The sequence below is a fragment of the Neovison vison genome, chromosome 13 (assembly GCF_020171115.1).
Source record: "Neovison vison isolate M4711 chromosome 13, ASM_NN_V1, whole genome shotgun sequence".
In the NCBI taxonomy this organism is placed as follows: Eukaryota; Metazoa; Chordata; class Mammalia; order Carnivora; family Mustelidae; genus Neogale; species Neogale vison.
Genome location: NC_058103.1, coordinates 107403190 through 107547368, shown reverse-complemented (window position 1 = coordinate 107547368; position 144179 = coordinate 107403190). Strand labels below are relative to the sequence as shown.

The window sequence follows — 144179 nt, the reverse complement described above, 5'->3', positions numbered from 1 at the left end:
AGACACAGCAATAAATTTACTCACCTTCCATGGGCATGGAAATTTAGACGTAAAAACTGGTCCTCATGTGAAACTGCTCTTTTGGCACGCTGGTGTTTTTGGTGTAGTGAATCCACATCATATGATAATCCTTCATAATGTCTAATGTATTTATTTAAAGGATTTCCATACTGACCTATAAAAAATAAACAGTTCAAATTAGTATCATTCTGATGATCCATTCTAGTTCTAATATGATTCCACGATTATTCAAATATCTACTAATACGTATGAAACACAGTCTCACTAATGTTAGTAGTTTCACATACATTTTTTTAAAAAACTTATTGGCGCCTGGGTGGCTCAGTGGGTTAAGCCGCTGCCTTTGGCTCAGGTCATGATCCCAGGGTCCTGGGATCAAGCTACCCCATCAGGCTTTCTGCTCAGCAGGGAGCCTGCTTCCCTTCCTCTCTCTGCCTGCCTCTCTGCCTACTTGTGATTTCTGTCAAATAAATAAATAAGATGTTTAAAAAAAAAAAAAACTTATTGTAATAGGAATTTCAACCACACACAAAAGTGTGAATATTAGCCATAGGTTTGTCTTTGATGTCTTTTTTCAGGTTACGTTTTCTATTAATACTTCGTTGATAAAAACTATCAGGAACAGATACTGACTTGTGTCACCTGGTTTTTCTGCACCTAGTAAGTTGATTATATGGATTTTTTTCTTTTTAGTTTATTAATTATAATGAATTAAATTGACAGATTTTCTAATATTAAACCAACTCCACATTACTGAAATAAACCCTATTTGGTCATGGTGTATTATCTTTTACAGTCACGAGACACACTGGTCTATAGCGTTCTTTTTCTGTACTATCTTTGCCAAGGTTTGATATTACAGTAAAAGAGGAGTTGGAAAAGTATACCTCTTTTTCAATTTTCTGTACACTTTTATATAGAATTGGTATTAGTTCCTCCTTAAATGTTTCATAGAGTTCACCAGCAAAGCTATCTTGCCCTAAAGTTCTCTTTGTGAAAAGTTAATTAACTACAATTTCAATTTCATATATAGATAAAGAGCTATTCAGGTTATCTACTACCTTTTTTTTTTAAGATTTATTTATTTATTTGACAGACAGAGATCACAAGTAGGCTGAGAGGCAGGCAGAGAGAGGGGGGAAGGAGGCTACCTGCTGAGCAAAGAGCCTGATGCGGGGCTTGATCCCAGGACCCTGGGATCATGACCTGAGCCAAAGGCAGAGGCTTAACCCACTGAGCCACCCAGGCACCCCTAGGTTATCTAAAGTGAGCAGTAAGAAGTTGTCCATTTTGCCTAGATTGTTAAAAGTTACAGAAATAAATCTGTTCATAATATGCCCTTATTATGCTTTTCATATCTTTTGAATCTGGGGTGATGTTACCTCTCTCATTCCTGATACTGGTAATCTATATCTTGTCCTTTTCGTTCCTGATCAGGATGGCTAGAGATTGATTTTTACTGATCTTCTTAAAAAAAAAACAAAACAAAAAAAACTTGTCCTTTGATTTTCCCTCATTATTTTTGCTATCTATGTGTTGGTTTTCACTTTGTTCTTCATTTTTTTCTGCTTACTCTGAGTCTACCTGCTCTTTCTTGTTTGTTTCCAAAGGTAATATCACTGATTTAAGACTTAGCTTCTCAAAACAAAAAAAAAAACTTAGCTTCTTCTCTAATTCAGATGTTTACTGCTATAAATGTCCCCATTATACAGCACTAGCAGCAACCCCCAGATTTTGTTGTTACCACTTTCATTCCATTCAACATACTCTTGAATTTCCTTTTTGACCCTTGCATGTCCTTTTAGAAGTCTGTTGTTTACTTTCCAAATATTGAAGATTTTTCAAATACTTTTCTGTTACTGACTTCTAATTTAATCCCACAACAGCCAGAAAACTTGCTTTGTGGTATATATCAATCCTTTTAAAATCAGACACTTATTTTATAATCGAGAATATGATCTATCTTTGCAAATATTTCATGGGCACTTGAAAATAATGTGTATTCTGCTGTTAACAGTAGTGCTCCAAAAATGTCAATCTCTGTTCTTATTGAGTCAGAGTATTCTATAAATGTCAACCAGGTCAAGTTGGTTGCTGAGGTTGTTCAAGTCTTCTATATCCTTAATGATTTCGATCTACCTCTTCTATTATCAAGAAAGGGGTATTGAAATTTGTCTATGACTGATTTTTTTTCTATTTCTCCTTGTAGTTCTTTGCTTCATTGATGTTTGAAGCTGTTATTATTATATGCATAGATGTTAATGATTATCATGCCTTTTGGATTAATTCATCCTTTATCATTATCAGATGATCTTTATTCTTTTAATATTCTATGTCCTAAAATCTACTTTGATATTAATATGGCCATTACCCTCTTCTCTGGGGACTAGCATAGTGTATCTTTTCCCATCCTTTTACTTTTAACCCATTTGTTTTGGGTTTTTGTTTTGTTTTGTTTTGTTTTAGATTTTTATTTTATTATTTATTTGAGAGAGAAAGAGAGCATGAGCATGAGGGGAGAGGCAGAGGAAGAAGCAGACTCCTCACTGAGTGGAGAGCCCAACGCTAAGTGGGGAGTCCAGCATGGAGCAGGGAACCTGATATGGGACTCGATTCCAGGAACCTAGGATCAGGACCTAAGCCAAAGGCAGCTGCTTTACCAACTGAGCCACCCAGGCACCCCTGGACTAATTATTTTTATGATTCCATTACTATCTCTTCATTGGATTATCAGCAAAATCCTGTGTGGTTATTTCAGTAGTTGCTTTAAGGCTTTTGGTATATATCATTAACTTATCCCAGTCTACCATTAACAGTTCAGGTACAAGAACCTGACATTACTATACTTCCATTAACAGTTCAGGTAGAAGAACCTGACATTACTATACTTCCACTTTCCTCCTGCTGGCCTTTAGAAGTTATTGCCATTGAATATTTTACTTTTTATAAATCTCACAATATACTGTTATTGTTTTGGTTGAAACAGACAATTATCTTTTAACTAGGCTTAAACAACAAAGAAAAATTCTCTAACATTTCCAGGGTTCTTTATTTCTTTATGTGAATCCATATTTCCATCTGGTATCATTTTCCTTCTGATTTCCTCTAACACTTCTTCTGCTGGTAAAAAAAAAAAAAAACTCTTCCAGCTTTTATATGTCTGAAAGTCTTTATTTTGTCTTCATTTTTGAAAGATATTTTCACTGGGCACTCCAGGCTGTCAGGTTTGTATTTTTTCTTTAAATACTTTAAAAATGCTGCTCTACCATCTTTTCACTTGTATTCCTTCTGAGAAGAAATCTGTCATCCTTATCTTTCCTCCTCTGAATATAATGTATCTTTTCCTCCCTAGTTTGCTTTTAAGATTTTCTTCCTTATCACTGGCTCTGAGCAATTTGATTATGTGTTTCTTCATATTTCTTGAGCTTTATTTCAGTGAAATTCTTGGATCTATGGGTAGACAGTTTTTCAAACTTATTTCTTCAATTTTTTTTTTTTTAAACTCTTTCCACCCTTCCCCAGAAGGACTCGAATTACAAGTATATCAGGTCACTTAAACTTTTCCCACAGTCAACTGGTGGCTTTCCTCATTCATTAAAAATTCTTCCTTCTCTTCATTTTGAATTGTTTCTACCGCTATATCTTCTAGTTCACTAATAATCTGCAATATCTAATCTGTTGTTAATGCCATCCACTGCATTTTCCACTGAAAACAGTATAATTTTCATCTCTAGAAGTTAAAATTTGTGTTTTATATTTTCTATGTCTATACTTAATTTTTTAAATACATGAAATAAAGCTATAATACTCTTCTAATGTTCTTGTCTGTTAATTCTAATACCTGTGTCACTTCCAGGTTGACTCCAATTAATTGTTTATTCCTCTCATTAGAGACTGCTGTTCTCCTGCTTCATTGCATGCCTTATCATCTTTCATCAAATGGATGTCAGACATTGCAAATTTCACTGTTCTAAGCTTTTTGTGTTTTCATAAACATTCTCAGGTTTTGTTACAAGAGAAAGTATAGTTACATGAAAATAGTTCAAGCCTTTTGGGTCTTGCATTTTATGATTTGTTAGGGGGGTCAGGAACAGTGTTCAGTGTAGGATTAATTATTCCCCACTATTTTTTTTTAAGATTTCATTTATTTATTTGACAGAGAGAGACTGGGAGAGAGGGAATACAAGGAGGGGGAGTGGGAGAGGGAGAAGCAGGCTTCCCACGGAGTAGAGAGCCTGATGCAGGGCTTGATCCCAGAACACCGGGACCAAGACCTGAGCTGAAGGCAGATGCTTAATGACTGAGTCCCCAGGCGCCCCATTCCCCACTACTGAAGCAAGACCTATTTGAGTGGTCTACCCCATTGCTCCACAAATTCTGAGTTTTTTTCAGTCTAGCCAGTGAGAAGAGGCACATTTCCTGCTCTATGTGAACACAGGGCACTCCTTCTTTCCCTGGCCTCAGCTAGTTTCTTTACATGTATGCATTATTGATCAATACTCTGCCAAACACTAGGGAAACCCTTTGCAGATCTCAGGAATTCTCTCTCTATGCAGTGCTTTTCACTCTGATGTTCAGTGAACTCTAGTTGCTCTGGTCACACCCTCCCCCCAACCCTCAGTTTCATCTTCTTAACTCAGAATTAATTGGCCTCCATCTAGGTTCCCTCCCATATCACTGCAGATGGAAATTTTCTGAAGATAGAAAGCTGAAGCAATCATAGGTCTTGGCTCATTCGTTTCCCGTCTCTCAGGGATGATCGTCCTTTACCATCTGGTGACTAGTGTCTTTCAAAGCTATGGTTTCTCTGGTTTTTGTTTGTTTTTTCCCTGAGTTTCCTTAGTTTGTTTCAGGCAGAGGGATAAATCTGTTCCTGATTTCTCCATCTTCACCATGAGCAGAAGTCAAAAGGAGTGATTCCTTAAGGTATCAGAATTTCTTCCCAAAGAAAACTGCCTTCTTTTATAAAACAGAACACCAAAATTAAAAAAAAAAAAAAACTATAATGGTTTATCTAATGTATTCCATAAAGCCTAAGTGTACATCGCCAAATTTTCTATACATATGCAAGTCAGTGGGTAGTCATTATACAGCTAAGGACACAAACTCTTACGTCAAATCATCTGGGTTTAAGTTCTGAAGACTGTGCACAAGGTAAATATATGTAACACTACTGAGCTGTACACTCAGAAATGGTTAAGGTAAAAAATGTTATGGTAAGCATTTTTTTTTACTAGAATAAAAAAATTATCTGATTTAAATACCATTACCTTCATTTATTAGCTTGTTGCCCTCATCAAATGGAACACTCACCTTCGGTGCCCCATCCTTAAAATTGGAGAGAAGCAGAATACCTCTCTCTTAAGGCTATTTGGATTATGATTTAAGCCATGTGTGGCAATTAGCAAAGTGCCTACAATACCATATAGTGTCAGTAAATTATTCATCATCATCATCTCCTCCATCTCTTCCTCTACTTCTTCTTCCCACACTTGCCTTTGAGACCTACATACACAAACTGAGGCCATAAATTGAGGAATAAACACAGAACTGGGTTTCATTCTGATACTTCCTACCTATGACTAGATGAGATGGGTAAATATTTAACTTTTTTAAAATCTCAGGGTTCCTATCTGTAAAACAGAGACAACGACTACCTTAAATGCATGTAACCTGCTTAGCACAAAGGCTAGCATTAAAAGGTCATTTAACGTAAACTATTATTGAGTCACTTCACTGTCCTCTTAAATGCACTGCTCTCAAGAGAGATGACAAGAATGGAGTCCTAAACTAGAATCCAAAAATATCTTTGCAACTAACAAAGAAAATACAGTGAACCCAGGATATAAGAGATGACAAAGCCTGCTAGTATGAAACTTTTAAAAATCAAGACTAAATAATGGAATCAGATATTATGCATTTTCCATATTCTTTAGAAATATTTTTAACTCTATACTTGGGTTTTAAAAAACACCCCGCACAAGAGAAAATATCAAGAATGAGGAAGTGGTAGTATGAGAGCTTCTGGGTAGTTTCTTTCATTTTGAAAATCAATGTGGGATTTCCATTATTAGATAACTGAGTTGTATTAAGTGGACTGAGTAGCCACAGCACACACTTGGCTTTGCAAAGTTACTGCTTCCTCTCCTTTTTCAACACCAAAAAAGTCAACTTTTTAAGTCACAGTTCAGATAAAGTGTTCTGCCACTTTTAATAACTTAAAACAATTAACTACTGGTGTTCTGGTGGCATGTGATAAAAGCTCAATTATTTGCATGGATGGAACACTACTGGGAGAGTTATCAGTCATCTTTTCTCTGTCCCATACATATAGGAATTTTCTAAGGGAAGATAATGTTTACTTTCACTGATAAAGGATCTGAGTAATGATTTTCTGAATCTTTAAAATTGAGATAAAACATGATTCACAGATTTTAACTGGTAAAGTTAAAAATGCTACCCAGGAACATAACAGTTTTCAAGTCCATGTCATTACCCTCTTGTCCATAAAACCTATGTTTCTATGTTAACTATACCTATATATCAGTATTTATGAGAAGATCTCAGTAATTTATAAAAAAAAACAATCACTGAAGTTAAGATAATGTATTGAAACTATTTTTAATTTATATACCCCAATACTTAAAAGACATAGGGGGATCCATGGCAAAAAGAAATCAAGAAGGAAACAAAAAATATTTAGAGAGAATCCTGGACAAAGTAGAATCAATCTTAGATAATATTAAGGAAATTTTGTTAATATTCTTTAGGACAGGGGCACCTGGGTGGCTCAGTTGGTTAGGCAACTGCCTGCAGCTCAGGTCATGATCCTGGAGTCTCAGGATACAGTCCAGCACTGGGCTCCCTGTTTGGTGGGGAGTCTAATTCTCTCCCTTTGGCCCTCCCCCTCTCATGCTCTTTCTGTCTCCTTTCTCTCAAATAAAATCTTTAAAAACATATATATATTCTTCAGTTCATGAGCACTGTAGGTATATGTAAGAATACTCTGAATTTTTGAAGATACACTTTAATGAATATAGAGGTAAATGCATAATTTTCATTGAAGTAATTCCAAGTAGGAGAAAAATAGAAAGGACGCAAAATGTTAAATAAGTTTCCACTTCTGGCTTTAATGGAGAAAAGGAACTGAATTTAACCTACCACCACGATAAACAATTAGAAAATTGAACATAAGAAGAAAAGCAAATGAGGTGAGATTTACAACTGGCTCAACTCACTAACTACAAGCTGTTTCCAGGCCAATGTGCAGGGTGGAAGAACCCAAGCAGTCTGAGGGTCTCAATGAATGGAGGAGCCAGATACCTGCATTCATAGAGATCAGGCATTCAGAACTTGTGGGTCGAGTGCCAGGAAAAGCTACACAGAGAGGAGCTATAAGACCTAAAAAGGAGTCCCCTTAAATGTTTGGCTGAGTACTAATATGAACATGTGAGAGAATAAACTATCACAGGCCAGAAAAATTAACCAAACACCAAAAAAGTCAACAGAACAATCTTCAAAAGCCAATAAAGGTGATCACCAGAACAGCCCTACAAGAAATACTGAAAGGGTCCTCTAAGCAAACAGAGAGCCCAAAACTAACACAAGAGTCAATATACAGTAACAGTCACCTTTTAGACAATACAATGGCACTAAATTCCTATCTTTCAACAGTTACCCTGAATGTAAATGGGCTAAATGTCCCAATCAAAAGTCACAGGATATCAGACTGGATAAAAAAGTAAGACCCATGAATATGTTGTCTGCAAGAGACTCATTTTAGACCCAAAAAAACCCCTCCAGATTGAAAATGGGAGGTGGAAAACCATTTATCATGCTAATGGACATCAAAAGAAAGATGGGGTGGCAATCCTTATATCAGACAAATTAGATTTTATTTTATTTTTTTAAAGATTTTATTTATTTATTTGACAGAGAGAAATCATAAGTAGATGGAGAGGCAGGCAGAGAGAGAGAGGGAAGCAGGCTCCCTGCCGAGCAGAGAGCCCGATGCGGGACTCGATCCCAGGACCCTGAGATCATGACCTGAGCCAAAGGCAGCGGCTTAACCCACTGAGCCACCCAGGCACCCCTCAGACAAATTAGATTTTAAACTAAAGACTATAATAAGCGATGAGGAAAGACACTATAATTAAAAGCAATATCCAAAATAAGATAATAATTGTAAATATTTATGCCCCTAACATGGGAGCAGCCAATTATAGAAGCCAATTATTAACAAAATTAAAGAAACACATCAACAATAATACAATAGGGGATGGGTGAGCCTGGTGGTGGGAATTAAGGAGAGCGCATACTGCATGGAGCACTGGGTGTGGTACATAATCAATGAATCTTGGAACACTGAAAATATAAAATTAAATTAACAATAATACAACAGAAGGGGACTCTAACACCCCCCTCTGGGCAATGGACAGATCATCCAAGCAAAAGATCAACAAGGAAATAAGGGCTTTGAATGACACAGTGGACCAGATGGACTTCACAGATATATTCAGAACATTCCATCCTAAAGCAAAAGAATACACATTCTTCTCTAGTGCACATGGAACCTTCTCCAGAAAGCATCACATGCTTCATCACAAATCAAGTCTCAACTTGATTTAAAATTCATGGAAACAAACAAAAATGAACACACAATTTTTCAAATTCTGTGGGATACAGCACAGGCAGCTCTAACAAGACGTTGATGAGGATGAGGAGAACAGGGAACCTTCCTACATTGTTGGTGTGGATGCAAGTTGGTGCAACCACTCTAGAAAACACTATGGAGGTTCCTCAAAAAGTTGAAAAGAGAACTATCCTATGACCCAGCAATTGCACTACTAGGTATTATCCCAAAGATACAAATGCAGTGATCCAAAGGGGCACCTGCACCCCAATGTTTATAGCAGCAATGTCCACAATAGCCAAACTATGGAAAGAGTCCAGATGTCCAATGAGAGAAGAATGGATAAAGAAGATGTGGTATATATACATACATACATACATACAGTGGAATATTATGCAGCCATCAAAAATGAGATCTTGCCATTTGCAATGACATGGATGGAACTACAGGGTTTATGCTACGCAAAATAAGTCAATCAGAGAAAACAATTATCACATGATCTCACTGATACATGGAATTTAAGAAACAAGAGAGAAGATTATAGGGGAAGAAAGGAAAAAAAGAAGACAAACCAGGGAGGAAGACAAATCATAAATCTCTTCATCTCAGGAAACAAACTGAGGGCTGCTGGAGGGGAGAGGGTTGGGGAACTGGGATGGCTAGGTGATGGATACTGGGGATGGTATATGTTGTGATGAGCACTGTGTGTGGTGTTAGACTTACGAATCACACACCTACACCCCTGAAATAATACATTATATGTTAATTTAAAAAATCAATAAATAAATGCCAATAAAGGACTGAGAAGTGTTCATATTCCCACCAACCAGGGAAGAAAGACCTGTAAAATATGGAGCACTGAGTACAGAACTCAGAAAAATAATACCTTATTCATGGGGTAAAATTTGCCTAACACTAAAGCTGTTGAGGACCTTATGCTACCAAAGATAAGGGCAATATTCCAAAGGGTTAACGTGGTTCCAAGTAGTTTAACTATAGGAAGTTTTAACTATAGTTTAACTATAGTAGTTAACTATAGGTCATTATCTCAGGGTCCTGGGATCAAGCCCCACTTCAGGCTCTCTGCTCAGCGGAGAGCCTGCTTCCTGCTCTGTCTCTCTCTGCCTGCCTCTCCGCCTACTTTGTGATCTCTGTCAAATAAATAAAATCTTTAAAAAAATCAAACATGCAAAAAATAATAATCGAATGACCTACATCCTATCAAAAATTACCACGCATGTAAAAAAGAAAATCAGAAAATGTAAATTTATTTTTCTGCATGATGGGGGAAAAAAATCATACATTAGAAAGAGAAATTGCAGAGATGATGGAATTAGCATACAAAGAGGTTAAAACGGCTATTGTCAATACATTCCATATGTTAAGGAGCATACAAAACAAACATGAGGAGGGGGGAAGTAAAAGATTTAACTACAAATCTACAGAATCAAGAAACTCAACAAATCTTAAATCAGAATTAAATATAGGTGTGCCTGGGTGGCTCAGTGGGTTAAGCCTCTGCCTTCAGCTCAGGTCGTGATCTCAGGGTCCTGGGATTGAGCCCCACATCTGGGCTCTCCGCTCAGGCAGAAGCCTGCCTCCCCCTCTTACTCTGCCTGCCTCTCTGCCTACCTGCAATCTCTCTCTCTGTCAGATAAATAAATAAAAATATTTTTTAAAAAAGAATTAAATATAAAAGAAAACCACTCAGAGGCAAATCATAGGCTAATGGCTGAAAACCAGGGGCAAAGAAAAAAACCCAAAGAGCTAGAGAAAAAGACACATTACATACATGTGAACAAAGTTATAAATGACAGCATAATTGTACATAAGTCAGAAGATAATGCAGCAACATGTTTAAAGTACTTTAAGAAATAAAAGTTCAGGGTGCCTGGGTGGCTCAGTGGGTTAAAGCCTCTGCCTTCGGCTCAGGTCATGATCTCAGGGTCCTGGGATCGAGTCCCGCATCGGGCTCTCTGCTCAGCAGGGAGCCTGCTTCCTCCTCTCTCTGCCTGCCTCTTTTGCCTACTTGTGATCTCTGTCAAAGAAATAAATAAAATTTAAAAAAAAAAAAAAAAGAAAGAAAAAAAAGTTCAACCTAAGATTCTATACCCAGTGAAAGTATCTTTCACAATTTAAGGTGAGTGGGGAAAAAGGTGAAATGATCCCTTTTTCAGACTTCAAAACCCACAGTCATCACTAGTAGACCTGCATTACAAGAAATGTTAAAGGAAGCTTTTCAGGCAGAAGGAATGCTACCAGATGGAAATCTGTATTGACACAAAGAATAGTGCCAGAAATAATGAATATATGAGAAAAAAGAACTTTTTTTAATCCTTCCAAAAGTTAAGTGACTGTTTTAAAAAACACAACGTACTGTCACATTTATGACACATACAAAATTAAAATATACGACAATAGCACTGTGGAGAACAGAAATGGAATTTTGTATTATTTGAAGGTACACAATAAGTTATTGATATATATATTATATACCCTAGGAACACCTCTAAAAAATATAGTAAATATAACACATAAGCTATTGAGCAGAGATAAACAGAATCTTTTTAAAATAAATTAATCCCAAAGAATGCAGGAAAAGGGGGAAAAGGGAATAAAAGAAAACAAATAGTATGATGGTTGTTTTAAGCTCAATAAATATATTTAAAGTAAATGACCTAGGGTCCCTGGATGGCTCAGTCAATTAAGCATCTGCCTTTGGCTCAGGTCATGATCCTACAGCCCTGGGACAGAGGCCCACAGCAGGCTCCCTGCTGAGCAGACAGCAGGCTTCTCCCTATTCCTCTGCTCCTCCCCGAGCTCATGTTCTCTCTCTCACTCCCTCTCTCTCAAATAAATAAAATATTTTAAAAAAGTAAATGATCTAAACATAAACAAACGGGAGACAGTCATTTTTTCATTTTTTAAGAAAAGGAGCAGGTAAATACAGACCATACAAAAGATGTTTAAAACACAAAAATAAAGATGAGTTAAAGTAAAAAGGATGGGAAAAGTTATTCCATACCAACAATCCAAAGAAAGCTGGAGTAGCTAAGGTATTATCAAAGTAAACTTCAAAACAAAAAAATTATGGGTAAAGAAGGACATTTCCCAATTTATCAAAAGGACATAAATGTGTATCACATACCAGAGCTTCAAAGCACATGAAGAAAAAGTTGACAGAACTAAAGAAGTTATAATTATAGTTGGAAATCGTAACAGTCCTCATTGAACAAGGAGACAAAAAATAAAAATACAGAAAATTTGAACACTATCAAACCACTTGATCCAATTAACATTCACAAAACATTCCACCCAACAACAGAATATTCTTTTCAAGGACATATGGAATATTCACCAAGATAGAACTTATTTCTAGGCCATAAAGCATGTGTCTATAAATTTAAAAAGGCTGAAATTATATAGTATGTTTTCAGACCATAGCGCAATTAAATCAGTAACAGGTATGTGGTAAAATCCCCAAATATCAGGAACTTAACACACTTCTATTCAGCCCACAGGTCAAAGTAGAAATCAAAAGGGATATCACAAAGTATTTTCAACTGACAGCAAAGAGCAGATGAGAACTTTATAGATTGATGTAAATGTTCTATGTTGTGATAGTAGTTATATGGCTATATATATTTCTCAAAATTAATTGTTGAAGTTTACTGTATAGAAATTATACCTCAATAAAGCCAATCAAAATTTTAAAAAACGCTGAATCAAACTGGTAGGTATATGGCTATCTGGCCTTTCTTTTACCTTTCCCTAAGTTATAAAATTTTCAAAAACAAAAGTCCAGAATCTAAAACAAAGATAACTCAAATATTACAATTTACCCTCTTTAAGGAAAATTAATGAAATCAACATTCTACTCAATTCCAAGAAACTACTAAGCAACCTATAATGACTCATTATTCAAAAATAACTACATTTTGGTTAATAAGACAGAAGTAGTAAGAAATGGAAGAAATAAAAAAGATTAAGTGACAACTAGTGATCACAGATACCAAAAGAACATCGGAGGAAAACAAACATCAAGGGAAAATATCAGTGAGAAAGTAGAAACTACACCATCTTCAAGAACTTTTTAGCAGTTGAAGTTCCAACTCAAAATTTAAGCTAAAAAGCTAAAAGAAAATCTGGGAGCCTACTACTCACCACATGTTCAAATAATGAGTTCATTCATTAACTATTAACACAGATACCGGAAATCTGTGCTTGTGGATGTTTCAGTCTTAACACACAGAACCATACTATTCAAATTGTGTTTTGGGAACTGGCTGCATGGGTAGCTTCTGGAGAACTGTTAGCAATGAAAAATCTTGTGCTCCCCTTCGGAATCCCCCAAGCAACTCAGGCTCTATCGAGACCATGATTCCCAGTGATCTATAATATACATCCAACTTTCAGAAGCTCTGCAACTTTTCTGTATACAGAAATTCCCTGACTTCTACTAGCAGCTATATCTTTTTTTCCAAAATCTGGCTTCAATCTACACATTAATAGTATATTAACAGTTACCACAGGTGCTACCACTTAAGCAAGAAACGCCTTACCTGTTACCACAGGTAAAAAGTTTCCAAAAGTTCCCACCTGTTACACAGAAAAAGTTCCCAAATAATATAAAACAGAGGAAGCAAATCACCCAAAAGTCAAATGCAGCAGGCCACCTGTTTTCGCAACACAATTACATGTTTGTTCATTTATGTATTTTCTGTCACTGCTTTCATACTACAACAGCACAGCTGAACAGGCAGAACATTACAAAACAGGCATCAAATCCGTAGGAAGTCACTTTAGCACTTACTGACTAGTTACAAACCATCTTTTTTTCCTCTACAACACGGGTTCTAACTTGAGATCCATGTGCTTCTGCAGGAGATTTTTGAGCTCCTTGATTTTGCATGCAAAATTCTAAGAATATTATTTTCTCTCTTTTTAGCTGGTACTTTATTGATTCTGCTTCTCTTACTTAAATCTTTTATTCATCTATTTGTAATTTATTCATCTATTTGTAATTCTATCTTTTTTTAAAACTTACTACACTAACCAGGACTAACAAACCATGCTGAATAACAGTAGAGGGCATTTTTACTCTGCTGATTTTTACAAGCATATCTTTAGTTTTTATCATACAATATATTCATAATATAATGCTAAGGTTATTTTTTTCCATTCCTATTTTAGAAATATAGTATTTTAAAATTTCCTATAAATTTCCTATTCCCTGGGGATAAAAATACATTATATGTTTATAAAAATTAAAAATTAAAAAATAAAATAAAATTCACATGAAAATCTGGCTAAAAGACATTTAAAAGAAAACTTCACATGTCACATCTTCAAATTGAAGTTAAAAATCCAAAACTACGTAAATCTATTTTATTTTTAAAATGTATTCTAGGGTGCCTGGGTGGCTCAGTGGGCTAAGCCGCTGCCTTCGGCTCAGGTCGTGATCTCAGGGTTCTGGGATCGAGTCCCGCGACGGGCTCCATGCTCAGCGGGGAGCCTGCTTCCCTCTCTCTGCCTGCCTCTCTGCCTACTTGTGATCTCTCTCTGCCAAATAAATAAATAAAATCTTTTTTAAAAATAAATAAATAAAATAAAATGTATTCTAATTATTTTAAGTGTATACTGATAGCTCATTATGTACAAAAAATCTTGATTAGATAATTTTTAAGTATTTAAATAATGTTTAAAATTGGATCTAATAAATGAAATTCATTGAGCACCTGCAATCTGCCAGGCTCTCTAGTATTCTACATTTTTTTTTTCATTTAACCCACCCGAAAGACAAAGTTAAGAACTATTAGCCCATTTTTAACAAAAATTGAGGTTTGAGAAATACGTAACAAGCCCAGAGGTGTTTCTGGGCTATTTGCTATTGGCTAGCAAATAGGAGGCAGTGCCAAGAAGATAACTCTGGTATCAGTTACTTCATGATTTTCTGCAATAATTCTATTACCCCCATCATAAACAAGAAAAGCCATCATTCACATTCACATTTCTGATGTAATTATAAAAAACTAAAGAGAGGTGCACCTGGCTGGCTCAGTTGTAGAGTATGTAACTCTTGCTTGTTCTCAGAGTTGTGGTTCGAGCCCCATCTGGGTGCACAGATTACCTAGAAGTAAAATGGTCTACAAAAAAACAAAAACAAAAAAAAACCTGAAGAGAAAAAAAATATATCAAAATACAGCACATGGCAGGGACCTTTCAAAACCTAAACTGACATGTACCTCTAAGATGCAGAAAATCGTATAATAAAATACCAAATAAGAACATACCTTTTAAAGACCCAGAAAATATATATGTATACCCTTGATTTCCACAGCTTGTGAATGAAATTGGCACAGTTTACTCCACAGGAGCCCATGCCAATCTCCAACCCTCTGCACTACTTAGCTCAGTCAGATATCACAAAATTGCCTGTTTCCACATACAGAGTCTGGACCTACTCAACTGAGATTTGTTCCTATACTTTAACATCTAATCAAAAGCTCAAAAAGCAGGGGCAGAACGCAGTTCTATCACCAAATCTCACTGATGCAATTAAATATTCACCCATCTCCTCAACTCTATCTGAACAGAGCTTGGCCTCTGATCTACTCACTTTTGTATCTGATCTCCCCTTGTTGCAGATCTTCCTGATTCCCTTCTAAGCTGCCTTGAACAATGTGGGAATTAGGGGCACCAACAGATACACACACCCCTGCACGTAAATGTTGAAAATACACATAAAACTTTGGAATCCCCAAAAACTTAACTACTAATAATGGCCTGTTGATAGGAAGCTTTACCAATAACATAGTCGATTAACATGTATTTTGTATATTTGTATAACATGTATATTGTATATACAGTATATTTCATATACTGTATTCTTACAATAAAGTAAACTAGAGAAAAGAAAATGTTACTAAGAAAATCATAAGGAAGAGGAGCACCTGGATGGCTCAGGCGTTAAGCATCTGTCTTCAGCTCAGGCCATGATCCCAGAGTTCTGGATGGACACCTGCATCAGCCTCCCTGCTGGGTGGAAAGCCTGCTCCTCCCTCTCCTACTCTCCCTGCTGTGTTCCCCCTCTCGCTGTGTCTCTCTCCGTTAAATAAATTATTAAATATTTTTTAAAAATCATAAGGAAGAAGAACTACATCTACAGTACTGTACTGTATTTATCAAATAAAATCTGCATAGAAGTAAACCTGTGCCATTCTAACTCAGGCTGTTAAGAGTCATCTATACTCTACTCCTGATCATTGTTATTTGCTAGACTCTCCCAGGTTACATCAGTACATAAATATATATGCCCTAGTACTAACAGTATCACTGCTTTTGTAATACCAAGCTTGAACTAAGAGAAATCACGAATAGCACCAGACATAAACAGGAACCCAAGATTTTGTGTTTTTCTCAAATCAACATGTAAAACCTACATGAGAAACTTGACCTAAAACCTCGGAATTTTTCCATAAACACTAGATCATTCTCCATTATCATCTTAATCAATTCCCATACTTCCCATACAATATCCTCTTACTTGAAGTAATATTCTATCACTTGAAAATAATGTGGGAATCCTCCCCACTTTTATCTTCTTCAAGACTATCCGGGTATCCCTAGAAGCCAGCAATATGACCCAAAATATCACCTGAAAAATAGTTAACCCAAAATAGTTAATAATAACTAATAACTAAAAAATAGTTAACCCAAAAATATCACCTGAAGAACACCAACACTGCCCTGCCTGCCTCTCCAATGCCCACTTTTCTACCAGAGACACAACCATAAAGTGAAAATCTGGTAAAACTGTCAGGGAATCTGGCTGGCTCAGTCGGTATAGCATGTAACTCCTAATCCCGGGCTTTGAAGTTTAAGTTCCACAATGGGTGTTGAAATTACTTTAAAAAATAAAATTAAAAAAAAAAAACTGTCTGAATAATGCATACTATCAGCAAAACTTCAGCAAGCAAACATATCTGCTCAGTTCAGTATCCAGGTCTCCAGTGAGGGATCTGATCAGAGCAGCCTAGTTCAGAAAACCAGTTTACATGCCTGTGTCCTGTCTGCAGATGAAAAAGGGTGGGAATCTGAATTAGGGAGATGGAATTCATAAGACTAAAAATTTGTGCCAAACACAGCAAGGTTCAAAAGGTTCTAGACAATCAGAAACCATGACAAATAACTGGCTTCCTTGCTTCCACACTTGCCCCCACTGTACACTCTATTTTCCACAAAGCAAGAGTGATGCAGTTCAAGTCATGTCATGTCTGTCCTCTGCTCAAAAATGTCAAAATGTTTCCCAACTGTTCTGAGTCCTAACCATGATTTACAGGGCTGAACATGAACTTATAAAGGGCTGCATTCCCCTACTCTACTCCCATAACTGTCTCACCACTCTCCCCTCACTCTATGGGCGATATTAGTCTCATTGTCCCTCTGCCTAGAATATCTTCTCCCAAGCTTCTCCCAAGCAGGAAGAAGCAGGGCTGGACACCACACTTCACTCAGGTATCTACTCAATTTCTTCAGAAGCTGTCTATGGTCACCCTATCTAAAAGCATAGCTCCTGGAACGCCTTGGTGGTTCAGCTGGTTTGGGGTCAGGTCATGATCTCATGGGTCATGGGATCAGGCCCCTGTGTGGGACTCCACACTCAGCAGGGAGCATGCTTGAAGATTTTCTTCCTCTGCCCCTTCACCTACATGTGTGCATATGCTCGCTCTCTCTCTCTCTCTCAAATAAAACAGATAAATATTTTTTGAAAAGTTTCATCTTAACATAAAGTTAACAAGCTGACAATAAAGTTTGTAAGTTTTAATGAGTATAATCAGATAAGTATAAAGACACTCTACATTTCCCCTTGGAGCCTAACTTCACAATGAATGAAAGCTGTTCCATGCTTTAAAAATAACATTTTTTTAGGGGGTCCTAGCTGGCTCGGTTGAAAGAGCTTGCAACTCTTGATCTTGGGCTCATGAGTCCAAGTCCCCCACTGGGTGTAGAGATTAATACTTAAATAAGTAAATTTTCAAAAAATAACATTTTGGAGGGGGCCCTGACTGCTTCAGTCAGTGGAACATGTGGCTCTTGATCTCAGAGTTGTGGGTCTGAGTCCCACACTGGATGTAGTGATTACTTTAAGTAATAAAAAACAAGTAATAATTAAAAAAAACTTTTACAAAATAACATTTTTAAAAATAGGAACACATACTAGTTGAGAAAAAGCAACTTGGTTTTTACAGAGAAAAGTCTAACTCATTCAACCTACCTAATTATATTAGGTATAATTATATGTTAATTAACAGAACATATAAAAATACTCAATGAGCAAAACTAATACACTAATACATAACAAAAATGATAGTTCCATTCCACTTTAAAGGCAATTTAAGGGGCGCGTAGGTGGCACCGTCATTAAGCCTCTGCCTTTGGTTCAGGTCATAATTCCAGGGTCCTGGGATAGAGCCCCACACTGGCTTCCCTACTCAGTGGGAAGCCTGCTTCTCCCTTTCCCACTTCCACTGCTTGTGTTCCCTCTCTTGTTGTCTCCCTGTCAAATAAATAAAATCTTAAAAAAAAGAAAAGTCAATTTAAGTAAAAAGGCTAATTAGAAGCTTTCAAGGCTTTTTTCCAGACATACTGAGAAACTTAGGATTCCCACATAATACACAAAAAATAAAATTTTTTCAATATTCATTAATCTGTTCACTTAACACATAATATAATCGGCACTTAGTAATATCCTAGCCATTGTTTCGGGTGCTGGGAATACAGCAATGGACAAAACAGTTACTGACCTCATGAAGTTTTATTCTCGAGAAGGAAGATTGACAATAAAATAAGTAAATAACTTTAGACGGCTATATAAGTGTATTCTCCGGGTAAGCAAACAAAATGCCAAGGAAAGGGTTGGTCTTCTTATGCGAAGTAATCGTAATGGGAGACCTCACTCACATCTAAGCAAAGACTTAAAAGAGAGCCAAATGCAACAAAGTCTTTCCCTTCTATCTGCAAGGGATACATTCTAAGACCACCAGCAAATGACTGAAACAACAACAGCATCAATCCTAGACATACGGTCTTTCCTATATATACACACCTGTGATAAAGTTCAACTGATAAATTAGGCACCATGAGAGATTAACAACAATAACTAATAGTAAAACAGAACAATTAGAACACTGTAATTAAAGTTATGTGAATGCGGTCTCTATCTCAAAATATCTTACTGTGTGGTAATCACACTTCCTTCTTGTGATGTTAAGAAAGGGTAAAATGCCTAAGTGATGAGATAAAGTGAGGTGAATGACACAGGCATTGTGACACAGAGTTAGGCTAATACTGACCTTCTGACACTAAGTCAGGAGGATCATCTACTTCTAAACTGGGGCTATCTTAGGTAACTGAAACTATGGAAAGTGAAACCATGGTTAAGGCTGGACTACTATACTTACCACTACTGAACTGCATAAAATGGTTATGATGGTAAATTTTGTTATGTGTATTGCACCACTATTTTTTAAAAGTTTTAATTTAAAAGTGAAAAACTAAGAGGACAGATAATACAGGAATCTAGAAGGGAAGTGTTGCATGTAAAAGGACCAGCAAGGACAAAGTCCCTGAGACAGGAACAAGCTTGGCATTTTTTACAGAGCTCTGTGTAGCTGGAGCAGAAACAAACAAGGGGGAGAACTGCAGAGGTACCGTAGGGGACAGAAGCATACAATGAACATCACGTAGGGCCTCACAAGCCACTTAGGACTCTGGCTTTTACATAGAATAGTAAGCCACTGAATGGGTTTTTTTAAATTTATTTATTTTCCTATTGCTTTTTTTGAGGTGCAATTCACGTAACATAAAACTCACTATTTGAAACATTTTCAAGTATACAATTTGCCAGTGGATGGTTTTGACAAAAGGAGTACTTTTGAATAGGATCACATTAACTGCTATGTTGAAAAAGGACTGGGAGAACAAGAGAACAGTTAGCAGGGTTTACAGTAATTAAAGTGAGACGGATGTTGGCTTATGTCAATCAGGGCAGTGGAGGTGGAACTAGTTGACAAGTATTCAAAGTCTACACATACTTTGCAGAAGGAGCTGAAAGGATTTGCTGATGGACTGTATGCAGAGGGTAAGAGAAAGAAGAATAAAAGATAACTCCAAGTTTTTGGCCTGAGCAACTGAAGAACAGAGCTCCCATTCTTGAGATGGGAAAAGACTACAAAAGGCAGGGGGTGAGAAGAATCAGAGGTTTGTTTTTGGACATGTTAAGTTTGAGATGCCCACTAAACATTAACCAAATATATAGCTGGGATACAAGAGGCTGGAAATCAAGGGAGAGGTCTGGTCCAGAGATACAAATAAATGTGGGGGATCATAACTATATTAAGGGTTGTTTAAAGCAACTAATAAGTAAATCCAGGAACAGAAACTACTTCTTCCAAAGGTCTGTTGCAATTTAAATTTACATGTGATTTGTGGCCCATAATACACTTTTTTCTTCCTCTAACTTAAATATTCTATTTACAGGAAATAGATTTGTACAAAAGGAGACACAGCCAACAAATCTGTGAGTAAAAAACAAAACAGTAGGGCGCCTGGGTGGCTCAGTGGGTTAAGCTGCTGCCTTTGGCTCAGGTCATGATCTCAGGGTCCTGGAATCGAGTCCCGCATCGGGCTCTCTGCTCAACAGGGAGCCTGCTTCCCTCTCTCTCTCTGCCTGCCTCTCCATCTACTTGTGATTTCTCTCTGTCAAATAAATAAATAAAATCTTTTAAAAAAAAAAAAAACAGTAATGAAAAAGAACTAATATTCTGTTGTTGCCTCTGAATACAGACCTGGAGTTTGTTGTTGTTGTTGTTTTTTATCACTGATATAATACCCATGAGGGACAAAATGAAAGACAGGAAGGTTAACAAGAAGGACTCAAAGAACAGCAATCTGTTATACCTTTTTATTCCTTCTAATAAGAATAGAATATTAATTTCTCATGTGAAGTCCTTAGCAATGGAGAGACAGATCTGTTATCTCACAATGATGAAAATAAAATACATTTAACCTAAAGTACAAGAAAGATGTTAGTAATCTCACATCAGTGGAAAATGACAGTTTCCACTGAGGAAAATTTCTAGAGAACTGTAGTTTACCTATCTCCAAATAGCTTTTCATTTGAACAATTATTAATTTTTTCCTCTACTTTAATATCTTCTTGAGCCAGGCTCATCATCATTAATATCTTTATCCTAAGACGTCCTCATAACAATGGGATAACCTATAGGTTATTATGTTATTGTGCCATTGTTTCTACATAAAATATTTCCATCCTGCAATATTCTGTCAATGTCTCCTCCTTTCTCTACTATTACTTTATTTTACCCATACATAAAAGCATCCCAACAACATTTTATTTTCTGGTCCTTAGTTGTAGTTGACAGAAATCTAGCCCTCAGGTAGCATGTAATAAATTCACATGGTGCCTAGTACTTAGAAGCTTCATGGGAAATTTGAACATCCCACACTTAAAAAGAGAAGTTATCTTATTAGCTGTGTAAGACAATGTCATTAATCTCATGAGATGCATAATGAAGTCTTTAGTGGTACAACTTACTTTCAACTGGTTCAGAGGAAAAGATACATATAAATAAATACATATTTTTTCACATATTTTTTAAATGAGCAATAAAGCAATCATGGCAATAGATAACCATTAATAGATTTAGATCAAAGGTATACAAATGTTAATTGGACTATATATGCTTCCAACCTCTCAGAAAGAATAGAAGCTTTTAAGATACGAAGTTAGGAAAAAATATATATTGAGTAAATGTCTATGTATACAGTTGGTAAAGGATAACTGGATTGGATCTATTAAATGGAAAAAACACAACTAATTTCAAAACTTATTTAAAAAAAAAGCTGGAGAAGTAAAGGAATACCATAAAATTACCTACTTGCAAGAGTAGTAGAAAAATGACCAGCAAGTTCTAAAAAGCAGAAAAAAACATAAATTGGTCTCCTTGCCACTGGAGAACTCAGAAAGTATCTCCCTTTTTACAGTTTGAGAATAGTATTTTTATTTCCTGTAAGTTTTTTCAAAGTCTGGTGACTTTGGACACTGGTTTTTACTATAGATAATCTACTTTAAAAAAATACTTGGTTCCTCAGGGCACCTGGGTGGCTCAGTGGGTTAAATCCTCTGCCTTTGGCTCAGGTCATGATCACAGGGTCCTGGGATCAAGCCCCACATCGAGCTCTCTGCTCGGCAGGGAGCCTGCTTCCCTTCCTCTCTCTCTGCCTGCTTGTGATCTCTCTCTATCAAATAAAATAAAATATTTAAAAATAAAAACTTAAAAATACTTGCTTCCTGATTACTGCATAAACACATAACTTATATCTCACCATCCAGAGATTTATTGTGTATCCTCAAGCTTTTAAAAAATGAACATACACAAATTTATGACAAAATTGATATAGTATTATGAATAAAATGTCGTATCAGGTTATTTCCTCTCTTTAATTGTAAACATCTTCTAATGTAAAGGAAAAAAAAAAACACTTGATGGACCAAAAGCCAAATGGCTCAAATATTATAAGTATAAAGAGTCTAAACTGATGGCAAAATAATTCAATCTTTGTACAAAGGCAGAATCTAACAATCTCACTATACAATGCCTTTCAAAGCATGAAGTATGTTTCTCAGAGGCACTATGGTGTTTAAGAGCATGAATTCTGGGGCACCTGGGTGGCTCAGTGGGTTAAGCCGCTGCCTTCGGCTCAGGTCATGATCTCGGGGTCCCGGGATCGAGTCCCACATCAGGCTCTCTGCTCATCAGGGAGCCTGCTTCCTCCTCTCTCTCTCTCTGCCTGCCTCTCTGCCTACTTGTGATCTCTGTCTGTCAAATAAATAAATAAAAATCTTTAAAAAAAAAAAAAAAAAAAGAGCATGAATTCTGCAGCCAGACTGATGAGATTAAATCCTGGTTTTCTCAAATAGCTATATGACTTCTCTGACACTGAAGAAGTTATTCTCTCTGATCCTGCTCCCACATTTGTGAAATGAAAATAACAGAACCTATCGTACAGAGATGTTGTAAAGATTGGGATAATACACAAAATGCCCAAAAAACAGTGCCTGGCATATAATAAAAATTCCATGAATGCTAGACATTATGAATATTTTCCATTTTTCATGGGTAGGTAGCATCTTACTTTCTATGGATTCTGCAAACAAAAGCTTCCTTCCCAGCTTCTGAATCCAAAGCCTACAAGCTTCTGTTCCAATCTAAATTAAATATAAGATTAGGACAAAAACAAAGAATAAAAATTTCATTAATAACAAGATGAAAAAATAATCAGAATATACCTTGCTAATGGTAGGTCAATATCATCATCTTTGTGTGGAATAGCAAAAGTACATAACACACTTTCTTTTCCATATCAAAGAAACTTTATTCTACAATTTTAAAAATGGGGCAGAAAAATCAGCAAACATGTTTTGACATTACAGATCTTCCTATTTACAGAAAAACTCAATTACAATAAATGAGAGGATGTGTAAGAAGCTAAGGCTGGCACATTTCCATTCCTCAGAAAAATTACTTGTAATCAAGTTGTTTTCAACAGACTTTTCACTTGTATAATTCTAAAATTAAGTACCAAGAGCATTTTTCCCCAACATAAAAGTGTATTTCCTTCCTGAGAAACTTGAGTCATCAACTTTATCTTAGACATCACACTGTGTTGACCAATGCTTCTTATATTTGATATATACTCACTCTGATCTTGAAGCAGTAAATACCACTAACAAAACTGTTCTCTTGTATGACAAAGGCAGACTTCTAGGAACTATCATGTCCTATATTTCAGCAATATATGTAAGTACCTTTACTGTATTCTTAGAAAAGTTACTTCTGGGGGGCCTAGTTGGCTCATTCAGTTAAGCGTCTACCTTTGGCTCAGGTCATGATCCCAGGGTCCTTGGATCCAGCCTTGCACTGGGCTCCCTGCTCATCCCCCTCCCTCTACCTGCAGCTCTCCCTGCTTGTGCTCTCTGTCAAGTAAATAAATAAAATCTTAAAAAGAAAAGGAAAAGTTACTTCTACAATGTGACTTCAAACTTAAGACACAGTATCAACTTCTTCACTAGAAATGAGTCAGATAATGTTCTACAAGCAAATACCTACACCCAGCAGTTTCAATGGCAGTTCAAGACAATAGGGTATGTCCTACAATTAAAAGCATATTTCAAAACACCCACTTTTTGAGATGAGCTGGTTTCTAAAAATGAGGCTAGCTGGCTCAGAAGTTAAAATAACAGTTAAAATAATTTAAAAATCAGCTCTTTTTTAAATTAGTTAATACTGAATGTATTAAATCTCTAACACTAATGTATGAACTACAACTTAACAAATTCAAAAATGAAACATGTACATATTTAGATTTCTAGGCTCATCTGAAATGCCTTTATACCATTTCAAAAAGTGCAGCCACACGTATAGACAGTAACCCATGTAAGGGACAGCGACTTTCAACCTACCTAAATAAAATACGCGGGCGCGCACACACACACACACAATGGGTTCAGCCACAACTCCCCTGCTGGTGTATGTCTACCACACACCCACATTTCATCCTAAACCCATTCTCATTACTTCACCCTTCTCCCTTATGAAGCCCCAAAGCATCTACCTCTACCTCCTTCCAGGAAATTTAGATGTGCAAATAAAACAATTCTGCCAAAGGTGTTAATGATGATAATAAGAGGAAGGGAGAATAGAGTTATAAAAAAGATATGAAAGCCTTTGAGAACTTATGCATTAATATTTTGAAGAAAATATTTTGTGAAAAGTTGAAACTGAGTAGAACTAATTCTGAAGATAGAATTATAAAGCTGCTGGCTGAGTCTCTCAAAACTACCCCACAGAAACTAAAATCCTACCAATCTATGGCTCTTCTAACGAATAATTGGTTTGTTCTGGTTTTGAAATAATCCTCACTGAGTTCTCAGTCATTCAATTACTATTATAAAATAATTAACAGAATCAGATTTACTTCCCAGCCACAAACTAGAAGATGAAGAATGGGAACTGCTAGAAGGTAAAGGATAGAGCAAATTTTTCAGAGCTGCAGCACAAAGAACACTAGGAGAAAAAGGTTTCAACAGGATAGAAATATGGAAGCTTATGAAACTTGAGTAATCAGTTAAGACAGAAGCTATCAGAAATTTTAAAAAATAAAGAAAGAATGGTAAAAAAGACTCAAATTTCCTCTGGAGCAGGGTTTCTCACTCTCAGCACTACTAACATTTTGGCCAGACAAATCTTTGCTGTGAGGGGCTGTCCTGTGCATTTTAAGATGTTTAGCAGTATCTTCGGCCTCTACCCACTAGACACCAGGAGCATCTCTCCAGGTATGACAACCAAAACTGTCTCTAGACTCTAAATATTTCAGTGTCTGCTCTGCATATACACTTTAACTACACATTAATTTTTTGAAGGATTAAAAAACTGCATAAATACTACCAGGCAATTTGTTATTAATAAGTATTTTTAAAATAATATATTAATATTAATAGTGATTAATTTTAATTAATTATTAATACTAAAATGACAAAATTGTGGAAAGGAATTATGGATTTTCTTAAGCTCTATTTTCTAATGCTTGGTATCAACTTTCTAGCATTTCAATTTCTAGAAATACATTTTATCCATCTATATTTTGAAACTAATAGATTCCAAATGAAAGTAGGCCTGGAAACAACATAATCTTTATAATATCTGTATAACATTTTACAGCCTCCAGCATTTTTACAAACTTATCCCAATTAACTCCTAGAAAAAGAGGTAGCAAAGTAATATCCCATTCAATTCATAAGTATAGGACTCCATCTATATTCTTAAGAAAACTAAATACAAAGTTCAAATATGTGTATTGTATCCCTTACCATCATCCATGCAAGCAAAGATGGATAGAAAATTCTGCCCTGGGGGTGCCTGGGTGGCTCAGTGGGTTAAGACTCTGCCTTCAGCTCAGGTCATAATCTTGGGGTCCTGGGATCGAGCCCCACATCGGGCTCTCTGCTTGGCAGGGAGCCAGCTTCCCCTCTCTCTCTGCCTACTTCTGCCTACTCATGATTTCTCTGTCAAATAAATAAAAATTAAAAAAAAAAAAAAGAAAATTCTGCTCTGAAAATCATATATGTGCATTTGCCAAAGAGCCTAATTCCAACTTAATAACAAATACACACCTGCAAAAATATACTTGTTAACACATCTTTAATTCTAACCTCTCCCAGGCGCCTGGGTGGCTCAGTCACTTAAGCATCTGACTCTTGATCTCAGCTCATGTATTGATCTCCGGGTCATGAGTTTAAGCCCCGCGCGCAGGGCTCCACACTGGATGTGGAACCTACTTTAACCAAAAATAAACAAAACAAAACCCAAAACACTAACCTCTCCCCTCCACTCCAAATTCACCAAACTTCTGCCTCACAACTCTAGAGCAGTTCTTCCCAAATGTGGAGCCACATATTTCTGAAAGACTATGCAAAGTTTTAACTAATCCCTAACAAAAATATTAGATTGCAAGTCGGATAAAATCCCTGACTATGACACACATCCCTAACTAGAACCTACATAGATTCAAAACTTTAAGATGCCTTATTTTCAACTTCAAAGACTTAAGTCCTCTAAGTTTGATGAAAACACATTCTCTCCAATGCAACAAACTCTGAAATCTAAATTCCACACAGTGAGCCTTCAGTAAATTTTATTAGCTTCATGTTAAACTTCTGCCAAGTTTTATCAATTTTTCTTCCATGAGATTTCTTTTCTATCCTTATTTACTTCTATAATTGCTATTCTAATACAGAACTCAAACACACAATTCATCAAGGAACTAATTTATTCCTTACTTGTATCATATTCCAACTCCTCTACATGGACTCCAACCAACATTCCGTAACACTCTACCTTGCAGTTATAATGGTCTAGAATATGAATATTTGGAGTCCTGGCTATCATGGCCATGGAGACTCCATTCCAGGAAAGAAAACCTACAAGCACCTTACTAGACTATTATGCCATCCACTTTTCTCAAAAACCTTTCCCCAACTGGGGAAATAAATCCTCATTTCAACTGCAACTATAATACATAATTGGAACTGTATTTTTACATCTCGGCATTTCTGTCTATGCTGACAAACTCTGTTTTTTTACTTCTCACTCAAGACTATAGCTTCATGACTCCTACTAACCACAGACATACAATAAACCGGTGACTAAACAGCAACGTTCCCGCTGTACACATTCTCACACTGTTTACTTGGAATTATAATAGCTTTAGAATGAATTCACCCAGTATCCAAGGGAATCTACATTCTCTAAGAACAATTCTCAGTATTGCTGTTTCTTGCAACCTAGTTGGACAGGACTCTCTCCACAGTACCAAGGCAAAACCTTCACACTGCTGGATATCAGTATTACTGCCCTCATAGGAATTGAACTGGCAGGATTATTACAGTTTTCCCATTTATTCTTATTAGCACTTTTTTCCCCAGTATAAAGATTAACAGCTTTCTTTTCCCAGTATAAAGATTAACAGATAAACTAGTTAGAATTACCACTACTGAATTTTTATTCACAAAAGTAGGCATTTTAGAGTTGCTTGGAAGAATCACTAATAATCATTAAATAAATCAATTCCTCCAAAACAAAAAACAAAACAAACAATAACAAAAAAAAAAAATACACAAAACCTGAGGCTCCTTACCCAAGCATGTCACACAGAGTTGCCCACGTGCAAATAGACCAAATGCAAATCAATTCCTAGAATTTAGAGCATCTGCCCTATGACTTGGGGCTTAGATTTGAAACCACTGCATTCTTCCTTCCACGGCTTTGTGCATCTACAGTTTCTCTCCCCCAGTTAGTGACCACATAGTCCTCTCCTGGAAACTTGTGTTAGCAGCTATATCCAGTGACTACCTGCCCTGCCCAACAGCTTCTCCACACACACAAATTCCATTTTTGTTACTCCACGTATATATTTTAAATTAGGCCATCCCCAAAATACACCTCCAACTTTGGCAAAAGTTTTCTAACCATTAGAATGTGATACAATTCAAAGACAGACAATTTAACTTTATGCAATCACAAACTCAACCAAATCTGTAACACACAACAGTTACCTTACTACAAACTAACCATAAAACACGGTATCATAGTATCCGGAGCCTCTGTCATCTACCTCTTACCTAACTGCTCCTTTTAAATACTGAGAATATTTTTCATGACTTACAATTTGCATTCCTGCAGAGGATACTACAATTGCACATTTTCAGGTATATTTAATATCAATAATCTAGTATACTAGTTTGGAACCAAAGTACTCATGATTCAGATATAGAAAAGGATCTACCTACAACCAAATGAGTTTGTGTTTTATTTGGCTTGTCTTCCTGGTTATCTATCAGGTTTTTTCTCTCCATTCCACCCTGCCTCATTTTAACTACCAAAATACATTAGTACATTATCCTAAATGTTCAGAAAAGGGAACCTCAACACTAAACTACACAAGCCAAAACATACACATTAAAAATAAACTTTTAGGGGTCCCTGCGTGGCTCAGTCAGTTAAGCAATTGCCTTCAGCTCGGGTCATGATCTTGGGGTCCTGGGATCAATCCCCATTTCCAGCTCCCTGCTCAGCAGGTAGCCAGGTTTCCCTCTGCCCCTTCCACCCCAACCCCACCGCTCCCCTCCTGGCTTGTGCATGCTCGCTCTCAAATAAACAAATACAATTTTTTAAAAAGTGAACACCAACTAATTAGGAAGTGATATTCTCAAGGTTTGCAAGAAAGCCAGAAATTTTAACCAAAAAGCTGGAAATACTATTGAAACTAGATAGACTAAAAAGCACAATCACTAGAATAAATTTAGAATACTCATTTCAATTGTTTCAGGGCAGGGGGGAAAGCCAGAAACTACAAAAGAGGCCAGAACAATAATAGCTGTTCTTTACACTAAACTCCAATCATTTAAGAAAGATTGAAGTCGGGGCACCTGGGTGGCTCAGTGGGTTAAAGCCTCTGCCTTCGGCCAGGTCATGATCCCAGGGTCCTGGGATCGAGCCCCGCATCGGGCTCTCTGCTCAGTGGGCAGCCTGATTCCTCCTCTCTCTCTCTGCCTGCCTCTCTGCCTACTTGTGATCTGTCTGTCAAATAAATAAATAAAAATCTTAAAAAAAAAAAAAAAAGATTGAAGTCAGCCCATTTCAAGAACACAGTAAATGTGTAAGTATATCTTAGAAAAACTTCATCAAAAATTGCCAAAATTTTACAAGTCTGGTCCCAGAGACTTATCTGGGAATCTTCTCCGATCTGAACCTGTCATTCATTTCCCAACAATGTTGGAAAATGTAGCTTATTGTTGAATGCATTATTTCATTTCATTTTATGAATTTCAAAGGCAGGGTTTATGCTCATGACCTGATCTTAAAAGAAAAAGAGCCTAAGTTTTTACTTGCAAGACCCCCAACTGTTTTTTTTCTGTGAGTTTCATCCAAGTAGAAAAAGAAATGGCTTATTTGCTCATTGAGATAAAGTGATTTGGAAAAATGAGAACCATCATTCTTTAAGACCTTCAAATTGTTACTATGAAAAGAGGATTTTTAAAATATTTATTAATCTTATACTAAATAAAAAGAATAGAGTATGCCACAGCTTTTAACAAAGTTTTAAAACTACTGTATAAATAGGGACTCCTGCGGGGCTCAGTTGTTAAGCATCTGCCTTCTGCTCAAATCATGGTACCTGGAGTCCTTGGGATCGAGCCACACATCAGGTTTCCTGCTCAGCAGGAATTCCGCCTGCTTTTCCCTCTCCCATTCCCCATACTTATGTTCCCTCTCTCATTGTCTCTGTCAAATAAATGAATAAAATCTTTTTTAAAAACCACTTAAAAATAAAGAATTAAAAAACATATTAAAAGTTGGGTAAGAGGTCACAGACAAAAAAACATTTTTAAAAGAATCGATCCATCTATGCAGGATGAAGCTGAGGCAGAAACGCAAATAACATACAGGATCCACACAGGTGACAAAAATGAGTGAAGTAGGCCAAGTGTATTGCCAGTAGGAATAACAGTAACTGCACTGACTGGTAAGCACGTGCCCAGTCTAAAGAGGACAGCTATTGCTCTACCACTCTGCTATAGACAATGGGAATGCAGCCCAAGAACCTGGGTTTCCAATCCTTTCAAAAAAAAAAAAAAAGAAAGAAAGAAAGAAAAATCTAAAAGTCTATGAATTTCATTAGGAATTTCCCATTTTTTAGATCTTGTTAACTAGTTGAAACCTAAAGATGCTGTGAATCAAACAAAACACATCTCTAAGGTAGGTTCAGTCCAGAGGCCACCTTTAAGCTAATGTGTGAAAACCGCTTTCAAAAGGTTATGAGGGGGCAACGGGTAAAAAGTTCAGGCCTTGAGGTCAAGCTGGCCTGGGTTTGAATGTCTAATTCACCACTGAGCAGGTGGGCAATGCTAAAGAAATCATTTCTTTAAGCCTATTTCTTCAACTGTAAAATACCACCACTCTCTCAGAAATGCTGAAAAGTGAACTCCTAACAACAGTATCAGAAACAAAATAGACATCATAGAAATGTCCCTTACTCCCCCTCCTTAACCCTGCAAGTCCTTTGAAAAATTTAAGAAATCAGATAATTATTAAATAAACACCCTTGAAGATCATAAATAAGTTATTAAAAAAAAAAAACCATCAGAAAACAGAGGCGCCTTCTATGGCCGTTTCCCTCAACACCTGCTACTCAGAGAGGTTCTTTGTATACAGAAAAGATAGAGTTAACGTAGAGGATGCCTGAATGGGCCTTAAAATGATACAGCTGACTGGATTATCAATCTCCAACTAAAAAGATGAAGAGGCAGAACTCCTTAAAGACAGAGACAAATCTGTCTCATTAAATTCATAGACCCTTATTTGCTGGTAGAAGTGAGAGAAATCGTTTAACCTTAAGCTTTGATACTTTTAATACTTTTGGCCAAACTTCCAGAAAACTTATTTCTAAAGAATGCATGGTACAAAACAAAGGATTTATGCCAAATTTTTAAACATAAAAAACATGCCATACTCTAAACTTCATTTTATTTGTGATTTCATCAAACCAAAGTACTATTGTATTGAATTGACTACTAGAGCTAAAATATCGTTTGTCCTCTCAAGCATATCAATTAATTTTTAAAGAGAAAAGACAACTCTCTAAAATATTCAAAAACACAAATATTTTGAAATTTGAAACACAAATATTTAGAAATTCCAACCAATTTCTATGTATATGTTACAAATAGCTCAGATTCATATTTAAAAATAGTATATATTACAATAAAATTACAAATATCTCCATGTACCCAAAGGCTACAATCTTGATGCTAATTTTAAAATGAATGTTTTACTGTCTTTTTTTAAAAGTTCTGCTTAAATGTATAAGAACTAATGCTTTAATGTTTAATGCAAAATGATACTTTATAAATGACACCAGAGTTCTGAATTTAGATTTTTGTGTGCCAAGAATCTTAACCCAAAAAAGTTATGCTGTTAATTTACTTCTTCTTCAGCCATCAGGCTACACCAATTTATATTCTGATTGTTTCACACTTAAAAACAAAGGTCATTTTATATACTATCACTCCTCAGCAATTTACAGTACTTCATGTGTTTGTCTTACTTTGTACCACCTAACAGAAATCAAGAGTCTAACACCTGACTATAATCACAAATAGTGGTAACAGGCAGAAGTAATGATTTGCTGGAAGTCACATTCTGAACATAAATACAAATGTTATAAAAAGGCCCTTATAAAGGGTCTCGAGCACACAATACTCTTAAAACTAAACATCTTCTAGAAACTCTTAATCTAAAGCGTACATCTAGCAAATGAACACCACAAACTACAACAAAAGTGTACCTACAAAGCATCATTCTCAGACTAAGTAGAACTCAGGACAAAAACATGCTTGGCTCTGCAATCATAAGTTAAAGTGACAAAGAAGAACAGAAACAATACACTACCTAAAATATAAATTATCAAATTAGACTATACTCATCGGAAGCATTCCGGTAAATTTTTCAATTCAATTACCTTAAACATATTTGAGGTTTTTAAGTATACTTTGGGGCACGTAAAAAACTTTACCTGAAATAAAGCACTTGACACAACAACAAAATTATGCAGCTGTCTAGGATCAGAAAAATCGTCTTCAAAACCCGAGTTATCAAGTGATTATCTGCTTAAAGTAAATTTAACTCCAATTTGGGGGGTGGGGGGAGTTGCCACCGTCTGACACTCACTAACTACACTGTACGTCTACTCCACCTGAGAGCTTAGGAAAACTCAAGTTGGGTCACCCAGGGACTTGTCCCTCTAAGAGACCCAAACCAAACAGCGGGTCAAATAACATCCCGAAACGGCTTACCTCTTCCTCCCCACCAAACCCATTCCCCTGGGCAACAGAATGTTTTCACTGAACATAAACACACCCTCCTGAGAGCTCTCTCCATACACTCGGGCAGAGGCAGGGCTCTATAAAGAGCCGAAGCGACTCTTCTCAGAAAAGCAGAGGACCACGGTTACCCCTACACCGGCGACCCCTCTGCAGAACCGGGTCAGTCTGGATCGCCGCGCCCGGTAAAGAACAATACACCAGCCCCGCCGCACACATTGCAACTTCCCACGAGCCTGCGCGGCGCTTCCCCGCGGTGGAGCGGACTCCGGAATCCGCCACCCGGCAGAAGCTGGGGGCGGAAGGAGGGAGGTAAAGACCGCCAGCCCCACGGCGGCAGCCCGTCCGGCAGCCGGCGACAGGCTGGAGGGATGGAGCCACCGGCCTGGGCTCCACGGCTCACACCCGGCAACTCCGATCTCCAGACTGCTTCTCTGGGAAGCGACCCCCGCCTCCCCTGCCGCCGGGGCAGTGGGGGGCGGGGAAGGCCTCGGCGGAGGCTCGGAGCCTCCTTGGCCCGCCACGGAAGGGAACGCGGTCGGGGCGCGGGGGACAATAGGGAGCGGGGAGCGCTGCGCGCCGGAGTGGCGCCGCCGGCCGGCCGGGCTGACTGACGCGCCCGCCGCGCGGCGCGACTGGGCTCCGCTCGACCCGGCCGCCGCTGCCGCTGCGCGGTCCGCCGTGGTCAAGGCGTCCCCGGCGCTCGGGGTCGTGCCTCACCTCCCAGCCCCGCCGCCCAGGAGAGGAGCAGAATTAACACTCTCAGCAACACCATCTTCCGCGGCCGCCGCCTCCTCACGGGTTAACAGCAGCACATCGATCCGGAGGGAGAAGCTGAAGGGGCTTGGTCCGGAGTCTCCACGGGAAGCCGGGACCTCCCCCGGCAGGAGAAACGGCGAAGCACCTCCCTCTCGCTCCACTTCAGGGGCCGGCAAAGCTCCCAGCGCCTCCAAAACAGGGACCTCCCTCCCCCTCGTTCTCTTCCTTCCTCCCTTCCCCGCGTTCCTTCCCTCGCTCCTTCCCTCTTCTCTACCTCCCTCCCCCGAACCCCGGACCTCCGCCTCCTTCCTCACCACGTGATTCGCGGCGCCCAACCGGCAGGCCCAGCCGCACCCCTTCCTCCCGCCCCTCCCCCTCCCCCAGGCGCCCCAGGGGCGCGCGCATGCGCGCGAGGGCCGGTTCCCGGGCTGCTAGACCCGCCGCGGCTTCCTGTCCGCCGGCGGAGAGCTGGGATTGGGTTTAGGAGGCGGGGTTTCTCCGGGTCCCGCCCCAAGACGGGAGCGCATCTCCGCAGAGCCTCCCGGGCTCGCTAGTTCTTGGACTGTTAAGGACCGTCCCTAAGGCGAAAATGAAGAGTGAAAGATGTTAAGAGGCCGCTTTCTTCTTCTTAACTTCGCAAGGAAGAAAGGTTTTTTATTTCTTCCTTTTCTGCCTCTTGTGGTCCAAGACAGCGAAAGTAAAGTCCCAACAAGCGACAGCCACCAGTGATCAAAACAGATGAAAAGCCTTCAATTCCAGAAAGGAAAGACAGAGCCTGTGGCAGTTTTTTTTCTGAATTCTTTACAAATTTGTCGCAGATCACGCTTTGGCCGTTCTAAATGCCCGCAGTTTAAACCATACGGTCCTAAATCTGCCCAAAATACGTCTTCTTTACCACTCTCCTTTTCCCAGCTCTCAAGAGAACTCTATGATCTTCACCCCAACTTCTTTGAAGCTCGTGTTTGGTTTATGTTTGGTTTCTCAGTAACTCACTTTAGTTCTTTAAAATCATATTCCTGGATTAAAGACTTAAACAAAGGACCTGAAATTGTAACACTTCAAGAAGAAAACTGGGAAGAGGCTCCTTGACATTGGTCTTGCCAGTGATTTTTTTTTTATTATGACACCAAAAGCACAAGCAACAAGAGCCAAATAAGTGGGACTACATCAAACTGAAAGCTTCTGCACGAAGAAACAATAAGCAGAATGAAAACGCACCCTATGGCTCAGTGGGTTAAAGCCTCTGCCTTTGGCTCGGGTCATGATCCCAGGGTCCTGGAATCAAGCCCCACGTCAGGCTCTCTGCTCAGCAGGGAGCCTGCTTCCTCCTCTCTCTCTGCTTGCCTCTCTGCCTACTTGTGATTTCTGTCTGTCAAATAAATAAATAAAATCTTAAAGAAAACGCACCCTACACAAGGAGAGGATATTTGTAAATCATATATATGATAAGAAGTTAGTATCTAAAATAAATAGAGAGCTCATACAACTCAACAGCAAAGAAACAAACTATCCAATTTAAAAATAGACAGAGGGGAGGGTCTGGGTGGCTCAGTTCTTAAGCATCTGCCTTCCACTCAGGTCGTGATCCCAGAGTCCTGGGGTGGAGCCCTGGGCTCCCTGCTCAGGGAGAAACCTCCTTCTCCCTCCCACTCCCCCTGTTTATGTTCCCTCTCTTGCTCTCTCTGTCAAATAAATAAATAAATTTTTAAAAAAATAAAAATAAAAATAGGCAGAGGACATGAATAGACATTTTTCCAAAGAAGACATACAGATGGCCAACAAACACATGAAAAGTTGCTCATCATCACTAATCATCAGGAAAATGCAAATAAAAACCACCATGAAAAATCACTTTATATCAGAATGATACAAGTAGAAAACTGAAGAAATAACAAGTGTTGGTAAGGATGTGGAGAAAAAGAAGCCCTTTTGCATTGTTGGTAGGAATGCAAATTGGAGCAGCCATTATGGAAAACAGTATGGAGTTTCCTCAAAAGGTTAAAAGTCAAGGTGCCTGGCTAGTTCAGTCAGTAGAGCATGCAGCTTTTGATCTTAGGGGTTGTAAGTTCAAGCCCCGTGGTGGCTGTAGAGATTACTTAAAAATTTTTTAAATCTTTTTTTAAAAGTTAAAAATAGAATTACCATATGACCCACTAATTGCACTAGAAATGTATAGAATTATTGAATCATTATATTGTATACCTGAAACCAATATAACACTGTATGTTAATTATACTTGAATAAAAAATAAATTTTAAGAATGTTTTTGAAATAGGCAGAGGAGCTAAATAGACAATTTTCCAAAGAAGATACCCAAATGTTCAATAGTAAAACACTATCCATCAAGAAAATGCAAATCCGGGGCACCTGGGTGGCTCAGTGGGTTAAAGTCTCTGCCTTTGGTTCAGGTCATGATCTCAGGGTCCTGGGATCAAGCCCCTCATCGGACTCTCTGCTCAGCCAGGGAGGCTGCTTCCTCCTCTCTCCTCTCTCTCTGCCTGCCTCTCTGCCTACTGGTGATCTCTCTGTCAAATAAATAAATAAAAATCTTAAAAAAAAAAAAAAGAAAGAAAGAAAAGAAAAGAAAATGCAAATCCAAGCCACAATCTTCAGTATTAGAATGGTTATCTTCAAAAAGACAGTAGATATAAGTGCTGTCAAAGATGTGAAGAAAAGGGATCCCATATGCACTGTTGGTAGGAAGGTAAATTAGTGCAGCCACTGTGGAAAATAATTTGGAAGTTCCTCAAAAAATTAAAAATAGGGGCGCCTGGGTGGCTCAGTGGGTTAAGCCGCTGCCTTCGGCTCAGGTCATGATCTCAGAGTCCTGGAATGGAGACCCGCATCGGGCTCTCTGCTCAGCAGGGAGCCTGCTTCCTCCTCTCTCTCTGCCTGCCTCTGCCTGCTTGTAATCTCCATCTGTCAAATAAATAAATAAAATCTTTTAAAAAAAATTAAAAATAGAACTACCATGTGTTCCAGCAACCTCACTTCCAGGTATACATCCAAAGGAAATAAAATCAGGATCTTGAAGAGATATCTTCACTCCCATGTTCACTGCAGCTTTATTGGCAAAAGCCACAACATGGAAACAAGGTAAGGGTATCTGCATGGATAAATGGATAAGAAAATATGGGGCGCCTGGGTGGCTCAGTGGGTTAATCCTCTGCCTTTGGCTCAGGTCATGATCTCAGGGTCCTAGGATCGAACCCCACATCGGGCTCTCTGCTGAGTGGGGAGCCTGCTTCCCCCTCTCTCTCTGCCTGCCTTCTGCCTACTTTGATCTCTCTCTGTCAAATAAATAAATAAAATCTTAAAGAAAAATATATGCGTGTGTGTGTGCATATACATATACATATATATAACATAAAGATATATATAACATATAGTGCATATATATGTATATATAATACATATATATGACAGAATATTATTCAGCCATTACAAAGAAGGAAATCCTGCCATTTGCCACATCACGGGTGAACCCTGAGGGCATTATGCTAAATGAAATAAGTCAGACAGAGATCTGATACCATGTGATCTTCCTTATATATGGAATCTAAAAAAGCCAAACACTTAGAAACAAAGAATAAAATGATGGTTACCGGGGGCTGGAGTTTATGGGAGGGAAATATTGGTCAAAAGGTACAAACTTAGAGAGGCACCTGGGTGGCTCAGTAGGTTAAAGACTCTGCCATTGGCTTGGGTCGTGATCTCAGGGTCCTGGGATGGAGCACTGCATTGTGCTCTCTGCTCAGCAGGGAGCCTGCTTCCCCTCCTTATCTCTCTGCCTGCCTCTCTGCCTTCTTGTGATCTCTTGTGATCTATTTTATTTTAACAAATAAAATCTTAAAAAAGGAAAAAAAAGGTACAAACTTCCAATTATAAGATGAGTTAGTAATGAATCTTTAATAAGCAGCATGGTGACTTTAGTTAATAATACTATATTATTTACTTGAAAGTTGCTAAGAGAGTGTACTTTAAATGTTATCAACACAAAAAAGAAATGGTAATTATGTGAGGTGATGGAGGTGTTAACTAACCCCACTGTTAATCATTTTGCAGTATATGTGTATCAAATCAACACATTATGCACCTTAAACTTACACAGTGTTGTATGTTGCTTATTACTTGATAAAGCTGGGAAAAAAATGAAATTAAATAAATAAAAGTACACGAGTCAGTGGCATTTAGTAAATGCAGATTGCTGTATAACCATTACCACTATCTACTTCCAGAACATACTCATATGGCAAATAGGGAGGAAAAAACGTGTATTTCATTAACTAGAACTTTCTGGTGGGATATTTTTTCTTTTTTTTTTTAACATCTTAATTTAATTTTATTTTTTTCAGTGTTCCGAGATTCAATGTTTATGCACCACACTTCCTGGTGGTATTTAACTAGATAATGTTTATCTATTTGGCATCCTGTTTGAATAGGCTGAATTAGGGAATATGAGTATTAGTAGTATCATTACTACTAATAAATCGGCATACCTATACTTTTTATTCTTTATATTTTTTTAATTTTTACCCTTTACATACGTCAAAAGTATGCTTCTTTGTCAGTTTGACGAATGAATTACAGTTTTTCTCCAACATTAATAAGTTCAAAAATATAGTCAGTAGTTCCAAACCATCATTAAAAGCATCCATTTATAATGAGATGTATGGGATTATTAAAAGATGACAGATTCTCATGACTTTTTGTCCTTTCTTTTTTTTTTTTAAAGATTTTATTTATTTATTTGACAGAGAGACAGAGATCACAAGTACTCAGAGAGACAGGCAGAGGGAGAGGAAGGGAAGCAGGCTCCCTGCCAAACAGAGAGCCCGTTGTGGGGCTCAGTGTGGGGCTCAATGTGATGCTCAATGTGGGGCTCGATCCCAGGACCCTGAGAGCATGACCTGAGCTGCAGGCAGAGACTTTAACCCATTGAGCCACCCAGGCGCCCTTTTTTTTCCCTTTCTTAAAAGAAAGTTTTATGCCAACGTTACATTGCCTCTCACCTGTGCTTGTTACTACTCTCTTTTGGCAGTGTTGTCAACAAATTATATTTTTATTTCTTTTTTTTTTTTTTCCAATTTATTTATTTTCAGAAAAACAGTATTCAACAAATTATATTTTTATTTCTACCTATTAGACTATCTCGTGGCATGTTTTGTATAGCACAGTAATTTTATATAATTAATTAATTTTTTTTTTAAAAAGTGGGGGTCACCTGGGTGGCTCAGTGGGTTAAAGCCTCTGCCTTCGGCTCAGGGCATGATCTCAGGGTCCTGGGATCAAGCCCCACATCAGACTCTCTGCTCAGCGGAGAGCCTGCTTCCCCCTCTCTCTCTGCCTGCTTCTCTGCCTACCTGTGATCTCTGTCTCTCTGTCAAATAAATAAATAAAATCTTTTTAAAAAAATTTTTAATTTTTATAATTATATTTTAAATTTATTATTTGTAATGGTTAGAGGCAAGTGACACATTCTCTTTAAATTCAACTGAAAGACCCCCCTAGCAGCTCAGTCAATTAAGCACCTACCTTTGGCTCAGGTAGAGTCCTGCATCAGACTCCCTGCTCAGTGGGGACTCTGCTTCTCCCTCTACTCTTCTGCCCTGCATGTGATCTCTCTCTCTCTCTCAAATAAATAAAATCTTCTTAAAAATAAATAAATGAATAAAAATAAATGCAACTAGAAAAAAATCCAAAACCATCATTTGCATTACCAAGGTGATAACTGAAAATTACACTTAAGATTGTACTTTATATTTTATTTTACTTTTTAAAGATTTTTTGGAGTAATCTCAACAGCCAACCTGGGACTTGAACCCATAACCCTGAGATCAAGAGTGGCACACCCCACCAACTTGGTCAGCCAGGTACCCCACCTTTTTATTTGAAAACATAAATATATAACATACCAACCAGCTTCATAATGTATGGTATTAAAATGTCACAAGTTAGGACCACTATTTTGTTTGAAATTTTAACTTACCACATTTGGGGTATTTTTCAGATGTATTGGAAACTGATGATTTATACCATTATAGACTGCATGGGTTTGGCTCCCAGCTCTCCCGCGTATAAGCTGTGTAGCTTTGACCAAATTTTTTCTAACCAAATTTTCTAACCTCAATATTTCTTTATAAGATAAGAATGATAAAATATTTGCCTTATGGGATTGTTTTGATGATTAAATTAAATTAGTTAACATTGTAAAGTAGCAGGTAATAATTGCTATGTAAATTTTTGTTTGGTAAAAATATATAAATATCACCATGCTTTCATGAATACTCAGACATCCTTTCAAAAGCAGCAATTAATAGGATTATTTCCTTAGCAACAATACACAGCTTTGATACTACCAGTATGATGCAAGTTATCCTCATGCTGCAATAATGAGAAACTTGGTTAGTAAGAATATACTTGTATATAGAATATTACACAAGTAATCTACATGAAAATGCTTGTTGCACAACTTAATCCTGCTAAACGTTTCAACATTCATATTTTAAATTTCCAACTCCTAATAAATTGCCTTATGGATGTCTCTCTGTCATGCCAAATCCGTGTTAACTTCTTATCTCTAATAATGGCACCATCACTCTCCCAGTAACCTGACATGGAGAATGGACAGTAGACTCTTCTTCCCTCATCTGTTCATAACCAGTAACCATGTGTTAATTCTTCCCCTAAAAATGGTTCTTGTGCCTTTTGTCTTTACTTCCCCACTACTGCCACTCCAATTCACACAATTTCTCTTGCTCACACTGATGCAGGACTTCTAATCCATCTCAGTCCAGTCTCCTAGTGGAGAGCATTGCAGTACAATGGTCTCTCACCATTGGTCCTCACTCAAAGAGCTACAATTTGCTTCCACCCCTATCATTCTTAGGAAGCTTCTCTTGCCAGGGTCATCAAAGATCTGTTAGTTCTCAATGCCACTGTATACCCACAATCCTTATCTAACTTGACCTCCTCAAAATTCCCTCCTCCAGTTTTTCAAGACTGCTCATTTTCCTGATTTTCCTCCCTACTTTTAACTGTGCCTCCTTCTGTATCTCTTCCCTGGGGCTTTTTCTTTTCTTTATCCTCTAAATATTGGTGTTCCTTGGGGTTTTATCCTTGGCTCTCTTGTCTTATAATTCCTCACTTGCATTAGTTTTACTGCTCTCAAACATCTACAATGCACATCATTGTAAACTCCATTAAAACAAAGCCTAGATCTCTCTTGTTCTGAATTCTACCCCAGTGCCTGGACACAGTCAGCACTTTTCCTATACTTGTGTCCCAAGTCCCAGACCTATATCCTAGTTGCTCCATGTACCAGCTGTAACCTTTAATAAGGCACCTGTGCCACACTTTGGTAATTTTTACAATGAGAATAGTGAGACCTACCTCAGAGTGCTGCTGTGAGAGTTAAGTGCTTGTAAAGTACTCAGCATATTACATGGCACATGTAATTATAAAAGTTTAGGTGTGTTATTATTGTGTATCTAACGTTTGCTAACCAACTCCTCCCCGTACGCCAAATACAACGTGTCCCAAACCGAACAAACCCCTACATCAACCTACTCAGTCCATCTTGGTTAATGACAAACCCACGGAAGCAATTACCTAAGTCCTCTCCCATTCTAGTGAGTCTAGTCATCTTTAATCTCATCCTATGAACCACCCCCCCCATCTCTATGGCCAGAGCCCAAGTTCTGGCCTCTCTGTCTCACATTACCCACTCCTTGCCCTTTTGCCCCCACTGCTGCCAGAGTGATCCTTTTAAAATATATACATATCCTGGGGTGCCTGTGTGGCTCAGTGGGTTAAGCATCTGCATTCAGCTCAGGTCACAATCCCAGGGTCCACAGGGAGCCTGCTTCTCCCTCTCTTCTCCACTCATGTTCTCTCTCACTATCTGTTTCTCTCTCTCTCAAATAAATAAATAAATAAAATCATATATATATATATATAACATATATATGTGTATATAAATATAAAAATATATATTTATATATATCATTTTATTCTCAGGGTAAAACACACAGTCTTCATGAACTGGTTGTTGCCTTCCTTGCCAGATTTGTCTTTCATGGCTCTCTTACTTTATCTTCTAAAAGCATGAAGGACAAAAACCAGAGTAACAGTAACAGCTGGCAGTTAGTAAGGAAATGAAAGCTTAAAAAAACCTAAATAAGTTGCCATCTAGGGGAAAAAAAAAAAGTGGGACACCTGGCTGGCTCAGTTGGCAGAGCATGCAATTCTTGATCTTGGGGTTTAAGTTCAAGCCCCGTGTTCGGTGTAGAAATTATGTAAAAAAATAATAATAATAATAACGGGGCGCCTGGGTGGCTCAGTGGATTGAGCCGCTGCCTTCGGCTCAGGTCGTGATCTCGAGGTCCTGGGATCGAGTCCCACATCGGGCTCTCTGCTCAGCAGGGAGCCTGCTTCCTCCTCTCTCTCTGCCTGCCTCTCTGCCTACTTGTAATCTCTCTCTGTTGAATAAATAAATAAAATCTTTTAAAAAAAAAAATAATAAAATGTACGAAAAAGAAAAAAGTAATGGGTTGCCCATAGTCACAAAGCAGGTATGAGGCAGAGACAACCTCCAAAGTTAAATTTTTCTCCAAAGCATGTGTTTAATCACTACAGTATGCTGTGATTCAACTGCAGTTGTCTTCCCAAAGACACATATCATTTCCCTCTTTGACACCTTCACACATTTTATTCCCTCCATGAGGAATGCCTCTCCCATTTATTTTACATATTCTATAAAATTAGGCTCAAAAGATCCTTTCAATAATTAATTTTAAGATCACTTTTTGCTAGAATTTTGCTTTCTGAGTAAGGGATCAGAGAAGAAAAGGACTTAGAAAATTGACTTTTGGAAAAAGAGAACAGTGAAAAATGGTATTTAAAACTGGGCATTTAGATGGCATGTAACAAGTGTCAATTTCCTTTCAAATGTAAAGAAGTAGATATTATTAAAGATACAGCTCAGAATACTTTTCTGTAAAATCTCCACTAACTTCATCTCTGGACAAAACTTAATATTCATCATTTACATACTTCTAATGTAGCTTCAACTGTATTGTAGGAGCATCTGGGTGGCTCAGTCAGTTGAGCATTGGACTTGTGGTTTCAGCCTGGGTCATGATCTCAGAGTCCTGGGATGGAGTCCTGGTGGGGTTCCTTGCTCTGGGGGAGTCTGCTTCTGTCTCTTTCCCTCTCCCTCTACCCCTCCCCACCAAGCTCATGCTCTCTCTCTCTCTCAAAAATAACTAAAGCTGTATTAAACTGTATAAAACTGTATTGTATTTGTTTATTTAATATCTTCCCTAATTCTTTTTTAAAATTTTATTTATTTTTTAAAATATTTTATTTATTTTTATTTATTTGACAGACAGAGATCACAAGTAGGCAGAGAGGCAGGCAAGAGAGAGAGAAGAGGAAGCAGACACCCTGCCGAGCAAAGAGCCTGATGTGGGGCTCCATCCCAGGACCCAGAGATCATGACCTGAGCCAAAGGCAGAGGCTTAACCCATTGAGCCACCCAGGCTCCCCCATAATTCTTTTTTTTTTTTTTAAATTCATTTATTTATTTGAGAGAAAGAGAGTGCCCACATGCACTTTTATGAGCTGTGGGGAGCAGCAGAGGGAGAGGGACAAGCAGACTCCCTGCTGAGCAAGGAGCCTGATGCTAGGCTCCATCCCAGGATCTGGAGATCACAACCTGCTTAATTGACTGAGCCACCCAGACACCCCTAATGTCTTCCCTAATTCCTTTTTTTTTTAAAGATTTTATTTATTTATTTGACAGACAGAGATCACAAGTAGGCAGAGAGGCAGGCAGAGAGAGAGAGAGAGAGAGGAGGAAGCAGGCTCCCTGCCGAGCAGAGAACCCGATGCGGGACTCAATCCCAGGACTCTGAGATCATGACCTGAGCCGAAGGCAGAGGCTTAACCCACTGAACCACCCAGACGCCCTGTCTTCCCTAATTCTTGAAGATAGGAATGAATCACATATTATAGGGGTTTTAAACACAGGGCCACAGGGAGTTTAGCAAATATATATCCAACAAACGTTTATTGAATGTTAATGCTAGAATAAGATCCATTTCACAAATTTATTAAAAAAAAAAAAAAAAAAACTAGGAGTGGCATCTCACTGCCTAAAGCCCTGAGTCTAACATTCAAGGGGCTCCACAAAAACAAACTCACTTGTCCAAGCCTTTCTCTTGCCTTTGAAATGAACCTCCTACTCCATCCAGTCAGACTGGCCTATACTTCAGAACCCCAAAGCATCATAAACTTTCCCCCTTCTATGTTTTTTCTTCCCTTTATCTCTTTTCCTCTTATACAGTATGTTAAAAAACAAAACCAACAACAACAATAAAACCAAGACAACAGGGGCGCCTAGGTGGCTCAGTGGGTTAAGCAATCTGCCTGCAGCTCAAGTCATGATCCCAGGGTCCTGGATTTGAGTCCCACTTAAGACTCTCTGCTGAGCAAGGAGCCTGCTTCTCCTTCTCCCACTGCCTCTCCCTCTCCCCCTGCTCATTCTCTCTCTCTCAAACAAATAAATAAAATCTTTTTTTAAAGATTTATTTATTTATTTGATAGACAGAGATCACAAGTAGGCAGAGAGGTAGGCAGAGAGAGAGGAGGAAGAAGGCTCCCCGCTGAGCAGAGAGCCAGATGCGGGGCTTGATCCCAGGACCCCGGGATCATGACCTGAGCTGAAGGCAGAGGCTTTAACCCACTGAGCCACCCAGGCGCCCCAAAATCTTAAAAAGAAAAAGACAACAGGCCCAAATGGAGTGATTAGTGCTAAACCTCGCATCACCAAACTGAGACTCAATTACAGTTTCTACTCTCTCAGAAATGGAATCTTAAACCAGTCAGTCAATCAGGAAATGTTTGATTAGCCCTAGTTAGGTAATTTGCCAAACAGGCTCTTGCCTTCTCCTAAAGGAATTAACTTTGCAATAACTAACCCACTTTTTTGCCTGGTGTATCTTCCTTATTCCCACTCCCATTTGGCGCTTAAAGTCTTTCATTTTGTAGAGTTCTTCCAAGCTTTTCTATCTGCTAGATTATTGTTATCTGTTGCCTGATTTGAAGTGATTTTTGCTTAGAGCGCCTTTTACATTTTTTAAATATGCATCAGTTTATCTTTAAACAAGGATTATATAGCCTTTAAAGCTCTGGACACAATCTGGTAGTTCATAAACCAAATTAGACTCACAGACATGTTTGGCTTGACTTGTAGTTAAATTTTTTTCTGAACTAAATGTCAATATTCAACAATCAGGAGCTTTTGAATTAAAAACTAGATACCAGATTTTCTGTGAAAACTAAGAGGCTGGGGCGCCTGGGTGGCTCAGTGGGTTAAAGCCTCTGCCTTCAGCTCAGGTCATGATCACAGGGTCCTGAGATCGAGCCCCGCATCGGGCTCTCTGCTCAGCAGGGAGCCTGCTTCCTCCTCTCTCTCTCTCTGCCTGCTTCTCTGCCTACTTGTGATCTCTGTCAGATAAATAAATAAAATCTTTAAAACTGAGAGGTTAAGCAGACTTATACTCCTACAAAATCTCAATTGCCTGAAACTGAGTAGAGGCTGCCCTCCTTGGATGGGCTGGTCTAATGTCACCCCAGCTGGTGTTATTCCTGTCAGAATTTTAGCTTGTGACCTCTGTGTTGAGAACTAGACCAACTTCCAAAAGGTTCTAAAGTGTTTTTCTAGACCCCAGAGGCCCCACAAATCCCAATCACACTTCAGCACAAAATACCTATTATTTATATTACTCATCTGTAATTAATCCCGTATTACTTTATGGAAACTCTTTATGGAAACTCTCATATTATTACTGTATTACTTTATGGAAACTCTCATATTATTCTGATATTACAAAGGACAAAGAGAGAAAGGTTTTGAGCCAAAGCAGAGAGAACCCAAAAAAAAACCTTATGGGGTGGCAATGGTCATTATTGATCATCCATTCTACAGATATTTGTTCTGCTCCTAATCTAGGGATTTTCAGACTACTGAGACAATATTGCTGACATAGGACCAGGAACCATAATAAGCATTTGACATACATGATCCCATTAACGTTCACAACAATGCTATGAAGTAGACATACCCATTTTCCAAATGAGGAAACAGAGGAGGACCAGGCCTCTAACCTAAGTTTGTTTGACTCCAAATCTTACAGTCTGGTTTTTTAAATTACTGGGTGATTCCATTTGTGTTATCATTGCCATGGTCCAGAAACTACTATTTGTTTGGTTAAGCCCAGAAGCTTGATTTTTCACAGTGCAACCTGAGTTGATCAAGCCAACAAGGACTAAATTCATAGGAGCTAAACTCTCAAGGAACCTCTTGATCAAAACGTCACATTATTATTCTACCAGTTAGATTCATGTTAACAAGTCACTGCATTCTGTTTTATTTTTTTTTATATTTTATTTATTTATTTGACAGAGATCACAAGTAGGCAGAGAGGCAGGCACAGAGAGAGGTAGAAGCAGGCTCCCTGCTGAGCAGAGAGCCGGATGCCCGGCTTGATCCCAGGACCCTGAGATCATGACCTGAGCCAAAGGTAGAGGCTATAACCCACTGAGCCACCCAGGCGCCCCATCTGTTTTATCTTTTAACACGTGAGTAGCTAGTCATCATTGAAAGCAGTTTAATAAGCAAGGCATCACTGCAGAAGCAGTTAATTAAATGATTTTACTCACTAGTTTATCCAACTATTCAATTTACTATGCCACATTAGAAACTTTCAAGGGACCAGACAGGTATCAGGCCATCCAGCTGTTCAGCTGACTGCTACCCTAGATAGTGATTGAAGCACACGATGTCAAACCCTTATATTTTGGAATATTCTCTAAGACTCTGATCCATTTTATACTGGTTTGGTTATTTCATTCTCATCTTTCTGGGAAGCACTTCATAGTAGGCCTCCTATACTACTGTGTAGTCATATTTTTATTTCACTCATAGATGCTTATGTCTTGTCTTCCTAGCCAGATCATAACCAATTTGAGGGCAGTGATGATAATATATTTGAAGAGTTTTGCTCTATGTTCCCATTTTATTCACAAAGCCACATAGCAAAGTCATCCACATTAATATTTTTCCCTACCTTTTTTTCTTTTACAAAAGGTGAAATCTCATGTTAAGGTGAAATCTCATATTAAGAGAAGTAAATTGTTTACTCAAGCTTATAAAATTAGTCAGTGCAGGACCAGGTTTTGGTCCTGGGTCTTGTGGTCTCCATTCATCACAATTACTACTACACTAAGCTGCTTCTGCATGACCATGCTTAATATTCCCTTTTGTGCCCCAAAGCACCATGTTGTAGATAGTCAATAAATATTTACCAGAGGTTTATTATTGTAATTAGAAGCCAAATGAGTCATAATTCCTACTATATGCATATAAAAAATTACCAACTATACTTCTCAACAATGCAAGTGGTTATTATCTGATTATTACTCTAAATGAGTATTTCTCAATGTATGGCCTGGGGAATACCTGCATCAAAGTCACTTAGGATGCCTGTCAAAACTGCAGATTTCTGGGCACCTGGGTGGCTCAGTGGGCTAAGCCTCTGCCTTCCGATCATGGTTTTAGGGCCCTGGGATCGGCCTGCGACCCGCTCTCTGCTCAGCTGGGAGCCTGCTTCCCCCTCCCTCTCTGCCTGACTCTCTGCCTACTTGTGATCTCTCACTCTCTGTCAAATAAATAAATAAAATCTAAAAAAGCCACCACCAACAACAACAAAATTGCAGATTCCTGGGCTTTTCTCCAATTCTATTGAGTTGAATTCCTGGGCTTGGAGCCCAGAAACATGCATTTTTTAAAATTAATTTATTTATTTAAGGGGGTGGGCAGCAGTAGAGGGAGAGAGAGAATCCCAAGTGGATTCCCCAGTGAGGGCTGAGCCACCCTGTGAGGCTTGGTCTGACGACTGAGATCATGACCTGAGCCTAAATAAAGAGTCGGACACTTAACCAACTGAGACACCCAGGTGCCCCCCAGAAACATGCCTTTCTCTAAAAGAAAAAAAAGAAAAAAAAAGATTTTATTTTTTTATTTGACAGAGAGAGATCACAAGTAGGCAGAGAGGCAGGCAGAGAGAGAAGAGAAAGCAGGCTCCCTGCTGAACAGAGAGCCCGATGCGGGACTCGATCCCAGTACCCTGAGATCATGACCTAAGCTGAAGGCAGAGGCTTAACCCATTGAGCCACCTAGGCACCCCCAGAAACATACCTTTTAACAGTTTTCTCATGTGTTAATCACACTAAAGTTTGACAATCACTGATCTAAAAAAAAAACATGAGGGATAGAGTGAACATAAAAGACCAGGTTCTCTTGGGAAGTCAATGTCAACATATAAAAATAATAGGGCAGAGGATATATTTCCTTGATTCTCAGATACCCTCAATTGTAAAGTTTGCCATTGATTTAATAACAGCTTTTGAAGAGAAGAAGAGAAGAGCATTAAATGTTCACAAAATGTTTATACCTGGGTGTCTGGGTGGTTCACTCAGTTAAGTGTCTGACTTGAGCTCAGGTCATGATCTCAGGATCCTGGACCAAGCCCCATATTGGGCTCCATGCTTAGAGGGATCTCTACTTCTTCCTCTCCCTCTCGCTCTACCCCTCATCCCCACTTGTGCATTCGTTCTCTCTCAAATAAATAAAATCCCTTTTAAAATGCTTAATTCTGAATCTAGAAAATTTCAAATATTAAGATAGTGAAACTTAGACCTGAGGAAATGCAGTAATTGTATTTTTTAATAATTGTATTTTAAATGGTATAGTTAAAAGAGGGGATTTTAAAGTTGGAAGTTGGACATAATTTGAGTAGACTTTAAAAGCTAAACTGGATGGGCGCCTGGGTGGCTCAGTGGGTTAAGCCGCTGCCTTCGGCTCAGGTCATGATCTCAGGGTCCTGGGATCGAGTCCCGCATCGGGCTCTCTGCTCGGCAGGGAGCCTGCTTCCTCCTCTCTCTCTCTGCCTGCCTCTCTGCCTACTTGTGATCTCTCTCTGTCAAATAAATAAATAAAATCTTTAAAAAAAATAAAAAAAATAAAAGCTAAACTGGAGTTAAGAGAGAAAAGGAAAAGACATTTTGAATTAGGGAAACAAAATGAGCCAATAATTTGCATAGGTATAATGAGTTCAGTGAGTGAGCAAAACCAAATCTTCTAGAAAGAGGGTTACTATTACATTTTAGTAGTGGATAAGGCTGTTAGATAGAATAAGGATTAAGAAAAGCTTTGAGGGACGCCTGGGTGGCTCAGTTGGTTAAGCAGCTGCCTTCGGCTCAGGTCATGATCCCAGGGTCCTGGGATCGAGTCCCACATCGGGCTCCTTGCTCGGCAGGGAGCCTGCTTCTCCCTCTGTCTCTGCCTGCCTCTTTGTCTGCCTGTGCTCGCTCGCTTTCTCTCCCTCTGTCTCTGACAAATAAATAAATAAAATCTTTAAAAAAAAAAAGAAAAAGAAAAGCTTTGAATGCTAGACCAACTTGTGACATTTAGTGGTTAAAGAAGTGTTTTTAAGGGTTTTCAGTGATAAATGGAAATACTGAATGCATTGTTTAATCTGGCAATATACACAATGTACTCCAAAGAAAATAAACTATAGAGAAATCAGTTAGCAGGTTTACTCCAGCATACTCACTGAAATAGGACAGCACCAGAGAGAATGGAAGGCAAGCCTTAGGTAAGATATTGAAGAGTCAAATCCTGATCGGACATAAACATTTGGAAATCTATTAAAGGAACAGAGATTCAGTTACAAGGACATTGATTGTAGTGAAGCTCATAATAGTAAAACAATTGAAATGTCCAAGAAGCAGGGATTGATTCAGCCATACAATGGAATATTATTAATTCACTAGGAATGTTGTAGATGAATGTATATTAATGCATAGAGATGTCACTATATATGTATTTTTTTTAAGGTTTTATTTTTTTGTAAGTAAGCTCACACCCAACGTGGGACTTGAACTCTCAGCTCTGAGATCAAGAATTGCAGCTGTGCTGAGTCAGCTATACCCTAAGATGTTCATAATATATTGTAACTAAAAAAATGTGTTCGAAATGGTCCCATTTTCATTTACAAAAACATGTATGTGTTCAGATGCCTTGAAAATTTGAGAAGGACATACATACAGTGAAGTATCACTAGTATTATCTCTAATATTTCATTCCACATAGTATGATGAAGAGTAGTTTTTCCTTTCTTTTTTTGCTTATATGTGTTTGCTAATTTTTCTAAAATGAAAATCTTTTGTATTAAGAAAAAAAAAATAAAAAATAAAATAAAAACAGGACTTGTTGACCATGAGGAATCTAAACAAAAATACTTGAATGTTGTAAGCCTGGATGCCAGAGACTGATATTAAGGTAGAAAATGTGGGAAAGACAAGAGCAAAGAAGCATTTTGAGATCCGAATAGCAAAATATGGTTTTCAACATGATTTTGAAGTTATACACAAAACACACAAGTGCACATGCACGCACATATACCCACAAACATGTACACCCCCTGTCAAGGGAGAATATATGGAAAAAAATGGCCAAAAAACTATTTCAGATAGTTCTGGGTGTGTAATGAAAAACAAAATTGGCTATAGAAGGTGAATTTAGAAGCTTTCTGATCTTGCTAAGTTTATTTATTTGCCATTGGGGTGAGGAAGAGAGGCTTCCCCTAGTGCTAGAATAGTAATTCTCAAACTTTACTGTGAATCAGAAACACCTAAAGTTCTTGTCAAAGCAAAGGCCTCTGTATCACTGGGCTACACACAGAGTTCCTGCTTCTATAGATCTGGGGTGGGCTTAGAGAATTTTCATTTTTAGTAAGTTCCCAGGTGATGTTAATACTACTAATCCAAAAACCACACATCAAGCATAACTGTACTAAAATTGAGAGAAATCTAGCAAACTGGTAGGAGTGTTTTTGAGGAGATGTGTCCTAAGGCATGGTATATTTGACCCAAAAACAAAACCTTAACCACTGTCATAATACCAGCAGGATAGGGATTTTAAGATGAAGGTGATGGAATATAATCCTTGAATGCATTCTTGATCAGCCTATCTAGACCCAAATTTAGGTCCCACTCTTAAAAAGAACTACATAAGCAAAAAATTTTTTTTTTAAGAGTTTATTTATTTATTCGACAGAGAGAAATCACAAGTAGATGGAGAGGCAGGCAGAGAGAGAGAGGGAAGCAGGCTCCCCGCCGAGCAGAGAGCCCGACGCGGGACTCGATCCCAGGACCCCGAGACCACGACCCGAGCCGAAGGCAGCGGCCCAACCCACTGAGCCTCCTTAAAAAACTATTTCACCAATACTTAGCATAGTAGAGCTATAATGAAGGGAAAAGAAGGTCATTTTCTTCCATTCACCATCATGCATCTTTAATACCACCAGGACAGACTAGCATCTGGTGAAGCAGCATGGAGTAGAAGCAGCACCTGGCAGAATATCATAGGATTGGATTTGTTTCTGAACAGGTGTGGGACTCCTCATGGGGGCTCTCAGAAATAATTAAATAGGGGATGTACTTTGCAGGAGGCTGGAATTTCTGCATAAGCAGTTGGGGGCCACAGCCAGCACAATTTGAGTTACATGGAAACACTTGATTTTAACTCACAATTTTACCACCATATCTTGAGCAGGGAGCAAGAGAAAAGAAGAAAAGGCATATATGCCCCATACCTGTGTGATCTGCTCTGACCCAATTTTGGTTCAGCTAATAATAAAGAATCTTCAAATTATTTTTAGTAGAACCATAGAGTCAAATAGTTTATATAAAAACAAAGTAGTTCTCGGCCCTATCCCTTCACACTTCTGAGTGCTACTCTTTAGAACCAGTCCCATTCAACTCCTAGATATTCTTTAGTTCTTTACCTCCCATTTCTGAGTAACATGATAATACTCTGATTTCTTCATTTAAAAACTGTAGAAAAGTGTTTACTGATTTATTCCTACAGGAGATGAGGATTTAGGAAGAAAAAACATGGGCCAGGGAATAATTAGAATGCTGATACATACTAGTAGTAAGATGATAAAGACTCAGCAAGGTGGGGGAGGCTATAGGTGAATGAAATAGAAAAGGAGTGTATAATGTCAGTAAGACTTGATGGATGAGATAATAATCAGTAAATAAATTAGGGTAAAAGTCAAAGATAGTACCAACTTTTCTGTCATGGTAGCTAAAAAAGCCATGATCCAACTTAAAAAAACAGAGTACTTTAAAAGAATAATCATTTTGAGAGTTAGAGATTTTTCTTTCTTTCTTTCTTTCTTTTTTTTTTTTTTTTTTTGGTTTCTTAAGCCTGAGGTAACAATTGGCCTGTGATTTTAATTAGGGTAATGTAGCTTAATTCCTCAATTATCTAATACTGAAAGATTTTTCTCATCTGAATTTTTATGTTATTGCTTGTACCACTCAGTATTTTTTTTTTTTTAAGTAGGCTCCACACCCAGTTTGGAGCCCAACATGGGGATCGAACTCACAACTGTCAGATCAAGACCTGAGCTGAAGTTAGACACTTAACTGAGCCAGGCAGGTGTCCACCACTCACTTAGTATTAATTATTAACTGAAATATTCTCAACATTTCATGTGAATATATCTTGTTTCCCAAATCAGATTTGGCCCTTCCAAAAAGAAAAGTCGATGTTTTACACTTGTTTTCTCCCATATCTCACTCTCTGGCACTGTCAGTAACTCCATACTGAGGATACTTTTTTTTTATAGATTTTTTTTTTTTAAGATTTTATTTATTTATTTATTTGACAGAGAGAGATTACAAGTAGGCAGAGAGGCAGGCAGAGAGAGAAGGAGGAGGAAGCAGGCTTCCCGCTGAGCAGAGAGCCCGATGCGGGACTCGATCCCAGGACCCCGAGATCATGACCTGAGCCGAAGGCAGTGGCTTAACCCACTGAGCCACCCAGGCGCCCTGAGGATACTTTTTATAGCATATTGTTCAGACATCATTTGAAAAATGTAAAGGATACATTAAAATCTGTAATCAGTATTCTAAGAGATGAAAGGTCAGGTGCCTTTAAGCAAGAAAAAGGAACTAGAAAGAATTCTTGGAGATTAAATATACAATAGTACCGGTAAACAATGCATTAAAAAGAATTTAAAAAAAGATAAAGTTGAGAAAAATCTCTCAGAAAGTAAGACAAAAAGATAAAATAAAAGAATAAATAAGAATTACTAAAGAAATAAAAAAGAAGGGGCACCTGGGTGGCTCAGTGGGTTGAGCCGCTGCATTCGGCTCAGGTCATGATCTCAGGGTCCTGGGATCGAGTCCCGCATCGGGCTCTCTGCTCAGCAGGGAGCCTGCTTCCTCCTCTCTCTCTCTGCCTGCCTCTCTGCCTACTTGTGATCTCTCTCTGTCAAATAAATAAATAAAATCTTTAAAAAAAAAAAAAAAAGAAATAAAAAAGAAAATTTTCCAGAACTGAAGAACTTAGTTTCTACATTGAATGTGATCACCAAATAAATATGCATCCCCATGAATAAAGCAAAACCCACCCAAAAGTATATCAGATACTGAAATATCAGAAAACCCAGAAGAAAGAGACTATCGAATAAACTTCAGAGAGAAGACGTAAGTTATATACAAAAGTTCTGGAGTAATCAAACTATTATAATCATCTGGAAGCTAAGAGATGATGATTGATGACTTTAAAATGAAGGAAAACTATTTGCAACATCGAATTTTATATCTAGCCAAACTGTAAATATAAAGGTAAAATAGAGGTCTTTTTTCAGACACACAAAGTCTACAAAAATGTGTTTCCTATGCCTTCTTTCTCAGGAACCTAAATAAGAATATGTTCCAAAAAATCAAAGAAAGAAGAAGACAGGAAATCCAAGAAAGAAAGGAGTCAACATGGGAATGAGGAGGAAGGAACTCTAAGACAATAGTAAAGAGAAGTCCCAGGATGGGAGCTGTGCAGCAGCCCTGTGAAACAGTAAGTTTAGATCAGAGTAAGAGAAGTGTTTGAGGAGGGATGTACCCAAGATTAAAATGGATCTGAAAGGTAACCTCATAGGTTTGACTGGTAAGTCTTTGGCTGAGTTAGTGGTAGGTGAAGAGTTAAGCAAAAAAGGAAACAGTGATGTAATTGTTAATTCCAGGAAAAACAAAAACTTTAACAAAAAAATAAATGTAATCATAGTCATAGTGAAATACCCAACTTAAATGGTAAGTAATGTTCACATAACTTTTAAGCTGTGAGTACCTTATTTAATCAAAAATTTTTAAGTAATTGGGAGGTTGGAACAAGAGGAGGAAGGAAGGTATGAGAGAAAAGAATAAATCCTCATCTCCCATAAGAATAAATCAATAAACAAAATCTACAATTTTTAAATGAAGAAATCAGAGTATAATTATGTTACTCAAAAGTTCAGGTATAAGGAGCTAATGAATACCTAGGAGTTGAAAGGGACTGCTTTGAAAGAACTAAAAAATGTAGAGGAATGGAGCAGGGAACTGCTTTGTTCTTAAATAAACTATTTGACTGTAAGACTGTTATATCCATAACTTGGAGAATAATTTTAAAATCTTGGGTAGTAACTATTATATTTTAAAATGGTATATTTTGGGCGCCTGGGTGGCTCAGTGGGTTAAGCCGCTGCCTTCGGCTCAGGTCATGATCTCAGGGTCCTGGGATCGAGCCCCGCATCGGGCTCTCTGCTCAGCAGGGAGCCTGCTTCCTCCTCTCTCTCTCTGCCTGCCTCTCTGCCTACTTGTGATCTCTCTCTGTCAAATAAATAAATAAAATCTTAAAAAAATAAAATAAAATAAAATAAAATGGTATATTTTACCTTACATTTAAGTGAAGATATATACAAGCAGAAAAGAATGAGACATTTTCAGCATGTTGTCTTCTGGGATTTTTTTTTTTTTTTAAAGATTTTATTTATTTATCTGAGAGAGAGAAATCACAAGCAGATGGAGAGGCAGGTAGAGAGAGAGGGAAGCAGGCTCCCTGCTGAGCAGAGAGCCCGATGTGGGACTCGATCCCAGGACCCTGAGATCATGACCTGAGCCGAAGGCAGCGGCTTAACCCACTGAGCCACCCAGGCGCCCAGTCTTCTGGGATTTTTCCCTAGATGACACTCCCCACCTCCTTAGAAAAATAGCTATGCACATTTTTGCAAACTTAAACCACTTTTCACCACTGCTCATGTTGGCTTATGTAATTCCTGACAACATATAAAAAGAAAAATTGGTTCTGTTTCTTTCTATTAATAAAATTATTAAATTATGCATGTCAGCATTTGAAACATATGAAACATTTAAAACAGTGAAAACTACCAGAGCAAGTACAGGCTTGATAAGCAGGTTAAAAAAAAAAAAATAGTGAAAGGCTATTATTTGAGACATGTGTGCCATATTTTTTGGCTCTGTGGTTTCTGGCCTGTAAATGACCCCATCATTCAATTTATTCATATAATATATCTTCACTTATTTATTTATATTATTATTTTTTTAAGTAGGCTCAATGCCCAATGTGGGATTTGAATTTACCACCCTGAGACTGAGTTACATGCTCTGACTGAGCCAGCCAGGTACTCCTATAATATACCTTTCTATCTACTTACATTCTATCTACTTACATTCAAGGCATCATGCTAAATTCTGAATTAACTGAAATCTCTTAATATTCTCATTTGCACTTAATGGCCCTAAATACCATAAAACGCTTCATCCATCATCCAGCAGCGTATATCTTATAAACTCTACAGGCAAAGCAACCCTGGAACCCCAAGATCAAGAGCCACATGCTCTGTGGACTGAGCCAGTCAGGGGACCCCAGCGGCATGTATCTTAATCTGTTAACATTTGCAGCCTTTATTCAGGGCAAAATCCTGATTTGAACAATAGTATTTATTGCTTATAAATTGATATGGAGACCAAAAACACATAAAACTTCCAAATTCAACATTCTGAAGATGCTATTATCTTTTTAAATTTTCCTCTTTTCCAGGAGTTGGATAAGTACCACAATACTGTGTTAATGCAAAAAGGTGGAAGAAGCTCCATCTTCTGTATTTTCAGGAAACCATACTTCTCAAGCAAGTATTAAAAATAATGCAATAAGAAAAAAAATTACTAGACAGTAAACCCAACGAAGATATAAACCCTTTGTCTTAATCACCTTAGCATCCCCAGTGCCACAGTATCCAGCAATGTACTTGGTCCTGAAATGTGTTACGTGAGTGACTGAAACTAGTTTGTAATTTTGTCTACCTTCTCTAAAAGAAATAGATACCATTCCATTAGGTGTCAGGTAATAAGCCACTTGTCAACTGTTCTATCTCTTGAGCCTAAAAAATAATGATGAAAGACTAAAAAAAAACAGGCGGCGGGGTGGGGGTGGGGGCGGGCTCCTTGTCTAGAACAGGTCAGAATAGGATCCGAATCCCATTTTGTCACCAAAAAAACGTCAGGCTACTCCGTCGTCTCGGAAAATTGTGTGGCTTTAAGACGACTCAATTCTAATTAGAAAACTCTTTCGAGAACAGGCACTTCCCACTGTATCCAAAGTGAGGCCAAGTTAACAAAACCGCAAAGACTTGGCTAATTCAGGCACAAGCTAACTTATTATTACTGGCCCAAATCACCTCCTTTTTTTTTTTTTCCTTGCTGTGCAGGCCAATATCCACAACCGCACTGACGCCTCGAGTAGGGCGAACGGTTTCACCAGTAGCTGGTGGGGAGCCGAGTTTTTCTCAGCCAAAACCCTGGGAGACTGGGATTTATGCGGTGTAGTAATCCAAACACCTCGAGTAGACTCCAGCCTTTAAAAATCTGCATCTCGTAAAAACAATTCCTTCAATTTTCCCTATTACAAGCCGAGGAAACAAATCTCCTGAGCTCTTCGGGGACGAGCTCTTTTCCAAATAACACAGACATCGCCAACTCCCCACGCTTGAGCCCTAACTGGGCAACACACAACCCAGGTCTGAAGGGTCACAACAAACTGGACGCCGTCCGCCTCGCCTTTACAGAAGCCGCGCGCGGTCGCGGTGCCCCACAGTTCCACTTCCGGCCACAGAGTGAGAGGATGTTTTCCTTCTGGTCACGCCCTCCTAGCCACGCCCGCCACGCCCCCCGCCTTCCCAGCCCTAGCTCCCGCAGGCGGGCGCGCAGGAGGGGCGGAGCCCCGTGGGGGCCTCTGCGCCGTTCGGCTTCACCCGGCCGCGCGCAGGCCCGCCCCGAGCCAGTGGATTGTGCGGTGGCGCGCGCGCGCGCGCGGTGCCCTCCCCGTGACGTGCCTGGCCGAGGCCGCGCAAGGGCGCTGTTGCTGCCAGTGCCGCTGTCATGGCGTCCGAGGCGCTGGCTGAAGAGAACCCGCCGCGGTCTCCTTAGAGAAAGGGGCTGGCGGCTGGGTATGGAGAGCGGCCCCGGGAGCCTGCAGCCGCTAGAACACAGGGTGGCCGCCGAGCCAGCGCTAGGGACAGGTTCTCCGCAGGAAGGGCAACCGGAGACCAGGCTCGCCGCTGGGGATGGTCCTGGAGTATGGGCGACGGAGAACAGCGGCGGGAATGGGCAGGGGGCGGCGGCCGCCGGGAGGAGCCTTTTGGACTCGGTTTCTCCAGCCAGCTCTCCTCAGGTTCCCGGACCCTGCAGCTCTTGCCCGGGCTTGGACTTAAAGGAGAGTGATTTGGAGAATCCTGCTGCCCAGAAGACGCCTCCGAGAGGGCAGTACAAGGTGACCGCCTCCCCGGAGACAGCCGAGGCCGGAGCGGACCATGGATCGGGTCCGGCCGGAGACGCCGGCCCCCGCCCGGATCCCGCCGGCACCTGCGGGACAGAGTTGGCGGCCGCCGGGTCCGAGGAGCCCAGCAGCGCCGGCGGCCTCAGCAGCAGTTGCAGCGACCCGAGCCCTCCTGGGGAATCGCCGAGCCTGGACTCCCTGGAGTCGTTCTCTAACCTGCATTCTTTCCCCAGCAGCTCTGAGTTTAATAGTGAGGAGGGAGCTGAGAACAGGGTCCCCGGGGAGGAGGAGGAGGAGGAGGGCGCCGGCGCGGGCGCGGCGGTGTTGCCTGGGGCAGTGCCTCTGTGCCGCGAAGAGGAGGAGGAGGGGGAGGAAGCTCAGGTACTGGCGGCCTCCAAGGAACGCTTCCCGGGACAGTCTGTCTATCACATCAAGTGGATCCAGTGGAAGGAAGAGAACACACCCATCATCACTCAGAATGAGAACGGACCCTGCCCTTTGCTGGCCATCCTCAATGTTTTGCTTCTGGCCTGGAAGGTACATTCTGCAGCTTTCTTTATTTCCTACCGCTTTTGGGGAGGGGGAAAACGGGGTGAAGAATCTGCTGCATGTCAGCTGACAGCTTCCTCTTTTCTTTGCTCATTCACCAGGATTCTGTTCCTTGAAATTCATTATGGGACTCCTTTTGTCCAAAGAATATTCTTCTATGTTATTTCGTAAAGATTGCCAGCAACCCCAGGTCTCTCTAGTGTTTAAATAAGAGTTCAGCCTGATGTACTTAAAAACAACTAGGACTTAGAACATCCTAAATCCTAGGATTATTTTTTTAAACTATATTTTTCTACGTTTCCTTCTTACTGACCTTGTCCAATATGCAAAAGAGTGAAGAATTGGGGAAAATTATCTTCAGAAGTTACCATCAGTTCGTGTTATCAAGAAGGAAGTTTTGATGGTTATGTTTAGTCGATTTTCTAACTAATACTTGTGACAGTTCGTTGTAGATACTAAGGAAATGGTGACAGGGAAGATGTGGCCTCTTTGACAAATTCCATTTAAGGGAAAGCATTGGTCTGAGCCCAATTACCATAACTTCTTGGTTTTCAAAGATTGTTTTCATTTTATGCTTGATTTTTACTTTGGCTCTGCTTAAGTAGTTTGACATTATTGCTAGTAACCTCGCATCAGAATATGTTAAGGGAACTAAAACTATAATGAGTAAAATAAGGAAAGACATATTCAAGGTAAAGGAACAACAACAACAACAAAAAAGGAAGGGCTCTTCAAAACTTAATTATATCAAGGACTCAATGAGTTTATGTATAACTGAAGTGTCTTACCCAAGCTTGCAGTTTTAGGGTGCTGAGAAGAACCGTCTTATAGCACCCATTTTATTTCCAAATTGTAATTATATCTGTTGATAAAATGTTTCCTAGAAGAAGAAAAAAACCTGGATTATTCTGACCAGTTAGGAAGAAAATCAAGTAAAGGGAATAGTATTTATTACGTGCCTTCATTTTCCTCTTACTAGCAAGGGCTGATGCAAGAGAAATAAGATTAGAAACCTTAGAAGTATCCGGTACGTAAGGGCACTCCAGTGTTTGTTGGAGGCTCTGCCTGCTTTTGAAGAGCTGTTGAGCCATTTGGGGTTACATCATCGACTTACTTGAAATTATTAAAGGACAGTGCAGGACAAAACACTGTAAGTGCATATAAATATAAATATGTTTATATAAATACAAATTTTTAGGTTATAGAAAACAGATGGAAATGTACTAGATATTCCAAAAGGGGAAAGTTTTGTTTTGGCATAGTCCCGGAGAGCTTCATGGAATTTGTAGTCTTGAACCAAGCTTTTAAGGAAAAGTAGAATTTAAAAGAATAGGGAAATGGAATCCTGGGAGAGGGAAGGTTGTAAGCAAAAGGGATGAAAATTGAATGGATAGAGAGAGAGAGAGAGAGAGTGTGTGTGTGTGTGTGTGTGTGTGTGTTTGAATGACAGAAGTGGTAAGTTCATACTGGTGAATCATAAATAAGATTGAAAAGGTGAAGAGCCACTTGATGAAGGCCCTAAAGGGTTAGAGTCTGGTTAGACTTGATATATGGGCCAAAATCCCCAGGTTTTTTTTTTTTTTGGAAGGAATAACAGTTTCCTTTGGGCTTTTCTCTTCTCTTAGTTTCCATACAGTACTGCAGAAATTCGGAGGAGCTCCTTCCCCTGGTCTGGAATTTTGGGAGATAGATGAGCATTTAATTGTCTTTTTTAAAGACGTGGCCTGATGGAATAGTCAAACATTTGAGTTCCCATTATGGGTGAGGTACTAGAAATACAAAAACAAGATGTAAGTCTGCCCTTCTGTAGCTCGCTATTAGTGGGGAGACAGACATATAAATAATTACAATGCAATGTGCTAAGTTCTAACTGTGCTTTGGAATTACAGAGAAAAGAGTAACGGGATGGGATGTGTCAAGCAGAAGCTTTATAGAAGAGGTAACCTAGGAACTGGGTCTAAAGGATGAGTAAGAAGGCCTTTCAGGCAGGGGGAATAGTGTCTTCAAAGATGGTAAAGTAGAAAAAGATTTGTTCTCTTTCCTGATTCCAACCTTGATGGGGAATGCAGAGGAAGAGGGGAAGGAAATGGCAGTGGGAGAACATAAAATTGATTGGTTGGGTTAGACGGGTTAGACTGTTAAAGAGCAGGCATGCTAATTAATTTAGAGGATATTTTATAAATCTGTGGCTTTTAGCCTTCTTTCTGCCTCCAGGCTATGGCTACACACAAATGTTACTCGTCAGTAAGCATCAATAGGGAGACAGATAAAGAGAAGCAAGGTCTGATAAAGTGGTGTTTTCTAAGTGAGCCAGGGGGGCTAGATGTCAGATCTGTTTTCATAATAATACTAAGATGTTATTTGTCTTTTCATTCTCATTCTTTCACAAGTGTCAGTGGAGTTTTCCAGGTTCTGTGATGTGTGGTGACATCATTCCTCTGACTGGAATGTGTGCTTATGTATTTTTCTGTTTAAAACTTTTCTCCTTTTTCATTTCTAGTATGGTAAGTATGAGGAGATAGAACCAACATAGACAAAAGCTCTTTGGAGGACTGTAATTTTTAGGCTGTAATGGTCCTGACACTAGAAGGTCTGAGAAATACTACAGTAAAGAAAAATAATAAGTACATTATAAAAGTAGCTGTCAGATTTCAGAAGACCCATTGCTGGTGCTGTTTACACTTTATATTTAGCTGATAATAGGGAACTATTAAAAATTACTGGACAGAGGAATAAGGTGATAAAAGTGGTCTTGTTTGAGATTAGACTAAGGGTAAGATTGTAGCAGGAAGAATGGATAAGGATAACCTTTTTGGATGGGGAATTTTCTGCCCCTTTTCTTTGATAAAGATAATGTTGCAGCCTAAATGATGAACTGATCACTAACCGGACATAGGAAATGAAGGAGACAACTCCATCTTTTCTAATCTGGGTAATAGAGATTGATTGGGTAATTCAGAAGATAGAGAATATGTTTTAGGTGGGAGATGTCAAAGTTTGGTTGAGTCAAGTTGGAAATGTCTGCTAAGGGACATGATAATATAAATATCCTTATGCCTCTGAAAGCATGGAGTGGGTCTCTGGGAAGAGGTCAAATTATAGAGGAAAACTGAACAGGGGAATTATTGCATAGTGTAAGTATGGTAGCTTACTTGCCGTAAGTATGAGAATAAATGAATACTCCTTAAGGAGAGGTGAACAATAATTCTCAACTTTTTTCCACCCCAATATATGTGGTGAACAACAAATTGCCAGCTTCATTCCTTCCTATAATTCCACCCTGTAATTCCCCATGCCCTCTTCAGTAGATATAGAAAAACAGAGGAACAAAGATTAAACTTGGTGTGGAAAAGGCATGCTAAGCATTAAGGGTGAGAGAGTGTAAAAGAAACTAGTATAGGCATAATTTAAGATATCATGGAGAACTGGAAGTAGGACAGTGTCGTGATAGTAGTCTTGGAGCGACTGTAATAAAGCAGTCAGTTATTGTCAAGTGCAAAAGCATCAAGGAGCTATTGGAATAGGAAAAATTTTTGCTAAAAAAGGACAGGTGTGAGGACAAGGTTGCTAAAAGTTAGGATAAAATGACTCCTTAACAAGTTCTCTTCAGAGGGAAGGAACAGCAATCTCATTTTCTGAAGTAATGGAAGGAATGGGACAAAGAAGATAGAGAGAAAAGGTCATGTTAAGAGAAGAGGGGGACCTGAGTGACTCAATCAATTGAGCTGCTGACCTGTGGTTTTGGTCATGATTTTAGGGTACTGTGATTGAGGGCCTGCATTTTTGAGCTCCACCCTTAGCAGAGAGTCTGCCTGTGGATTCTCTCTCTCCCTTTCCCTTTGCCCCTTGCTCAGGCACACTCTCTATAAAGTAAATGAATTTAAATTTATTCATTAAATTTAATTCAAGCTCAATTTCTAATTCTGTTTCACTGACAGGGAAATTTACCTAAAATTATGCTTTGGAATAAATTTCATTTTGCTTCTTTACTTTACATTATACTTTTTTTTTTTAATAATTTTTCTTTAGTCTTTCATTTTATCTGTTGAAAACAATGCCATCTGTAGGTATATTTGAGGTTGTGACCCATTTATTTAGAAGTGTTTAAGGGTGCCTGACTGGCTCAGTTGGTCGGTAATGCAACTCTTGATCTAGGGGTTGTGAGTTCAAGCCCCACATAAGGTATAGAGATCACTTAAAAATAAAATCTTAAGGAGCACCCGGGAGGCTCAGATGGTTAAGCGTCTGCCTTCGGCTCAGGTCATCCTGATATCAAGCTCGCCCCTCTTCCATGGGGCTGTCTGCCCAGTGGGGAGTCTTCTCTTTCTTCCTCTGACCCTCCCCACTGCTTGTGATCCTGCTCCTGTACTGTCTCAAATGAATAAAGAAAAAAACTCAAAAATCTCTAAATAAATACATAAAAATTTTTAAAGAAAAGTAGTACTTTTTTTAAAAAGTGATTTTTTTTTGATTCATTTGAGAAAGAGAGCAAGCTGGGGTAGGGCAGGGGGAACGGGAAGAGAGAATCTTAAGCAGACTCTCCATTGAGCAGGGAACCTGGCACAGGGCTCAGTCCTAGGACACTGGGATCATGATCTGAGCCAAAACCAAGAGTCAAACGCTCCCCAGATTGAGCCACCTAGGCACCGCATATTACTTTAGTAATAGAGGGAATCCCTACTTTGTCATACTTTTCTTTTTCTTTTAATGATTTTATTTATTTATTTGAAAGGGAGAGCAGAGCAAGGGAGAGAGCACACGAGTGGAGGGGAGAGGCAGAGAGAGGGAGAAGCAGGCTCTCTTAAGCAGGGAACCTGGTGTGGGGCTCTAGCCGAGGACCCTGGGATCATGACCTGAGCTAAAGGCAGCCACCCAGGAGCCCATACATGCGTTTTCTTTTAGAGAGAATGTTAGAGGTTCTGAGACACAAACACTGAAAAGTACTTCAGTAAACTTAAATACATTGTGACTGAGGACAGATCAGGACATACAGACAGGACAGTTTTATAATAACTAATGATTACGTATCTAATCACTATGTAGCATTTTAGTAGAAGAATGAATGTACTGTTCTGAATCAGGATGTAGAAGCACATCTCCTACATAGCCGTTTTGGGTAGGCAATTCTTCCCGTTTTTCTTTGCTTAATAGAAGCTGAGACCATCTCCTACTCCCAAGTCAAGGGAGGAATGCCAGGATTCTGAAGCAAGATTTTTTTTTTTTTTTTTTAAGCTGGTTTCTCCAGACATTAAACCTAGAAAATGAAAAATAAGGATTGATATATTTGATGCTATAAAAAATGAAAAAGCTGAGGGGCCCTGGGTGGCTCAGTCAGTTGAGCTCTAACTCTTGATTTCAGCTCAAGTCATGAACCCGGAGTCATGAGATCAAGCCCAGAGCTGAGTGTGGAGTCTGCTCAAGATTCTCTTCCTCTCTGGGCGCCTGGGTGGCTCAGTAGGTTAAAGCCTCTGCCTTTGGCTCAGGTCATGATCTCAGGGTCTTGGGATTGAATCCCGAATCGGGCTCTCTGCTCGGCAGGGAACCTGCTTCTTCCCTCTCTCTCTGCCTGCCTCTCTGCCTACTTGTGATCTCTCTCTATCAAATAAATAAAATATTTATTAAAAAAAAAAAAAAGATTCTTTTCCTCTCTCTCTCTGCACCGCAGCCCCTATGCATTTGCTTTCTAAAAAAATAATAATAAATAAAAGCTGAAGGTTAAAAAATATAACAAAATTACTCCTCCTTTCCCCCCCAAAAAACCCCACCAGGAACTAAACCAAAACACGCTATAGGCCGAGGGAACTATTTACCAGATGATGTGTGCATTTGTTAATTTCTTCATTTCTAAGGAGCCCTTATAAATTAGAAGAGATGAGCAACCCAATAGCAAAATGAGCAAAAGTCATTACCAGAAAATTCAGAGAAGTGCAAATGGACATCATCTCTCTCATTACCACTTGCTGATTAAGGCACCATGGAGGTAAATGTCTTGCCAAACAATGAGTTTTTGCTCTAGTTCTCCCTCCTTCCTTGACAGCTTTTCTCATACCCTCTTCAGATACCTATCCTTGCTTCGGACTTGGTTTTACTTTATTTTCTTTTAATTTTTTTTTTTTTTTTTTAAGATTTTGTTTATTTGACATAGAGAAAGAGAGAGTACAAGCACAAGCAGGGGAAGTGCAGAGGGAAAAGGAGAAGCAGACTCCCCACTGAGCAGGGATCCGGTAGTGGGCCTTGATCTCAGGACTCTGGGATCATGACCTGAGCCAATGGCAGGTGCTTAACCGACTAAGCCACCCAGGCCCCATCTTTCTTTTTTCTTAAACTTCCTGACTTGTAAGAACATTGCGATCACTCAATTTTCTCTCATTTCCCTTTTCTTTATGTAGGCACAAAGCTCTTTCGAGGCTTTCCACGTGTGTTTATTCCTCATAAAAGTGGAAAAACAGATGGTGAGCCAAAGATTCCACTTTAGCCTCTGCCCACTTTTTTTTTTTTTAAAATACAGATCTTGTAAGAAGAGAATAATAACTTCACACGGAGGTGTTTTGTTTACACAATAGATGCAAATAACACTTATGAGGCTTTTATTTTCAATCTCTGAAGCATTAGGATTGGAGTAGTATCTCTGGATTTGTGAGATAAAGTAAATGGATACAGGCTGATGACTATGAATAATGCTGGTGGCTGTAGTAGGTTTGTTCTGTAGGTAATAGCTTGTCCTATTAATGTTGGGTTCATGGGGCACCTGGGTGGCTCAGTTGTTAAGTGTCTGCCTTCTGCTCAGGTCATGATCCCAGGGTCCTGGGATTGAGCCCCTCATTGGGCTTTCTGCTCCATGGGAAGCCTGCTTCCCCCTCTCCCACTCCCTCTGCTTATGTTCCCTCTCTCGCTGTATCTCTCTCTGTCAAATAAATAAATTAAAAAAGAAATCTTTAATGTTGGGTTCATTTTCTCCTCTTTCCTTGGTCTGAGTGGGTAACTTTCCTATTGCCTTGTCTATGTTGAGTCCCAGATAAAGAACATTTGAGCATACGTGGTACCAACAATCATAGAGCTTTGAAAACTAATAGTACACAGTTATTTTTATGACATGCATTATATGCATTTCTTTTTAATTTTCTCAATCCCATCATGAAAATCCTTAGGGAAATATAGTTCCTATTTTACATAAATACAAAACTGAGGTGCATAAAGTTTAAATAACTTGCCCAACTTAAGATTATAAGATTATCACCCACTCCAGAACTTAAGCTATTACTTGGGATATTTGGTTAAATATCAAGATGTCAGCACATCTGCTGGACAATAGGTCTAGAACAAAGCAGGTTGGAAGAACAAGTGATAAAGTCAGAGAAGCAGAAATAGCCTTCTTGATTCCTTAGAACAAATCCTGAGGATCTGGTACCAGTTGTTCTTTATACAAACTCTGTCCATTTTTAGCTCCCTATACTTTATCCCATGTCCTCTGAATTATCTGACACTTCCAACTTCGGGATGTAAATGAGCTGGAAGTGAACGAGCTTGGCTTTCCAGTCATAGTTTATTAAATACATTCTTTGATATTTTCATTAATTCGTAACTTCTGTCTCTACTACCATTACTCTAGTTCAAGCTACCTTCCTCTCGTCTGGATTACTTTAGTAGCCTTCACATTGGTCCCTTGCCTCACCCTATTCCCACCACCTTTTCAAGCAACTAATGCACAAGTTTCGTTGTCAGTTATTCTTGGGGTAGATTTTTCAGTAGCTAGGCTTTCTGAACTTCTTAAATGTAAGTCCATTGTAACATTTTTCATTGCTCTGAAACTCTTGAATTGCATGTAAAATAGGACATCCTTGAAAATCTAATATATGTGAATGTATCTGCAGTTTCTGATGGTTTTAGTTTTATTTATTTTTTTAGAGGGGGAGGGGCAGAGTGAGGGGGAGAAAATCTTTTTTTTTTTTTTTTTAAAGATTTTATTTATTTATTTGGCAGACAGAGATCACAAGTAGGCAGAGAGGCAGACAGAGAGAGAGGAAGGGAAGCAGGCTCCCTGTGAGCAGAGAACGCGGTGCGGGGTTCGGTGACAGGACCCTGGAACCATGACCTGAGCCAAAGGCAGAGGCTTTAACCCACTGAGCCACCCAGGCGCCCAGTTTTAAATAGTTTTAAATATGCCTTGGTATTACTCTGAGGGTAGGGTCTAAAGTAATGGTAAAGATTGATGGTGAATGTGTTTCAAATCGACTTTTCTAAGTTGAAGATTATCTCTTACAAATTTTTCCTGACTTGGAATACTGATAAGAAGCAGGGAGATTTACTAAAAAACCTGAATTTTGGTATTTTTAAGTATATTATTCTTAATAATAAATGAATTATTTTTAATTAATAATAAATGATAAATAATAAATGAATGATACATATAAAAAGTTAGAATATAAATATGATGTGTAATTTGCTGGAGCCAGAATTAAGGCATGTTGAAAGGATCCTTAAGTTTTTTAGTCTTTATTTGAAAGAGGTTATATTTCTTCCCTTTGGTTCCCATTAATACTTCTAATATTTAAAAAAATAATTTCTTTACAATTTTGACTTAAAAAATCATGAATGCTATATGATTTAGTGTATATTTAAAATTAGAAGAGCACCTGGCTGGCTCAGTCCATAAAGCGTGTAACTCTTGATCTTGAAATCAAGAATTTGAGCCCCATGTTTGGGTGTAGAGATTACTTAAAATAAATTTTTTTATAATTAGTGAAATTTGAACTAAGAGGAAATTGTATTATGGAGTTGGTCCACTTTTCCATAAGTAATACAGAAATAGATTGCAACACAAGAATCAAATAATTCATATACAGATTAGAAATGGTTGCCTCCTAAGTTTCAACTCAGCTTTGTTTTAATGTCAAACTAAACCTCATAGTTCTGAAGCAGACATCATTTCCTTCTACAAACTTAACTTCCCTTACCAAATTTCTCATTTATATGTATTATATGAATCTTAGTTTTTAGAATCTCCTGAGTCTTAGAGTCAACCTCAGTTATTCTTTCCCTGTTGTCCTCCACTTTTCTTTCTTTCTTTTTCTTTTTTTTTTTAAGATTTATTTATTTATTCATGAGAGAGAGAGAATCTTCAAGCAGACTCCTCCCTGAACACGGATCCCATCACACTTGATCTCATGACCCATGAGATCATGAACTGAGCCAAAATCAGGAGTTGGATGATGCTTAACCTACTGATCCACCCAGACATCCCCCATCCTCCACTTTTCATTGGTCACAAAGTTGTGTCAGTTCCTCATTTAAAATATATTTTAGATGATGTTTTTAAATAAGACTTGTGTTGAAAGTGTTCTGCTATAAAATCTGTAAATACTGACATAATGGAGAGGGTAATTGGCTTTGGAGTTCAATCTCAATTCACATCATAGCTTTTCTACTTTGGGCAAATTAACTTTTCAGTGTGTTAGTTTATTCTTTGAATGAAGGTTATGAAATCTCCATAGGATTGTTGTGGATTAAGGGTAACATGCAAACTGGATGACAGTTAGTTCAATATATTAAAATTTTTTTGTGACTTTCCTAAAGAGCAAAGATTGGCAAATACTTGATTTTTTATCTTCTCAAGTAACTCTCCAACTTATAGAGTTGTTATAATTCTAACTGTGTATTTCTGACTTTTTATTGGTATTCCAGTTAAATATTTAATAATATTCTTCAGTCTTTTTTGTACTTAGCATCACCTGTATAAACTGCTTATTTCTTAGTTATTACCGGGTCTCCTGCATTTCTCTACCTCCCTCAGAATATCAAAATCATAGGTATCAAAATCTTGGCATATCACTTTTAAGATGTTTTGCATTCTTATTTAAGATTTTATTAATACTTTACATGGAAGATGTTTTAAAATTTATGTTTAATTTTTTTAAAGATTTTATTTATTTATTCATGAGAGGGAGAGAGAGAGGCAGAAGGAGAAGCAGACTTCCCAAGTAGCAGGGAGCCCAGATGTTGGACTCGATCCTAGGACCCCAGGATCACGACCTGAGCCGAAGGCATATGCTTAACCATCTGAGCTACCCAGGCACCCTATTTTTAATTTTTTTAAATTAAAAAAAATTTTGATCTTGCTTGAGTCTATTCTCAAATACACTTCCCTTTTCACATGACTAAGAATTACAGAATAATTTGGCTAAATTAATGAGGTTTTACCCTATAGTTGAATATTTGGAGTTGGAGTAGCTATTTCCTTTTGTTAATTTAAATATTCTTGCTGTGCTTATGTTACTAATTTGCTCAGGAAAGCCATTTAGTTCAGTAAAATCTTTAGTTCTAGGAGAAGACATAATTTCTTTTCCTAGACTCTATTTGGACTCTTAATTTGAAGCTATGTGTTACTATATACTGAGAAGCTTTGCTCATGTTTTAGGAAGACTATTTAAACTACTTAGAGTACCTTTCAACTACCTTTATATACATTAAAGTATTCATGTACTTAAGAACAATATGTTTTAGATTTTTTTTTTTTTAAAGATTTTATTTATTTATTTGACAGAGATCACAAGTAGGCAGAAAGGCAGGCAGAGAGAGAGGAGGAAGCAGGCTCCCTGCGGAGCAGAGAGCCCGCTGTGGGGCTCGATCCCAGGACCCTGGGATCATGACCTGAGCCGAAGGCAGAGGCTTTAACCCACTGAGCCACCCACGCCCCCTGTTTTAGATTATTACTAAAAGAAGATCACCTAAGAACCTAGGTCATACTTCATTTGATATTTTTTTCATTTTAAAATTTAAAATTGAGATTCAGACAAAATACATACTTGGTAATTCTGTATTCTTAGGTAGTTATTCCCTAACCTGTTCTTTCTTTTATAAAATCTGAAGAGACAAAGGAGTGAAAGTCATAGGCTCATTAACAAAACCTTTGACTCTTGCTTTTGAGGTGATGGTGCTAGAGGAAAGCAAAAAGAAAATCAAGCTTTCAGGAACATCATTTTGTGGTTTAAAAAAAAAATCTGTTGACAGCTCCACAGTATTATTGAGAAACAGGCATTCCTTCTCAATTTTGTTTGTTTGTCCTTAGTTTTAATGACTATCCGGAATATGTTATTGGCTAGGATTCAGGAAGTGAGTATTTCACTGAGTGTGCATGTGAATAAGTCAGTTAAAATATTTGTATACTTGTTGTCCCACTTCTTAATCAGTATAGAGATACCATTTTCTTTTTCAAGTGTTTGAAGCAATACATTGTAGGCAGTTGTTATTTGGAAATTTCAAGGCTAAACCCTGAAATCATATTTGTGGAAATCTAGGATTATAGTATGTTTTCCCCAAGTACCTATACTTGTTAGTGCCTTTGTTTGTTATTTTGACAGAAATGACACATTTGACAATTCTGTTAATTCTTTTTTTTTTTTTAAGATTTTATTTATTTATTTGACAGAGAGAGATTACAAGTAGGCAGAGAGGCAGGTAGAGAGAGAAGGAGGAGGAAGCAGGCTCCCTGCTGAGCAGAGAGCCCGATGTGGGACTCGATCCCAGGACCCCGAGATCATGACCTGAGCCGAAGGCAGCGGCTTAACCCACTGAGCCACCCAGGCGCCCAATTCTGTTAATTCTTATTTTGACAATTTTATAGTAGGATTGTTACTTTAACCAGAGTAGAGGTAAAGCTATCTGTGGAATTTACTTTTGAATATATTCTGACTGAACCTGTCTGGAATAAAAGGATATATAGTTTTGTTTTGTTTATGATTTTACTTTATTTTATTTATTTGACAGACAGAGATCACAAGTAGGTGGAGAGGCAGGCAGAGAATGAGGAGGAAGCAGGCTCCCTGACAAGCAGAGAGCCCAATTCGGGGCTCAATCCCAGGACCCTGGGATCATGACCTGAGCCAAAGGCAGAGGCTTAACCCACCGAGCCACTATATATCCAGGTGTCCTGGACATATAGTTCTTATTTAAGAAATATTGTTAGGTATAAATAGGACTTTTTTTTTCTTTTTTTTTTTAAGCTTTTATTTATTTATTTGACAGACAGAGATCACAAGTAGGCAGAGAGGCAGTGGGGGAAGGGAAGAAGCAGGCTCCCTGCTGAGCAGAGCTCCTGGGATCATGACCTGAGCTGAAGGCAGAGGCTTAACCCATTGAGCCACCCAGGTGCCCCTAAATGGGACTTTCAGATTGTTCTGACAATTAATCAGAATATAAACACAGTGAATATAAACTGCTGGTTTAGTATATGTGCTGCCGAAGCGAGCACTAAACTGCTGGTTTAAATAACAGACTTTAGTGCTGCTGAAATAGCTTGATTAAATATTCTATAGTGATAAAATATTCTATAGTAACAGTTAAAATCATCTAAAGGAGGGATCAGCAAACTTTTCCTATTTAGTAAGTAAATATTTTAGGCCTTGTGGGCTCTATGATTTCTCTTGTAAAGATTCAACTCTGTTATCGTTGTGCAAAAACAGCCAAAACCATACATAACCAATGAGAGTGACTGTTCCAATAAAACTTTATTTAGAAAAACAGGCAGGAGACCATAATATGCCAATGAATTTCAGTTTAAAAATATACCCTATATTGGGGTGCCTGGGTGGCTCTGTGGGTTAAGCCTCTGCCTTTGGCTGAGGTCATGATCTTAGGGTCCTGGGATCAAGCCTGGCATTGGGAACTCTGCTCAGCAGAGAACCTGTTGCCCCTTTCTCTCTCTCTGCCTGCATCTCTGCCTACTCGTGATCTCTGTCTGTGAAATAAATTTAAAAATCTTAAAATACACACACACACACACACACACACACACACATACACACCCCTTATATGGGAACTCTCTACTTTCTGCTGTAAACCTAAAGCTGCTTTAAAAAAAAATTCTGTTAAAATTTTTTGAAAAACATGACACAGGAAAAAAAATGACTTAGAATCAAATAATGTTCAAAACCTCCATGGCATCTCTTTGTTTTCACTGAGTGATAAATCTCCTGGATGACAAAATCATAAGCATTAATTGTCAGGTATGCTCTCAAAGCGTTATCAGAATGTTCTGTTTTACAGAGATCTGTTTTAGAACTTATTTTATTCATTGATTAAAACAAAATATTGTGACATGCTATTACCACATTTGCTAACATAAACACCCAGAGCACCTTTTCAACCCTTGGAGGAACTGTTGGAAAATTGATGATTTAAATTATTTCCTTGGCTGGATAGAAGATAATTCCAAAAAATAACCCCAGAGAATTTTAATTTTCTTTTTTAGGATTTTATTTATTTATTTATTTAAAGATTTTATTTATTTATTTGACAGGCAGAGAGGGAAGTGGGGGCAGGGGAAGTAGGCTCCCCACTGAGCAGAGAGCCGGATGTGGGGCTCCATCCCAGGACCCGCAGATCATGACCTGAGCTGAACGCAGAGGCTTAACCCCACTGAGTCACGCAAGCGCCCCTAAGATTTCATTTATTTATTTGACAGAGAGAGAGAGTGAGAGAGGGAATACAAGCAGAAGGCGTGGGAGAGGGAGAAGTAGACCTCCTGCTCTAGCAGGGAGCCTGATGAGAGACTCAATCCCAAGAACCTGAGCAGAAGGCAGACACCCAATGACTGAGACACCAATGTGCTCCCTGGAGAATTTAAAATTCTGTTACTGTCCTCCTGTCATTGATATTTAATTACTTTGAGTTTCCATCCTATAGTATTTATTTTTCTTCTATCCTATGAATATATCACAGAGTATGCTTTTGAATAGTAAGTTAAAATATTTAACCATTGGCTATAATATTTGTGTAACTCATCTGGCAATTCAATTGAAATGTTTATGTAAACTAATTTATTATAGCTCAATTAACTTTAGAAACTTAAATATGATTATAATTATGTATCTAGTTTTAACCTTTTTATTGTGAACTATAACACACAGAATACATAAAACAGAGATGTATAGTTTGACAAGTTATTATAAAGTAAATGTCAGTGAAACAGCCATGCAAGTCAAGAAATAGAGCATTGCTAACATCCTTTTTTTTTTTTTTAAGATTTATTTATTTGAGAGAGAAAGAGAGGCAGAGTGAGCAAGTGAGCACAGTGGGGAGGTAGAGGGGAAGAGAGAATCTCAGGCTGAGCACAGAGCCTGACATGGGGTCCGATCCCACAACCCTGAGATGACGACCTTAGCTGAAACTAAGAGTCAGACACTCAATCAACTGAGCCCCTGGGTGCCCCACAGAAGGCTCTTATATGTCTCTTTCCAACTATAACTCCTTCCCTTACCCCTAGGGCTAACCATATTCTGATTTTTATAGTATCCATTTCCTTACTTTTCTTTATAATTTTATCACCATGTGTGCAGCTGTAAACAATATAGTTCAATTTTGCCTGCTTTTAAACTTTACAAGTGGAATCATACAGTGTGAATTCTTCAGTATGTGACTAATACTTTTTTTTTTTTTAAGATTTTATTTATTTGAGAGAGAGCATGAACAGGAATAGGGGCAGAGGGGGAGGGAGAAGCAGACTCCCCACTAAGCAGGGAGCCCAAAGTGGGGCTCAATTCCAGGATTCTGGGATCATGACCCGAGTCAATAGCAGATGCTTAACATCTGAGCCACACAGGTGCTCCTGACTAATACTTTAATACTGTATTCATTATAGTCATTCAATAAAAAATGGCCAAGGTAAACTGAAGTAATGGGATATTGAGCCATGTTCAAACCTGTCTTCAGTAAAACTGCTCCATGGGTGACCTGTCACATGTTTGTTGACTCTTCCTGCCCTTCAACTGCTCTTTCATGTAGGACATTGTTGGAGGTGCCTAGTGACAATTGTAGTGGGTGATGAAAGGGGTAGCACTTGGTTTTGAAAACAGATTTTTCATTGTCTCTGTGAGATCTTACATCACCCTGTAAATTTTATGTTGATAAGATTGACTTTATCATATTTTATAAAGATTAGTTATAAAGATTTAATAACAAATATTAATGTATATGTATAACAGATACATTATGTACACATACATACTTATGTTTCTGACTGAAGAAACACTTTAATTACCTAAAACATTTGTTTTTATAGAAAAAATACTTTGTTTTTCAGGTGAAACTTCCACCGATGATGGAAATCATAACTGCTGAACAGCTGATGGAATATTTAGGTTAGTGTTGCAAAGTGGATGATTTTATATCTCTTTGAAAATGAAGTCTCCAAAGCAATATATTACCAAATTGCATTTTTCTGAAGTGCTATTATATTATCTAGTTTAAAATTATAATTTTGAATCTTGTAATTAAAAATTTGTGTCAGCATGTTACTGTTCTTGGGTGTTAAACCTTTCTGAAGGCTTTTTCTAACCAGTGTTAAAATTCTGTAATATAAATAAGGAGACTGGTAACTTCCAGAAAAGAACAAGATGCATATTAATTCCTAATAAATTGTAGAATGGGAAGTGGTGCAGAAATTCTGACATTGCATGTGGAGAGTGATAAAAAAAATTACTGAGTAGACTTGAATTAAAGACCCAGGAGGTGACTTAGAACATCACTATCCAAAGTATGATTCATGGACCCATACTGGTTGATGAAGTGTTAGTTACCAATCTGCAGTGATATAGGGGTTTGTGCCAAAATGTAAGACATTTACATAAGCACATTGGTTAGTTCATATGAAGTTTTTCATAGCAAAATTTTCTTGATGAAGGAGGCAGTGTCTTAAGTTGCAGTTTGTTTGCAGACCACCTGCTTTCAGTAGAACTTGTTTACAGAACAGGTAGCTGTATATTACACTGAAGTCTCTTATAGTTTAGCAAATAGGAGCTTACATATTTATACTGTTATGAAATAGGAAATCTTAATCCACATTCTTAGTTTTTTTAGTAATTAAATGTTTATTTTAAGAAAAATTAAAAAAAATTTTTTTGGTTGGCCAATTAGTTTGTCTTTGCCATTCCAGACTACAAACTAGCTGATTTTTAATGAAATATAGGCTTAGTGAAGTAATGGAGATTGTAACTTTTGGAAGACCCTTTTCTTTATGTAATTACTATCATTTAATCCTATTCACTGGTTAGGGAAATCTCATAGTGAAGGGTAGATTACTTTGAATACTCATATATCTGGAAATAGAATTTCTATTTATACCTGTTTTAGTCTAGCTTAGTGATTCTTAAACTTTGTGACTTCTAAATTATGTTTCATAATTGGGATCATAATTGGGAATTATGTTTCACGGGGAAAGCTAAAATATGCTTGGTGCTTTTGATGAATAGCCAGTATGACTTCCAAGAAGTGTGCAAAGGGATCACATTTGAGAGGTAATGGGGTCAAGGCATATATGGCCCGTAGGATATATTTTTTTAAGATTTTTATTTATTTATATGACAGACAGAGATCACAAGTAGGCAGGGAGGCAGGCAGAGAGGGGGAAGCAGACTCCCTGCTGAGCAGAGAGCCTGATGCGGGGCTCGATCCCAGAACCCTGGGATCATGACCTGAGCCGGAGGCAGAGGCTTTAACCCACTGAGCCACCCAGGCGCCCCACTAAATTAAGTTTTAATTAATTAAAATTATGTAGCCATATGTTGCTATTGGATAATGTATTGGGCAGTGCAGATCTAGCCTATAAATACACATTTGGGAGCAGACAACATATATAAATGGTAGACCGAGTGAAATCACAATGAGAATGAATGTAGACAGAGAAGGTAAGAGATCAGTGGACTGAGTATGAGACATGCCAATGTTTAGAAGTTGTGGAAGAAGGAAGAACAGGTGTGTTCAAGCCAGGTAGAAGAAAAAACAGGGAACTGATTTCCCAGAATCCAAATGAAGTTTCAATGAAAAGTAAGAGATTAACTGAATCAAATGCTGCAAATAGATTAAACAATGTGACGACTAAAAATTGACTATTGATTGAACCATAAGGAGGTCACTGGTAACCGCAAGTGCATGGGAGGAAACCAGCCGGGGTGGGTACAAGAGGAAATGAGAAACCTTTATATATAGCCAGTAACAATGTAACATAACACAGCCACTTTGGAAAACAGTTTTAGTTATTTCTTTAAAAAGTTAAACTTAGAATTACCGAATGACCCATCATTTTATGGGTCATTTAAAACATACATCTATACAGAAACTTGTATGCGAGTGTTCATGACAGCATTCTTCTTCTTCTTCTTCTTCTTTTTTTTTTTTTTAAGATTTTATTTATTTATTTGACAGAGAGAGATCACAAGTAGGCAGAGCAGCAGATGGCGGCGGGGGGTGGGGAGGGGGGGCCGGGAAGGTGGTGGAGTAAGCTCCCTGCTGAGCAGAGAGTTCGATGCGGGGCTTGATCCCAGGACCCTGAGATCATGACCTGAGCCGAAGGCAGAGGTTTTAACCCACTGAGCCACCCAGGTACCCCCCCATGCATGAGTTTTAAAACTGAGGAGTTTTAGGGAAGAGGGGGGAGAGAATGACAATAAGGACATGTGACTATGACAATAAGGAGAGAATGACAATATGACGACAACAATGACTGCTCCACCTCCAGGCTTACTTGTAAAAAAGCATGAGAAAGAACTATCACTTGAGAAGGCTGCAGTATAAGTAAGGCAGAGCCAAATTTCATTCAAGCACAAAGATGAAGGAAACAATAAGAGAAGAAAATACCTGGAAGATTTTGCTGAGGAGGGTCCATGAGTTCCAGAGGACACAAAAATTCAAGATAACAATTTAGGAGTCATCAGTATAAAAATGGCATTTAGGTCTGTGGAAATTGATGAGAGCATTAAGAGAGAGCATAAAGAGAGAAGAGAAGAGGGTCAGGATTGTCCCATTAAGTTTCCCAGCATGGAGAGATGGAGTAGAGCAGTGTTTCTCAATCTTTTTTTAATTATTGCCCCCTAAGGAGCCTTTGTAGACATTTTGTCCTATTCACCCACTCCAGGAAATTTTATCTTTTATCTTTTTTTTTTTTTAATTTAGTATTCTTTTTTTTTTTTTTTAAGATTTTATTTATTTATTTGACAGAGAGATACACAGTGAGAGAGGGAACACAAGCAGGGGGTGTGGGAGAGGCTTCCCACTGGCAGGGAGCCATATGAAGCTCGATCCCAGGACCTTGGGATTGTGACCTCAGCTGAAGGCAGACACTTAATGACTGAGCCACCGAGGGGCTTCCCCCCCACTACCATAGGAAAATTTAATACCACAAACATACTGTATGTTTCTTCATGTACTATGCCCTTTGAAGGCCACAAACTATTATACTAGCTAAAATATTTTTGGCCTCTCCCCCAGGGAATCAGTTTTGGTCCTCCTGGGGGCAACATGGCTTCTGCTGAAATGCATGGGGTAGACAGAGAAGAGAAGTAGCCTGTAAGGTAGGAAAGAGCCAGGAGAGGGTGGTATAATGAAGCCAAGAGAAGGCGAAAGAGTATAGAATACTGGAGAGTACTCTCCACGTAATTTAGCGACATGGAGGCTATTATGATCTTTACAGAAACAATGTCAGTACAGTGATGGGATGGAAATGGAGTAGTGAGTTGAAGAGCATTTTAAGGGGTGACGAAGTGGAGACCTCAGGGGCAGATAACTTTTGAGAAATTTGGCAGCAATGGGTGTAAGAAGTAGGTGAGAAGTAGGAGAAGGTTTAATAGAGAACATATGACTTGTACTGGGTTTTAAGTGTAGTTAAAATCTAACCCCTTGTAAAGAAGAAAAACAATGTTACAAGGTTAGGTGGAAACTATTTTAAGTTCAAGCTAGAGGTGAAAATATATAACGCATATTTGGAGGAGTAGTGAATGAGTACAATTTGATTGTATCATTAGGATAGAGATTGGATTAGGTGGGGTTACAACTAAAACTGTGGAGTCTTGGGAGCCAGGTTGAGGAGTTTGGATTTACTATAACAGGCCATTTAATCTATTTTAGTTTCTTAAGTGCAGTAAATAACATGTTCAAGTGTAGTTTTTAAGATGGTATCATGAGTTTTTTACTGTTGAAATTATAATATTTTTAATATACTGGGCTAAATAAATTACTTAAATTAATTTCACCTATTTTTACTTTTTTCAGTGTGGCTACTCAGAATTTAAAGTTACTTATGGGCTTCTGTTTGTGGCTTGCATTGTATTTCTCTTGGACAGTGTTAACCTAAACTACACTGCTGTTCCACAGTTTCTAACTTCATTCTGGCTCTACTGTCTGTACTGTCATAGGTTGATGCCGTTTACCTAAACTCCTCCCTGAAAGACTCATATACTCAAAAGTATCCTCCTTCCCCTTTACCTCTGAAAATTATTTGGAATTCCCACTACTTGTCTTTTTCTCTTTTATTTTTCTTATCCAGCAAATATTGACTGAGCACATATGGTGGGCAATTTATTTGGAGGTATGAACAATGCAGTGAATGTGGCAACATAAGTGTGTTCTACTATGAAAGTTTTTTTTTTTTTAAGGATTTTATTTATTTGTCAGAGCGAGAGAGCACAAGCAGGCAGAGCAGCAGAGGGAGAGGGAGAAGCAGGCTCCCCGCTGAGCAGGGAGCCCGATGCGGGGCTCGATCCCAGGACCCTGGGATCATGACCTGAGCTGAAGGCAGTCGCTTAACCAACTGAGCCACCCAGGTGCTCCTCTACTATGAAAATTTTAACATGGTGGTTTCCTTGGAAGAAAATAATTAGCATGTCTTTGTATAATTTGTAGCTAGCAAAGCCGTGAGGAAGCATGACATTGATTAGAGAATTTTAATAGGGAAAAAGAAAAATTGAGGAAGAAATACCTAAATCTGGGGTTCTAAGAGGTTTGGAAGTCCTGGGTTAGGGGGACTCAACTACTAGGGGCAGCATGAAAGTAATTATGATCCTAATGGGAGGTGGGGCAGAAGTAAGGAAGAATGAGGTGAGAAAAGGGATTCTGAAGACCCTGCCTTGCCAAAAGTAAACTTTATTCGAGACCAACCCTGCCAGAACAAATTGTTTAATTTTCTAAGCTATTTGGATTTTCTCCTCTCAAGATTACTTAAGTTCTCTGGAGGAACCAGAGATGCTTCTGAATTAATAAGCAAATGCTAGTATAAAGATTGTAAGACAAATCATTATTTGCTTTCATAGCACCTAGCTTAGAGGCCACAGGGAATGGGAATTTTGATTGGCAAAGATTATAGGAGGAGAAAAATTTAATTTGAAAATTTCTGTTACTAGAGTATTAGAGCAGGGCCAAACATGGACATGGCCTGTTGGAGGGCTTTGGCATTGAAAAAGGAACTTTTGCAAGCTAGGATTCATGGGAAGTACTGCGAGGTTTAATAAAATAAGGTGGGGAATATGTATAGGTGGAAGGTAGAATGTGGGTGGGAAAATAATGTAAAGAAGCACAACACAAGCAGGACTTACACTATGACTTTAACTATCCAAAATAGTTTCTATGGTGATGACTAAGGAAAATAGTTGTTCAGATGGTGGTGTTGTCTTACTTTATTTATTTATTTATTTATAAGATTTTATTTACTTATTTGTCAGAGAGAGCAAGAGTGAGCATAGGCAGACAGAGTGGCAGGCAGAGTCAGAGGGAGAGGGAGAAGCAGGCTCCCTGCAGAGCAAGGAGCCCAATGTGGGACTCGATCCCAGGACACCGGGATCATGACCTGAGCTGAAGGCAGCTGCTTAACCAACTGAGCCACCCAGGCGTCCCTATTTATTTATTTATTTATTTTTAAAAAGATTGTATTTATTTATTTGACAGAGAGATCACAAGTAGGCAGAAAGGCAGGCAGAGAGAGGGGAATGGGAAGCAGGCTCCCTGTCAAGCAGAGAGCTGGATTTAGGGCTTGATCCCAGGACCCTGGAATCATGACCTGAGCTGAAGGCAGAGGCTTTAACCCACTGAGCCACCCAGGTGCCCCGTTTTCTGACTTTTAAAAAGATAATTTATTATATCTTTACATACAAATATTATTTAAGGAGGTCACTGTTGAAGCACTTTAATTTTGCCCAGAGTTGACCTGTCTTCTCTTTTCCTAATGCTCACTTGGGATAAGCTAACGACTACCAAACCCTCTCTTCGAGTTTTTGGCCTAGTGTAACTGTCAGATGTTTCTTGATATCTATTTGTCTGGAATGGCCCACTTAGTAGCAAAGTCTTATGGGTTCTTTTTCTGAAATTCTTTCCTCTCTGTATACTTCAAAATGTGAATTTATTACAAATTCTGTTGTTTCCTCTCCCCTTCAAATTGGCATACATAACAGTATTACTTTCCTAAAGCATCAATTTCATACTTCACTTATCTACTTATAAAGGTAAAGATCCGTTACGATCTTTGACAAGCAGCTAGCCTTATCAACATACTATTCATGATTTTCTATTATCTGATCCAGTTTACTTGTCCAGTCATATTTTCCACTACTCTATGACATAAATTTTTTCTTTTTTAATAAATAGCATCATCTCGGGGCGCCTGGGTGGCTCAGTGGGTTGAGCCGCTGCCTTCGGCTCAGGTCGTGATCTCGGGGTCCTGGGATCGAGCCCCGCATCGGGCTCCTTGCTCGGCGGGGAGCCTGCTTCTCTCTCTGCCTCTGCCTGCTTGTGATCTCTGTCTCTCTCTCTCTCTGTCAAATAAATAAATAAATAACCTTAAAAAAAAATAGCATCATCTCTGCCCTTCCTTTCTCTTTTTTAAAATTTTAAAGTTTTTTTTCTTTTCCTTTTTTTAAGATTTATTTATTTTAGAGAGTGTGTGTGTGCAATGGTGGGAGGGGCAAAGGAAGAGGAGGAGGAGAGAGAAAATCCTCAAGCAGATTCCCTGCTGAGTGTGGAGCTGAACAGTGCTTGATCCCAGGACCCTGGGATCTTGACCTAAGCCAAAGTCCAGAGTCAGTTGCTTAACCAACTGACCCACCCAGGTACCCCTACAACGTAAATCTTATGTATAAACTTCCTTATGAGCTATCCATATGGCACAGCGTTTCTTTCTTTCTTTTCTTTTTCTTCCTTCTTCCTTTCCTTTTTTCTTTCAAGATTTTATTTATTTACTTGTCAGAGAGAGACAGAGTGCACAGGCGGGCAAAGGGAGAGGGAGAGAAGCAGGCTCCCTGCTGAGCAAGGAGCCCATTGTGGGACTCGATCCCAGGACCCTCGAATCATGACTTGAGCTGAAGGCAGGTGCTTAACTGACTGAGCCACCCAGTCGTTCCTTTTTTTTTTTCTTCCTTCCTTCCTTCCTTTCTATTTACGATTTTATTTATTTTTTTAAGTAAATTAAAGTTTTTTTTTAGATTTTGTTTTTAAGTAACTTTATACCCAACGTGGGCTGGAACTCACAACCCCCAGATCAAGAGTTTGCATGCTCTACTGACTGAGCTAGCTAGGCACCCCATGGCATGTTTCTTTTGTGTTTTTCTGTCACTCTTTCTCCTTCAAAGAATGCTTTTTGCCTCACTTCATTTCCAAGTTCTGCCCCTCTTTTGTGAATCCAGTTTAGACATGACCCCCTCCAAAGGATATTTCTAGGTGCTATAGGCTTTATCAGTATCTCTTTTCACAAAATCAATTGGTACTTCATTTATCACATGTTTTACTCTATTATACTTTACATCATCTCATTCTGTTTCTTGTATGTTCTTTTCCCAACCAAATTATTAGTTTTTTAAGAGAAACATGTATTTTCTAATACTTGTTTTAGCCTATTATTAAATATTCATAATGGACTCTATAGACTCTCAATAAATACTTTTTGATTGTAATAGTATTGTTTTCATTTGTTTTGTTTTTGTTTTGTTCTGTTTTGTTTTTTTAGAGGGAGAGAGAGAATCTTAAGCAGGCTCCATGCCTAGTGCAGAGCCCAATATGGGGGTATATCTCATAACCCTAAGATCATGACCTGAGCCAAAATCAAGAGTCAGATGCTTAACTAACTGAGCCCCTGAAACAGTATTGTTGACTAAATTCAGATATAATGGTTAGATAAGCTAGATAAAACAACACTCTTAAAAGATGATTTATTGGGCGCCTGGGTGGCTCAGTGGGTTAAGCCACTGCCTTCGGCTCAGGTCATGATCTCAGGGTCCTGGGATCGAGTCCGTATCGGGCTCTCTGGTCAACAGGGAGCCTGCTTCCTTCTCTCTCTCTGCCTGCCTCTCTGCCTACTTGTGATCTCTCTCTGCCAAATAAATAAATAAAATCTTTGGGGCGCCTGGGTGGCTCAGTGGGTTAGGCCGCTGCCTTCGGCTCAGGTCATGGTCTCGGGGTCCTGGGATCGAGCCCCGCATTGGGCTCTCTGCTCAGCAGGGGGCCTGCTTCCCCCTCTCTCTCCCTGCCTGCCTCTCCGTCTACTTGTGATTTCTCTCTGTCAAATAAATAAATAAAATCTTAAAAATAAATAAATAAATAAAATCTTAAAAAAAAAAAGATGATTTATTTACTTTAAAAAAAAAAAGAAGAGATGATTTATTTAGATAAATCTCCTTTAGAATCTCAAACTTTAGGGACGCCTGGCTGGCTCAGTCAGTTGAGCATCTGCCTTCAGCTCAGGTCATGATCCCAGGATTCTGGGATCAAGTCCTGTATTGGCTCCTTGCTCAGTGGGGAGCCTGCTTCTTCATCTGCCTGCCACTCCCCCTGTCTATGCTCCCTCTCTGACAAATAAAATCTTCACAAAAAAGAAAATAGAGACTCAAACTTAGTCTTCTAAAAATACAGATATCTATTGCTGTATAACACATCACCCCAAAATTTACTGGTTTAAAAATGAACATTTATTATCTAATGGTGTCGGTACATCAAGAGTCTAGGTTTGGCTTAGCTAAGTGACTGGCTCAAGGTCTCTCATGAGGCTGCAGTCAGGGTGTCAGCTGGGAGTGCTGTCTCATGCCCAGGCCCAACTCAGGAGGATCTCCTTTAAGGTTATTCACATGGTTACTGGCAGGATTGAGTTCCTTATAAGTTGTTGGACTGAGTCCTTACTTCCTTACTAACCGTAGCCCAAGTCCTTTAGTTCTGTGTGATGTGGGCCTCTCCATAAGGCAGTTTAGAACATGGCACCTGGCCTTCCTTAGAGTAGGCAAGTGGGAGAGCATCATTACAAAAGCCACAATATTCTGTATTCTAATTTCAGAAGTGATATATCATTATTTATGCCATTTTTTCTTTTTGGTATTCACCAGAAGTGAATTCGTAAGTCCAATTCATACTCAAGGGAAGGGGATTATACAACGATGTGAATACCAGAAGACAGGAATTCTTGAGGTCCATCTAAAAGTAAGCTCCACATCCAGCATGGAGCCCCATGTGGGGCTTGAACTCGTGACGCTGAGATCGAGATCTGAGCTGAGATCAAGAGACTGACACCTAGGGGCACCTGGGTGGCTCGGTGGGTTAAAGCCTCTGCCTTTGGCTCAGGTTATGGTCCTAGGGTCCTGGGATCGAGCCCCACATCGGGCTCTCTGCTCCGCAGGGAGCCTGCTTCCTCCTCTCTCTCTGCCTGCCTCTCTGCCTACTTGTGACCTCTGTCTGTCAAATAAATAAATAAATAATCTTAAAAATAGAGAGAGAGAGAGAGAGATGGACACCTAACCAACTGAGCCACCCAGGTGTCCCTCTTGAGATCCATCTAAGAAGCTGCCTACCTTAGCCAGGCTATTCTCTTGTGCAGAAATCTTCTGGGCTCAGGAAAAGAGGAGTTGTGTGTTTGAGTCTTTCATAATAATTATTCTATTAGCATTTAAGTTTTATCTATGGTAGCATATTCAGGGTTATTTAATATTGAATTCTAGAATGTTCTGCATCTTGACTTCACTAAGGTTTTAGTGAGGAGAGCAGATACAGTCTTTTATCATGGTAAATACAGAACCTAAATATAAGATACAAGTATAGTAATTATGTCCTCATTATTTGAATAAATGGTGTATAGAATTTACTTAAAGCATAGTTTTTAGTTAAATGCTATGAAAGCCTCAATATACTAATATATAATGTGTTGTATATGGAGAGGACTCAAAAATGTTTAGACTTGCTTATACATTTTTATGTATTAGTTAATTTAGTGCTTTGGGATATGGAATAAAATCATTACTGGTTAGATTTTGATATCTTAAAGTTCTAATTAAGAGCATACACAGGGGGCACCTGGGTGGCTCAGTCAGTTGGGTGTCTGCCTTTGGCTCAGGTCATGACCCTGGGGTCCTGGGATCAAGCCCTACCTCGTATTCCTGGCTCAGTGGGGGGGTGTGCTGCTCCTTTTCCCTTTGTGCTGCTCCACTCATGCGCCTCTTAAATAAATAAATAAAATCTTTTAAAAAAAAAAGCACACACACAAAACACAAGTAATAATATATTGATGTTCATAAGAAACTTTTGTTATCAGAGATTCTTGATGTTATGGGAAAGCTCTTGTTGCGAAGCTTAAGAGAATACTTGATGCAGTCTTTAGAGGTTTATTTTAAATTAGAAAAATAATACTTGTATTAAAAACAATTTTGGGTGCCTGGCTGGCTCAGTCCATAGAGGATACAACTCTTGATCTCTGGGTTGTGAGTTCAAGCCCCACATGAATGTAGAGATTATTTAAAAATAAAATCTTCAAAAAAACCCAAAACCAAAACCCATACAGTTTTATCAACTTAGTGATTTGGGAGGCTAGGTAGAAGTTGGTTCCATATATCACTATTTATATCAAAATAAGCTCCAGATAAATAAGATTTAAACATTAAAAAAGGTAAACATAAAATTACATGAAGAAAGCACATGTGAATGTTTGTATATGCTTAAGAGGTAAAGCTCTTTCTAAACATGACATCCTACCAGAAGTTATTAATAGAAGAATTTTACTTTATTAAACTAAATATTTCTGGGGCACCTACGTGGCTTAGTTGGTTAAGCGTCTGCCTTCAGCTCAGGACATGATCCCAGGGTCCTGGGATTGAGCCCCTCATAGGGCTCCCTGCTCAGTGAGGAGCCTGCTTCTCCCTCTGACTCCACCCTTCCTTCCTTGTGCTATGGCACACTGTCACTCGCTCACTCGCAAATAAATAAAATCTTTCAAAAAATTAAATATTTCTGGGACGCCTGGGTGGCTCAGTTGGTTAAGCTGCTGCCTTCGGCTCAGGTCATGATCCCAGTGTCCTGGGATTGAATCCCACATCGGACTCCTTGCTCAGCGGGAGCCTGCTTCTCCGTCTGCCTCTGCCTGCCACCCTGTCTGCCTGTGCTCACTCTGACAAATAAATAAATAAAATCTTTTTAAAAAAATGAAATATTTCTCTGTGTTAAAAAAAAAATAGACATAAAGTATCACCATAAAGTCAGAATACAAAATAGGGGAAAAAATATTTACCATACAATATAACAGGAAGTGTTCTAATTCTTCTAACTGAAGAAGAGTTTTACAGAAATAGACCCATATAGAGAAAAAAACTGGTATTTGCCAGAGGGGAAGTGCATGAGGAGATGGGCAAAATGGGTGAAGGGGAGTAGGAAGGTATAGGCTTCCAGTTAATAAGTCATGGGGATGAAAGTTACAGCATAGGAAATATAGTCAATGATGTCGTAATAGTGCTGTATGATGACAGATGGTAGCTACACTTGTGAGCATAGCATAACATATAGGGTTGTTGAGTCACTATCTTATATACCTGAAGCTAATATAACATTGTGTATCAATATACTTCCATTAAGGAGCGCCTGGGTGGCTCAGTTGTTAAGTGTCTGCCTTCGGCTCATCTCATTATCCCAGGATCCTGAGTTTGAGCCCTGCATCAGTCTCCCTGCTCTGAAGGAGGCCTGCTTCTCCCTCTCCCTCTCTGTCTGCTTGTTTTCCCTCTCTTATTATCTCTCTGTCAAATAAATAGATTCTTTTTTTTTTTTAAGATTTTATTTATTTATTTGACCCAGAGAGAGGGATCACAAGTAGGCAGAGAGGCAGGCAGAGACGGGGGGGAAGCAGAGCAGAGAGGCTGATGGCAGGGCTCGATTCCAGAACCCCGAGATCATGACCTGAGCTGAAGGCAGAGGCTTAACCCACTGACCAACCCAATTGCCCCAAATAAATAAATTCTTTTAAAAAAAAATTTTTTTTTAAAAAGGAATTAAAAAAAAAATTTTTTTTTAAGATTTTATTTATTTATTTATTTGAGAGAGAGACCGTGAGAGAGCGCATGAGCGAGGAGAAGGTCAGAGAGAGAAGCAGACTCCCCACGGAGCTGGGAGCCGAATGCCGACTTGATTGCGGAACTCCGGGATCATGACCTGAGCCGAAGGCAGTCGTCCAACCAACTGAGCCACCCAGGCATCCCGGAATTTTTAAAAAATCTTAAAGGCACCTAGGTAGCTCAGTCATAAACCGTCTGCCTTCAGCTCAGGTCATGATCCCAGGGTCCTGGGATCGAGACCCACGTAGGGCTCCCGGCTCAGCAGGGAGTCTGCTTCTCCCACTTTCTCTGCCCCTCCTACCTGTGCTTGCTCTCTCTGTTTCTCTCTCCCTCTCAAATAAATGAGTAAAAATCTTTAATAAAAAAAGACCTTTTGAAAAAAAGTGGTGTGAGGTGCCTGGCTGGCTCAGTGAGTGGAGTGTGCAACTCTTGGTCTCTGGGTTCTGAGCTTGAGCCTCACATTGGGTGTAGATCTTACTTAAAAATAAAATTTTAGAAAGTCATTTTACTAAAAAAATTTTTATAATTAAATAAGAAAAAATGATACTTGTATAGGCAGGCAATTAAAAGAAAAGTATAGACTCGGTTAAGTGTCAGACTCTTGGTTTATGCTCAGGTGTTGATCTCACGGGTTGTGAAATCGAGCCCACCCACCTCGGGCTTCCTGTTCAGGTTTGCTTGAAGATTCTCTCCCTCTGCCCCTCCTCCTACTTGCTGGATCTCTCTCTCTCTTTCAAATAAATAAACAAATAAATCTTAAAAAAAAAAAAGGAAAGTATAGTTAATATATAATTAAAAAGGCAAAACATAGGGGACACTCAGGTGGCTCAGTCAGTTAAGCATCTGACTTTTGGTTTTGGCTCAGGTCATGATCTCATGGGTTGTGGGATCAAGTCCCATGTTGGGCTTCATGCTTAGCGCAGAGTCTGCTTGAGATCCTTTCCTCTACTCTCCCTCTCTGTTCTTTCCCTGCTTTTATGAGCTCTTTCTTTCTCTAAAATAATCAATAAGATCTTTCAAAATATAAAAAGGTAAAAAGCCAAAATGTAGATTAAAAAAGTTACAGCATATAGTAAAATGGTATTACATAGATTAAAAAAGTACCACATATACTGAAAGTCATACATATATTAAAAAGATGATGAGAGGAAGGGTGATAACAAAAATACATATATTAAATACATATAAATACATATATACCAATTTTTCAAGTACAAAAAATATTTGTGTACTTCTTAGAATGGCAAGCATTTAAAACACTGGTAACACCCATTCTTTTTTTTTTTTTTTTAATTTATTTGACAGAGCACAAGTGGGGAAGCAGCAGGCAGAGGGAGAGGGAGAAGCAGGCTTCCCTGTGGTGGAGGGATGTGGGGCTCAATCCCAGGACCCTGGGATCATGACCTGAGCCAAAGGCGGTTGTGTAACCAACTGAGCCACCCAGGTTACTTGATAACACACATGTTCTTGAAAAAGTAATGAGGTAGCAGTTTATATTGTTGATAGCAATGAGACTTGGTACAGTCTTTCAGAGCTTTAGTGACATGGAAAAATGCTCAAAATATATTGTAAAGCAGAAGAAATAAGTTCAAAAGCATTTTAGTATGTACACTGAAAAAAAAAATACTTGAGACTATAGCAAGTAGTTAACACCAAGTTTTCTCTGAGTAGAACTGGGGGTCAGTTTTGTGTCACTTATTTCTATAGTTTATAATTAAAATCATTACCTTTGTAATGAAAAAGTAATATTTTAAAAAGGCAACTTTACAATTTCATTTTACAGGAGATTACATGCTTGATGCAAAGCCGAAAGAAATTTCAGAAATTCAACGTTTAAACTATGAGCAGGTAATAGACACAATTTTTGTTATATTAAAATGTGTAATTTTTAACTTATGGATGTATTCATTGGTCTCTGTCAGTGGCTTTGTAGGCATATTCATTTTCTTATTTTACAACCCTTTAAAAATGTAAAAACCATTCTTAGCTTCAGCCAGTTTTGGCCCAGAGGCCATACTTTTCTGATCTTTGTTTTATATGAGCATATATACTATATGGAATAAAACATAGGTATCATTCTACAGATCTATGAAGAATGATAACCTAGTATTTTTCTTGAAAAATTGACTTTCAGGTGATTTTGTCATTGATTCATCTTTCCTTGTTTCCTTTATATTTTATATTTAAGTTATATTTGAGAGGAAGTTGAGTAAATGATGTCTGTTGTGTGTCATTAGGACAAAATCTGTTCTTTTGTAGTTTCAATGTGTCCACATTTCTTGCATGTTTTTTTAGAGATTCTGTTTTGTAAAATAGGAGAAGCTCAAAACTATTGGACCTGGAAGAAAACAAGGAGAACTTCATTTTCTTCAGTATTCTTCTGTTTAACAGTAAAAGGCAAGAAGGAATCAGGTTCTTACGGCAGAAGGAAGTATCAGGGAAGAAATAGACATCTTTGGAACCTTTATATTTATTTTTAAAGCAACCTTTTTTACATGGTTTTACCAGTATCAAATTGGCAAAAAGGAAGCAAAACTCATTTCAGTATTGCAAAGTTTTTTGAATTTGAATGATGAGATAATCTAGTCCTAATAGAATTGAAAAGCCAAATGTAATGCATTGCTTCACTCTGTAAGGTAGGAAATCTTTAGCTAAAGCCAAATTGGTATGCTAAGTCATTTAAATTCTATTAGAATTTGTAGCTTAAAGCAGTAATTCCAAATATTTTTCCCATTAGAAAATCTTTTCAATTGAAATCTCATGCTAAGCTCTAATATAGAGAAGCAGTAAATGATATTTTATAAGTATAAAGTGTAAGATTCAATTGACATTTTTTATTTATGAAATTTATATTCTCTCTTATTGAAATTAGTGAGGCTGGGGCACCTGGGTGGGTTGGTAGGTTAAGCATCTGTCTTTGGCTCAGTTCATGATCCTAGGGACCTGGGATTGAGCCCCCCATTGGGCTCCCTTCTCCACCGGGAAACCTGCTTCTCCCTCTCCCACTCCCCCTGCTTGTGTTCCCTCTCTTGCTGTGTCTCTCTCTGTCAAATAAATAAAATCTTAAAAAAAAAAAAAAAAAAAGAAAAGAAATTAGTGAGGCTGTTTTGCTTAATACAAAAACTTGAAATTAGGACTTATAGGTGATAGTTGCAGTTTCATATCACCCTCAACATTTGTTTATTTTTGTTGCACAGTCTTCAGAAAATCTTGATTAATGAGTGTTTGCCAATGATATCAGCATTTTGTATGTTTTTTCAAGTCCATCTTGCAGTCTCAGAAAATACTTGCATTAAGGTGACCTAGTCTCTTAGAAAATGATTGGAAATAAAGTTTTGTTTCAAGTTGAAACAGTATCTAACCACCACTTACATTTCTTAAGAGAAATACATGTCAGATGAAAAATATCCTGAATTTAAAATACACTCTTAAACTGTTTGTAAGCTACTATGATTACATTACCATTAGTTGTGAGAACAGGATGTACCAAGCTGATAAGGCTGAGTTTAAGCTGGTGTTTAATGTTCTACAGGTGTGATTTAATAATGTTCTTTTTTGTATAATTATATGTGAACAGAAATTTTTAAGCCTAAGTTTGAGAAAGACCAATGTAGAGCTGGCATCTTCCTACTTAAAACTTCATTGCTAGAAGTAGTAATATAAACAAAAAGCATATTTTTCCCAGTTTTGTTTAATGATAGATACCCTGAAAACACCAGAAAGCAGTGTGTGTGTGTGTGTGTGTGTGTGTGTGTGTGTAAGACAGGTTTTTAAATGACTTCAAATGTATTTTAAAGTATATTATATATTTAAATTAAAAATATTTTACTGTGTCTGAAGTACCTTTGTGAAAAATTCTAAAAAACAGTTTAACCACTGGCTTAAAGGAATCAATAGTAATCCTTTCTTGTGATGTAAGCAACCATTCCAATGATTTATATTTGATATTATTAACATAATAATTTGGGTTTAGGAACACAATGGCAAAATACTTACCCTTTAGTTCTCTGTTTACAAGTGTTCATTTTTTATCAATGTTATTAATATTTATGGAGATTATCAAATGGTATCAATGTAGATCTCTTAATACTACATAATTTTAAAGAAATATAGAAGATATATAAAAGTATAAGCATGAGCCCAGGAGCTGTTAGAAATTATACCTACCTTAAAGGAAATTGGGTGACTGGCAATGAAGAATTTAATAAATGTAGAAGAAAAATCAGTAGCAGAACTATAATCCTTCAATAGCCCACTGTTACTATTTTTTCAGATTCATCCTTCCTATGGCTTAGGAAAAGTTTTACAACACTGAAGGGAAAAAAATGTAAGCTGATTATTTTCAAGGGTTCAACTTTTGGGAAAACTGAAAAAATATATTGTTTTGGGGAATATAGTTATTTGGAAGAGGTGAAACTGATGAAAGCCAGACTATATAACAATGTTACCCTATTATAAATTCTTCTTTGATAAATTTAAAAGATTTGAGTAATTTCTGCTTTCAGTCTGTATAGTCTCTGGAGTTTTATGTTATTTGGTAAAACAGAATTTTGTTCTTATGACCTAAGTTTGTCTTCTTCAGATTTCAGAGAGAGTCCCTAGTTTTATTATAAAAGGATTTATTTCAGGTTCGCCCTTTGTACTATAAGGCCCTCAGTAGGCTGTAGTTCCCTCCTATTTTCTACCTTTAGTATGTAGTGCAGTGTCTGATTAACAGTAGGGATTAAATAAAAATTATATTAAATTTTATATAGGAGTATTTTATTTAATCAAACATATTCTCTGTAAGTATGACCATATTTAATGTATTAAAAATGTTAAGAAAAACATGCTTTAAAATAGTATTCATTACAGATTTGTGTTACCATGTTTACAGAGAAAACAGATGTGGTCAGAATGACTTCTTAATTTGGGCAACAAGTCTTTGTATCTGTCTTTTTCTGTCTTCCTCTGACTTCATCTCCTACCACTTTCTACTTAATTTTGTTCTAGCCATTCAGGACTCCTTGCTATTCCATGGACATAGTATGGAATCATTTCTGCCTCAGAGTTTTTGTGTGGAGTGCTTTTTGTCCCAGAACTTCACAAGACTCAGTATTTTACTTTTGTTGGTATTTGAGTGCCATTTTTAAAGAGCTCCCTCCACCTATTTAAAGCAGTTTACAGCAGAACTGAGTGGAAAGAACAGAGTTGCCATATACCTCCTGTCCCTCCCCGTCTCCCCATCCCACACTACAGATGTTCCCCTACTATCAATATCCATCTATTGATAGATTTGTTATAATTGATGAATCTATACTGACTCATAATTATATCACCCAGAGTCCATAGTTCACATTAGGGTTTACTCTTGTTAAACATTCTGTGGGTTTTGAAAATGTATGATGACTAATGTCAACCACTGTAGTACCATACAGAATAGTTTCATTGCCCTAAAAAATCCTCTGTGTTCTGCCTATACATCTCTCCCTCCTCCTAATCCCTGGCAGCCCCTGATCTTTCTACTGCCTCCATTGTTTTGCCTTTCCCAGAATATCATTTGGACTCATACAGTATGTAGCCTTTTCAGGTTGGCTTCTTTCACTTAGCAATGTACATTTAAATTTCTTTTATATCTTTTCAAGCTTTGTAGCTTGTTTCTTTTTCTTTTTAAATTGTGATTTAAAAAAATATAAAATGTAGGGGCGCCTGGGTGGCTCAGTTGGTTAGGCATCTGCCTTTGGCTCAAGTCATGATCCCAATGTCCTGGAATCAATTGCCTGAGGTGGGCTCCCGGGTCAGTGGAGAGTCTGCTGCTTCCTCTCTCTCTCTGCCCTCCCCTGCTCATGCGCTCTTCTCTCTCTCTTCCTCTCGCAAATAAATAAAATTTTTAAAAATATATAAAGTTTAATCCCTTAACATTTTTAAGTGTATAGTTCAATAGTGTTAACTATATTCACATTGATAACAGATCTCTAGAACATTTTCATCTTGTAAAACTGTATACTTCTAAACCCATTGGACAGCTCCGCAGCTTTTCCTTTGTCCATCCCCTGACAACCACCATTTACTTTCTGTTTCCAGGATTTTGACTACTCTAGATATTTCATGTAAGTGGAATCACATAGTATTTGTCCTTTTGTTTTTGTTTTTTTTGTATTTGTCCTTTTGTGATTACTTATTTCACTCAGCATAATGTCCTCAAGTTTCTCCATATTGTAGCATGTAATAGAATTTCCTTTTCTTTTTTTAAGGCTGAATAATATTCCATTGTATGTATATACCACAGTGTCTCTATCCATTTATCTGTCAGTGGACATTTGGGCTGTTTCCACTTCTTGACTATTATGAATAATACTACAATGAACATGGGTGTGCAAGTATTTCTTCAAGATGTTATTTTCAGTTCTTTTGGATATATGCCCAAAAGTGGGAGAGGTAATACTCTTTGATTAGAAACTTTGTCTTTGGTCTTTCCAGTCTAAAAGAGGTCCCTCATCCCTGTCAGTCTGTATGTCATTATCTTGTTCAATATTTCTTAAATACTTGACATTATATTGTATATATATTTGTCTCTCAAAATAGAATATTAGTTACATGAGATCAGGAACTTTATTTTACTCACTGTTATCTCTTTAGAACTCAGATTAATGCCTAGTACATAGTAGACACTTAATAATAAACATTGGTTGAAGGGACAAATAAATTGCATAAAATGGAAAGTTAGAAGTAAATGTGCCTGCATTCAAGTATCTTTGCTGCTGTTGTCATTGTCGTTTGATTTTTCTCATCTTTACATTTCTCCTTTCTATTTTCAGAATATGAGTGATGCTATGGCAATCTTGCACAAACTACAGACAGGCTTGGATGTAAATGTAAAATTCACTGGTGTTCGAGTATTTGAATATACACCGGAATGCATTGTATTTGATCTTCTTGATATTCCTTTATACCATGGGTGGTTAGTGGATCCACAGGTAAGTGGAAAATTTAAAATTATATAAACGCAAATATAGTAAAATTTTATTCATTTGGAAATTTAATCTAGATTTATATTTTCTGATTGTTATTTATTTATCATTTATTTCTTTATTTCTTTATGGGGAGAGACAATGTGTGAGCTGAAATCAAGAGCTGGACACTTAACCAACTGAACCACACAGGCGTCCCTGTGATTGTTATGTTTTTGTGCTTTTACCTGAAATTAGCCAAATTGTGAGGTTCAGGGGATTGTCCTCCAGACTGCTCAATTTGTCCAAGACTTCTGACTATAACTTCAAGGAGTTAGGAGTCACCTACAAAGTTGAGTCCCCATTCTCACCAATACTTATTAGATATTATTTGGAATATAGTCATATTAATAGTATAAAATTGTATCTCATTGTGAATTTGTTTGTATTTCTTAGGAGAAATGTCTGCAGATCCTTTCCCCATTTTTAATTGGGCTATTTGTCTTTTTCTTACAGAGTTGTAAGAGTTCTTTATATATTCCAGGTGTAAGTCTCTTACTAGATAAATGGTTTTTAAGTATTTTTTACCATTCTGTGGATAGTCTTCACTTTCTTGATGGTGTTCTTGAAGCCCAAAAGTTTTTAATTTTGATGATGTCCAATTGATCTTTATTTTTTTTCTTTTGTTGCTTCTACTTTTGGTGTCCTAAGAAGGCTTTCCCTAACTCAAAGTCACAAAGATTTACTCCTGTATCTTCTTCTAACAGTTTTATGAAGTTTTAGAGCTTATATTTAGGAGTGTGATCAATCATTTTTGAGTTAATCTTTGTATATAGTTTGATGAGGGATCCAATTTTGTTCTTTTGTATGTGGATATCTAGTTGTCCTAGTAGTATTTGTTATAGTCTTTGTACAAGATTATTCTTTCCCCTCATTGAATTGTCTTGGCACTCAGACTAATCTTTGTAGAATAACCCTCCCCTTGATTCCTTTGCCCCCCTTCTTCTCTTAAAAACCTCCACTATAACTCCAGTATGATACAAAATCTTTATGATATGCAGAATGACCTAGACTCTGCCTGTCTGTCTAACTTCACCTCTTACAATTCTCCCTTTTTTTTCTTTTATTTTAACTACCCTCTAGTAAAGTTAACTGCTTGCCTGTTCTTCAGACATGACAGACATGTCAAATTCATTTCTATTTCAGATTTTTCTGCTGGCTGATTGCCTATGGTGGAACATTGTCTTACTACCCTAATACATTGTTCTCCCAGATCTTCACATTTCTGGTACCTCATTTTTCAGATTTCAGGTCAAATATCACCTTGTTAGACGCTTTCTGACAACTTGTTGAAGTTAGTCAGCCTCCTTTTCCCCAGCCATTTCCTCCCCCATGATCGTATTTGTTTTTCTTTACCACTTACCATTATTTGGAATGATTATTTACTTCTTTACTTGATTGACTCTCATCTCCCAGTAGAATGTTGTTGTTTTTTTTTTCAAGATTTTATTTATTCATTTGACAGAGATCACAAGTAGGCAAAGAGGCAGGCAGAGAGAGAGGGGGAAACAGGCTCCCTGCCGAGCAGAGAGCCCAATGCAGTACTCTATCCCAGGACCCTGACATCATGATCTGAGCCGAAGGCAGCAGCTTAACCCACTGAGCCACCCAGGTGCCCCTCCCAGTAGAATGTTTTATGAAAGCTGGGCTCTGATATCTCATTGTTTAGAACAGTGGTTGGCACATAGTAGGTTCTTAGTAAATATTGGATCAATGGCATGAATCATGTATACATGTCTCCATGTGTTAGCTACAAGGACAGAGAGATCATAATAGCAATAGTTTCTTCATCCCTGTCTGTTGGTAAAAGCAACTGGTAGTCTGGGCAAGGAAAGCATGGCTTACTGTAAACAGGGCATCTGTGTCTTTATTGGCATTCTGTCTCTGACAGTATCACTGAGAAGTGTAACCATGTCCAGTATTTTACATATCCAGGGTGAGCCATATCAGATTCTGGCAGATGACAATGCCAGGTTGTCTAGGAGAATGAGCTGACAGCCTGAGGAACCTAAGCCTGAGTTCTTTTTTTATTTTAGAGCCTTTTTTTTTTTTTTTTAAAGATTTTATTTATTTATTTATTTGACAGAGAGAGAGAGATCACAAGTAGGCAGAGAGGCAGGCAGAGAGACAGAGAGGAGGAAGCAGGCTCCCTGCTGAGCAGAGAGCCCGATGCGGGACTCAATCCCAGGACCCTGAGATCATGACCTAAGCCGAAGGCAGCGGTTTAACCCACTGAGCCACCCAGGCGCCCTAAGCCTGAGTTCTTAAAAATTGTACTCAGATCATCTCTCTGATTGTCTGTGTAGAGCTATATATTGTCCAGTAAACATTTGAATTCATATGCTTAAAGAAAAACATATTCAAATGTAGAACTTAAATTGTCAGACTTTTCTGGCATACACAGTGGGTTTTCTTTCACACTCTTGGAAGGGGTGAGGGCAGTGCTTTTTATCTATTTTACTTACTTATTTTGTGACAAAATGATTCTGCTGATGAGAAAGGAAAAAAAAGAACAAGGCAAAGTTTGAAATCTATAGGTGTATATGAACTACCTCTCAGAACTGGTTAGTATTCTTATGATGTATTCTGCAAATGATTATTTTGTAAATAAATTTCAGCTGTTCTTTTGATGGCGGGCACCAGAATTCAGCCACTGAGAGGATATTTCTCCATTATTAATTGATAATAACTCTTTAAAAGCAACATCAGAAGCCAGATAATGGTGGAAATGATATATTGAATGTACTGAAGGAAGACAAATGCTAACCTGTAATCCTGTACCCAGAAAAATTATATTTTATGAATGGAACAAAATCATCTTTGTAGATTAATTAAATTAAGATTGCTTCCCTGGGGTGCCTGGCTGGCTCAGTCAATAGAGCATATGACTTTTGATCTCAGGGTTGTAAGTTTGAGCCCCACACTGGGTGTAGAGATTACTTAAACATTTTTTTAACTCTAGAAAGTTAAAAAAAAAAAAAACTTCCTGGCAATAGACCAACATTAATGGAAATTCTAAACAAGATTTTAAAAGGAAGCAAAATAATCTCAGATGGAGGGATAAGTGAATGAAGAGAAAAATAACATGATAAATATACATGTAGACTGTATCAAATAATAACACTGTCTTGGGATTTTAAAAAAGAACATTAGCAAATACAAAAATAATAACATAAGTTGGGAGGAAGGTAAAGTATTCTAAGGGTCTAGAATTAATTGTTCAAGAAGAGACTTTGTGTGGGGGGTAGATATTATAGTTTCTATAACTTCTTTGTCCAATGTGGTAGCCAAGTGTTGCTATTTAAATTTAATTAAAAATTTAGTTTCTGAGTTGCACTAGGTACATTTCAGTTGTTCAGTAGCCACATGTGGCTAGTGGATATCTTGCTGAACAACACAGATTTGGAATATTTCCGTTATTACTGAATGTGCTGTCAGATAATGCTCTTTCAGAGTAACTGTGAAAAGAATAGAAAACATAGTGGGTAACTTCTAGATTAGTAGAAAAGAGAAAAACTAATCTAAAAAAAGGAAGAAAGAAGAGGTAAAGGAATGTTGAACTGATGAGACAAAGAGAATAGCTTTAATAAATTTAAGTATATAAATAACTATAGTAAGGGTAAATAGGACTAAATGCTCTAGGTAAAAGTGGTTCTGAGGCTGGATTAAAATATCTATAATTATTTTTCACAAGAGATAGAAAAAAAAAACAAAGATTACAAATAAAGAGAGGGGAAAAAAGATGCCATACAACTGCTTAATGTTTAATTTGCCAAGGAGATATAATTATGTTAAATTTGTATGTGCCTGGAGATACCTAGAAAGTAAATAAATACCTGACTGATTGCTCATTCTCTGAACCCATGGGAACTGTCACAAAGAATAAAGGTCAGTTTTTTACTACAAAAAAATAAAATTTGTATGCATCTAATCCTATAATCTCAAAGTACATAAAGCAAAATTTAACAGAATTATAAACAACTTTTTTTTAAAGATTTTATTTATTTATTTTTCAGAGATCACAAGTAGGCAGAGAGACAGGCAGAGAGAGAAAGAGGAGGAAGCAGGCTCCCCACCGAGCAGGGAGCCCGATGCAGGGCTCGATCCCAGGACCCTGGGACAATGACCTGAGCTGAAGGCAGAGGCTTTAACCCACTGAGCCACCCAGGTGCCCCTAACAGAATTATAAAAAGAAATACATTACCACGCTGGAATATGTTGTGTCTTTCTCTGTAACTGATAGGAGCAGAAAACAACCTACTGAATGTTATTTTTTTTTAATTAATAAACTTGTTTTAATAATTTCAGATTTACAGGAAATTTGCAAAGATGTTAACAGAGAGTTCCTGCATACTTTTCACCCCATTTCTTTTAATCTTACATGACCTTGGTACACATATCAAAACTTAATATTGGTACATTACTATTAGCTATATTAGAGTCTTCACTCATACTTCACCAATTCATTTTTTAAGTTTTTATGTAAATTCCAGTTAACATACAGTATAATATTAATTTCAGGTGTATAATGTATTAATTCAACACTTCCACACATCACCTGGTGCTCATCATGACATGTGTACTCTAAAATCCCCATCACTTTTCTCACCCATCCCCCCACCCACCTCTCTCTGGTAACCATCAGTTTGTTCTCTACAGTTAAGAGTCTGTGTCTTGGTTTGCTTCCTCCTCCCCCCCTTTGCTTATTTGTTTAATTTTTTAAATTCCACGTGAGTGAAATCATATGGTATTTGTCTTTCTCTGACTGGCTTATTTCACTTAGCGTAATACACTGTAGCTCCACCTCTGTCATTGCAAATGCCAAGGTTTCATTCTTTTTTATGGCTGAGTAATATTCGTGTGTGTGTGTGTGTGTGTGTGTGTGTGTGTGTGTGTATACCACATTTCTTTATCTGTTCATCAGTTGATGGACATTTGGGCCTTTCCATAATTTGGCTATTGTAGATAATGCTGCTATCAACATTGGGGTGTGTGTATCCCTTTGAATTAGTATTTTTTTATTCTTTGGGTGAATACCTAGTAGTGCTTTGGCTGGAGTATTGGATAGTTCTGTTTTTGTTTTAAGATTTTATTTATTTATTTGACAAAGAGAAATCACAAGTAGGCAGAGAGGCAGGCAGAGAGAGAGGGAGAAGCAGACTCCCTGCTGAGCAGAGATCCCAGGACCCCGAGATCGTGACCTGAGCTGAAGGCAGAGACTTAAGCCACTGAGCCACCCCGGCGCCTGATAGTTCTGTTTTTAAGTTCTGCAGGAACCTCCATACTGTTTTCCAGAGCAACTGTACCACTTTGCATTCCCACCAACAGTGCAAGAGGATCCTCTTTCTCCACATCCTTGCCAACTCCTGTTATTTTTTGTGTTGTTGATTTTAGCCACTCTGGCAGGTGTGAGATGATATCTAATTGTACTTTTGATTTGTATTTTTCTGATAATGAGTGATACTGAGTACTTTTTCATGTGTCTGTTAGCCATATGTCTTCTTTGGAAAAATGTCTGTTCACATCTTCTCCCCATTTTTTAATTGGATTATTTGGGGGTTTTTTGGGTGTTGAGTTTTGTAAGTTCTTTGTAGTTTGGATACTAACCCTTTATCAGATATGTCATTTGCAAATATCATCTCCCATTCCATGGGTCACCTTTTAGTTTTGTTAATTGTTTCCTTTGCTCTGCAGAAACCTTTTATTTTGATGTAGTTTCAGTTGTTTGTTTCTGCTTTTATTTCCCTTGCCTCAGGAGACATATATAGAAAGAAGTTGCTACAGCTGCTATCAAAGAAGTTATTGCCTGTATTCCCCTCTAGTATTTTTATGGTTTCAGTTCTCACACATTTCACCAATTTTTCCACTAATGTTTCTTGTTGTTGTTCCATAATCTAATCTAGAATAACACACTGCATTTAATCATCCTATCTTCCTAGTCTCCTCCTGTCCATGACATATTCTTTTTTTTTTCTTGAACCTGACTATTCATTCTTTTTATATATTCGTGAAATTTACAAAAACTGACCTACTATAGGGCCATAAAGCAAGTTTCACCAAATATCTAAGGATTTAAATCACATAGAATATAGAATATCTTTTGACCACAGTGCGATTGAGCTAGAGAAATCAGTAGAAAAACAACAGACATTGTTTGCACCAAAAATTGATAATGAAAGTTAGAGTATATTTTTACCTTCACAATAACTAAGTCCATATCAAAACTTGTGAGTAGAGGGATTTTTAAAACCCTAAATTCATTCATTAATGAGTAAGAAAAGATTAAAAGCCAATAAACTATATACCTTTTAAACAGCAGAAAGTGCTAAAAAAATCAGAAAGTATTTTTTAAAAAAGCAAAGAGTATTAAAATAGTAAATATATAATAATGAAGATTAACAAAGCTAAAGTCTTCAAAATTCTTGAAGTAAACCTTCTTCAAAGAAATTTTAAAATGAGAAACAGAAGGGGCACCTGGCTGGCTCAGTTGGTAGAATACACAACTCTTGATCTCAGCATTGTGAGTTTGAGCCCCACACTGGGTATAGAAATTACTTAAAAACAAAATCTTTTTAATAAGTAAATAAAATGACAGAAAATGAAATTTTAAAAATATGTCATTCACATAGCATAAGTTCTTAAGAATAAAGCTGACAAAAAGATGCACAAGATCTCTGCATGAACAATTTAAAAAAAATTTTTTTTTAAAGATTTTATTTATTTATTTGACAGAGAGAGATTACAAGTAGGCAGAGAGGCAGGCAGAGAGAGAAGGAGGAGGAAGCAGGCTCCCTGCAGAGCAGAGAGCCCGATGCGGGACTCGATCCCAGGACCCTGAGATCATGACCTGAGCCGAAGGCAGCGGCTTAACCCACTGAGCCACCCAGGCGCCCTGAACAATTTTAAATTTGAGAGAAATTAGAGACCTACGTAAATGTAAGTCTCTATTCTTAGATTTTAGATTTTAAGACAATTTATACAGAATCTATTCTCTCTAAAGTAAGTTATAGTTTCTGTATGACCCCAAACAAAATCCTAACAGATTTATGGGGAGTAGTTGTGGAATGAGACAAGTGGATTCTGCAACTTATGTGGAAATGCAAAGGGCTGGGAACAGAAGCTATGATATACTTGAAGCAGAACAAGCAGGGAGGACTTGCTCTTCCAGATAGGAAATACCTTACATATTATAATTAAGAATTGGACAAACGATAGAGAATAGGTAAGCCAAAAAGACCATGCATACATAGACAGAAAGAAGGCACTGTAGCGCAACAGGGAGTCCTTATAATAAAAGGTGCTAAGGCAATAAGGTAGTCATTACAAATTTAATTAGATAGCCAGTTAGATAGCCAGTTCAGATTTCTAATTCGATAGTCAGTTAAAAAGAATGAAATCATTTCCTCCAATTCAGAGCATAAAATTCTGTTCCATAGGCATTGATGTTTAACTGTAAAAGCTAAAACTGCAAAGGAAAAGTTTGAGAGTATGTTTATGAGCTTAATGATAGGAAAGGATTTTTTTTTTAATATTTTATTTATTTATTTGACAGAGAGAGATCACAAGTAGGCAGAGAGAGAGGAGGAAGCAGGCTCCCTGCAGAGCAGAGAGCCCGATGCGGGACTCGATCCCAGGACCCTGAGATCATGACCTGAGCCGAAGGCAGCGGCTTAACCCACTGAGCCACCCAGGCGCCCCGATAGGAAAGGATTTTTAAACAAATACATTAACCATGGAGAGCTTTAGTAAACATGACTATATTAAAATTGAGAACTTGTATTTATTTAAAAAAATGCTGAAGAAAATGTAAAAGCAAGCCCCTGAGAGGATTACAACTTATATAATGAATAAAGAGCTACTACAAATATATATATATGTATATATATATATATATACATATATATGTTTTAAGATAGACAACCTCATTTAAAAAAAAAGAAGCAAATTATTTGAACAGGCATTTTATAAAAATGGATATCCAAACAACTAGTGAACATATGAACTAGTCATTAGGGAAATGGAAATAAAAACCAAAATGAGTTACCATTATATACCCATTAGAACATAGAACAATTAATATTTAAAAGTCTGACAGTACTCAGTGTTGGAGAAGATGTGCAATGTAGAGAATTCTCATTTCGTGCTGATGGAAATAAATTGGCTTTCTGCTTTGGAAAGCAGTTTGGAGTTCTAAAGTAAAGTTGATGATAAGCATACCTTAAGACTTAGCAATTTGATAAAACATATTTCCTAGAGAAACTCTTTGTGTGTAGAATTGGATAAATGTATAAGGCTATTCATGGCGATATTATTTGTAATATCCCAAAACTGCAAGTAACTTCGCCATCAAAAAATGAGTGCAAAAAAATTATATCATGTTATATCCATACTATGGAATACTATACAGTGAAAATGAACAAAAAACAGCTGTACACCACTACATATAACTACCTAGCATATATTTGCTCATTTGGTTTGTTGTTTGTCTTTACTCTAGAATGTAACCTTTATGAAAGCACAGACCATCTCTTTTGTTCACTGCTGAGCCTGCAGTCTCTAATAGCAACTGGTACACAGCAGTGCATAAAAAGCTCCCAAATGAATTCATTTACTGAAATGTTAATGTAGAGATTTGGCCTATGAAATCTCTGTATTGAAATCTTCTTATTGTGTATTGCTGGTCTATAGAAGTGCAGTTGATTTTTGTGTATTGATCTTGTATTTTGTGGATTCCTTAGGATTAAAAATTCATACCCTTTGGAAAGACTTAATGAAGTTGAGTCACTAAAGAAAATTGCTATAAAGAGTAAAAGTGTTAAGAAAAATAATGAAAATCTAAAGTTGCTGTGCCCTCAGATTGCTTCTTAAGGGTCTAAGTTTTCACTTTAAATAAAAACTGGAAGCCATATTCTTATGTTGTTTACATAGAATTTAAGATTCTGCTTTCAAAGAAAAAGTTATTTGGCTCTACATCAAAAGACTAACAAGTGAATACATTGTTTATTTTAACATGAAATGTTCAAGGTGTATATATAAAATTTTTTCACAACTCCTTGCTTTGACTTTTTTTCAATTAACTGCTCTTCTCAATAGTTGGTCCCACAATGGTTCAGAGGCTTTTTCTATCCTAGAATTTCGCAGGAACAAAGAAATTGTAGCCTAGGGCAGTTTTCCTTAAACTTTGCTATGCAACAGTGGAATGAAAATTTAGACAACTGAGAAGCAACTTGAGCCTGGAATTCTGTTAGATCTTTTTAACAAGCTCTCCAGTTTGAGAACTGTTGTCTAGAGTATTATTTTTACAGATACTATGTGGAGAATTGTATTCAAAATATAAATGTTCAAGAAGATCATTTGGATATGGAAAGAAAACATTGGCCCTCTTATGTTATATCATTGTATTAATTTGTATTTGTTTAATCAATACAGTAGTACATGTAAATAGATTATAAGTAAATATATATTACAGATGGGATGGCAATCAAAACAAGTTGTTTAGACACCAGAAACCTATTTTTCTTAAACAGTCAAAGCAAAGTATAATGGAAGGAGAGTAGAGATGCCCAATTTCATTTTCCTACAGCTTAAGACATTGCATTTACTTTTCTACTCTACTGCCAAAGACAAAGATTAAATAAGTCTCATGAGGCAAATTCCATCTCTGATTAATACACATTAACTTTTCTTCAGGAAAATGATCTGGTTACGTCTTCTTGCATCTCCACTATACTTTCATAAGGACTAAATAAATAAAATGGGAGAACTTTGTTAATCCCATAAATTATCTTTAGATTTGCCTTGCTCTAAATACAGAGTACTTGTTTTTTAGAAAAAAATGACATGTTCTTATTTTTCCCCCTGAAATAGTTTACTTTTTATTTTAATCACTTAAATGCATCTTCACAACCTTAAAAAATAAAGTTGCATGTTATAATCCCATTTCATCATTTTTTGTGTAATTGAAATACAGCTAAGCAATATTTTTCATAATATGTTATAATGAGCTGTAAACAAAATTAGGAACTGTTGGATGTTGATTTTCTTTTTCATAATTAATATTTTGACATTTAATATTAGAATAAAACCCTAAAGAGTGATATGGGTTTCTTTGTTATTGTTTTTAATCTTATCGTGATTAGTGAGACAGTCATTTGTTTTCTAGATTGATGACATTGTAAAAGCTGTTGGTAACTGCAGCTACAACCAACTAGTGGAGAAGATCATCTCTTGTAAGCAGTCAGACAATAGTGAGCTCGTTAGTGAAGGTGGGTGAGTGCTCCTAATACCTGATTTATTCTTGGCAAAATTATTTGTGTTATAATTTAATAACTTTTAAGTGTCACAAATAAGACTTCTAAAAAAATCCAAGTGATGCTACTTGTAGGAATTATAAAAGAAGTAATTATTCATAAAGATACCAGTGAAAGGTTTTTTTTCTAGAACGCTTTTCACTTGACTTCTAAAATCAGGCCTGGATTCTACTAAAAGTCTTTGGAATCACTTGTTAGCTTTGATATGGTCAATTACCCAGGAGTTATTGATAATTACCTTTTTTACAAAAGGATTATTATTTGGGGGTACTGAGTGAACTTTACAATTCCTCCTCTAATTGATTGAAATGAGTGTTATGTACTCAAGTGTTTAATAGAGTTCTGCCTTATGTTTCAGTACAATACAGTGTATCAGAGAACCATTCTATATGAAAGTATACCTCAGATCATCAGATTTCCTAATCCCTAACTAATTAAAATTGTTAAATTTATCATTATAGAAGTAGTTTCATGTTTTTTTCATCTGTGTTCTGGTCAATGAAGGGAAAAGTACATTTGAAACCAGAGTGCTTTTGGATCCATAGTATTTGGATATACCTTTCCTACAACCCACTTCACTTATAAATGTGCATGAATATTTGGGCTGGGCTCCTGTTCTCCTCCATTTGAAGGATAAACGAGAGAGAAATAATGAGAATAGGGAATGGGCTTCATCATCATCATCGTCTCAGACACAGGTCTTTTACATGAAGTATAATAAAAGTTGATTATAATCACCACATTAAAAATACACCTAAGTGACTACAAGAGTATATAAGAACATATGAGGAGCTATTTACATGTATCACATGCTACATTAATCAAGTAATTATTCAATTACCCATAAATTTAAATGTTTATTCAAGAAGCAGGTAGCAAGAAAAGAGAGTATTTTAGTGGAGACTTATCCTAGGTTTTTGGTGTGTTTTGTTTTGTTTTTTTTTTGTAATTATCCTAGGTTTTTACTTTCAATACATAAATATACAGGGATACTGATCACTGATTTGTATAACAGCTCTTTCACTGCAACCCAAGGCAACAAAATTTTAATTTTAGGGGACAAAGGAGCAACAAAAGCTGTTAAAAATACTTCCAATTAACAAAATTCCATTCACTAGAACTTTTCCTTTCTTACCCAAACTTTCATTACTATATATTCCTAAACAAAGAGACTATAAAAAAAATTTCCATGTGTAGATGCCTGCTCTCTCTGTAGTTTTTGATATGCTATTCAGTAGTAATTGAGGGGACGTAGGATTCAGCAAGTGTTAACAGATGGAATGATAGCTGTAAAAATGATGTTTGGGTGAACAGGCTTATAGGATGGGAAGCTATAGGGAATACTTGATAACAGCATTTTTCCCCAAGCCAGGCTGTAATGGTACAAGTAATGTAATGTACTTAGGCAATAGCTAATTATTAACAAAATGAACAACAACAAAAATCCAGCCCCTTCGTCAATTCTCCTTTCTCTCTACCTGATGTTACAATTATTGTTACTATTTTTCTAACATAAACTGTAACTAATTTATATAGTATTGATACCTTGAGAAGAACTCCCCCTTTTTTTTTTTTTTTTTTTGAGAAGAACTCCTTGATAAAAGCAAGGAAGGAATCATCCTCTTTAGTGCCATAGAATTTTGGGGCAATATGTACCAGAATTGATTAATTTCTTGGTATATAAATTTTATATGGTAGAATTCTGCATGTCAGATTTTTATAGCAAGGAATAATTTCATGCAGATTTCAGTATACTACAAATGTATAGTCTGTTTGAAATAATTATTCAGTTACAGTAGTTTATTTGTATAGGCACTAAGAAATGGTATAGGAAAGAAAAGACGACAATGGACATTTTTACTTACAATATATTAATTTAGCTTCCTCCCATTGTTTTCTTCCTCATATTTTCTTGGGTATAGTGTTCAGCTGAAGGAGTCGCTTCCTTTTTCTGTTTGGCCCACAACTGTAACTTTCCTTCTGAATCAATAAAATATCCCAAAGGTGGTTTATTTCTAATCCTTCTTTATTAAAAATATTAAGCTTTAATCTCAGGTGGTAACTACTTTTTTTTTTTAATTCAAATATTTCATCTCCATAAGGTGTAGGATACAAGATATATTTTTACTATCATTCTTTTTGATGAAAAAGCAATGTTATTTAGCTAAATAGAATTAGATATTCTTTTACCTTCTTTCAGATAACATTTTTTTCCTTTTGACACCTTATAAGTAAACATACAGAACTTTTACATGTAAGTAAACGTACAGAACTTTTACATGTATTATTTGCTACATTATAATGATGGTTATGGTGTGGCAGCAAAAATCAGTAAGGAAAAAAAAACAAAAACCACACAGTACCAGCTGCCAGACTTTACTTGAGCTGGTCATTTAATTCCAGTTGCTTTCTTAGAAATAATTTCTTCTTTAACAGTTATTCCTAAGTTTGAAAAATGCTCAAATAATTCCAGGATATTCATTTATTTAAATATTTATTGAGCTTTTATCATATGCCATCAGCAGTGAAGATTATAGTTTGAATTCATGTTATTTCTGATTAAATGATACTGATTTACTCTTCTTTTTCTTTATTTTGAAAACTCTCAGACTCATGAAAAAATTGGAATAGTACAATGATTATAACCCACTTTGCTTGAATTCACCAATTATTAACATATTGAAGTTTTGCTTTCTTTCTCTGTAGACACACACACACACACACATTTTCCTAAGTCATTTGAGAATTAATTGCAAGTATCATAGAAGTTTATCCATTAATGCTTCAACAGTTGTCTCCTAAAAACAAGAGTTCTATCTAGTCATAATACAATTATCTCAGGAAATTTAGCATCAATACAAGTGATGCTACTTGTAGCAAATACAGTATATTTATCTAATAATACTGTTCATATTCTCAATTTTCCAATTGTCCCAATAATGCTCCTTTTAGCTTTGAAGATTTTTCAGTGTAGGCTCCAATCAAGAATCATTTAATTGTCATTTCAATTGAGCTTCCTATAATCTAGAACAGATCCCAAATCTTTTTTCTTTTCTTTTTTTCTTTTTGGTCTTTTCTGATACTGACTTTTCTTAATTAGTCCAGGCCAGTTTTTTTGGTAGAATAGTCCTCAATTTGGATTCATTTGATTGTTTCCTCATGAGTAGAATAGGTCAGATATTTTTGGTGGGAATACTACATGGGTGCTAGATACTGTGTCTTTCCCAGTGCGTCACATTCAGGTGGTACAAGATGTCTGATTATCCCATTATTGGTGATGTTGAAATATGATTAAGGCAGTATCTGACAGATTTCTTTGTTGTAAAGATGCCCTTGCCTTTTGTAATTTATTAGTAATCTCTGGTATCGTGCTTTGAAACTGTGAATACCCTGTTCCCTAATAATCTTTTAGCTAGTACAATTGGCATTCACTGGTTCTTGTCTGAATCAACCCCTACTATGTTGATTATGATATTTCTATTATTCCTTCTATGTTTATTAGTTGGCAGTCTTCTGTAAAATAAAAAGTGTTTTCTCCTCCTCCATTAAGCTTTTGAATATTCCATGAAAATCACAGGGCTCATTTTAAGAGTTGGCAAAAGAATTAGGAAACATTGTTCTCTATAAGTCTAAATTAGAATATGTTTTATGGCTTGGGAAAAATACAATTCAGTTTGCACTTATAATAATCAGCACTAAATTTTTAAACTTAATACCAGTAATTCTCCTGGGCTCCAGTCTTCACTTTGCTGTAACTAGTTTTATGTCCTTGAGCAAGTCATGTATTCTCTCTTGAGCTGATATCCTTTCTCTAGAAAGTAGTAGCTGAGAAAGAGCTTTCTAGTGTAGCATTTTTGAATTTCACACACATGAAATAATGTGAATTCAGTAATCTCCATTCATTTAAAAAATTTTTTTTGTTTTATTTATTTGACAGAGAGCGACACAGCGAGAGAGGGAACAGAAGCAGGGGGCATGGGAAAGAGAAAAGCAGGCTTCCCACTGAGCAGGGAGCCCGATGGCGGTGCTTGATCCCAGGACCCTGGGATGACGACCTGAGCCAAAGGCAGACGCCCAACGACTGAGCCACCCATGCACCCCTCCACTCATTTTTTTTTTTTAAATCTTTTTGAAAGGAATTTTTAGAGAGGATACTGTGTGAGATGTGGGAGGGGTATTTAGAAACATCTTTCTGGGGACGCCTGGGTGGCTCAGTGGGTTGGTCCCCTGCCTTCGGCTCAGGTCATGATCTCAGGGTCCGGGGATCGAGTCCCGCATCGGGTTCTCTGCTCAGCAGGGAGCCTGCTTCCCTCCCTCTCTCTCTGCCTGCCTCTCTGCCTCCTTGTGATCTCTGCCTGTCAAATAAATAAATAAATAAAATCTTTAAAAAAAAAAGAAACATCTTTCTGAAGGGGCGCCTGGGTGGCTCAGTGAGTTGAGACGCTGCCTTCGGCTCAGGTCATGATCTCAGGGTCCTGGGATCGAGCCCCGCATCGGGCTCTCTGCTCAGTAAGGAGCCTGCTTCCTCCTCTCTTTGCCTGTCTCTCTGCCTGCTTGTGATCGCTGTCTGTCAAATAAATAAATAAAATCTTTTAAAAAAAGAAACATCTTTCTGAAGGAAGCATTTAGTAACATGGATATTATGTAGAGCAGTGCTACTTCTCAGCATAGGTATAGTGCTTAAGACTTACTGTTATATATAGCAAGTGCTTTAGTATATAACTGATATATTGTCCTCAGTAACTTAATACTTTGCAAAGTAATGGTAATAATTGAAGCAGAGAGCTCTTATAAATATATAAATGCAGGAAGTTGCAAATGAGCTATAAATTTCCTTTGGCAGGGACCTTCTATATAACTTTTTTGCACTTCCCCTCCAACCTTAACCAATTCCTTGGAATAGTGTGATACATTGGTAGCTTTTTACAACCACTTTGCAGCTTGAAGTGCTCTAGCTTGACACTAAGGGTGAGGGATAGAGACGGAGTGGAATAAACCTATGTTATCCAGCTGCCTCTGGCCCTACCAAGTTTATTTTTCAATTTCTTGTTGAGGTGTCAGTTTCTTAATGGAGGTTTCCCTTTTCTCCCTGTAACTGCACCTCTCTGCCCACTTATAAAACTTGTTAGAGCGTTCTGTTCCACCCTACCCCACCCCAACCCTCACCCCCATTGCTACTGAGACATTCCTTATTAAAGGAAGGGAGCATAAGGATGAAGGAAGAAAAAAGAAGGAAAGAAGAATACAGCGTTTCAAGTTATTTACACAGATTCTCATTATTTCTGGTAATTACATTCTGTAAAGTTGCTGTGAACATTGAATTCATGAATACTGAGTCACTGCTCCTAGGCGAAACACAAGAGTAGGTTCCTGTGAGCCACTGGTCACAAGATTTTCATCAACTGATCAATATATAACCTTGTTTTATTTGTGTTTCTGTTTAGAGACATTTATTTATTTATTTAGACATTTATTTAATACATATTGTTGATTCATTAACATCAAACACATGGCTAGCAGCACTATAACTCATGTCTGAATGAATCTGCAAAAATGTGTTTTCTCTATAGGGCACATCACAGCCTTTGACTCCCCAGCACTAAAGCAGTATGCTTGAGGGCATTTTACACACCCCGAAAGGCATACCTAATAGATTGTGAAAAGTCTGTTTATAGTAAGAAAGCTGAAATAAGAAGGCAGAACATTGCCTTGCTTGACCTCGTGGGGAATGTGTGCATTGAGTGACTCAAAAATTTTGCCACTTTGCCCAGATCCAAGATTTACCCTGAAGCACAGCAAGTATTGATTTTTGGGGATTTATAAATAAACTTTAGTTACTAGGCAAGTTTTCAGGTACAAAAGTACACAAATAATGAGGATCAATTGTACATACATCTTTTAAATTAAACCCCAGAAAACTTTATATTTCACTGTGTTTTAAAAAGAAAAGAGATCATTTATGTCTCTGAACTTGATATATCTACATAATGAGTGGTATATGTGGGAGGACATTAGGATAAAAGTGGCATCAGTTATCCCATTGTTTTCTACTTAGTCTCACACCTACTTTAAGTTTTTAGTCTTTTATTCAGCAAAAACTGAACGGTTTGTGAATTGAGAATTATCTAGGGTCTTTGTTAACATCTTAAAATAACTAAAGTTGTTAAACACCTTTCCACTGGAAAAGTCACTGTTGACTTTAAATTAAAGTCATCTTTAATTCCTACTTTTTAAATTGCGAACTCATGCCTTCTTATTTGTTTTAATAGGCTTTAATGTTATTTTGTCTGCATCTTCTATTGGTAGTTGTCTAAAATCCTTTTTGGAAGTAGGTGGAGTATAAGCAAATACATTTATTGTTAAAAAGAAGCTCATGTAACTGTTTCTTTAGGATGGAGAATGTCTATAGACACATCTTCCATAGCAAAATTACAAAGAAAATTCTTCAATTTGGAGTCATCATGTTATAGTAGTTAAATCTTATTTTGATTGGCCTTTCTTTATACTTGGACCAAAATATAAATAGAAAAACTTTTAAATTCTGAAATTATTCTTCTATCTAATATTATGCATTGGTTCCATAGGCTTTGTAGCTGAGCAGTTTCTAAATAACACAGCCACTCAACTGACATACCATGGATTATGTGAACTAACTTCAACGGTTCAGGAAGGAGAACTTTGTGTGTTCTTTCGGAATAATCATTTTAGCACCATGACCAAATACAAGGTATGATATAGAAATAGCTATTTAATTGTTATTCTAAATTAAAGGAGGTGGATTAAGAGGTGTCTTATGATCTACTTCAAAATTAAAAAAATTCAGCATAATATTCTTTATTCATCGGATTTATGAAGGTAATCATTAAATATTTAGGATGCAGTGGATTCACAGTTTAAGTGTTACTTCAAATCAGCTTTTTGTTTTAATTCTCAACTCCTTTTTCACAGATTACGGTGTTAAAAAAATATTATTTCCTTTCTAAGAAAAAAAGATAAAGAGATAGAACTATGATCGCTAAAGATGGATGTATATCCTTGAGGGGAAGTTAGAAGAAAGAATGAGGATTCGTCTTTATGATAGTGTTTATTACTAAAGTTATCAGTGTGACTTTGAATTCTTCTTATACCATTTATGGCTCTGCAAAAAAGCTTACTGATTTATCCTCTTTGTCATTTCTTCACCCATATCTCTTCCATTTTTACAGCTGCTGCCTATTTGAGGAAGTTTCGCAACTTAAGAGGGCCTTCCGTGGTAGAATACTACTCTGATCATGTCAATAATACAGCAAAAATGCTCAGTAGCACTCAGTGCTTAGAAGATAAAAATGCAAGGTGTTTTCTGCTATCGTCTTATGCCAACTCTGTACTTCAGCCATATAGTCTGCCTACTCATTAATAATCGTCTGTCTTCATACACACTTAACACTTTACCATTTCTGCACTTTTTCCATCATTTCTTACTCCTTAATTCCTATTTGAAAAGATCCTCACTCCTCTTAGCTTATCCACATTTCACCTAGCTTTTAAGAAGCCTTTGAAATACTAACTCTCCAGTACAGCTACTTCTTTTCTCCTAAAACCAGTAGTTCTCAACCAGGTTGTATGCTAGAACTACCTGGAAGCTTTTTAAAAAATACCAATGCCCAGACCTCACTACAAACTCAGTTCAATCAGAATGTGTAGAGGAAGGACCTAAGCATCTGTATTTGTTAAATGCTCCCCAGGTGATTTAAGTGTGCAGCTGATGCTGAGGATCACTACTTCACCCAACCTCCTCTAGCTGTTGTGAGCCATGTCATTCTTATTTCCCTTATGGATGAGTACCTAGTTACCAGTTTTCTTTTCGTGTAAATGTGCCTTCTTCCTCTAAATGAAAGGAAGCGGATTGAAGTTAGAAACAGGGTCTTCATATTTGCTTCAACACTTTAATCAATGAATTGTACAAAGCAGTGTAAAATAGTGATTTGTTTGCTTACATACGAATGCCCTAAGTACTGAGCAGTATGTGGAATTGTTGAATCACTATATTGTACACCTGAAACTAATAACACTGTATGTTAATTACACTGGAATTTAAATTTTAAAAAATTAGTTAAAAAAATACTCTAAAGCCTTAGCTCTCCTGTTGTATTAGTTATAGCAGGGGTTCATTTATATTGCTCCCACATTTGAGGTAGTTGTGTGCTAGGTGCTGCCCAGAGTCACCCATACTTTTCAGAAATTTAAGGCTCCAAAATCTTAGAATCAGAATTACTGCCATACAGTGTATGTATATTGCTAAGTCATCTTGCTTTACTGGATCTCTTCAAGTCCTCACCTCAGTCATTTAACAAATACTGTTAAGCATGATTATGTCTGGGTGCTCAGCCAAGTGTTGGAGCCTGAGCAAGGCAGCTTTGGTTCCTACCATTTAAGGACCCCTGAGTTTGGCAAGAAACATATGTTAAATAATTGTACAAATAGTTATTATTTCTGTTGCGATACACTTTAAGGGGTGCATAAACATGCTGTGAGTGCTGTTACCAGGACTTATAACCTAGCTAGGTATGTCAGGAAAGATATCTTGGGAAGGGAACATTTAAACTGAGCCTTGGGGGAGCCTGGGTGGCTCGGTTGTTAAAGCGTTTGCCTTCGCCTGGGGTCAGGATCTCGGTGTCCTGGGATCCGCCCCCTGCATCAGGTTCCTTGCCTGATTCTCGCTCCCTCTGCCTGCTGCTCCCCCTGTTTGTGCTCTCTCGCTCTCTCAAATAAATAAATAAAATCTTTTTAAAAATTCAAAAAAAATAAACTGAGACTTAAAAAATGAATCTTGTAGGAGTTTAATCAGTTAGCAAAAAAAGGATTAACTAAGCAGATAGAGCATGTGTGTGCAAAAGCCTGGAGAAGGGAAAGAACTTAATTCCTTAAGGAATGAAAAGAAGGCCTGTGTGGTTAAAGCATAGAAATTAAGAGGCATAACGTAAGACTAAAAAGATAAACAAGTACCAGATCTTGTAGAGTCTTGAGTTAAGAGGAGAAACACACCTTGGTCTCCTGATGGCCTAGTGGTTCTTTTTGTTTTGTTTTTTGTTTTGGGGGGATTTTTTAAAATTTTTTTTTTTTTTTTGACTCAGCAGGGGTGAGATAGTTCAATGGGAAAACAAGATCTCTGCCTGTCATTGATGGTGGTTAGGCAACCTCCCCAGACTAAACTGTAGGCTGTTCTCTTTTCTGTCACAGCTATGTCTCTGAACAGAAATCCTTTACTAGTCACCTAGGTATTCCCAATGTTCCTATGTGGTTGGGGAAGGGGTACCTCTCTTCAAGCACTTTCTACCAGGTGTCTGTTTCTGGACATAGTATACATTTCTGTGAGATAATGATAACTCAGAGAACGGGTACATTCTGCTATTTCTCTGCTTTCACATTTTTCTCAGTAAACCTTATTCTCTGGCTAAACAGTGTATCTGAGGTGTTGTGTTATCTTCATGTCCCCTTTGTACAATATTGAGGTGCTTTGGACTTTTGGGCAAATGTGGATGTGGACTTAGACTATTGCAGGGGCCAAGTAGATGTTACAGTGACTTGGACTAGGATGGTAAAGAAATGGAGAGTAGAAAGATTCCATAGAAATTTAGGAGGTACAATCTACCAGATTTGGTGATTAGGATGTAAAAACTAAGAAAGAATGTTTCGGGCTCTGAGCAAGCAGAGCTGGGATAAAATGGCAGTGCTCTTCATTGATACCGAGAACATTGAAAAAAAGATAACAAATAGCACGAATCAGCCTTGGAACTGTTAGAGGTGCTTCTGAGGCATATCTCCAAGTGGAAATGTTGGATAAATGTTTCAAGACTGGAGTAATTTTTGTGTATAAATAGTAATTTGGGGAGAGGATGAGATTTACAAGGAAAATAATGGGGAGAAAAGAGAAGACTTAGGACAGAGATTTAAGGAGAGCCAGTATTTAAGAATCAACTAAAGGAGTATGAACTGGCAAAGGAAACTGAGAAAGAAAAGAAGAAAAGGAAAATCTAAAGAGTATGGTATCATGTAAGACAACAGGGAGAGAGTATTTCAAGAAGACTGGAGATCTCAGTTGTTAAATGCTATTGAGAAGATGTGGAAGATGAAACACTGGGAGTAAAACATGATATGGATTTCATTGGTATCTTTTAGAGAATGGTTGCAGCAGAAAAAACTCAATTTGAATTGGTTAGGAAATGATTGGGACGTCAGGAACTAGAAACATGATAGTAAACTGAAACTGTCTGTGAGGGAGGCATAGACATCAGTGGCTCAGAGCTGTAGTGGAGTATGGATCCAGAGGGGTTTTGTTGTTGTTGTTGTTTAATATGAGATATGTGATCATGTTTCAATATTGAATGACTCAGTAGAGAGAGAAAGGTTGAAGATACCGGAGAGGAGATAGTTGATGAGAGAAGTCTCCTAAGAAGGTGAGAAAGGATAGAAATTTTCACAGGCCAAGGGGGTTAATCCTTAGTTGAAAAAGAGACTTCTTCATTGTATAGGAGGGAAGGAATAGACTATGAGTACAGCTAATTTATAGATCTGATGGCAGGAAGTAGAGAAAGCTACTGTTTAAATGCTCCCTAGTTTCTGCTATTATTTGGAAGGCAAGATCATTTACTAAGGTTGAGTAGTTAAAGTTTGGTAACAGATTTGAAGGAGGTCATTTGAAATAGTTTTTACAGCATGTAGGAGAAAGTTCTAATTAGAGAAATTAAGGTAGTCTTGAGGATGGTAATTATTACATGAATATACCTCTTGTGTAATTTTTCTGCAGAAGTATTCATCAGGGTATAGGCATGGCAAAGGTAGCTAGCTTGTTATTCTAGATTTGGGACTTTGTTAAGTGGGTGCAATAAAGAATAGAAAACCAGAAAAATTTAGGAACATCATTCTTCACTAAGGTAATCCTGTTTTTATAGAAGGGATAAGTGGGAACTATTTTGGTGGTCAGTCACTAAGGGAAGTGCTTAGTTTCCCTTGTTTACTGTAGTGACCACAAAACTGAAACAGTAACACTGCTTTTTTTGTTTTTTATGAAAAATGGCAAACTTAGAAAAAAGTAATGACACGAATTTAATGTCATTAAATTATTAAAATTATTTAAAATTATTAAAATTAAATTATTAAATGCCTATTATACTCATCACTTTTAGTAATTTGATATTGACTATTTTCACCTATTTTTGCTTATATTTCAATATGCTTCTCTAAACAAGAATCTTTTCCTTTCCCATCACAGTACCATTATTGGATCTAACAAAATTAACAACAGTTTTTAATATCATCTAATACCCAAGCCATATTCAAGTTTCCCATTTGTCCCTCAAATTGTTTGATAAATGATTTGTTCAAACCAGGGTCCAAAGGAGGAACATGCATTACATTTAGTGAAATAACTCCATTTTAATATGATGCAAATCCTGTGTTTTCCAGGGACCTTGTAGGCTTGTGAACAATTTATTTATGCCCCATTATAATCCTCTCAGTCCAGTCATATTTCCTGTATTCCTATTGAACTATCTAGTCCTGAGGGTCTGTAAATAAGACACTGCTTTACATCTGGCAGAGTACTTAATGAGTACTTTTTTTTTTAAGAAGAACATTCTGGGTATGATTTTCTTTTTCCCACTTCATGATTTATTTATTTATTTTAGAGAGAAAGCACATAAGCAGGAGGAGGGATAGAGGGAGATGGAAAGGGAGAGAGAATCTCTAGCAGACTCCCCACTGAGCATCTAACTCAGGGGGCTTGATCCCATGACCCTGAGTTCGTGACCTGAACTAAAACCAAGAGTCTGACACTTGACGGATTGAGCCACCCAGGCCCCCCAAAGAGCACATTCTTTTATAAGAGTTAGAGTCACTTTCCCTCCTCTGACCTAGTGGCTGATTAACTGATCTACAGCAAAATCTATAACATTCCTTTGGCTGTTGGTGTAGAGCTAGAAGCCCTAAAAGAATACTTAATAGAGTTTAGGGAAGGCATTCCTCCAGCATGGTATATACTTGCTTGATAAGGAAATAGGATATAAGATTGTGCCCTTGCTCTGTTAAACCTGTCCAGCATTAAGACTATTATTCTCTACCACTGATTTCTGGGTTGTTAAAAGTTTCTGTAGTGCTTTATAAATTTAAACCCCAGGGACTCTATAATCTAATAAGGATATAAGTAAAGAAAAACTATAAAGCTGCTTTTCAAACAAGATATAGCTACTTTTGGGGCGCCTGAGTGGCTCAGTGGGTTAAAGCTTCTGCCTTCGGCTCAGGTCATGATCTCAGGGTCCTGGGATCGAGCCCCGCATCGGGCTCTCTGCTTAGTGGGGAGCCTGCTTCCTCCTCTCTCTCTGCCTGCCTCTCTGCCTACTTGTGATCTGTCTGTCAAATAAATAAATAAAAATCTTAAAAAAAAAAAAGATATAGCTACTTTTAATACTACATTAGGTCTTCATAACTTTTCACTTTGAAGACCCCTGAGATTTTAGAGCCATTTTATGCATTCATATTTAATGATTACTTTATTTCCCATCTTCCTACCCCTGTGAACTCTTTGGAATACCTATATATAAATACAGTTCATTTATATATACAGTTTATATATACAGTTCATTTATATATATAAATATATATACATTTATATATACAGATATACTTTCAACAAAAAATAAATTTAACATAGGGATAGAATACTTTCTATTATAGATAAGTGGTATCTATAACTAGTACCCTATGATAATAAATTATGTAATATTGAAGTATAGTATTTATATAAGTGCCAATAATAAATTGATAATGTCATATGTATCTGTAGCCAAATTATTTTATTTGTGGGGCTTATCTTTATTGTGATTTGCAGAAAGAATCTTTATGCTTTCTGATAACCATGTCATATCATAATGCCACTATGCCACTATCATCCCAGGACCAAGACCTGCAAGGAGGAAGTCCATGTTGTCAGGACAAAGGATTACCTAGGAAAGGTCATTTCCAGTTTCCTTATTGGTTATGTTATTTCTTTAGGAACTTTCTGTGTGTAACTGTGTAAAAAACTTTTTTCATTTAAAGTCTTCTGAAACTCTAGAGATAATGAGCTATGGACTTTTATTTGACCAAAGGGGAGGTATATGTCTGTTCCAGTGTTCTCCAGTACTCATCTTTGTTCTAATTCCTCTCTTTAGACACTAAATAGAAACAGGGCAAATTCTCTGTTAGGTTAGACTTCTTGATGACTCTGTGTAAAGCACTGAAGATTATAGATATTTCTAAAACTTGTATCTGGACAAAGTATTCTCTCTTTACTAACTTTATGATTCCATCTTCATAGACTTTTTATTAAGCTTTCTACCATTACAGAGTCACAATGGTTGTGTGAGTCAAATTGACTTTATTTAACCCCTGAATAACATCTACCAATCGACTTCACACTTCTCAACTGTCTAACACAGCATAATCTATGGTTTTGATTGCATAGCCTCTCATGATATTTTCCCCAACCATAGATATTCATTGACTCCCTCTTATTGGAAAGGCCCCTTATTATTCCTAGATTTGTGATTTACCATTACTAAACCCTAGACAAGTGCCTGTACTGTTCCATCTCATCACTAGGAAAATAATCAAGTCCAGCTCTTGCTAGTGGTCTGTTGTAATAGTGCCCTTGGTGAATCGTTTTTTAAACTCTTCATCCCTCATCTGTCTATCAGGAACAAATACATATGCCGATTTCTGCTGTCACTTCTGTTACCTTCCGCCATATACCTCCACCTAATCTTGTTCAGGTAAACCAGGCAGATCATCTTGGCAAATCCCTAATGAATACTGATCCTGTGAAGATTTGTGCATCAATGTAACTAGATGAGGATCTGAAAGCAGCAGGAGGAGTTCCTAGTGAGAGAGCAGATGCTCTCAGGGCCATTCCTGTGGTTCTAGCTAGTGAGGTGACTTTTTTTATCCAGCCAGGAAATTTGAAAGTGTAAAAATGAGTTGTAAATAACTCATTTAAATAGACCCTTGTTTGTCTAATTTTAGGAAAGACTTTGTCGGTCTGTTTTGCTTCTCATATTATCTATGTGATCATGACTGTTAGATTCTAGAATATATAGTTCTATAGCTAAGATCTAGTTACTCCATTTTATTCTTATGATCCTTCTCCATTTTCCAGTACTTTCTGCTTTCTCTTTAGTAAGATAAACTACAAATTCCTTGACCCCTGCGTAGATCATCTAGCTTAACTTTGGTTTATATAATGACATCTATGTAGCTGTTTCCACATCATGACACCCTCTTTTGTTGTTGTGTCTATTCGTGACTTCCTCTTAATCATCCCTTATCCATGTTAGCCTTTCTATCCATGTCATTACTATTTCTTCTACCCCTTCGCTTTAGTTACATTTCTCTTCGAGTGTATTCAAAACCAGGGTTTTTGAGGTTGGCTTTTGTTTGTTTGCATTTTTACTTTACATTTAGGGATTAGAAGTGAAAGGTGGTTTAGAGGGAGATACAGGAGGCCTGGGTGGTTCAGGGCCTGAGTGCCTTCGGCTCAGGTCATGATCTCAGGGTTCTGGAATCGAGCTCCATATCAGGCTCTCTGCTCAGCAGGGAGCCTGCTTCCCTCCCTCTCTCTCTGCCTGCCACATCAAAAATTGTCACATTAAAAAAAAAAATTGTCACATTAAATGGGGGCAGGGATGAGGAATGTAGAAACACACTAAGACAAGTGATAGATTGGATAGGGCAGGCAGAGAGATTCATCTTTTTCTTCTAAATAGGAGGGAGGAAAAGGCAATAGATACAGAAACTGAGATAGAGTTCAGTGGTATTCATGAATATAGAATCTTATATTCATTAAGCATTAATGTGCCTTGCATTGTTTTAAACACTTAATATGCATTATCTTACTTAATTTTCACAGCTTCCCTATGAGGAGTGGGTATTATTACTCCCACTTTACAACTGAGTGAATAGACTTACAGGCACTAAGTAACTTGCCTAAGATCATTCAGTTGGTAAGCAGCTCCAACCTGACTTTCAAGCCCACACTCAACAGCTCTGCCTCTCCGGATGGATAAGAAAGCTATTTGTAGATGGGAAAGATGCCTGCTTGTTAAGTAGTAGTAAAGTTGATCTTTCAATTTATAAAATATCTCAGAAATTCTCTGATTGAACTGCCTTTTTATTACTTTATAATAAAGAAAAGAAACTAAGGTCCAAAGACATTAAGTAATTTGAATCCAAGCAAAGCAGCCAAAAATATTTGGGCAGTGCTTTCCTCCATGTTTAAAGGCTATAATTACATGATTAATTTTTTTATATGTTTGACAAGTTTTCTTCTCTTTTAGCAATTTACAAATTGTGATGGTATTGTCATGTATGCTGTTAATACAGATAACCCATACTCTGTATAGGACTAACCTATCAAGGTATTTTATTTATTTATTTTTAAAAGACTATTTCAGAGGGAGACGGAGCATGAGCAAGGGAGAGGGGAAGAGGGAACCAGAGAAGCAGACTCCCCACTGAGCAAGGAACCCAACACAGGGCTCCATCCCAGGACCCCAGCATCATGGCCTGAGCCAAAGGCAGATGCTTAACCAACTGAGCCATCCAGGTGCCCCATCAGGGTATTTTATTTTGTTTTTTTTTTTCAAGATTTTATTTATTTATTTGGCAGAGAGAGAGAATGAGATCACAAGTAGGCAGAGAGGCAGGCAGAGAGAGAGAGGGAAGCAGGCTCCCTGCTGAGCAGAGAGCCAGCTGCGGCACTCAATGCTCGATCCCAGGACCCTGAGATCATGACCTGAGCCCAAGGCAGAGGCTCAACTCACTGAGCCACCCAGGCGACCCCCCCCATCAGGGTATTTTAGATAGAATAGTTTTTCATTCTGTCTTTGGTGATCCAGTTGCCTAGATTATAAAAATTATAAATATTTTTATAAATATTTAAAATTTATATAATTATAAATATAAAGTTTATAAAAATTATAATTTATAATCATAAAATTATATAATTATAAATTATAAAAATTTATAAAATTTTCATATAAAATAATTTATATACATTTTATACATTACATAATTTACAAATTTAATATATGCATCCTTTATTAGGTTTTTTTTGAGATTAGTATTTAGAGACTGGTAAGATTAGGAAGAGTCAAGGCTTAGAAAATAATGCTTTGACTAGATAATGTAGCAAAAGTGTTAGGCTATAAAAGCAAGAACTATTCTTTCTTTTTTTTTTTAAGATTTTATTTATTTTTGTGTGAAAGAGGGAGAATGCACATGAGTGGATGGGTGGAGGGAGAATCAGACTCTTTACTGAGGAGGGAGCCCAATGCAGGACTCAATCTCATGACCCCAGGGCCATGACCTGAGCTGAAGGCAGACGCTTAACCAACTGATCCCCCCCAGGTGCCCAACCCAGAACTATTCTTGATGATCATTTAATTGTGGACTCTCAGGAATGAATGGGCCTAAAGCTATTCCATACTATATTAATACACACTTCATGATTCTTAAAGATTTTATTTATTTATTTGACAGAGTGAGAGATCACAAGTAGGCAGAGAGGCAGGCAGAGAGAGAGGAGGAAACAGGCTTCCCGCTGAGCAGAGAGCCTGATACGGGGCTCGATCCAGGACGCTGAGATCATGACCTGAGCTGAAGGCAGAGGCTTAACCCACTGAGCCACCCAGGCGCCCCCACTTTGCGATTCTACAATGCAATTATATAAAGGAAATGTTGAGTAATAACTAGCATTATTGACAGTAGACTACAGACTTCTTTGATAAATGTCAAGATCTAAAAGGGGAAGAAATTGAGACTGATGAGAAGACAGGTCACCTATTTCAAGAAAAAAACACCATTTTTGTTAAACTTGTAAGTATTCGTATGCTATGGATGGCAATAAATTTCAGTAAAACCCTCCCAGAATTTACCCATCTTAAAGTGTGATTTGGAGAATAAGACTGTAATTTCTCTCCTAGTAAGTAGCCACTCTAATATAGGACTTAAATAAAATAAATCGTAAAACCTAGATATTATATTATATAATATAATGGTATATTAAAATATACTCTGGTGAGTATATACATAGAAGGGTTAGATCTATTCAGTGGAAAATTGGTTGGAAAGAACTTTTAGAATTTTTTTTTAAGAACTTTTTTCTTTTAGGGTGCCTGGGTGGCTCAGTGGGTTAAGCCGCTGCCTTCGGCTCAGGTCATGATCCCAGGGTCCTGGGATCGAGTCCCGCATTGGGCTCTCTGCTCAGCAGGAGCCTGCTTCCCTCTCTCTCTCTGCCTGCCTCTCTGTCTACTTGTGATCTCTCCCTGTCAAATAAATAAATAAAATCTTTAAAAAAAAAAAAAAAAGAACTTTTTTCTTTTAAATTATTTTAGGGCAAAGTAGATCCTTCTGGATATTAAAAATATGTTAGGTAGTGAGGTTGCATGGATGAATAAAATATGGCTCTGGTCCTCAAGGAGCTTGAAATACATACAACAGATAAGTAAATAGACACACAACTACAGTTCGATGTATAAAGTGCTATGATAGTGGTAAGTGCAGTGTTTATGGAATAACATAAAAGGGGTACCTAACATAAAGTAAGGAAAGATCATTACTTTTCATGATACAAATCCTCAAGCACTTGGCATAGTACTGAGCATGTGGTAGGTATTCAAATATTTGATGAACTAGAACATACTTGATTAAAAAAGAATGAGATATCACATCATAATTTTTGCTTAAAGCAATGTCTTTAAACTGTATATGACAAAATGTTTTTCTTTATGAATACTTATTATATTGCTATAGTAATTTCAATGACCATATAAATTAATCAGTATATACAGCTAATTCTTAGATGTAACTGGTTGTAGGCAATAGGAAAGATTTCCTATTTTAGATTTAGGAATAGCTGCGTCACACAGTGCTGGACATACAGTAAATGTTCAAAAAGAAGAATTACTTCGTTTTTTAAAACTTCAGAGTTTAGTCAATAGTTTCTTGTTGTAAATGGCAAGATTTCATTCCTTTTTATGGCTGAGTAATATTCCGTGTGTGTGTGTGTGTGTGTGTGTGTGTATTACACATGTGGATATGGAGATAGATCTCCATCAGTCAGTGGACATTTGGCCTCTTTCCATAATTTGTCTATTGTAGATAATGCTGCTATAAACATCAGAGTGCATGTATCCCGTCAAATCAGTACTCTTATATCCTTTGGGTAAATACGTAGTAGTGCAATTACTGGGTCATAGATAAGCTCTATTTTTAACTTTCTTAGCAACCTCCATACTGTTTTCCAGTGTGGCTGCACATCTTGCATTCCCATCAACAGTGTAGGAGGGTTTCCCTTTTGCTGCATCCTCGCCAACATCTGTTGTTTCCTGGGTTGTTAATTTTAGCCATTCTTAACAGGTGTGAGGTGATCACCTCATGATTTGCATTTCCCTGATGATGAGTGATGTTGAGCATCTTTTCATGTATCTGTTAGTCATCTCTATTTCTTCTTTGGGAAAGACGTCTCTTCATATCTTCTGCCCAGTTTAACTGAATTATTTGGTTTTGGTGTGGTTTTTTTTTTTTTTTTTTTGGATGTTGTGTAAGTCCTTTATATATTTTGGATACTAATCCTTTATTCCAAATGTCATTTACAAATACCTTCTCCTGTTCCAAAGGTTGCCTTTAGTTGTGTTTTTTTTTTTTATTGTTTCCTTCACTGTGCAGCAGCTTTTTTTTTTTTAATAATTTTTTTATTTTTTATAAACATTTTTTATCCCCAGGGGTACAGGTCTGTGAATCGCCAGGTTTACACACTTCACAGCACTCACCAAAGCACATACCCTCCCCAATGTCCATAACCCCCCTTCACCCAACCCCCCTCCCCCCAGCAGCCCTCAGTTTGTTTTGTGAGATTAAGAGTCACTTATGGTTTGTCTCCCTCCCAATCCCATCTTGTTTCATTTTTTCTTCTCCTACCCACTTAAGCCCCCATGTTGCATCACCACCTCCTCATATCAGGGAGATCATATGATAGTTGTTTTTCTCTGTGCAGCAGCTTTTTAACTTGATGAAGTCCTAGTAGATTATTTTTGCTTTTGTTTCCTTTACCTCGGGAAATGTATCTAGTAAGAAGTTGCTACAGGTGATGTCAGAGAGCTTATCGCCTGTTTTCTCTTCTAGTATTTTTACAGTTTCAGGTCTCACATTTAGGTCTCTCATCCATTTTGAATTCATTTTTGTGTATGGTGTAAGAAAGTGGTCCACTTTCATTCTTCTGCATGTTACTGTCCAGTTTTCTCAACACCATTTGTTGAAGAGACTGTCTTTTCCCCATTGGATATTTCCTGTTTTATTGAAGATTAGTTGATCATAGAGTAATGGTTCTATCCAGGGATTTCTCTAACCCTACCACCAATCTCTCTCAAGGAATTTCTTATTCTTAATTATTAAGTTTAATTTTGATGAGAGAACATGAGAAGCATGAATCCTGTGCAACAACAAATACCATATTAACCAGTGGGAAACCTAAACAAGTAAATGAAGTCATATCTTTGGCAGATCTGAACTAAAAATGGCTTATAAACCTTATATAGTATCATAGGGACGCTTTACATATGATTGGAATTAGAACTAATGCATATGAAAAATTAGAGGTTGGTACTAAATTCTGTGGTAATGACTGTAAATACAACTTAATTCATTAATTGAGTCAATACATATTAGACTTCAACTTTTTGATGCACCTTACACTAGGCCAAGAGATAACAGAGATTTAAAAATGTAGTCTGGGAATGAGGCCAGGGAAACAATCGTGGCACAGTGTGATTCAATGCTCCAATAGAAATAAGTGCAAAGTACTGTTGGTATATGAAAGAAGAACAGCTAATGGTGCTAGCAGAAAAAGAAAAAAATTGTATGGATTGGATTAGTCATATAGGCTTAATTTTTTATTTTTAATAAAGGGGCAATGTGATATCGTTTTATTATGACTGTGTCTTGTTACCCACTATGTATTTAAGGAACTTGTATAGTATATTTCTATTTTATGAAATGAGATTATAAACCCCCAAAGGTTTACTGATAAGTTGTGTAGTAGTTGAACCTACCAGCAGCTTCCTACTTCTCATTATACTATAGCATACCAATTTTAAACTATATTCAAAGCCAGGTAGACCTAATTAATTCAGTGAACAAATAAGGTATCTACTTTGTCTACTATTTATTATATCTAACTAATAGGAATAATTAATATGCTTTAAACATACAGGTGATAAAATTTCCCTTAAGTGTTAACTAGTTTTGGTCAATTTAATAGTCTTTTCTCTTTCTTACTAAGGGTCTCCTGTATTTGCTGGTAACAGACCAGGGGTTTCTTACTGAAGAAAAAGTTGTTTGGGAAAGCCTACACAATGTGGATGGTGATGGAAATTTCTGTGACTCAGAATTTCATCTGCGGCCTCCTTCAGATCCTGAAACTGTATATAGAGGACAGCAAGATCAGATAGATCAGGTAAATTTGTCTTCTTCATATGGGGTTTTTTTTTTTTAAAGATTTTATTTATTTATTTGACAGACAGAGATCACAAGTAGGCAGAAAGGCAGGCAGAGAGAGCGAGAGGAAGAAGCAGGATCCCTGCTGAGCAGAGAGCCCGATGTGGGGCTCGATCCCAGGACTCTGGGATCATGACCTGAGCCGAAGGCAGAGGCTTAACCCACTGAGCCACTCAGGCGCCCCTCTTCTTCATATGGTTTTAAATGCTCTTGCTTTCGGGGTGTCTGGGTGGCTCAATCAATTAAGCATCTGACTTTAGCTGTGGTCATGATCTCAGGGTCCTGGGATTGAGCCCCATGTGGAGTCTCTGCCTCTCCCCCTAATAAATAAAATATTTTTAACAGAATAAAAAATAAAATGCTCATTCCTTTCAAATGTGAATTCAGTTATCTAAAACTTTTGAATTAAAGACTTATTGTGAGGGGGCACCTGGGTGGCTCAGTGGGTTAAAGCCTCTGCCTTCAGCTCAGGTCATGATCCCAGGGTCCTGGGATTGAGCCCCACGTCGGGCTCTCTGCTCAGTGGGGAGCCTGCTCCCCCCCTCTCTCTGCCTGCCTCTCTGCCTACTTGTGATCTCTGTCTGTCAAATAAATAAATAAAATCTTAAAAAAAAAAAAGACTTATTGTGAGATATTCCTGACATTTCCTAAATCAGTAAGTGATAATTTTGCATGTTATACATTGATTATACACTTTGGTTCAGAAGGCCAGATTATATTGAATTCTGAAGGCCAAAGGTACAGTTTGAATTTTATTCTAAACTACAATAGGAAGGATATGCCAAGTGTTAAACATGGAAGTGAGATGATCTACTTTATCTTTCTTAAAGGCTACTATGTGAGGAATGCATAGGTGTAAACAGACAACACAGGTATAAGCAGAGACTAGCAATTCAAGCAAAAGGTAATGATGGCTTAGCCCCTGTGGTAGAGATGAGCTGAGCACAGATTAGAGTATATTTTGGCTAGTCAGAAGTAGGAGAAAGAGAGGGTAAAAAAGCAGGTGGGTCTTCTGAGCCTTAGACTCCGGGGTAAGCTGACACTTAGAGCAAGAGCTGCACTAATTAGTGGAATTCTCATGTAGAACGGAGACTGCTATAGGTGAGCAGTCTTAGAGCCACAAGTGTACTTATTCCTAGAAATATAACGGTGTTGGGGCTTCTTCCCTGCCTGAGGCAGAAACATGGTTATGTTGAACCGTTGGCACATGTTTCTGATACTAACAATTCGAGTACATAGAGACCGTTCATTTAGCCAATATTTGTTGAGTTGTGTTCCTGGCACTAGTAACAAGGTCCTGGGGATTCAAAGGTAAATGATTTCACTCTGTCCTCAAAAATTCTGCAGTCTAACAGAGAGGCAAATATTTGACCAACTAATAATTATATGTTAAGTTTTATAATGGCACTTTGAATAGTAAGCTGTGAGTGCACAGAAGAATACTGGATTCAAACAAATGCTGATCTTTCTAGGACTCTTGGAAGTTAAGTATAGAAATATCTATAATAACATGCTCATTTTCCTTCAGAAACTTTATGGGGCATTTGAAAAAATATTACTTGAGAGAAATGTGCAAGATTTTTCTAACACTGTATGTAAAAAAATACCAGAGCAGAGGGAATGAAGGTAGAACAATAGATTGCCACAATAGTAAAGTTGTAAGATGCTGAGAAAAAAAAGATAAAGGATAATGTCTGTGGAAGTTGCAAGGAAGGAGTAGATTTAAGACCATGGGATGTGGCAAAGAGCAATTTGAAGAAGTGAGGGGAAAAAATTGAATTGAATAAGATATTCATGCTAGATAGTACAGAGTCTTCTTCGCCAACGACCTTTTAGATATCCTCTGTGGGTAATTAAAATTCTCTAATTTTGAGGGTAGTTAGGGGGAGATGCACAAAGTAGTCAATTCCGTTCATACTAATTCTTTATAAACATGGGTGTAAAGTTAGATAATATAACCTTCAGCAAAGATGCATCACATTTTCTCAAAGGAAATAATTTGGGGGTGTTTGTGGGAGGAAGGAGGAGGTGGTTAAGTAATTGAATATCACTGTATGATGGGCAACTATGTTGGTCTTAAAAATCGTGTTTTGGAAAAACATTTAATATGTGATTTGGGAAATTCTTTTATTTTTTTAAAAACGACTTTTATGACATTAACAAGAGGTTGGGAAATGTGTTTGCGTTTCTATGTGAATGTAGAAAAAACTAGGTGGATATATATCTGTTGTTAACAATAGTTACCTTTGTGTAATGATAAGGTAATTTTAACTTATTTACACTTTTTAATTTTGTTCTCAATTTTCTACAGACATGTTTCTTTCATAAATTGGGGGGAAGCTTATTTTTTTGTTTGTTTTTAAAGTAGGCTCTATGCCCAATAAGGGGCTTGAATTCAAGACCCCAAGATCAAGAGATGCATGCTCTATAGACAAAGCCAGCCAGGTGCCCCTAAGGGAAGTTTAAGGGAAGTTTTGCCAAGGGGTGGCGGGGGGGGGGGTTGTTTTTTTTTTAGATGAGTTGTTTTTAAAGCTTTTTTGAATGCTTTATGTGCTAGTGCTAGGAATAATTTTAAATGAATTCCAAGAATATTTAGAATAATAGCAACATCACTGAGATTATGGCTCTCAAACAGAAATACTTAGGTAACTTTAGTTTTTATATTTAAACTCTAGTATGTTTTTAAGAAGCCTTCCTCTTAGTTTTGTAACCTCTGTGTTTAGCACTCCTCGGTTCTTGAGTAAACTCTCATAGCTAAAGATGGTTATAATTTAATTTCTTAGGACTACCTTATGGCATTATCTCTACAACAAGAACAGCAGAGCCAAGAGATCAATTGGGAACAAATACCTGAAGGAATCAGTGATTTGGAACTAGCAAAGAAACTCCAAGAAGAAGAGGATAGACGGGCTTCTCAATATTATCAGGAGCAGGAACAAGCAGCAGCCGCTGCTGCTTCTGCTTCTACACAGGCCCAGGTAAAATCTAGTGTTCCGGTTCTTAAATACAATGATGACTTTAGCAACAAAGAAATTTATACTGAGATAACTATTTTTAAATTAGGTATTGACTCTTGAACTTTGTTAGCATTTTAGCATCCATGGTTTCATGGCATTGTCATAATAAGTTTGTGATTATCTTAATGTGTTTCTCATTTAGTGAAATTATTTTTCCTGAGTTTCTGATGGCAAGATTTTTCAGTTTTGTTTTTTGTTTTGTTTGTTTTGTTTTTTAAGTAGGCTCCACGCCCAGTGTGGAGCCCAACGCGGGGCTTGAACTCACGACCCTGAGATCAGGACCTGAGCTGAGATCAAGAGTCGAAGCTTAACCGACTGAGCCACCCAGGCGCCCCTTCAGTTGTTTTTTGTTTTTTTGTTTTTTTAATTTTAATTCCAGCATAGTTAACATACAGTGTTATATTAGTTTCAGGTGTACAACATAGTGATTTAACAATTCTATGCATTATTCAATGCTTGTCAAACTAAGTGTACTTTTAATCACCTTCACCTATTCCCCCCATTCTTCCGTCTCCATCCACTTCCCTCTGGGAAGCATCTGTCTGTTATTTATGGTTAAGAGTCCATTTTTGGGTTCGTCTTTTTTTCTTCCTTTGTTCATTTAGTTTTGTTTCTAAAATTCCACATATGAGTGAAATCATACTGACTGGCTTCTCTGGCTTATTTCACTGAGAGCTGTATTGTCTAGCTCCATCCATGTTGTTGCAAATGGCAAGATTCCATTCTTTTTCATGGCTGAATAATATTCCATTGTGTATATACCATGTATCTATCCATTTGTCTATTGATGGACACTTAGTTTGCTTCCATAATTTGGCTATTACAAATAATGCTGCAGTAAACATAGGAGTGCATGTATACCTTTGAATTAGGATTTCGTATTCTTTAGGTAAATACCCAGTAGCATAATTGCTGGGTGGTAGGGTAGTTCTGTTTTTAATTTTTTGAGGAATCTCCATACTGTCTTCCATAGTAGCTGCATCAGTCTGCATTACCACCAGTGCATGAGGGTTCCTTTTTCTCCACATCCTCACTAAGTCTTATGTTTTTGAATTTAGCCATTCTGACAGATGTAAGGTGATATTTCATTGTGCTTTTGATTTGCATTTCCCTAATGATGACTGATGTGGAGTATCTTTTCGTGTGTCTCTTGGCCATCTGTATGTCTTCTTTGGAGAAATGCCTGTTTATGTCTTTGTCCTTGCCCATTTTTAACTTTTTTATTTTTTAATTATTTATTTACTTAAAGGGGAGTGAGTGAGTGAGCGAGCGGGAAGGACAGGGAGAGGGGATCTGAAGCAGAATCTGCCCTGAGTGCAGAGCCCAACATGGGGCTCAATCCCAAAACTGTGAGACCACGAACTGAGCTGAACCAAGAGTCAGATGCCCAACCAACTAAGCCACCCAGGCACCCCTTCTTCTGCCCATTTTTATTTGGATCATTTGTTTTCTGGGTGTTGAGTTGTAGAAGTTCTTTATATATTTTGGATACTAACCCTTTATCAGATATGTCATTTACAAATATCTTTAACCATTCAGTAGGTTTTCTTTTAGTTTTATTGTTTCCTTTGCTGTGCAGAGCTTTTTATTTTGATGTAGTCCCAATAGTTTATTTTTACTTTTGTTTCCCTTGTGTCAGGAGATAGATATGTCTCCTGACATATCTGACATAATAACAAAGATGTTATTATGGCTGATGTCAGAGAAATTATTGCCTATGCTCTCTTCTGGTATTTTTATGGTTTCTCACATTTGGGTCTCACATTTAGGTCCTTAATCCATTTTGAGTTTATTTTTATATATGGTATACAAAAGTGGTCCAGTTCATTGCTTTGCATGAGCTGTCCAGTTTTCTCAATGCCATTTGTTGAAGAGACTTTTTCCTGTTGCATATTCTTTACTCCTTTGTCAAAGATTAATTGATTACATAACTATAGGTTTATTTGTATGTTTTCTATCCTGTTCCATTAATGTATGTCTCTATTTTTGTGCCAGAATCATACTGTTTTTTCTTTTTTTACTTTAATCTCCACACCAAACATGGGGCTCAAACTCATGACCCTGAGATCAAGAGTGGCATGCTCTTCTGACTAAGCCAGCCAAGTGCCCCAGAATCATACTGTTTTGATTACTACAACTTCTGTAATATAATTTGAAGTCTGGAATTATGAGAACTCCAGTTTTGTTTTTCCTTTCCAAGATTGCTTTGGCTATTCAGTATTTTTTGTGGTTTCATGCAAATTTTAGGATTGTTTGTTCTAACTCTGTGAAAAATACTGTTGCAATTTTGATAGGGATTGCATTAAATCTGTAGATTGCTCTGGGTAGTATAGACATTTTAATAATATTTGTTCTTCCAATCCATGAGTGGGGAATATCTTTATATTTCTTTGTGTTGTCTTCAGTTTCTTCAGTTTCAGTGCTTTATAATTTTCAGAGTACAGATCTTTCATCTCTTTGGTTAAGTTTTTTTCTAAGTATTTTATTATTTTTGGTGCAACTGAATCAAATGTATTTTTTAAATTGTTAATAGCTCCAAAGAATATAAACGAATGGGAACAAAGTCTTTTGTAACAATTAGAGGGCAGTATGAGGTACTGGTAGGACGAATGTAGACTTCAGAGCCAGATAGACATGGATTCCATTTCCTGCTTCTGTCTCCCCATGCTAGTTGTAACTAACACCTTGGACAAAGTCCTTTACTTCTCTTAGCCCCATTTTCCCTATCTGGAAAATAAAAGATAATGCTTATCTGTTAGATTTGTGGGTAAGAACAAATAATGTTAGTACTTAACCCAATGTCTGACATGTACTAAGTATTCAACAAAGGTTATTAGCACCTTTCCACTTTTCCTAGTTAAACATATGAAGCACTGAAAATGTGACTATTAATTGGGTTTCTTTATATTAAATCTCATTTTATTAAATGAAAAAAATATTTCCCTTCTTTTATGTTTAACTGTACAATGTCAGAACGGTTTCTTTGTCTTGGGTATACAAGAAAACAGATGTGCTTTAAGGTCTGATGAAACATTAAACATAGAGGTCTCCATTAAACCAAGTTATTTCTATTCCTAGTTCAAATGTTGACTATTCCAAGTTTAAAAGTTAAAACCTACCATATTATAAGTAACTTTTCATTTAAAAAGTTCTTATTTCACAGAATACACTTACTTCACACTCAAAGTTCTCAGGATTTTCATTTTTCTCCTTTAAAATGTTTATTATATTAATGAGATTTATTATAGTTTAATGAGGTTTTAGGGAACTTAATTTACCAAACATCACCTTTTATTTTTTTAACATTTTCTAAACTTTAACATAAATATTTCTTGAATTTGAGATTTCAGGGAATATAATCCTATACATTATTTACTGTTTAAAATTCCATTTACTGAGAATAGTGGATACATTAATTAGATCTATCCAAAATGACAGAGGCAGTTACTCAGATACCATGTAACATAACAAGTCTGTGTACAAGTAACTTTTTTCCATTAATGATTCCTTTCACTCTTGTGGTTTTTCCTTCTAGATAACTATGATTAAGCACCTTAGAAAGTTGAGGTAATTTCTTCCTGTTTATTTTTCTTAAAGCAAAGCCAGCCAGCACAAGCCTCTCCAAGTAGAAGACAACCTGGGAATAGTGAACGTAAACGAAAGGAACCTCGAGAAAAAGATAAAGAGAAAGAAAAGGACAAAAATAGCTGTGTCATTTTGTAACAAGTGTTGGATTCTGTTGGATGCATCTATATGTCTTGAGAAACAAAACCACAGGAGGAAAGGAAGAAAAACCGATAAATACCGTCTGTGCCTGATTTCCCAATGGATTTTGTTCATGTTTTTCAGGGGAAAGGTTGTTACTTAGTTACAATCAGACTTTTTCAAGTCACACAGTACACTCTTTATGAGCTGGAGTTTCATGTTACAAGTTGGAAATGCTGTGTGTTATCATTCATGAAAAATACTGCACTTGTAGCCAAATAAGCAAATCACAGCAAATTTTGTGTCATAGTGACATTCATAACTCATATCAGTTAGTAAGCTATTTTATCTTCTGTTCTAACAATGAATAGAGGTAACTTATTTTGTCTGATTCCTTCCTGAAATCTAAATATTAGCACAATAGTTTCTGAAATTAATTTTTACAATGTTAAATTATGATCTAATTCAAGAGAAACCAGGGGTTTAATATAGGGATGTAAAAAGAAAAAACAAAAACAAACAACAAAAGAACCAAGACAAAAAATAACAGAAATAAATAGCCCTTAATCCTGTATTGGACTAGTTCAGCCCTTGAACAGCTTTACCTTTCTTTAGGAATGTACATTTTAGATATTATCTTGAGAACTAATAATGGAGTTTGGGTTTAATTTAGATAGAAAAAACAATTTGTATTTCTTTTCCAATAGCAAAGAATTGCATAACAATAATACTCATTCTATCAAAATCAGATATTAATGACTTTGTAGTGTTGTGAAATTTTGAGGAATTTTGAAATCTTTAATATAGGTAACTTGTACTACAGTTACTATTTATTGACAGTGTGATAACTGAGTATAAGAAGGAAACCACAGTGGATGCTAGGCCTTGTAAATATGGGTTTTAGAAAAGCAGATAGTTCAGTGTCTACCTTTTTCTAGAATTACCTTGAACCTTAAAATTTAAATCATGTTTATTTGCTGGAAAATTAAGTATACTTATTAAAGCCAACAAAAAAGCACATTTCGGAAAGGAAGTTAGAAATAATCTCTGAGACTAGTGAAAAGGCATTAATAAAAATCTGTTTGAAAAATAGATAAGATTTAGGAGGTAAAAGCAATCAGATTTTTTTTTAACTTATGGGAACCAAATAGACCTATAACATCTTGTAGTGTTTATAGGATTCAGAAAGAAATATTTATTGAACTTTATTATGAGGCAACACATTTTTTTCCTGTATTTCTACTATCCTTAATAGTCCTTTTTATATGCTTTATATTTAAAAGTTTGTTTTAGTTATTTTTGAAGAGACTATTGCTGCTCCAAGTAGTTACGTGATTTACATTCTAAGCCTCAGTAAATTTGTTTAAGAGTATCTTAATCTAACCTGAGCATCCACTTGGAGAATGTTCTTGGGGTCTAGGGTGACAATAGACTACCAAAAAATGTGGTCTAGAGTTCTTAAGCTATGTCCTTAACATTCTCCATGATCCAAGACCATTTATAGGATGGGTCTATATGTAAAAATAAAAAGTCTTATTTATGGAAGGAATTATTCTAAGGGAAAAATCCAGGGTCAAGCTGTATCTTTTATGTCATGTCCTTCTGTATTGCATGTGTAGTTATGTTATACCATTTGTTTACTCCTTCAGATTTCCCATGCTAGCATGATAAATCATCCGAGAACCTGTTTGGGGTATAAAGCTTTGATATAGAATATTTGGTGAGTCTCTAGTTAATAACCTAGAATATGTGTACATTGGTAAAGTAATCAGATGTACTACCGAATTCTCTGTTGGCTCAAGCAGGTTGACCTTAGTCCAAGTTTACTCTTGATACCACTCTATTGGTTGAAGGAGGAAACTCAAACCTCAGGGTTTGTTTTTCCTAGAATAGATAGTAGTGACAGTGCACTATATTTTAATAAGAAAAAGCAAAACAGCAAACCCTGAGAAATTTAAAAAAGCATATTTGAGGCATATTTTTCCATAATTATATACTTATCTATTTATTACCCTTGAGAAATATATGTGTAAAAGTTATTCTTCTGTTATTTGTTACTATCTTCTTAATTTGTTCCAAAGATAATACTGCCATTCTGCATTCCCTCTGGAAGAAAAAAACTCACTCAAAACCAGCAGTGCTGCTATCAGATAAGTAGATGTCAATGTATACTTATAAAAAAATAACTTAAAAAATGTAATGTGTTTGTTAATTCAACCTTTTTTCTATGTAATATTTCCAAGTCAAACTTTCTTACATTCCTGGACTTCAGTTTGATATACCAAGAGTAATAATGATAAAATGTTTGCTTTGATTACTGTGAGGAAAAAATCAAATGTTAGTTCTATTAAAACAAACTTCTTGGAGATAACTGGTTTTCCATCCTTGAAGGTTAGAGCTATTGTGTCTTTATTTTCTTATATTTTGCTCAAGGCAACAAATTATACATTCAGACGTTTCATTGCTGGTTTGGGTACATTGGAATTTGATAGTAGTATAGTCAAGTCTTTCCTTCAGTGTTTTGTAGTACTTGAAAATTGTTACATGAATTGCTAACAAGATAGAACTTAAACATTTTTGTTGTTAATCTTTATAGGCTAGATTAGGGACACGTTTGCATCAACCAGTCGCTGTTAGATTTAGCAAAAGAGACATGAATGAGTGAATATATGGTCACTACACTTTCTTGTATTTTCAAAAGCTATTCCTTAAGTTTAGTGACCAGTCTTCCTTACGAATATGAAAATTGTCCTGATGTGTAATCCCATTGAATTAACAATGCTGTGATTTACAATAGGTTATCAACACTTAGAAGTATTTGTGTGTGTTTATCTGTGTGTTTCTGAAGCAAGGATCCGTTGATTTTTATTAACAAAAGAATCTGGGAACTTTCCCTCAAATTTAAGAATTACCATTTAAGAATACACACACATACATATGTACATACATAGAGTAAGCAGTAAAAACAGGCAGCTAAAATTGGCATTGGCTGCTTAGGGGTCTGGTGTGCTTAGGGGAAGTAACTTCTTCCATGTTTCAAGGTGTCATTTAGCAGTGGAATGAGGCATAGATTTAAGTTTAGGATTAGGTTTTGGAATATATTTTGTTTTAGTGTCTCATATTTCTAGTATTTGACATTTTATCCCATATTATGTTTCAAATTCTTCCTCATACTTCCTGATCTTAGCTTAATCAAACAAGTCAGTATCAGAGATTAGTTGACTGAACCATTAACCATTAACCATTTTGTACTTGCACAAAACCAGAGTACTTCGTTTTTACTGAATCACCAGCTCAGGTCACTAAGAAAGATCTTGAGAGGAAAGAGGACTCGAAGTCAAATAGACATTTAAGGAAAGAATTGTTATAGTTCCTGTATTAATGTTGGCATATGAAGTGGATATCTGTAAAGTCCTACTGGAGAAATATTCAAGGCAAGAATTTCCAGAATTATCCTCAAACTCATTTATTTAAAAAAAATTCTTTTAAGCAAAAAAAGCAAATTGATTATTACATTTCATTTAATGTCCTATTAAATATACAAGTTATTTTAAAATATAATGGAAAACTTAACAGGCTTTACCTATCATACAACACTTGGGCATACAACTTAAACTATCACTGTAAACTTAGTAATGCTTGATAAAATAAGATGGAGGCATTAAAAATAGTACAAAATTTGTATTTTAAGGAAATACAGACGGGGAAATGTGGAAGTCTGAACTGTTTTAGGTCTAACAAAATCTAAATTTTATCTTTCCAGGGGCAAACTTTCTGTGCCTCACTTTATTTTAAATATGTAAAAGATGCTCATTTTTTTAGTGCTTTATACTCCTGAATAAAGAACATAGTATAAGCTCAGAATATTACTTAAAAAATAATAAATATTATAGTTTTTGTTCTTGAGTGTAGAGATCTTTTTCCCAATGACGCTATTTCTTAAAAGTCAGTTTTTTTAATGCTGTTAAAATTTGTAGAATTATCTTGTCTTTGAGTATGGCATAATCTCTTCCCAAAGTGTATTTTATGGTTGCTTTTGTGTTCTAATCAAAGTTGAGAGTATTTTGAGAGTTTAAGAAGCATTTAAAGTCTATTTTTCCCAGTATCTTTCATGTATCTAAATATTTTAGATTCTCTTTGCCTTTTTCTCCATGGAACAAAGTACAGTGGTATCAAGTTACTAATGCATATATGTAAAGTTTTGCGCATGGATGGAATTCATTTAGGTCTGTTAAATACTGTCATTTTTAGGGCTATTTGAATTATTTCTGTTTTTAGTGTAAAATGTTATTTGATAATGTGCAGATAAATTCCTTTTAGAAAAAGTGACTAAAAATCAGAATTCTTCGGTTCTCTGAGAATATAGTGGTTTTTTATTTTGTCTTTTCTTTTTTTTACTGATATCCAATATTTCCGTAGCTGCTGAGAAAATCTTATGAAGAACTGAGGTTACTTTTTTCAAGTAACACTTTAAAACAAACTGAAGTTTAAAATCGAAGCCTTCTTGGCCAAAAAACTGCAAAACAGAGAAAATGGAGTCTGAGGGACAGATGCAGGATCCAAGTAATTTTAACTTCTTTTGAAGATCTATCTAAATTTTAATGAACAAATATCTGTTACTTAATTACCAGTATCTCTGCTATTAGAAATTAGAGTTTAATACATTGTGAATATGTGTATGTATTTTTACATAAAGTATCCTAGTTTCTAATTTCACTTTTCTGATTAAAAAAGTTAAACTCAAAAAACTAGGTCAAAGTTTTCAACAATAGCTGAACTATTACCAAGTTCTGCTTTGTCCTATTGTCCTGAGATTTAGACTTCTCTTCTTATAACTGGTATTTTTGAGAACATGGTACTATCCCAGATAAGGTATTGAAATACTATGGCAGAAATATAAAACCTAAACTATAAATCACTATAGATTTAAAAGACAAAAAGCTCTAGTATTATTCTATAATGTGTACGTTTGATATTAATTTTAAGAATTTTTTTTGAATCACTTAATAATGTCATTAACTTAAAAAATTTCATATCCTTCCTCACTGTAATATCCTGTAGTGAAAGAATGCACAAAGCAAAACTCTTCTGAAGGTGATCCTGGCTTCTTTGGGTCTAGTAGTCACACCTTTAAATAGGAAGTCAGGAAACTGAAATGCCCATTTAAATTCCCAAATCAGTGACCTGTCCAAATGGATATTATCACTAAAATACCACCATAAAGTAGTTCTAACTAACAGTATGTTTAAAAACTAAGACTGGCATTTAATCTTTGAAGATGTCTGGTATTCTCAATTTTGTTAGTTTTTATTCCTTTTTACATCTTAGTTGTATGAGGTAATCATTTTTTTCCAGAGTACATGGGATATCATAGCTTTACAGATTTTTAAAGATGGGGATTTGAAAAATGGTTTTTGTTAAAAAGCAATTTTCCTCAATAAAATGACAACCACTGTTTTCACAGACCCACACATGACAAGTAGGACAATATGATAGAAGACTGATGTATGCTACACAACAGTCAGCAAAAGGGATAATCTTCACTTGGACCTGAAAGTCATCTCCTAAAGTTAGTGCATCTGAGTCTTTTTCCTTGAATTGTGCAGAATAATTGGATGTGGCCAGTTTCAGGGGGAATAGCAAGTGAAATAGTACCATGACTACAGAGCAAGTGATCTTGAAATGCAGTAAGAAGAAAAAAATTTTCTTCCTCCACTTTCATGTCCTACTACTGGGGTCAGGAAGTTGCTATGACATATCATAGATCTCTTGTGTTAGGCCAAGACTGGCCAATTGAAATAGAGTTCTTAAAGAGTTTAAATATATAGTGTATGAACACTTGTTCTTTCCTCCTCCTTTTCTTTGCTATCTTAATGCCCTTTCTACTTCTAAATCATTCATTTTGCTCTATGACCAGCTTTAATTGCAATTTGAGAGTAATAGTGACCGTAGAGATTGATATAAAACAGCATTGAAATACATTTTTCAAATGACACCTAAAAGTATCTACCCAACTTAGAATTGAACTGAATTTCTATGAAAGAAAATTAATTGGTTTTAAATGCTAATTATGTTTAAACTATTTAATTATAAAAACTATGTCTTAAACAAGGTTTGAAAGTTTCACTTTTGGAGAATATTCCTTTTAAAAAGGCATAGTGACCATAGATGGGAAAGTATAAAATATTTCTGACAGAATTATTCAGTATTATTCAACATTTAATTTAATGTTTGTTATTGTACCACAAGGATAGTGTCATTCTTGGATTAAAATGTTGGATTTTTTTGTTAATGTACTTAAAACTGTAACCAGTGATAACACCTTTAGTATTTTTTATTATAGATTATATTTTATTTCAATAAACTTTGATATTTAGACCAAACAGTCTTTCTGCTATGTATATTCATCTCATTAAGGTACTTCTTACAAAGTGGGGAAATGGAGAGATGGGGAATTGACATAGTGATTCACATTTATCTAAGATTAACTCTTAGATACTTGGACTAATTCTTGATTAAAAACAGATTTTTATCCATTTGAGGCAATGAACAACAACAAAAGAAACCTCTAAACCATACAATAGTTAACTACCTGATTCCAATGGTAGATTCATTATATCTGATACTTTTAGACTCTTGGAAGACTAAGAAAGAGCTGAGAAAGGATCGCTTTATCTTTATACCAAGCCAACCCTAATGTAAAGTTTTTGTCCAACAATTTAATGTCCAAACTGGCTAATGTCTGACATCTCTATGAAAGTTTTCTTAGACACCACAGCCCTCTAAGCACAATTAATCATTACACATGTTTTGTTGACCTCCCCTTGTTATAGCACTTAAGCTAGATTATGAACCTTTTTTTTTTTTTTAATTTATTTGACAGAGAGAAATCACAAGTAGATGGAGAGGCAGGCAGAGAGAGAGAGGGAAGCAGGCTCCCTGCTGAGCAGAGAGCCCGATGCGGGACTCGATCCCAGGACCCTGAGATCATGACCTGAGCCGAAGGCAGCGGCTTAACCCACTGAGCCACCCAGGCGCCCCTAGATTATGAACCTTTTAAGAACAGGAATCAAATCTTACTCATCTTGATTTTCTTGGCACATTACATGATCATTGGTACTTGAAATGAACTTGAATATCTATTTAGAGGAATTTTTAAAGATATCTGTATTGTATAGTTATTGCTTGCTTATCCTTTACATAAGTAAATTGAATTACTGAATTGGTATTCTCCTATAGCATTAAAATTGTATAGGGGTACCTGGGTGGCTTAGTCAGTTAGGCCTCTGCCTTCCACTCAGGATGATTCTGGGGTCCTGGGATGAGCCCCACATTGGGCTCCCTGCTCAGCAAGGAGCCTGCTTCCCCATCTCCCTCTGCCCCTCTGTGCTTTCTCTCTCTCAAATAAATGAAATCTTAAATAAATAAATAAATAAGTTACGTAGATAGAGGGAACTCAAATTCCTAATCCTTTATCCCGGCCCCTGATTTTCCTTGGCATCATCCTGCATTCTCCCAGAGTCAATGAAGAATTAGGAAATAGTAGCTTCAACAAAACTAGACTAAGTGGCATGTTCTTCCCTTTTTCATACCTTCCCTTGCAGGGTCTCTTTCCTCACTATTATCCTATAAAGTAGCACCTAAATTTGTTGGAACTGAGATTTAAAGCCAAGCAGTCTGTCCCCAGAGACTGTGCTCACAAATATATCTGGAAGAGGACATAAAGGTCTAGGCCAGGTCTGTGTTCAAATTCTGACTTCAAATTCTGACTTTTGAAATCACATCTGTTTCAAACCTGCAGAAATCTGAAAAATCAGGCCATTTTTGTACTCTCTAGTCTTAGAGCAAGTTAATACTACATAGACTGTTTTCTTACCTCTAAAATGTATACCTTGTTACAAAGTTTAATGATACTATATATAAAGTATAAGATACATAACAACCACTCAATAAATTGTAACAATTAATAATAGACTAGGGGAAACTTCCTTTTTTAACAAAGCCAAGAACTTTAAGAAGAAAGGCTTTAAGGAGCTTGAGAAGGCTACTTAAGCCTCAAAAGCAAACATATTTCTGTTCTCTCCAAATATAATGCTGATCCTGGTATAAGGGCTGAGACTGACCTGGACTCAGAATGATCCATAGTGAAGAATGTGCAACAGGCAAACTTAATACATAGAATAATAATGAATTCTAAAATGGAAATTGTGGCATGTTCTCCTTGAAGACTAGTTTGGTTATTCATTTATCAAGAATAAAATATACCGGGAGACCCAGGCACCTAGACTTTAGAGGAAGGACCATATTTGAACTAAAGCTGTGACATTACATTTTAAAAGTAAGCACAAGCTGGGAGCAGAGGACAAAGAGTCAACCAGACCAAAGTCAGCACCTTCAACAAAGTCAGGGTCAGGGAAGAAAAAATAATTCTCCTTCTATCCTTGTAAGTTCTTAGCTTGAGGCCCCTGTAAATAAGACAGATTAATAAGAAAAAAACATTAACATGTATACCTCATGTATACTTGGAAGCTTGGGAAAGATGCACCAACTCTGAGTTCAGGCTTAAGATATTGTTATATTATATATAATATATATATTATATTACATTATTATTCAGGCTTAAGATATTATATTATATATAATATATATATTATATTACATTATTATTCAGGCTTAAGATATTATATTATATATAATATATATATTATATTACATTATTATTCAGATAAAGATGAAAGAAGAATATCGGGGAGATCAGGTCAGGGGAAGTAACCAGGAAAAGTACAGTAAACAAAAGTAAGTTTTGTTTGGCATATTAAAATCTTTAAGTTGATATCTTCTCCACTGACAAGACTCTCGTGATTTAGTCATTCTCTTTCTGAAATAAAGATTTCCTTTATAAATTTAAATTTCCATTATGAAAGGGTAATTTCTATTCTGTTTTCAGAACTCTTGTGTTTGCTGTTTCTCAAAATAATCAGTTCAAAATAATACAAAGAGGCATATTTTGGGGTGGCATATTCTGTTAGCCTTCAGGCAACTTGAGCAAAGGCTGACACATTACCTTTAAAGAATTCTTCTTTTTCTGTTTTTCTTTTTAAAGTAAGCTCTAGGCCAACAGTAGGGCTTGAACTCATGACCCCAAGACCAAGAATCTCAGGTTCTACTGATTGAGCCAGCCAGAGGCCTTTACTGAAGTCTTCATTGTTTGTCTGGACTGCCAGCATTACTAAGTAAGTCATTATAAATAAATGGTGATAAGGTAAATGAAATACAATAGCCCCTAAATCCTGGCATTCCACTGAATGTCCTAGTCCTTGGAACAGGGAGCTTATAAATTACTACTAACTATTATAACAACCATACTCTACATTTATTAGGCTGTTACTACCTATCAGACATTGCACTGTTTATCTTATTATTAATCCTCATAACAGTTTTAGGAGACCGATATTGTCACAATTAAAGGAACAGAAACTTGGAAGACCATGAGACTGCCAAAGGTCACTGCTACTGGCAATTTTGAAACTTAAAACCTAACCTCTCCAACTCCAAAGACTGTTCTCTTACTTCAAAATTATGTTAGCAGTCACACATTTGCATGCCATTCTTGACTTCTTTAATGTGGAGAGTATCAGTCCTCTTAGACTTAAGTACCTGTTTAAGATGTAGGCTACTCTTGACAGAATCTGAATCTCAGCATAGGGAGACTACAGGAAATTCTTTAAGGTCCCATTCTGGGGGGCTCCTGGGGGACTCAGTAGGTTAAGCCTCTGCCTTTGGCTCAGGTCATGATCCCAGGTCCTAGGATCAAGCCCCGCATCAGGCTCTCGAGCAGAGAGCCTGGCTCCCCCCTCTCTCTGTCTGTTCCTCTGCCTACTTATGATCTTTGTCTGTCAAATAAATAAAATCCTGGGGCGCCTGGGTGGCTCAGTGGGTTAAGCCGCTGCCTTCGGCTCAGGTCATGATCTCAGGGCCCTGGGATCGAGCCCCGCATCGGGCTCTCTGCTCAGCAGGGAGCCTGCTTCCTCCTCTCTCTCTGCTTGCCTCTCTGCCTACTTGTGATCCCTCTCTCTGTCAAATAAATAAATAAAATCTTTAAATAAATAAATAAATAAAATCTTTTAAATAAATAAATAAAGTCCCATTCTGGGACTAAGCATTTGAACCCTCGCCACATCAGTGTTTTTGTTTTTTCTAGTTGGGGTGGCACTGGGGTACTAGATCATCCATTAAAAGGTCAAAGATTATGGCCTGAAATTTTCTGAAGCTTCTCTCTCTGTGCTTTTGATTTACCAAAAGAATAGTTTCTCTCAAATTGAAAATCTGCCGCTGTCTAGAGGTGGTTTATTCTGCAGATAGGATTTGGAGGCCAAATTAAAACATACCTTGTTTGTATTTAATCACTGCCTTTTAGATTTATACCCCTTTATAAAGACTTAACTCCACAAAATTTAGTATGTTTTTGCATACCTAATGTATTCTAATGACTGTGTTCCGTTTTAAGCCACTTCTTCTATTTCTGAAATTTCCACCTACATTTCAGGTATCCAATCAAAAATTTAAATCTGGGATCTATAAGATTTCTAGATGTCATGGTGTTATTCTTACAGTTAGGTCTGTGATCCATTTCAAGTTAGTTTTTCTTTTTTTACTGAATAAATTTGATGTGTAACATTGTGTAAGTTCACAGTGAACAGCATGTTGATACATTTATATATTATGATTGCCACCATAATGCTATTTATCACATTACATATAGTATAATAGTATTGTCTGTAGCCATTGTACTGTGTATTAGACATGTAAGTCTTATTTCCCACTTGTTAAAGTTTGTACCCTTAAAGACTATCACTCTTACCCCTGTCCTCTGATAACCACCATTTTATTTTGTTTTCTACATGTTTAATTTTTTTTAGATAAAATATAAGTGGTATCAAACAGTACTTGTCATCCTTTTATTTATTTCACTTAGCATGATGTGCTCAGGATCCATCCATGTTGTCACAAATAGAATGATACCTTCTTTCTTCATGGCCAATTAATATTTTTTTTTTATTTTTTATTTATTTTTTTTTTTAAAGATTTTATTTATTTATTTGAGAGAGAGAGACAGTGAGAAAGAGCATGAGCGAGGAGAAGGTCAGAGAGTGAAGCAGACTCAATTAATATTTTATTGTGTTTATGTACCACATCTTTTTTATCCATTCATCTGTTGATAGGCATTTGGGTTGTTTCTGTAGCTTGGCTATGGTTGTGTATAAAAGGTTGTGTATAACAGTGTGATAAACATGGGAGTGCATATATGTTGTCAAAATCTTCTTTTCATTTCCTTTGGGTATATGCCCAAAAGAGGAATTCCTGGATTATATGGTAGACCTATTTTTAAGTTTTTAAAGAACCTCCATATTGTTTTCCATAGTTTTTTGCCAATTTACACTTCCACCAATAATGTATAAGGCTTCCCTTTTCACCACATCCTTGCCAACACCTGTTGTCTCTTGTCTTCTTAATGATGGCCATTTTTTATTTAAATATATTAATTTGAGAGCGAGAGAGAGAGGGTGCGGGGTGGGCAAGGGAGAGAGAGAGAATCCCAAGCAGACTCTACGCTGAGCCTGACTTGGGGCTCCATCCCATGACCTTGAGATCACAACGTGAGCCCAAACCACAATTCAGATGCTTAACCGACTGTACCATACAGGTGTCCCTTGATGACAGCCATTCTAACATATATGAGGTGATATTTCTTTGTGGTTTTGATTTGCATTTCTCTGATGATTAGACATGTTGGCCGATTTTACAATGTGTCTGTTGGCAAGTCTGATGATGTTTTTTGAAGAAATGTCTAAATAGTTCTGCCCATTTTTTAATCAGATTTTTTGTTGTTGAGTGGACTGAGTTCTTTATATAGATAGTGACCCCTTATCCAATATATGGCTTGCAAAAATTTCTCCCATTCTGTAGGTTGTCTTTTCGTTATGTTAATTGTTTCTTTTGCTATACAGAAGCTTTGAGTTTGACATAATCCCATTTGTTGATTTTTGTTGTTGTTTGCATTTGGCATCTCTCTCCACTCCCAAATTATTGCCGATACAAATGTTGATGACGTTTTCCCCTATATTTTCTTCCCGGAGTTTTATGGTATCACAACTTATGTTTAACTCTTTGATCCATTTCAAGTTAATTTTTGTGAGTGGTGTGAGAACGGGGGTCCAATTTCATTGTTTTGCAAGTGTTTATCCAGTTTTTCCCACACCATTTGTTGAAGAAACTATCTTTTCCCCCATTGGGTATGCATGGCTCTCTTGTTGAATATTATATATGCCATGATTTAATTCCGGGCCCTTTATTCTGTTCTACTGGTCAGTGTGTCTATTTTTGTGCCAATACCATACTGTTTTTATTACTATGACTTTGTACTATACTTTGAAATTTGGAAGTATGATGCCTCTGGCTTTGTTCTTCTTAGAATTCTTTTTCTATTTGGGATCTTCTATGGTTCCACATAAATTTTAGGATTGTTTCTTCTATTTTTGTGGAGAATGCCTTTGGAATTTTGACAGATTGTGTTCAATCTATAGAAGGCTTTGGATATGGCCATTTTAACAATGTTAATTGTTCTGAACATGGAATGTCTTTCCATTTATTTGTGTCTTCAGTTTCTTTCAGCAAGGTTATTATTATATAGATCTTTCACTTCCTTGGTTAAATTTATTCCTAAGTACTTTATTATTTTTGGTGCTCCTGTGAATGGGATATTACTCTTTATTTCATTTTCAGATGCTTCGTCATTATGTAAAGGAATGCAATTAATTTCTGTATGCTGATTTTATATCCTGCCACTCTACTGAAATTGTTGCTTAATTCCAAGAGTTTTTTGACTGGTTCTTTGGGATTTTTTCTACATAGGATAATATTAGTACATAATGACAATTTTACTTAGTCTTTTTTGATTTGGATGCCTTTTATTCCTTTGTCTTGCCTACTTGCTCTAACTAGACTTGTAGTACCATATTGAATAGGAGTGGTAAAGGTGGACATCCTTGCCTTGTTCCTAATCTTAGGGGGAAATGCTTTCACTTTTTTCTCCATTAAGTATAATGGTAGCTGTGGGTCTGCAGTGTGTGACCTATTTATTATATTGCGGTATGTTCCTTCCATACCCAGACTGTTAAGGGTTTTTATCATGAAGGATGTTGTATTTTGCCAAATGTTTTTTCTGTACCTATTGAGATAATCATGTGGTATTTATCTTTCGTTTTATTGCTGTGATGTATTACATTTACTGATTTCTGTGTGTTGACCCATCCTTGCATCCCAGGGATAAATTCCATATGGTCATGGTGTATAATCTCTTTAATGTGTTCTTGAATTCAGTTTGCTAATATTGTTGAATTTTGCATTTATATTCATCAAGGATATTGATCTGTAGTTTTTCTTATGACATCCTTATCTGGTTTTGGTGTCAAAGTAATGCAGGCTCCTTGAATGAGCTTGGAAGTGTTCTCTCCTCCCCCCTGTAATTCTGAAAGAGTTTGAAGAGGATTGGTGTTAATTCTTTAAATGTTTGGTAGAATTCTCAAGTGAAGCCATCTGGTCCTAGCATTTTCTATGTTGAGATTTTTGCTTACTGATTAAATCTATTTCTTCCTGATTCAGTCTTGATAGCTTGTTTCTACAAATGTATTCATTTCTTCTACAAATGTATTCATTTCTTCTAGGTTATATAATTCATTGACATATCATTGTTCACAGTAGTCTGTAATGATTCTAGTATTTCTGTATTATCAGTTGTAATGTCTCCTCTTTCATTTGAGTCTTTTTTATTCCTAATTTCTTTAGTTATTGTAGCTAAAGGTTTGTCAGTTTTGTTTATCTTTATCTTTTTGAAGAACCAGTTCTTAGTTTTGTTGACCCTCCTATTGTTTTTCTGATCTTTATTTCAACTCTGATCTTTATTATTATCTTCCTTCTGCTAACTTTGATTTTAATTTGGTTTTATTTTTATTTTATTTTATTTTGGTTTTATTTTATTTTACATTTACTGAAATGTACAGTTAGGTCATTTATTTGTGATCTAATTTCTTTATATATATATTATATTACCATATATTATATAGTAATATATATTAATTTCTATATAAATAGAATTTTTAAAAGTAGGCTCCATTCCCAATGTGGGGCTTGAACTCACAACTCTGAGATTAAGAGTTGCATACTCTACTAAGCCAGCAGACACCCCTCTAAATTTCTTTTTTTTTTTTTTTAAGATTTTATTTATTTATTTGACAGACAGAGATCATAAGTAGGCAGAGAGGCAGGCAGAGAGAGAGAGAGGAGGAAGCAGGCTCCATGCGGGACTCGATCCCAGGATCCTGAGATCATGACCTGAGCCGAAGGCAGCGGCTTAACCCACTGAGATGGTGAGATGGTTTTAAATTTGCTTTTTGATTTCTTCTTTGATCCCATGGTTGCTTAGAAGAATGTTCAGTTTCCACATATTTTGTACATCTTCTCACTTTCCTATTGTTGATTTCTCCTTGCAAACTACTGTGGTCAGAAAAGATACTTGGTATGGTTTTGATCTTAAATTGTCTAAGATTTGTTTTGTGGCCTATATGATCTATCCTGTAGAATGCTGTGGGTGCGTTTGAGAATAATGTGTATTCTACTGTTGTTGGATGGAATTTTCTGTATATGTCTAAGTCCATTTGTTCTAAAGTGTGCTTCAATTCCAATGTTGCCTTGTTGATTTTCTGTCTGAATGATCCATCTATCGTTGATAGTGGGATAGTTAAGTCCTCTACAATTATTGTCTCTCCCTTAAGATCTCTTGTCAATTGCTTAATATGTTTTGGTGCTTAGAGCATATATATGCATATATATTTATGACTGTTATATATTCTTGTTGTATTGGACCTTTTATCATTATATAAACAAGAGACCTTTGTCTCGTTACCCTTTATGCCTTGAAATATATTTTGTCTAAGTATGGCTATGCTTGCTTGTCTTCTTTTTGTTTTGTTTGTTTGGAATATCGTCTTTCATCCTTTCATTTTGAGCCTATGTGTGTCTTTAAAGCTGAATTGAGTCTTCTCTTAGGCAGCAGATAGTTGGGTTTGTTTTTTTTAATACATCCAGCCACTTTGTGATTTTTTTCATGGTATTTTATGAAAAGTGCCTCTGCTGCTACATTTTCAGATAGCAAGAACCTAATAAGATAAGGCTGCTTTTACTTTTGATTGGAGT

The 144179-nt window shown here is 37.1% G+C and overlaps 2 protein-coding genes across 5 annotated transcripts in view; one reads left to right on the top strand and one right to left on the bottom strand.

The window, feature by feature from the left end:
* Positions 1-33215, bottom strand: part of ADAM10 (ADAM metallopeptidase domain 10) — a 133810-nt gene extending 100595 nt beyond the window's left edge. The window contains exons 1-2 of the mRNA XM_044230393.1: positions 32898-33215; positions 25-175 (exon numbers count right to left, since the gene is read on the bottom strand). Coding sequence (XP_044086328.1) covers positions 25-175; positions 32898-32952 — 206 coding nt within the window. The 5' untranslated portion in view covers positions 32953-33215. The remainder of the gene's footprint in view (positions 1-24; positions 176-32897) is intronic.
* Positions 33216-56263: 23048 nt separating this feature from the next.
* Positions 56264-135310, top strand: MINDY2 (MINDY lysine 48 deubiquitinase 2). 4 transcript variants are annotated; one of them, XR_006381757.1, is made up of 10 exons: positions 56265-57225; positions 72314-72371; positions 86125-86189; positions 91139-91297; positions 101493-101595; positions 108225-108367; positions 121991-122164; positions 124989-125183; positions 128820-130647; positions 134392-135310. XR_006381757.1 is itself a non-coding variant. In XM_044231803.1 (9 exons), the coding sequence occupies exons 1-9, from the start codon at positions 56362-56364 to the stop codon at positions 125442-125444; spliced, it is 1764 nt and encodes a 587-aa protein (XP_044087738.1). In that variant the 5' UTR covers positions 56264-56361; the 3' UTR covers positions 125445-125475. The 4 variants fall into 4 exon arrangements, 2 of the variants coding, with proteins under 2 accessions (XP_044087738.1, XP_044087737.1); XR_006381756.1 differs by having other exon boundaries at positions 128820-133490; XM_044231803.1 differs by lacking the exons at positions 128820-130647; positions 134392-135310 and adding an exon at positions 125442-125475 and having other exon boundaries at positions 56264-57225.
* Positions 135311-144179: the final 8869 nt, after the last annotated feature.

Coding starts and splice junctions, on each gene's coding strand:
- MINDY2 (XM_044231802.1), top strand. CDS start 56,362: ATGGAGAGCGGCCCCGGGAGCCTGCAGCCGCTAGAACACAGGGTGGCC. Junction 91,298..101,492: donor GGTGGTTAGTGGATCCACAG/GTAAGTGGAAAA, acceptor TTTGTTTTCTAG/ATTGATGACATTGTAAAAGC. Junction 101,596..108,224: donor TAGTGAGCTCGTTAGTGAAG/GTGGGTGAGTGC, acceptor TTGGTTCCATAG/GCTTTGTAGCTGAGCAGTTT.